The sequence below is a fragment of the Podarcis raffonei genome, chromosome W (genome assembly GCF_027172205.1).
Source record: "Podarcis raffonei isolate rPodRaf1 chromosome W, rPodRaf1.pri, whole genome shotgun sequence".
Classification (NCBI taxonomy): Eukaryota; Metazoa; Chordata; class Lepidosauria; order Squamata; family Lacertidae; genus Podarcis; species Podarcis raffonei.
This window is the reverse complement of record NC_070620.1, coordinates 9,455,285-9,599,463: the sequence shown is the minus strand read 5'-3', so window position 1 is coordinate 9,599,463 and position 144,179 is coordinate 9,455,285. Positions and strand designations below refer to the sequence as shown.

General features: G+C 46.6%; 1 protein-coding gene across 1 annotated transcript; it reads left to right on the top strand.

The window, feature by feature from the left end:
• Window positions 1-63,324: 63,324 nt before the first annotated feature.
• LOC128406119 (inositol polyphosphate 5-phosphatase OCRL-like) lies at window positions 63,325-133,641 on the top strand. Its single transcript, XM_053373142.1, is given in 21 exon segments — window positions 63,325-63,610; window positions 64,433-64,665; window positions 80,834-80,944; window positions 81,939-82,078; window positions 82,165-82,332; window positions 83,625-83,726; window positions 84,043-84,157; window positions 84,887-85,000; window positions 85,135-85,322; window positions 86,959-87,070; window positions 95,666-95,775; window positions 115,352-115,364; window positions 115,750-115,899; window positions 116,403-116,511; window positions 117,080-117,247; window positions 118,111-118,319; window positions 123,589-123,634; window positions 123,637-123,695; window positions 124,219-124,303; window positions 125,005-125,132; window positions 133,597-133,641. Coding segments are annotated over 21 exon segments (2,691 nt in total).
• The last annotated feature ends 10,538 nt before the right edge of the window (window positions 133,642-144,179 follow it).

The following is a 144,179-nucleotide window of genomic DNA, read 5'->3' as shown; positions in this document are numbered from 1 at the left end:
CTTGCCCTTTAACCTTATGAAAATATGGCTCAAGTCTAATGGGAGGCACCTGGCATTATTTTCTGTTAAACAATAAATTTCACTATTTACCAACTCTTAATTAGTGTTTTTGCAGCTTGATTGTATTCTGTAATATGTATGGTCAGTATCACCTTTGCTCCCAGCCTGTAATTCCCTTTTACAACTTTGAGGTACTGCTATAAATTAGGGGGGCCCTGTTCAGGAGGATAAACAACTGCCAAAGTACTTAACCAGCTGCTTTATGCCTGGCATGAAACATACAAGCATTTGCAAATATATCTTTAAGCTCATTTTAAAATACAGGCCTTGATCAGATGCCTCAACAGGACTAACGTTGGTTAAGAAAGTGAAATACTTAGGGGTTAACATGACTGCAAAAAATGTGAATTTATTTAAAGATAATTATGAAAAATGTTGGACTGAAGTGAAAAAGGATCTAGAAATATGGACAAATTTGAAGTTATCATTGTTAGGCCGAATTGCTGTGATAAAAATGAACGTGCTGCCAAGGATGTTGCTTTTGTTTCAAACATTGCAAATCTTAGATAAGATGGATTGTTTCAAGAAGTGGCAGAAAGATATTTCCAGATTTGTTTGGCAGGGCAAGAAGCCTCAAATAAAATTTAAGATATTAACCGATGCTAAAGAAAGAGGTGGATTTGCCCTGCCAGACCTTAAACTTTATTATGAATCAGCTACTTTTTGCTGGCTGAGAGAATGGCTGCTTCTTGAAAACACAGATGTGTTGGATTTAGAAGGTTTTAATAACGCATTTGGCTGGCATGCATATTTGTGGTACGATAAGGTAAAAGTGGGACGCGGGTGGCGCTGTGGGTAAAAGCCTCAGCGCCTAGGGCTTGCCGATCGAAAGGTCGGCGGTTCGAATCCCTGCGGCGGGGTGCGCTCCCACTGCTCGGTCCCAGCGCCTGCCAACCTAGCAGTTCAAAAGCACCCCCGGGTGCAAGTAGATAAATAGGGACCGCTTACCAGCGGGAAGGTAAACGGCGTTCCGTGTGCTGCGCTGGCTCGCCAGATGCAGCTTTGTCACGCTGGCCACGTGACCCGGAAGTGTCTGCGGACAGCGCTGGCCCCCGGCCTCTTGAGTGAGATGGGCGCACAACCCCAGAGTCTGTCAAGACTGGCCCGTACGGGCAGGGGTACCTTTACCTTTACCTTTAAGGTAAAAGTACATAAAGCGTTTAAAAATCATATTGTTAGAAAAGCATTGTTTAACGTTTGGATAAGATATAAGGATTTGTTAGAAAAGAGAACTCCAAGATGGCTGTCACCAATGGAAGCGAAGGCACAGAAAAAACTCAATATGGAGGCCAAATGGCCAAAATATTGGGAAATTTTGGAACAAGATGGTGATAGAATAAAATTGCAGAGCTTTGAAAAATTGAAAAACAAAGTGAGAGATTGGCTCCATTATTACCAAATAATGGAGGCTTACAATTTGGACAAAAAAGTTGGTTTCCAGGTGGAAAAATCAAAATTGGAAACAGAATTGTTGGATCCAAAAATTAAGAATTTGTCAAGAATGTATAACTTGCTGTTGAAATGGAATACTCAGGATGAAACGGTGAAATCAGTTATGATTAAATGGGCACAAGATGTTGGGCATAACATAATGATGGCTGACTGGGAACAGTTATGGACCACAGGTATGAAATTCATGGCATGTAATGCCTTAAGAGAAAACTTAATGAAAATGATTTATAGGTGGTACATGACACCAGTCAAGCTTGCAAAAAATATACCATTTGCCCGACAATAAATGTTGGAAATGTAATGAGACTGAAGGTACATTTTTTCACCTTTGGTGGACATGCCCAAGGATTAAGACATTCTGGGAGATGATTTATAACGAAATGAAAAAGATATTTAAATATACTTTTTTGAAGAAACCAGAGGCCTTTCTCCTGGGCATGGTCGGCCAATTGGTGTCAAAGAAAGATAGAACTTTTTTTATGTATGCAACAACAGCAGCAAGAATACTTATCGCGAAGTCAGCGCTGCCCAAGGTCCCAGCTCACACAAGACCAACGCTGCTTCGTTCTTTAGTATAAAAGTCTTTATTGAAGTTCAGTTTCACTTCCACACGCGCAGCGTGCAACGCTACGTCTGTAACCTTAGACCGCCGAAGCTCCATCTGAATCTCCTCCCCCCTGACACCAGTTTAAGATTCTAGCCTTACTCCACCTCTTCCTCTGTTCCTTCCTTCTCTGGGTCCGCCTGCTAGTCGGGGTCTCACCCTTCCTAGACTCCTCTGACGCTGAGTCCCCTGACTCTTCCCCCTCCCTCTTTCGGGCTTTAGGACCTGGCTCCCAATCCGGGTTTTCTGCTGTCCCACGCTCCTGCACATTTGAACTTGGCGCGCGCGCGCAGCCTCCCACTTTCCTTCTGACCGTTACACTTGTGTCACTGCTCCCTCCTTCGGGGAGGCTAGCTGGACCTGACCTTCCCTCCATTTCCCCACTTTCCGATGGGGGCGTGGTCATCCCTGACTCATCTTCTCTCCCCGCTGGAGGAGAGGCTGGTCCTGACTCATGTGACTCTTCCCCCCCACTGCGCTCTGGTGGGGGAGCTGGTCCTGATCCTCCGCTGCTCCCTTGGGAGTCCCCGCTGGCCCCTTGCTTCTGGTGCGTCCCCCCTGGGACCCCCCTTGCCCTTACCATAGGCGCCCCCTTCTGGGAATCTTCTGATTCGCTGGAGAAGCTCATGGAATCTCTCGGGTCACTGTCATATTCCCCTACGCTCCCCTCGGATTCCTCTCCTCCGCTCTCTATTTGCTCTCTCCCCTGTGCTTCTGCTCCTGAGCCTCTGACATCCATCCCCCCCCTCGAAGCCCCCCCTTCCCCCTCCCCCTCTTCGGGTGTGGGTTCCGCGTGCTCCAGTGCTGGGGGTGTGAGTGCTGGATGCCGTTCTCTCCCCCTGGTGTGCAAGTGGCCAGCGGGATCAGGCCCGCCCACAATGGGTTCGTCGACGTCGACTTCCTCTGCTTCCATTTCTCTGCTGTCGTGCTCAAATCCAGGATCCTCCCCCAACACGTCCATGTCCTCCTCTCCACCCGGTCCCTCGGGTGAGGCTGTGTGTAAGGGCCACCTCAGCAGTTCCCTGCTCCACCCCACTTCTGGTTGAGTGTCCCACCAATAGGAGCGGTCTGTGACAAACCCTGAGAGCGACCCCTCCGGGGAGCTCGTTCCTGGCGTCGGCTCCTCATCTGATGAGAAACCCTGGAACGTGCTGGCTGACAGTGTGGGTGTGAAAAGCCAGTCGTCGAAATACTCCGCCGGCATGGGTCTGTGTGGGAAGATCGAATGGAACTCGTCTTTGAGGTAATGCTCCTCCATGGCATAGCACGGCACCCACTCGTTGGCGCTGGCCGGGGTACCCTCCCTGGCAAGGAGATATTCAACTCCCTCTTCCCCTCATCTCGAGTCCAAAATCTCCGTGACCTCATTGAGTGGCGTCGCCCTCTGTGATCCCTCCCCTGTTGGCGATGTGCTACGTGGGGCTGGTGCGTTCCCTGGCGCCTGAAACCTGTGAGGTGCCTTGTAGGGTGTGAGCACTGACCTGTGAAAGACTGGGTGCATTCTGGAGCCCTCTGGGAGTGTCAACCGGAAGGCCACTGGATTGATTTGTGCCGCGACCTGGTAAGGTCCCAGCTGCTTGTGCCCGAGCTTCTTCTTAGCTAGCGTTCTGGCCGGCACTGCCTGGGCTGCTAACCAGACCCAGTCCCCCACCTGGATGTCTTCCCCGACCCTCCTGTGCCTGTCTGCCTGCATCTTGTAGGCGTGTTTCGCGAGTTCCAAGTGCCTTCGGAGTTGCTCATGGACCTCCTGTAACTCTGCGGCTAAGTGCTCTGCCCCCCGTGGCTCCCCCTCCCCCTCGGTTTCTAACCCCGGGAAGGTTCTGGGATGCCGCCCATTGTTGGCGAAGAACGGTGTCACCCCTGTAGACCCGTGCTTCGTGTTGTTGTAGGCAAACTCGGCCAGCGGTAGGTAGTCCACCCAGGTCGAGGGCTGTTGATTAGCGTAGCATCGCAGGTACTGCTGCATGATGGCGTTGACCCTCTCCGCTTGTCCGTTGGTCTGCGGGTGTCGTGCCGACGCTAAGTTGATCTTGACGTTCAGGATGCCCAGCAGCTTCTGCCAGAAGCTCAAGATGAATTGGTGGCCCCGGTCGGACAGGATGGACCGCGGCAAGCCGTGAGCTTTGAACACGTGGTCTATGAACAGCTTGGCCGTCTGTTCCGCTGTGGCCACCTTCGCGCACGGAATGAAGTGCGCCATCTTGGTGAACAGGTCTACGACCACGAGTACCGCTGTTTTGCCTCGCGAGCTGGGCAGAGCTGTAACAAAGTCCAGGGCCACTTTCTCCCACGGTTCGAGCGGCGTCTGCAGTGGTTCCAGCAAACCCGCCGGCTTCCTGTGTACTGGTTTGGCCCTTTGGCAGGTGTCACACCTGGAAACGTAATCCGCGACTTCTCCCCTCACCTTGGGCCACCAAAAGTCCCTGGTGACTAATTCCGCCGTCTTGTCCTTGCCGAAGTGCCCAGCGCTGGGCGCGTCGTGTAGCTGCTGCAGGACTCTCGCGCGAAGGTCGTCTCCCGGTACGTAGAGAGCCCCTTTGCGGAGGAGTAGTCCGTCGCGTATCTGGAACTCGTCGTCCTTCGCTGTGCCGTTTCGCACCTCCTCTATCTTGGATTGTGCAAACGAATCCGCCTGCAGCGCGCGACGCACTGCGTCCAGGTCCACGGCGGCTGAAGCGCACGCTCACGCTTTTGGTGCGAAAATGTGTTTGGCCGCTGCCGGTGCCGCTTCCTCGAGATACTGCGGCTTCCTGGATAGCGCATCCGCCATGACGTTGTTGTCTCCCGGGATGTATTCTATCCGGAAATCGAAATCCGCAAAGAACTCCGCCCAGCGGATGTGTCTCTGGTTCAGGAACCTCGCCGTGCGCCAGTACTCCAGGTTCTTATGGTCTGTGCGGACCTGCACTGTGTGTCTGGCTCCGACCAGGAAGTGCCGCCACGCCTTGAAGGCTGCATGAATGGCCAGCAACTCCCTGTCCCAGATGGTGTAGTTCTGCTCCGACTTGCTGAGCTTCCTGGAGTAGAATGCGCACGGTCTCCAGTCCCCTTGCGGATCTTGCTGCAACAGGACCGCCCCCACCGCTCTGTCCGAGGCGTCCGTTTCAACCCTTATCGGTTTGCTGGGGTTTACGTGTAGCAGCTGTTCTTCGGACGCGCAGAGACGCTTGAGCCTCCGAAAGGACTGCTCCGCCTGGTCCGTCCAGGTGAACTTCTTCTTCTTGGAGCTGAGGGTGTCCGTGATGGCCGCCGTCTCCTTAACGAACCCCTTGATGAACTTGCGATAAAAGTTGGCGAAACCGACGAACTTCTGGACCTCCTTCCGATTGCGCGGGCTCTTCCAGTCCAACACCGAGCGGACCTTGGCGCTGTCCATGGCGAGTCCCTTGTCGGACAGCTTGTAGCCCAGGAAATCCACCTCCGTCATGTCGAACTGGCACTTCTCCAGCTTGGCGTAAAGTCTGTGCTCCCGTAGTGTCTGCAGGACCTCCTTGACGTCCTCCTCGTGCGCCTCCTGCGATTCCGAGAAGATCAGGATGTCATCTAAGAAGCAGACGCACTTCTTGTAGAGAAGTCCTGCTAACACGTGGTGCATGAAAGCTTGGAAACAATGGGAGCCATTTTGCAGACCAAACGGCATGACTCGGTATTCATAGGTGCCTAAAGGCGTAAACATGGCTGTCTTCCACTCATCGCCCTCCCGCATGCGTATAAGGTTGTACGCCCCTCGTAGATCCAACTTGGTGAAGATCCGGCCCTTCCTCACCGTCACGAGCAGGTCGTCAATCTTGGGCATGGGGAATGCCGTGGGCTTTGTCCTGGAATTGATGATCCTATAATCCACTATGAGCCTCCGTTCGGGCGTGTCCTTCTTCTTCACGAAAAACACGGGACTGCCCCCCACTGCTTTGGATTCCCGGATGAATCCCCGCTGCACGTTGCGATCTATGAACTCCCTGAGTTCTTGCATTTCGTCTTCAGACATGGAGTACAGTCTTCCAGTCGGCAGCGTCGCCCCCGGCAGGAGGTCAATCTTGCAGTCGTAGGGCCTGTGGGGAGGCAGCTTGTCCGCTTCCTTCTCGCAGAAGACCTCCAAAAAGGCCTTGTACTTGTTGGGTACCGCTTGTACCATGCCTAGGTGTAGCTGCGGTTCATCCTCTTGCCCCTCTTCTTCCTGGCAGGTCTGGATCCAGTGTTCTGCGCAGTAGGAAGAGCAGAAGGTCAATTGCCGCTGGTACCATGCTAATGCCGGGCTGTGCCTATCCAGCCAACTCATGCCCAACACTATGGGCGTGTCCGACAGGTGGGTGACGTTGAAGCTGATGACTTCGCGGTGGTTCCCAATTTACATCACCAGAGGCGGTGTTTGCTGTACCACCTCTCCTCCCAGTATCTTCCTGCCATCTACCGTGACGACATTTAGGGGCATCGTGGCTGGCAGGAGTGCTATGCAATGCTGCTTGACGAAGTCCACTCCTACAAAGTCTGCATTGCTACCAGAGTCAATGGTAATAGGGACCTCCAGGGTGAGCCCATCGGGCAGCTGGAGCGATGCGGTGAGTTGCACCACTGGTTTGGGTGGGAGGGGGTCTGTGGGCTGCAAAATCTCTGGGGGCTGCTTCACTGACTCGCCTGGTTGACCCCCAGTGCTGTTGTTTCCAACCAGGCTTCGTCGTTTCCCTGCAGCTGTTCCCCCTGCTGAATTGCTCCTTTTACAGTTGCTGAAGCTGCAGTGTGCTTCTGGATCCTCTGGGAACACTCTTTGGCCATGTGCAGTGCACTGTCGCAGATGTAACACTTCCTGCTCCCTCTAGGAGCCTTCGCCTTGACTGCTCCTGGTGTTTGGGCTCTGCTTGCTGTCTGAGCCCTGGCACCACCTATCTCCATCGGCTCTTCTCCCCTCCCCAGCGGAGGCGTGGATTGAGCGCGCTCTGTCTCTCTGGGTAGGAAGGGAGTTGTTCTGGCTAGCGTGTTTGCCCTACGTCCCTCCTCCCTGCTCCAAGGGCGGTCTTCCAGGCGCACCCCTATTGCGAGCGCCCTTTGGACTACTTCTGTGGTGCTTTTGGGCCTCTCTCCCCTTGCCAGCTCATATTTCACGGCTCCATTCAGCCCCTCCCAGAACAGATCCCTGACGGCAGCGGAGTCCTTCTGCCAGCCCAGCACATTTACTAACCCAAAAAAGCGGGAGTGATATTGTCGCACCGTTGCTTTCCCCTGCCTCAGTCCATGCATTTCCCTTCTGGCCACATCCACATCTACCATTGATTTAAAACAAGCGTCCATAGCTTCAATAAAAGCGCTTGAATCTTTGAGGGCGGGATCATTTTCATGCAATAAGGTCCGCAGCCACGACTTAGCTTCCTTATGCAGATGAGTGATTACGAAGCCCACTTTCTCCTCCTCATCTCTAAAGTCTTTCCGAAGCAAATTGAGCGCGAAAACTATGTCTGCTCTGAAGTTAGGATACTGCTGCAGGTTCCCGTCGAAGTGGGCTACTATGCTGCCCCCCCCCCCGTTTCCCGAGGCCAACTCCCTCCGGCTTGGCTCCTGGCTGCCCCTCCTTGCCCCAACGGTCCCACCTGGCTTGCAGATCCCGGCAGAGCGCAGCTGTTTCTTCTTCCTTTTTCTTTGATGCGGCCAATTCTGCGTAAAGCGCTGAGACTGCATCCTGCAGTTGTGTCACCTTCTCCTCTGTAGTCATCTTTGCCTATCTTCGTGAGCTTGCAAAACACCAAGTTTTTGCCCCTCGCTGCGCCAACTCACGCTGCGAGGGTTGAATACTTTTGGGTGATGGAGCTTACTGTCAGCGCTGCCCAAGGTCCCAGCTCACACAAGACCAACGCTGCTTCGTTCTTTAGTATAAAAGTCCTTATTGAAGTTCAGTTTCACTTCCACACGCGCAGCGTGCAACGCTACGTCTGTAACCTTAGACCGCCGAAGCTCCATCTGAATCTCCTCCCCCCTGACACCAGTTTAAGATTCTAGCCTTACTCCACCTCTTCCTCTGTTCCTTCCTTCTCTGGGTCCGCCTGCTAGTCGGGGTCTCACCCTTCCTAGACTCCTCTGACGCTGAGTCCCCTGACTCTTCCCCCTCCCTCTTTCGGGCTTTAGGACCTGGCTCCCAATCCGGGTTTTCTGCTGTCCCGCGCTCCTGCACATTTGAACTTGGCGCGCGCGCGCAGCCTCCCACTTTCCTTCTGACCGTTACACTTGTGTCACTGCTCCCTCCTTCGGGGAGGCTAGCTGGACCTGACCTTCCCTCCGTTTCCCCACTTTCCGATGGGGGCGTGGTCATCCCTGACTCATCTTCTCTCCCCGCTGGAGGAGAGGCTGGTCCTGACTCATGTGACTCTTCCCCCCCACTGCGCTCTGGTGGGGGAGCTGGTCCTGATCCTCCGCTGCTCCCTTGGGAGTCCCCGCTGGCCCCTTGCTTCTGGTGCGTCCCCCCTGGGACCCCCCTTGCCCTTACCATAGGCGCCCCCTTCTGGGAATCTTCTGATTCGCTGGAGAAGCTCATGGAATCTCTCGGGTCACTGTCATATTCCCCTACGCTCCCCTCGGATTCCTCTCCTCCGCTCTCTATTTGCTCTCTCCCCTGTGCTTCTGCTCCTGAGCCTCTGACAGTATGCAACAACAGCAGCAAGAATACTTATCGCGAAGTATTGGAAGACACAAGATTTACCCACACAGGAAGAATGGCAGATGAAGTTGATGGACTACATGGAATTGGCGGAAATGACTGGCAGAATCCGAGACCAGGGAGAAGAATCGGTGGAAGAAGATTGGAAAAAGTTTAAAGACTACTTACAGAAATATTGTAAAATTAATGAATGTTAGAAAAATGTTGGAATGAAGTTATATGACTTTAGTAGAAATGTTATAAGGAATTAGGTATAGATAGATTAATAGGGTATTAAACGGAAAAATAAGGTTAGAATGTGTTAAGATAATTATAGGATAGAAAACAGAGGAAGATGGAGAGGAATTGCTGAAACAATTAATAGAAGTGGAAGACAAAAAGGGAGGTGTGAGGAGTTCGTGGAAACAAGTGAATGAAAGATAAGATATTGAAATTGGATTGTGTTTGGAATGGTTTTTGTTTTGTTAGTGTTTTGTAGGGTTTTTTGTATTGTATTGTATTGTTTTGTTTTTGTTTTTTGTAGTGGTGTGTTTAAATTGTTGAAAAATTAATAAATATTATTTTTTTAAAAAAGAAACCCCTTACTATGGGGGTGGGGGGTCTGTTGGAGGATCTCTGAGATGGCAGGAGGGGAACACTTCGGAAAAACTTTTAATTTCATTTTTGGGAACTGCGTAGTTTTAAATAAGAAGCCTCTTTTCGTTATTTTTTAAATTTTTATTTAAGTGCCAAGCAGCAGCATTTTGAAAGAACTTCCAAGTCCGAGTTAAAAGAGAGAGATACTGTTTATTGTTACTCTTACTTTATTTTTTACTTGGAGAAAAGCGGAGCAGAGAAAGACGTGCTTCACACACACACACACCTTGCTTCCTGTCTGTGGTTTTTCTTTTACTTTTAGCGGTTTGAGACTGGATTGGTGGACTTAGACTGTCCTAATTGCTTTTTTATTTTTGTTGTGACTGGTTTTTTAATTTTTATATTTATTATATTTTTTTGCCTTCTTTTTCTCTCCTTTTTTATTTTTATTGGGGTGGGTACTGTGAAGTGGACGCTTGAAGGCTAAGGGTGGAACATTATTGTACTTGCTTTTTGTTCTTTTTTTACTGTTTGCTCCTTTTTATGTTTTGCAACATAAAAAAAGCATTGTGGTGGATTGGCTAAACAAGTGGCAGAAGATATATATACTTTTTTATTACTTTTATTATTTGGATTTTTATTGGATCTTTATTGGATTATAATTCCCCTGTCCTGAAATTTGTGGTGGATTGGCCAAACAAGTGGCGGAATAATTAATTTTTTATATTTATATTTTTTATTCTTTCCTTAATAATTGGACATATTTGTGGATTACAACTTCTTTGGTGTGGCTCTGTGGATCTGATATTTTGGATTGGCCAAACAAGAGGCGAAAGTTGAGTATTGTTTGGTGTTTTTGCTTAACATTGGTGGGTGACACCTAGAGGTGAGGAGTAAAATAATATTTAAGAAAGAATAGCAGAAGAATGGAGAAGACACAGAAAAGGACAGGAGATGGCAGAACACCATTGGAACCTGGAACTTCCTAAAACTGTGGAGAATGTTCAAGAATTCAAATATTGGTCTATAGGGAAAGATTTGTGGGCAAACAACTAAACTTCTTAATTTTTAATATTTCTTTCTGTGGCAATATACAATTGTGGTTGGAGAAACCCAGCTGAGTGGGCGGGGTCTAAATATAATCATAATCATAATCATAATCATTACAATGTCACACAAGATCCTCAATTTATTCTCAGCAATAAGAAGTGATGACCCATGTGTATTAGAAAATTTGCAAGCTCTATTTTTCCTGGATACATGCTATGCGTATTACATATTTGTTTATTTGTTTTTTGTTTAAATCGGGTGCTCAGCTTCTTCTACCATTGCAAGGAAATGGCCTCCTATCCTGAGCAGTACTGAGTGTCCAGCCAAGCAGTGGACTGGGATGCGGGCCTCACTGGAGTCCCTTGGGCATGCCCATTGTGCAGAACCTGGCTGGCCGGAGCCCCCTCTGACAGCAGGCACCATGGGGGGGGGAGAGATCTGCTCGGTGGTGAAGTGCCCCCACTTTGCATGCCAAAGGCTGCAGGTTCAATCCCTGGCACCCCCACCCCCCCTTAAATGGACCCTTGGCTGGAGAGTTGCTGCCAGCAAGCAGACAATACAGTGGTGCCCCGCAAGACAAATGCCTCGCAAGACGAAAAACTCACTAGATGAAAGGGTTTTCCGTTTTTTGAGTCGTTCTGCAAGACGAATTTCCCTATGGGCTTGCTTCGCAAGACGAAACGTCTTGCGAGTTCTTGCGAGTTTGTTTCCTTTTTCTTAAAGCCGCTAAGCCGTTAATAGCCGCCAAGCCGCTAAGCTGCTAATAGCTGCTAAGCCGCTAATAGCCGTGCTTCGCAAGACGAAAAAACCGCAAGACAAAGAGACTCGCGGAACGGATTAATTTCGTCTTGCGAGGCACCACTGTACCGGTGAGTTAGATGGACACCAGTGTCTGCCAGATTCTTCTGTTCTGTGCCTTGGCGGAGCAGGTGTGATGAAACCTTGGGCCTCATCCCAGAGGTTTCTGAGCTACAATTCCCCTCAGCCCCAGCTGATGGTGGTTGATGGGAGTTGTAGTCCAAAATATTTATTTGTTTGCATTTATGTCCCACCTCGTTCTCCCAGGAGCTTAAGGTGGCAGAGGTACAGGGTTCTCCCTTCCCTATTGAATCCCATCGCAGCACTCTCTAGCAATACCATTGCAGTGCCTTTGAGTGCATGCAGAGTGCCCATACCCTGTGATGCCTTGCGACTGGCCTTCGCGTGGCTTTATCCACCAGGGGTCGCCGTGAGGGGCGGAGAAGCGCTATAGTTCAGAAGGTCCCAGGCTTAGTCCCCAGGGACATCTCCAGCAAGCAGGGCTGGGAGAAGACTCATGAGGAGATGCTGCCAGTGTGGGAGGGCAGGTAAGCCCCTTCCTTCATAATCGATCTCAAGACATCACTTGAGTAGCAGTGGCCATCAACCGGGGGAGGGGGAAATGTCCACATTGAATATTTTATTAGGGGTGGGCAAAGGGACCTCGACCCCTAGCAGTTGGCTTCTATGGACTTACCTCTAATGCCACACCCAGGGAGCTTCGAGGCCGAGTGGGAGGATTTGAACCCAGGTCTTTCCCAGGTCCTAGTCTGACAAACTAATCACTATGCCACCCCAGATCTCTTAAAAAAAAGCTCCTGCAACAACGGAGGCCAAAAGGCAAAATGAAAGTGTACTGATTTGGGAGGACTAGAGGAAAGGGAGGGGGCGCTGACACCAGCCGCTCTTAAAGGGCTCAAAAACCGCCCCCAGATAGGAAAAGAGGAAGGATGTGCGCGAGAGCAGGAGTGACGCGAGGAATCAGGACATCATTGGCATTGCGCATAATTGTGCAGGGGTGCGCGCAGACATCTTTGCTAGCGGCACCGAGGAAACTCAGCGGTAGGCAGAGGACTTCCCAACGTGGCAGAGATGGGGAACCCACGGCCATGTTGGCTGCAAGTCCGGCGAGCAACGGGCCACGGGGGGTTGACCACACCTGAACTCCCAATTCTCATTTCCCGTTGACCGGCTTACAGGAATTGGTGGGACTTGACAATATTTGCAAATGCACTTTGCTGGGAGGTCCTTTCCCCAGCTTTCTTAATTATTTAATTTGTAACGCACTGCCTTTCTGGCCAAGGAACCCAAGGCGGTTCACCATTTTCGAATGCAGAAACTGTTGGGATACTGCCAGGGAGATAAAGTCCATCTGAGCCCCCAAGCTCGGTGCCGGACGATCCATCGACCTCCCCGTAGTCAGGCAATATCAGCAATTTAGCGACACTAAGCCTCAGGCTTAGTGCACACTCTGACAGCAGAATTCACACAACAGAAGTTGCACAAGCATGAGAGCAGAACATGCATATTTACAGTTTTATTTGCTGTTGGTCAGAACAAAGAAGGCATGACCGTCTGCTCCGACTGCTCAGGCAAAACAGCAAAAACGAAAGGAACTTACAACATAAACATCCTGTGAGACAGGAACTTACGCAGGCTGTTATACAAACATCCTGCTCCCTTTTAAGGTGGAACGGAAATATCCTAACATCCTCCCCCTTTCCGTGTAACCTGTAGTACCTGTGGTTCAACCCAATTGCAACCTTTGTGCGTAAACCTTCAGTTGTTCTCTGTTAACAACCTTAGACAACAGATCAGCAGGAATTTCATTTCCTGGCATGTAGGACACCTGAATGAGTCCTTTCTGAATACACTCTCTTGCACGATGTAGCTTAATCTGCAAGTACTTGGTCCTTTGCTTGCAACTCTCTGAGTTTAGCAAAGCCAAACAAGATCTATTGTCTTGATACACTTGTATAGGACATTTCACAGAAACCCCAATGTCCTTAAACAGTTGCATCAACCATTCACAATCCATGAGTGAAAATGACAGAGCATTGAGTTCTGCTTCACAGGAACTTAGGCTTACTGTTGTCTGCTTTTTGCACAACCAGTCAAACAGGCAGTGGTTGTACATGTAGCATACTCCAGAAGTGCTTGTACCATCCGTGGTGTCACTTCCAAAACTTGCATCTGCAAAGATTTCAAGACCTCCAGTCTTCTGACTGGTGAACCTCAGCCTGTAGTGCATAGTCCCTTTCAAATACCGGGCTATGCGCTTCAGAGCTTTCCAATCCTGAACAGTAGGATTGTTAGCATGTCTGCTAAGCAGGTTAGTGCTTACAGCAATGTCAGGTCTCGAACATCTAGCAATGAAATTCAACTTGCCTAGAATGCATCTGTATAGCGTTGTGTCAGAAAACGCTTCAGCAGTACTGTCTACCTGGTAACTTGTCACCATCGGTGTGTCTGCTGGGTTTGCATCAACCAAATTCAACCTGGTTAACACATCAGTAATTTTCTGTGTTTGGTGTACCAGAAAATTACCTGCTTGGTCCCTCTCCACCTGCAGAGAAAGATAGTTGGATACCTCACCAAGATCCTTCATGTCAAAGTGCTCCTTCAGCTGAGCTAGGGTGCTTTGGTAAAAAGCCTGATTCTTCCAAAACATCAGAAGATCATCAACAAAACATAAACAATACAGTTTGTTTTGCCCCTCCTCCTTGACAAACACACATGGATCAGCTTTGCCCTGGTGAAAACCTAGAGAAAGCAACGTTTCAGTGAGTTTTGTGTTCCAACACCTGGCACTCTGCTTGAGACCATATAAGGATTTCCGCAGTTTACAGACCATTCCCTTCTGTATCTGCATTCCATCAGGTGGAAGCATGTACAGCTCCTCCCCCAAAATCCCGTACAAAAAAGCTGTATTAATGTCATGATGGGAAACATGCAGTTTCTCCTCCGCAGCGATCTTGAGCATCAGCCGAATGCTCTCATATTTGACCGTGGGTGAGTAGGTCTCGTGGTAATCCTGCCCTGGTACCTGTGAAAAACCTCTGGCAACCAATCTGGCTTTGTGTCTGACAACCTTGCCATTCTGGTCTGTCTTGGCCTTGAAGACCCATTTGCTGCCAACCAGTCTCATCCCTGGGACTACCGGTACCAGCTCCCAAGTCTGGTTCCTGTTCAAGGAATCAACTTCAGCCTTCATGGCATTAAGCCAAGGCTCAGCATCTTTAGAGGTTAACTCCTGGACCTCTTTGAAGCTTGAAGGTTCCCACACCTTCTCTGAGCTACTAAGAACAGCAGTTGCCATCTTAGCAAACTCATCAGCAAATCTCTTTGGAGGTTTGCCTTTGGTCGCCCTTTCAGACCTGCGAACCAGACGCAAGTCTTCTGGACTCATCTCCTCCTTCTTAGGAGAAAAGCGACCAATGGTGAACAGTGGTTCTTCCAGTTCATTGTCAGACTCATCAGATGGTCTGACTGAGGCCTTTGCGCTCTTGTAGTCTGCTGTGTCATCACTGTCACTGACAGCAGCAGCAGCGCCGCCCACTGAACTGGAATCCGAACTCTGATCATCATCATCATCATCATCATCATCCTCAGTTTCCTCAGCTTTCTCAGCATGATCTGCTTTCTTCACATCACCTTCATCCTCCTCTGGGTAACTCTGGAAAATTCCCACATTTTCCCCCCACTTAGGATTGTACTCAACACTCCTTGTGAACTTAATGGATTTAGAGTTAGTCATCCATACCCTGTATGCACCTTTTTCGTACCCCATGAACAAACCATGTGCCCCACGCTTCCCAAGCTTGTTGCTTTGTGGGGTGTGCACCCACATGTCAGAACCAAAGATTTTCAAGTGTTTGGTGTTAGGTTTCCTCCCATACATCTTCTCATAGGGAGTGCAGCCAATAGGTGATGACAGTCTCCTGTTAAAAGAATAAACAAAATTCGCCAAAGCCTCCCCCCAAAACTTCTCAGGGAGATTGGCATCATGCAACAAGGTTTTTATTCCTTGCAGCAACGTTTGATTTGCTCTCTCCGCAAGCCCATTCATCCATGGCGATCTAGGCGTTGACAAATCATGCTGGATTCCCTTCTCAGTCAGGAAAGCTTCAAACTGCTGAGAAGTGAATTCCCCGCCTCGATCAGTAAACAGACAACCAATACGTTTACCGTGAGCATTCTCCAACCAAGCACAGAATGCCTTGAACTTAGGAAATGCTTGCGATTTCTGCTCGAGCATAAACACATGAATGTACCTGGAAAAAGAATCAATTAGAACCATGAAGTACCTTGCTCTACCCAAAGAGGGCGCTAGAGGACCTACCAGGTCTGCATGAACTAGCTGGTAGGGTTTGGAAGCCTGCCTGCTAGACTCCTTGCCTTTTGGAGCAACCTTCACCTTGTTCTCTGCACAAGATACACATTTCATGTGATATTTACAAGGTTTGATGTCCAAACCTTCAACCAACTCAGGCATCTTGGCTAGCGCTTGCCAAGAGAGGTGACAAAATCTGTGATGTGCATCATGAATGCATCCTGCATGAAGAACCTTGTTAGTTTGTGCAACACAACAAGTATCAGCATTAGATATAGCAACACCATTGTCATCATAAGTTAGACAGAACAAACCATCCATCAACTTTGCATGCAAAATGTCCTCTTTGCCTTTTCTGATGACACAGACAGTCCTCTTGAAGGAAACCTCAAAACCACGCCCAGTCAGCTGTGGTACACTAAGCAAATTGTCCGCAGCTCCTGGAACAAAAAGTACACCTTTGATGGTAGTATTCAGACTTGCAAGTTTCACAGTCCCAACTCCTGCAGCTTGCAAAGTCCTTCCATCAGCCAGCTGGACCTCTCCATCTTGAGGTGTGAAGGAGATGAACAGATGGCGGTCTTTGCTGAGATGGCGCGTCGCCCCAGAGTCCACAATAAACCTGGCCTTCCCCTTCGAAGCAGATTTGCTGGCAAACAAAACCTTGTTTTCCACCAGCGTGGGCTTTTGCAGCTTGCCTTTAGCCTTTGGTGAAGCTGTGCCAGCAAACATAGCCTTGTTTTCCACTGGCGAGGGCTTTTGCAACTTGCCCCCCTGCTCCTGGCCATCAGACGTGCCTTTAGCCTTTGGTGGAGCTGTGCCAGCAAACATAGCCTTGTTTTCCACTGGCGTGGGCTTTTGCAGCTTGCCCCCCCGCTCCTGGCCACCTGCAAGCATCTTGCTCTGTTTACATCTGGTCTTCCGGCCTCTGCAAAGGCTCTGACCTTGGTTCTCACGAGAAACAGAGCTCTCAGCTGCCGACTCCTTGGCTCCCCCTGGAGGCTGGAATGCTGCCTGGGATGACGTTATAGTCTGCTCCCCCTGCAGCTTGCAACCGGTGCCCTCAGCATCCCTGCATTCACTAGCATTCTGGGAAACAGCCAGGACCTCCGATGCATTCAAACACTGGGCTGGGATTATTGGCTGGTGGGCCCTTTTCAAAGCATCCCACATGTCACGTGCCGTGAGATTTCCAGCAAGCGTCTTTATTTCCTCCAGAGAGACGGATAAGACAATAATATCCACGGCCTTCAAATTCTGGCCCTGCCATTTCTCTGTCCGAGGAACTGGAGTGGCTTGAGATACAGTATGCCAGACTCCAAACTGACGCAGCAAACTCTCACACCATTTTGCCCAGGTCTGATAGTTGTGCCGATTTAACTTTGGGCACTCAGTGGCCTCTGAAGCTTGGAAAAACTCCATTCCAGCTTTTTACGTGAGCCGTTAGCCTTTATTGCCTTCTAAGACTTCTTATCTCGGCAGCTCATAAATCACGATGCCTCTGGCTCGGCTCCCAGGCCAATTAGTTTTGCCGGACATCAAAGGCTCTTGCCGGCTGAAAAGCCTCTGCTTTCACTTTCCCAGCACATACCTTTCAGCAGTCTGACGCTGTCTTACTCCTGCAAGTGCCGTGAATCTGGGCCCGAAACCTGTTGTTGGGATACTGCCAGGGAGATAAAGTCCATCTGAGCCCCCAAGCTCGGTGCCGGACGATCCATCGACCTCCCCGTAGTCAGGCAATATCAGCAATTTAGCGACACTAAGCCTCAGGCTTAGTGCACACTCTGACAGCAGAATTCACACAACAGAAGTTGCACAAGCATGAGAGCAGAACATGCATATTTACAGTTTTATTTGCTGTTGGTCAGAACAAAGAAGGCATGACCGTCTGCTCCGACTGCTCAGGCAAAACAGCAAAAACGAAAGGAACTTACAACATAAACATCCTGTGAGACAGGAACTTACGCAGGCTGTTATACAAACATCCTGCTCCCTTTTAAGGTGGAACGGAAATATCCTAACAGAAACAAATAAATTATACAGCATAAACCAAGAAGTTCTCACTGAAGTAGGAACCAGACCGAGGTGAGGAGTTGAGTTTTGGCGCTCCTCTTCTGCTCCAGATGTGGTCCCCAGGCTCCAGCAGCCTCTGGAGAGCCGCAGGCCCCTCACCCCCAGCGCTCTGAGCTTGGGGAGGGCTGTTGCGCCAGCAGCCTGCTTCCAAGATGCATCTGGAGGATGGTGTTATAAGAATTTTAAGGTCTTAGATATCTAATAAATGTTCATAAATGGACCAAGCAAACACGTGCATAAATATAGAAACCACATGTCTGGAGCAGCACAGGAATACAGTCCTGAAACCATTTTGACTCCCAAACTGACCAAATGTTTCTCTCCAAGGAGAGAGAGGGAACCTTCCCATTGTCTCAGGAATTAAGTGATTACCATCTCAAAAGACTGGCCAGGTTCCCCAGGTAATCCAATCATTATTTTTTTTTATTAAATATTTATTAGCATTTTCAAATAACACACAACAAACAAAAACAAAAAATAAACAAAACAAAAAACACAAAAATACATAACATTCAAAACTAAACAAAAAAAAATAGAAAAAACACATAAAGTTTCTAATACTTATTATTCTTAACCTTATTTCTCAGACTTCCTCACACCTCCCCTTCTTGTATTCCAATTTAAATTGTCAGTTCAGCAAGTCCTTAACTTATTTCTTTACCTTAGCTTAAACATTTGTTCTAACGTACTATTGCTTTACTTTACTTCTTTTTTCCATTTCTTCAATTTATTTTTAACAGCCTTATTTTCAGTTAATTTAAAAAGAAAAGAAACCAATTTTACCTTATTAAAATTACACATCAATACTTATACCTCATTGATTATTCTTAAACCTTTTTCCTAAAGTCGACCAAAATTTCCCTTCCACGATTTACCCAATTTCCTTACCACTAACAAAAAATATAAAAAGCAAATTATCCTTATGTACCCTTTGGATTCCCAACCTCCACCCACCCTTTTCCCGGTTCCAGTCCCCAACCAATATCCATCAGTCTTTATATTATTTATTTAGCCTGGAGATCTCACATCCGAGGCCCTTATATCTCTCTCAGTTCCTTTCTGCCGGTCTCTTTGATAGTCCTTGATGTTAAACCCCAAGTCTCGGAGGGGCTCCGGCCCAACAGAATCCCTGTCGCTTCCAGCCAGTCCTCCATACTTAAAGGCAAAGCCTATGGGGTACTCCAACTCTTGTTTCAAATTTCTTTCAAATCCAGATGTCCCCAAAGCTCCAACTTTCACCAACAAATTTGTAATCCTCAGGTCTTCAGATCTCCTCCAAAAGGGATCTCTCCATTTTCCAAACTCCCATTCAGACCAGGCTTTCCACATCCACTTTTTATTATCCTTTTTTATCATCATGTCAGGCCTCATATTGTAACTCTCCTTTGACTCCTGCAAATCTCCTGCTCCTCCTTCATTTTCTTCAAAAACAACATATTGCTCCATCGTATCTACACTTTCAGTTTCATTTATTTGTTCAGTTGAATGGGCTTCCTGTTTCAAGTCCTTATCAGGCTCAAAACTGTTGTTTACTGTCCAGTGTAGTAGTGATACCTTTGTAGACAAAGCATTGTACTCATCTTGCAAGTTTCCCAAGAGAACGAGTGCTCTGTCCAATTCTGCTTGGATTTTACATACTCCAGCCATTTTTGTGATGTAATGTCCCTATTACCCCTCTAGGGGGATTTTAGTTCCTTGTTGTTCCTTTCAGCTCAAAACCAAAAGTCCAGTTATTTTGTATCAGCCCTCCTTATTTTCAACAAGTTATACCAAGTAAACCAGCAAAAACAGCAGAAACAATGTTCCCTTTTTCCAGCTGACAACTAGCTGACTAGCAGCTCACTTGACAGCTGTCAAAATCTTCAATGCAACAGGCTTTCTCATAGGACGTTCCCGGGTCTCGGGGGGGGGGGTGAAATTTCAGCTCCCAAAATTCTTTTTATCCTCCAGTAAGTCTTCTTATAGTATCAAAACCGTGAAGTCAGGATCTTTCATTAAAAAACAAAAAACAGATTCTCTCGACCTTAGCTGCCCAGTCCTTTGCTTTAGATTGTTTACAAAGAGGGGGGGGTGAACTTCCTTTTTAGCCCCTTCCCGCTCGTTCCAAATCCAAAATTAAAAATTTTTAAAGTTCCAATCTCCGTATTACTCACGGGTTTATATTTTGGAGTCCAATCGGTTTTGGAAGAAGTTGGCGCTCTCTGTCAATGGCTTGCGGCTTCACTCCGTAGGCGAGGGAGTACTCTCAGCACCACGCCTCACCCTGCCTCCGTTCCGAAGCCTTTAAAAAGGCTCCGTCGCGGATTGGGGGGGCGCAAATGGTGCCCGCCGAGTCTCTGTGTTCACAGGCATCCGCGCCTGTGATTTTAAGGGTCCCCGCTTCGCCGCAGCGGCCAGACCCAGACGCTACGGAGCCGATTCCCTCCGGAGCTCGGAGGGAATCCGCCATTAAACAATGGCGCCAACCCGGAAGTCCCCAGGTAATCCAATCAAGTGACCATTAACAGGTAGCCTGCCAGACAGGAGATAAACAACGCACTCAGATTTCTGTTGTAGACCGCCTTTTCTATGATGGAGTGTGATGTATCTGGGGTGTGGTCTTGGGCTACACCCCTTCTGTGATGTTTCTGGGGATGGTCTTGGACTCCAGGGTGGGCAATTTAAAATGTCTCTATAAGGGCAGGCACACCTTTGCTGTGGGCCCTCCTCCCTCCTCCTGCGTGTGAGAGGAGCACCGTGTTGAAACAGCTTTAATAAAGATCAGGCTTACTAGCTGCTTTGCTTCTCAATATTCTCTGGTTGACCTCTGTTATTTTCTCCTTTTTTATATATAAATAATTTTTATTAAGTTTCCATTCACCAAATCAAACATATCATACCAATTAATCCAAATTATAATAATACAAATCATAAAATCCAAATATTTTCCAAATTATAAATTTTTGTGGGGGGTACCCATGCTTCAAGATCGGTAGGAGTCCAAATCATCTATATTTCTGCTGCTTTGGCATTACAATGATGTTCCCAGTCCCATCTTCTCACTCCTTGTCGTTAGTCATTTTCCTTTTTGGTCACCTCCGAGTTTTCTCCGCAAGTGGATTGAAAAAAAAGTCTTGTTTATATTTCTGTGTGGACTTTGTAATGCTCTCTCGTAGATCACTCCATAAATCCAATAGTCCAGGAATTCCGTTCGAGCAGTCATCGCCATCTTGTTTCATTCCGATAAAATACAGCCTAGATGTCCGCTCATTAACTTTCCCAGACCCACTGCACGTTAATTAGTCTCTCCAGGAGGGTTCTTGCCCTTTCAAATTTACGATCCCATCCTGATAACAGATCGGCAATTTGCCCTCCCTAAGACCATATATCATGCAACGAAGGTCTGCCTGTCCATGTCGGATCTCATTTCTTACTGCGTCACAAAGAGAGCCTCTCTTCTTTCCAAATCTTTCACAGAATAAAACCTTTAATTCATATTATTTTCCCCACACAGTTTATTTTTAGTCCCACTTGCAATTGGTCGTTATGGCGGTTCTTCTAAGGGGGAGGGTTGTTAGGTACATCAAATAGTTAATTCAGCAAATCCTTTCCCTCTTTGATTTTATCTTAATCCTTTATCTTAATATATTATAACTTTAGATTATCACCTGTTAACAATCCATTTTTACATATTCCTTTATATTCCTTCCATCCAATCTTCATCATCTCAGTGGTGGAATTATTTAGCAGATAAAACACTCCTGACCTCGCTTGAAGCATGTGCGTTTACTTCTCCAATTTTTTTTACTCTTAAGCAACGCAACCAGTTTCTCTCTTGGAAGCAGCGTCGGAGAGTTCCAGAGCCTGCCTGAGGGCTTTCCGCCCAGTGCCTCTCTGTTATTTTCTCCTACTGAGAGGAAACCCACTTAAGGACTCTATACGGGCTCTTGCATACCCCATAAGGGAAGAAGTGAAGATTTTGTTTACAACAGAGGGCAGCGTGAGAAAAGCATATTGGACCACCAAGGTCTTTGGTTGGACCTCCCAATGTCAGCTGCTGGCTGGGCCGCTGGCTTCTAGCTCATGACAGACCGCTGGGGCGCACAGATGGGGCTGGTTGTTCCCACTCCAAATTGTGTGTTTTTTTAAAAAAATTCTCATTAAAGAATTCTATATATATCTACTTTTCCATCCCCACTTCCCCCCACTGAACCAACCAACCAACCATTTTCAATAGGATTTTTTGTGTTTTCTTTTTCTTTTTTTTCTTTCTTTCTTCTTTTTCTATCTCTTTTCTCTCTTCCTTATCTTTTCTTTTCTTTCTCTTTCCATCTTGTCTTTTGTCTCACACTATAACTTGAATCGCCACAGCGACTTTTGATTTTTAAATAGAATTCCATTAGCCTTTACATTTTTAACTTTTAACTCTTATCTGCAAACTCCCAACCCCACCCCCCCACCTTAACATTGGAAGGGCCATGTCCCCGGAATTTGTGAAGACAGGATTCTCAAGAATACCTCTTGCTTGCGGCTCCTGGAGTATTGCTGGCAACGGCTGGAGTTTTTCTTCAAGCTCCTGGACCTTCATAGGCAATGCTTGATCATCCTTAAGTACTGCTTCCGCCCCCATCTTAGGGCTATTGTGCGCCTTCTTCAGTATTTCAACATCCTGGAGAGGACAGACCCTGCTAGACATTTACTCCAGACATTTACAGAAGGCACAGAGGCACTGGTTGAAGAAGTTGGGAATGAGCAGACAGTGCTATTGCTGAGAAGGAGCTCCACCCCAGGGTGCTAAAGAGCTCTTTCCCTAGCCTGCAGGTGCCAGAAGGCCAAGGGCTGGTGTTGCAGTGGTGGTACTTCAGAGGAGTATGAGAAAAGGCTGCTCTGGATTCTGGGTATATAAATGGCCTTGCCTGAAGCTGTGGATTGTGCTCTGCATTAGCAGAGAGGCTCTACTTAGTTGCAAATGAAGCACATTTCAGTTATTACAGAAACCGGTGTTTCCATGCATGCTTGTTCAGGAACTCTGTGAACTAGACAGCTGCTGTTTTAAACTGGCCCTTTTTCTGGCAGGTTAAACAATTTAAGTTGACTTGATTCACTTCATCCACCAACTACTCTTCTAAGCAACCAGAGCAATTACAAATAAAAGGATCTCCAACCGTGCGCTATCCCTATCTGCAAGCAAGCTCTCCCACAAAGTGGGGGGGGGGGACAGGGGATCCCCACTGCTGTGCTTTGCCTCACAGCCCCAAAGTCAAGCCTTCCGTCCGCTGGTTAGGGGGATTCCCAGGTCGCAATAGGAAACCTGAAGCTTATAAAGAAAAATGGAATCCGTGCTGTTGTGCTTTGCCTCACCACCCCAAAGGCAAGCCATCCAGCTGGAGAAAAGGGGGGGGAGGGGTGTATGCAACAGGAACGGCCAAGAACGCTGTTTTTTGCTTGGCAATGAGGCGTTAAAGCAGACATACCTTCCTCTGGGTCTGCTCTCTCGGGTCGGGCTCTCCCTTTCCTCAGTGGCGGTGGCTGCAGCAAGGTCAGAGCTTCTTTTCCCCCTCCTCTCTCTCATCAGTGATGCGATCAGATCGAGGACATGAGCCAACCCCACCCCCCAGCCAGCGGATTGGCTGGCTGGAACTGGCTGGAATGTCCCCAGGAGTAAATCCGGGGACATTTCAGGGGACAAATTTCTGCCGGGGACAGATTGCTGAATCCGGGAACTGTTCCTGGCAACCGGGGACGCATGGTAAGCGTACTTCTGGCCTTACCTGAGCAGCAAGTGCAGCTTGCCCTGGATCACCGTGAATATCCCTTCAGCTGCCATCAAGCTCCCAGGTGTGGATCTGTTGTCCTGACCTGAATACAAAAGAAGTGATTTCACATCTCCATTCCAACATGAAATGAAAGCCCAGAGCCTGGCTTCATGCTCCCCCTCATCTGGAATATAGTCACTTCCAGCCCCCTCCCAGCCCAAGGATCTCCTTGTAGAAGACTGCTTGTATGACAGAGAGGTTTTCTGTGGAGTGCTGCCTCCCTCTGCTGGTGCAAGCTGTTTTTCCAGCTGAAAAATGCTTCCTGGTAGATTGGAAGTGGCCACCCCTCTTTCCCGAACCCATTCCATATGCATCCCGACCCCAACTATCAGGATTTGCCATCTGGCCTGACTCTACAGTGCTGCTGATACACAAGACAGGCAATAGCCTGCCACTCACTAACCTAACTGCAGCCTTGCAGGAAAAGAATATAAGAGCAGCCAGAGATTTTGTAGTCCAGCCTATTCACATAAGCAGACCAGTCCCCTGCAGCGCACACCCTCCTCCTCAAAACCAAGTCAGCTCACCGCCATAAAGTGGGGATCTTTCTCCTGCTTCACTTCTGAGATATTTCAGGGCAGGCTGGACTAAACACAGCTTACATTCCTAGGAAGGCTGTTTTTGTCCACGGAGTTTGGTCTATGAGACACATGAGCCAAATAGCCGAGGAGACAGTTTGATAGCTGCCTGTCATCGATACACTTTAAAATGAAAGGATTTCAGGGGCAGATGCTCTTTTTCTGCATGGAGGGTGGGGGTTTCCAAAGGACCTGCATTGAGAAATGGGCTCGTAGCTGTGTGACAACTGCACATCATGTTGATGTGAATAAGAATATCATTTATTACGGCCATAGGCCCATACAGGTAAAAACAACACATAAATAACAGCTTGTGCCGTAAGGAGAAAAAAAACAATCGCTAAAACACCACTATAACAATAAAATACTATAAAATGGAAAGGCATGCTACGCCTTAATTAGCTTGTAGAGCTCCTTGGCGTCGCTTTTGGGAAAGGACAGCAACTAGGAACCTAGCCACCTTCAGGGTCGTGTGGGTATCCTTGTCCTGCAAGATTTGGGCAAGGTGGAATTTTGGTGGGGTACCCTCTAGTTTCTGTATGATTGATCCCAACAAATTTGCCCGTGGCACATTAAACAAGGGGCAAGTGAACATAATGTGCTGGAGCGACTCCGGCGTCACCTTATCACATTCGCACACGGCGGGGGCTTGGCCCTTTGAGAACCTATGTCTCAGGACATTAGAGGGAAAAACGTTAAACCTCGCTTTGGTGAAGGCCAGTCTATGTGCAACAGTCGAAAGGGAGGAGAGGTATGATGGAACGCAGTAAGTTAAAGTGATACCAATGTTCTGGGGCGAACAAACACCTCCCCCCAGCGTATAATTTCGCTGTAAATCGATGTCATCCAGTCTTTGGCGGATCAGTCTCTGAGCAGTGATTTGGTCTAGTTTTAGGGAATCTGAGGGAGAGATTCCATAACTCAGGAGTTTGGCATGAATTCTACTAGTCCAAAGGCTAGAGAATTCATCTCGCCATAAGCATTGGGCAAGGTAATGGTTTGGTAATCTATGCCACAATGATAACCAGTAATTGAAGACTTGCTTCCACAGGCAAGTTTCTAAGGATGCGACCTTCAATTCTAGTCGCATGGCTGCGTTGCTTACGCACAGGGGGAGCATTAGGAGCCGACGTAGGAATTGGCTTTGCAGAGTCTCAAGGGGAGCAAGATCTGTCATCACGGCCCAGAGCGGGGCAGCATAAGCAACCACGGCAACCACTTTTGCCTTGAACACCTTTAGGGCCGAGGGAACATGCAAAGCTCCGTCCGAAAAGAAGAATCGGAGGAGCGCATATGACAAGGTTTTGGCCTTATTAAGTAGGTGTTGAATGTGAGCTTTCCACCCCAAATTGTATTGAAAAATAACTCCTAGGTATTGAAATTTTAGGACTTGCTCTATTTTTGCCCCACCAAGCTTCCATTTGTATAATCTCCGGCTTCTGGAGAAGATCAGGATCTTGGACTTGGCATGGTTGATGGTTAATTGATTGAGTTGACAATACGTGGCAAAGATCTTCAGAGCTCTGTTTAGTCCAACACGTGTATAAGATAGAATTACCGCGTCGTCCGCATATAAAAGGAGTGGGCAGCGGTAATCCGCTAGTCTAGGCGCGTGTGTACTTGGAGATGAGTTGACTAGGGGTGCTCGCATGTCACTGATGAATAGGTTGAATAGGCAGGGAGCCAATATACATCCTTGGCGCACTCCCTTGTTTATTAGTATCGAATTTGTAAGGTCGCCCGCTGGAGTGAATCTCACTCTGGCAAGGGTACCTTCGTGGAGCTGGCTTATGAGCCATAAGAGTCTTCTATCAATGCCCTGTTTCGCAAGTTTCTCCCAAAGAATATTTCTAGGAACGCTGTCAAAGGCTGCCTTTAGATCTAAGAAGGCAGCACAGAGGTAGCCCCGGGGGGGGGGGGAGGAGTACTTCCGAGCCAGATGATAAAGAACTATCGCATGATCGGTTGTAGAGCGTTTAGTTCTGAACCCTGCTTGTTCATGGCCAATCTGGTTAGTCTCATCTACCCATCGCAATAATTTAGTCATCAAAAAGCTGGCATAAATTTTCCCTATGATCGAAAGGAGGCTGATGTTACGGTAGTTTTTCGGCTCCGTTGGAGAACCTTTTTTATGAATTGGTACAATAATGGCCTCCTTCCATGTTTTGGGGATGAGACCGGAAGCGTTGATTGCATCGAAGGTTTTGGCCAAGATGCCGGCCCACCATTGTGGGTGTAGTTTGATGGCTTCAGCAGGGATCAGGTCGGGCCCAGGGGCTTTGCCCGGTTTCAGCTGAGCTATTAACTTGGCTATTTCGTCAGGATCGGTGGGAGGCCAAATAGGTAGGTGGGTAAACAGGTGCATCAGATGGTCGGAGGGAGCATCTGCCTGTGAGAAGCATTTCTTCAGGAACCGTTCCCATGTCGGTGCAGAGATGACTGCCCTTGGGGAATTCCTCCCCCTTCTGTTAATCAAAGACCAGAATTCCCTGGATCTGTGTGGTTTTGAAGCAGTAATCAAAGCCTGCCAACGATTATGTTGCCACTCACGCTTGGCAATTATCTGCGTGCGTTTGTAAACTTGCTTGGCTTGTGCATAGCTAGCTGGCAGGGTAGATGCATCAGAGGTCTTGTATGCATTATATATAGCACGGAGGCGCTGTCTTGCTTGTTTGCACTGGGAATTATACCAGGGAGCACCGTGAGTATACTCGTTTCGATTTAAATTTTTGGGTGGTAACCTGAAGAAGGACGTAAGATCAGTCATATGATGGTAGAAGCGCTTCAATACTATGCTATGCTCGTCTGAGGCAGAGCCTATGTTGGGATAGGGCCCGAGGATTTCTTTTTGAAAGAATTCCAGGTACCTTTGAGCCTGTGTCTCCGACCATTTGATTCCTCTTACTTGGAAAGATTCGTTGGTTACCACCTGAGTCGCATGTCTATGAGCCTCCGGCTGCCAGTTCAGGGAAAGCTTAGCAACAAGGGGAAGGTGATCACTAAATTGTACATTCTCAATCTTAAAAGTGGAAATACACTTAAATAGATCCCTAGAGACCAACAGGTAATCGAGGACGCTGTTTGATTTAACGCTCAGGTGAGTGAAATCCCCTGGAATATCGGGGAGGCATGTGCCATTTAAGGGGACCAAATTCAAACGGATGGCCATTTGATAGAGGAGTACTCCAGCTTCATTTGCTCTGTGGTCCTTAGAAGTTCTCTTCACGATGTGTTCCAGGTCATAATTATCAAGGTTTGGGGTAACCCTTTTTCTGCATGGAGGGTGGGGGTTTCCAAAGGACCTGCATTGAGAAATGGGCTCGTAGCTGTGTGACAACTGCACATCATGTTGATGTGTTTAAGGGCTGATGTTGCACTTCCAGGTAGAAGAGCTCATTATTTTAGGCTATGTGTCAGTTGACTTTGTGACATGATGGGGCGGAGTTATTATTTTTAGAGTATTTACCTGTGACCTATTATGTGGGAATCTCAAGGTACTTTACAACTAGGTCCGAAAATAGGCAAACATTGAAATGCAGCAGAATAAACAGGCCTCCAGTAAAAAAAAAAAATCCTTCAAAGCCCGTATTGGCTGGCAGCAGCATCCCCCCAAATCCATGATGGATAAACATTTTCCCCACATGGACCAGAATTGCACCCATGCTGGCAAAGGCCTCCCTTCTAGAAGGGGGAGCAGAGGCTGCCCCCACCCACTGCTCTCTTCTCCCAGGCATCTGAAGAGACAAACGGCTCCCCTTCTCTACCTGTGTGCCACAAGCCTGAATTGCAAGACAGTTGCCACTTTGGGGCAACAGGGAACAAACATGCAGAGGACGAGTTCTGAGGCTCCCCCAACAAAGCCATTTCCCTGGGCCCACCTGCCAGCCTGCTTGCTGACTGCCCACCCACGCACAGGAAAATGACACAATTCTCCCCACCAACAGGACATAACAATAAGATGGCGGTTCAGGTGAGCCATTAAGCTAGAAGCTGCCTTTCGGAAATGTGGCACGCAGAAGAAAAAGGACCGACCCTGGGATGGGCTGTCTGCCTTCCTTTTGTTAGGATATTTCCGTTCCACCTTAAAAGGGAGCAGGATGTTTGTATAACAGCCTGCGTAAGTTCCTGTCTCACAGGATGTTTATGTTGTAAGTTCCTTTCGTTTTTGGCTGTTTTGCCTGAGCAGTCGGAGCAGACGGTCATGCCTTCTTTGTTCTGACCAACGCTGAATAAAACTGTAAATATGCATGTCCTGCTCTCATGCTTGTGCAACTTTTTGCTGTGTGAATTCTGCTGTTATAGTGTGCACTAAGCCTGAGGCTTAGTGTCGCTGAATTGCTGATATTGCCTGACTACGGGAGGTTGATGGATCGTCCGGCACCGAGCTTGGGGGCTCAGATGGACTTTATCTCCCTGGCAGTATCCCAACAACAGGTTTCGGGCCCAGATTCACGGCACTTGCAGGAGTAAGACAGCGACAGACTGCTGAAAGGTATGTGCTGGGAAAGTGAAAGCAGAGGCTTTTCTGCCGCGGAAGAAGTCTTTGATGTCCGGCAAAACTAATTGGCCTGGGAGCTGAGCCAGAGGCATCGTGATTAATGGGCTGCCGAGATAACACGTCTTCCAAGGCATAACGGCTCACGTAAAAAGCTGGAATGGAGTTTTTCCAAGCTTCAGAGGCCACTGAGTGCCCAAAGTTAAATAGGCACAACTATCAGACCTGGGCAAAATGGTGTGAGAGTTTGCTGCGTCAGTTTGGAGTCTGGCATACTGTCTCTCAAGCCACTCCAGTTCCTCGGACAGAGAAATGGCAGGGCCAGAATTTGAAGGCCGTGGATATTATAGTTTTATCCATCTCTCTGGAGGAAATAAAGACGCTTGCTGGAAATCTCACGGCACGTGACATGTGGGATGCTTTGAAAAAGGCCCACCAGCCAATAATCCCAGCCCAGTGTTTGAATGCATCGGAGGTCCTGGCTGTTTCCCAGAATGCTAGTGAATGCAGGGATGCTGAGGGCACCGGTTGCAAGCTGCAGGGGGAGCAGACTATAACGTCATCCCAGGCAGCATTCCAGCCTCCAGGGGGAGCCAAGGAGTCGGCAGCTGAGAGCTCTGTTTCTCGTGAGAACCAAGGTCAGAGCCTTTGCAGAGGCTGGAAGACCAGATGTAAACAGAGCAAGATGCTTGCAGGTGGCCAGGAGCGGGGGGGCAAGTTGCAAAAGCCCACGCCAGTGGAAAACAAGGCTATGTTTGCTGGCACAGCTCTACCAAAGGCTAAAGGCACGTCTGATGGCCAGGAGCAGGGGGGCAAGTTGCAAAAGCCCTCGCCAGTGGAAAACAAGGCTATGTTTGCTGGCACAGCTTCACCAAAGGCTAAAGGCAAGCTGCAAAAGCCCACGCTGGTGGAAAACAAGGTTTTGTTTGCCAGCAAATCTGCTTCGAAGGGGAAGGCCAGGTTTATTGTGGACTCTGGGGCGACGTGCCATCTCAGCAAAGACCGCCATCTGTTCATCTCCTTCACACCTCAAGATGGAGAGGTCCAGCTGGCTGATGGAAGGACTTTGCAAGCTACAGGAGTTGGGACTGTGAAACTTGAAAGTCTGCATACTACCATTAAAGATGTACTTTTTGTTCCAGGAGCTGCGGACAATTTGATTAGTGTACCACAGCTGACTGGGCGTGGTTTTGAGGTTTCCTTCAAGAGGACTGTCTGTGTCATCAGAAAAGGCAAAGAGGACATTTTGCATGCAAAGTTGATGGATGGTTTGTTCAGTCTAGCTTATGATGACAATGCTGTTAAATCTAATGCTGATACTTGTTGTGTTGCACAAACTAACAAGGTTCTTCATGCAGGATGCATTCATGATGCACATCGCAGATTTTGTCACCTCTCTTGGCAAGCGCTAGCCAAGATGCTTGAGTTGGTTGAAGGTTTGGACATCAAACCTTGTAAATATCACATGAAATGTGTATCTTGTGCAGAGAACAAGGTGAAGGTTGCTCCAAAAGGCAAGGAGTCTAGCAGGCAGGCTTCCAAACCCTACCAGCTAGTTCACGCAGACCTGGTAGGTCCTCTAGCGCCATCTTTGGGAAGAGCAAGGTACTTCATGGTTCTAATTGATTCTTTTTCCAGGTACATTCATGTGTTTATGCTCGAGCAGAAATCGCAAGCATTTCCTAAGTTCAAGGCATTCTGTGCTTGGTTGGAGAATGCTCACGGTAAACGTATTGGTTGTCTGTTTACTGATCGGGGCGGGGAGTTCACTTCTCAGCAGTTTGAAGCTTTCCTGACTGAGAAGGGAATCCAGCATGATTTGTCAACGCCTAGATCGCCATGGATGAATGGGCTTGCGGAGAGAGCAAATCAAACGTTGCTGCAAGGCATAAAAACCTTGTTGCATGATGCCAATCTCCCTGAGAAGTTTTGGGGGGAGGCTCTCTCGAATTTTGTTTACACTTTTAACAGGAGACTGTCATCACCTATAGGCTGCACTCCCTATGAGAAGATGTTTGGTAAGAAACCTAACACCAAGCACTTGAGAATCTTTGGTTCTGACATGTGGGTACACGCCCCACAAAGCAACAAGCTTGGGAAGCGTGGGGCACATGGTTTGTTCATGGGGTACGAAACAGGTGCATACAGGGTATGGATGACTAACTCTAAATCCATAAAGTTCACAAGGAGTGTTGAGTACAATCCTAAGTGGGGGGAAAATGTGGGAATTTTCCAGAGTTACCCAGAGGAGGATGAAGGTGATGTGAAGAAAGCAGATCATGCTGAGAAAGCTGAGGAAACTGAGGATGATGATGATGATGATGATGATGATCAGAGTTCGGATTCCAGTTCAGTGGGCGGCGCTGCTGCTGCTGTCAGTGACAGTGATGACACAGCAGACTACAAGAGCGCAAAGGCCTCAGTCAGACCATCTGATGAGTCTGACAATGAACTGGAAGAACCACTGTTCACCATTGGTCGTTTTTCTCCTAAGAAGGAGGAGATGAGTCCAGAAGACTTGCGTCTGGTTCGCAGGTCTGAAAGGGCGACCAAAGGCAAACCTCCAAAGAGATTTGCTGATGAGTTTGCTAAGACGGCAACTGCTGTTCTTAGTAGCTCAGAGAAGGTGTGGGAACCTTCAAGCTTCAAAGAGGTTCAGGAGTTAACCTCTAAAGATGCTGAGCCTTGGCTTAATGCCATGAAGGCTGAAGTTGATTCCTTGAATAGGAACCAGACTTGGGAACTGGTACCGGTAGTCCCAGGAATGAGACTGGTTGGCAGCAAATGGGTCTTCAAGGCCAAGACAGACCAGAATGGCAAGGTTGTCAGACACAAAGCCAGATTGGTTGCCAGAGGTTTTTCACAGGTACCAGGGCAGGATTACCACGAGACCTACTCACCCACGGTCAAATATGAGAGCATTCGGCTGATGCTCAAGATCGCTGCGGAGGAGAAACTGCATGTTTCCCATCATGACATTAATACAGCTTTTTTGTACGGGATTTTGGGGGAGGAGCTGTACATGCTTCCACCTGATGGAATGCAGATACAGAAGGGAATGGTCTGTAAACTGCGGAAATCCTTATATGGTCTCAAGCAGAGTGCCAGGTGTTGGAACACAAAACTCACTGAAACGTTGCTTTCTCTAGGTTTTCACCAGGGCAAAGCTGATCCATGTGTGTTTGTCAAGGAGGAGGGGCAAAACAAACTGTATTGTTTATGTTTTGTTGATGATCTTCTGATGTTTTGGAAGAATCAGGCTTTTTACCAAAGCACCCTAGCTCAGCTGAAGGAGCATTTTGACATGAAGGATCTTGGTGAGGTATCCAACTATCTTTCTCTGCAGGTGGAGAGGGACCAAGCAGGTAATTTTCTGGTACACCAAACACAGAAAATTGCTGATGTATTAACCAGGTTGAATTTGGTTGATGCAAACCCAGCAGACACACCGATGGTGACAGGTTACCAGGTAGACAGTACTGCTGAAGCGTTTTCTGACACAACGCTGTACAGATGCATTCTAGGCAAGTTGAATTTCATTGCTAGATGTTCGAGACCTGACATTGCTGTAAGCACTAACCTGCTTAGCAGACATGCTAACAATCCTACTGTTCAGGATTGGAAAGCTCTGAAGCGCATAGCCCGGTATTTGAAAGGGACTATGCACTACAGGCTGAGGTTCACCAGTCAGAAGACTGGAGGTCTTGAAATCTTTGCAGATGCAAGTTTTGGAAGTGACACCACAGATGGTACGAGCACTTCTGGAGTATGCTACATGTACAACCACTGCCTGTTTGACTGGTTGTGCAAAAAGCAGACGACAGTTAGCCTAAGTTCCTGTGAAGCAGAACTCAATGCTCTGTCATTTTCACTTTTGGATTGTGAATGGTTGATGCAACTGTTTAAGGACATTGGGGTTTCTGTGAAATGTCCTATACAAGTGTATCAAGACAATAGATCCTGTTTGGCTTTGCTGAACTCAGAGAGTTGCAAGCAAAGAACCAAGTACTTGCAGATTAAGCTACATCGTGCAAGAGAGTGTATTCAGAAAGGACTCATTCAGGTGTCCTACATGCCAGGAAATGAAATTCCTGCTGATCTGTTGTCTAAGGTTGTTAACAGAGAACAACTGAAGGTTTACGCACAAAGGTTGCAATTGGGTTGAACCACAGGTACTACAGGTTACACGGAAAGGGGGAGGATGTTAGGATATTTCCGTTCCACCTTAAAAGGGAGCAGGATGTTTGTATAACAGCCTGCGTAAGTTCCTGTCTCACAGGATGTTTATGTTGTAAGTTCCTTTCGTTTTTGGCTGTTTTGCCTGAGCAGTCGGAGCAGACGGTCATGCCTTCTTTGTTCTGACCAACGCTGAATAAAACTGTAAATATGCATGTCCTGCTCTCATGCTTGTGCAACTTTTTGCTGTGTGAATTCTGCTGTTATAGTGTGCACTAAGCCTGAGGCTTAGTGTCGCTGAATTGCTGATATTGCCTGACTACGGGAGGTTGATGGATCGTCCGGCACCGAGCTTGGGGGCTCAGATGGACTTTATCTCCCTGGCAGTATCCCAACACCTTTTGCCTTCCACCTCACGACATCCTTCCCCAGCCTGGTGCACTCCAGGTGTTCTGGGGCTCCATCCCTCACCAGGCCCAGGCGGTATGGCCAGGGGTCAGGGATGGGGGCAGTTGTCCAAACCAGCTGGAGAGACTCAAGGAGGGCATTACAGCCTCAAAGCCCTTTCCCTACCTCTCAATCTGGACTTACCTGGCCTTGCCCCTGGCCGCCTTTAGCCAGGTCAGCTGTGCTCGGAGCTGGGACAGACCCCTCTGGAGACTTAGAGGTAGAGGAAACAGCCTGGGTCCTCTGGACAGCACTCTCAAAGGAGATGCCTGCAAAGCTGATCACACTTTTCCTACTCCCAGACTGCAGGCTAGAGAACGTCGCTGCACGCTGATGACCCGTTCCCTGGGTGGTGCACTGGGAAGAAGAAACCTCATCCAGAGATGGGAGGGAAGCACTTTGGCAAGTGCCATGGGGCCTTTCTTCGGAAAGCTGCTCGGGGACCTGCAATGGAGCACTGCCCAAGGAGGAGGAAATGTGGGAGGCCTGCTGGGAAGGCTGCTGGGACCCCGACTCTTCCTGGCTAAGGGAAGCAGATCTTTCAGTGGTATCTCTGGGAATAGAGGGCATCGAAGTGAGCTGGAAATGAGAAGGCTCAGCCAGCTGGGAGCCGGAGGTCTCTGTGGTCGCACCCAGGGATCCGTTGGGAGAACTTTCCTTCTCCATTCTGTGGACACAAAGACAAGTCTTCTGACCACTGTACCAGCTGGTTTCAAAGCCTATTTTTTATGAAAGCTTGAAAAACAAAGAAAACACAATATACAGAAATCAGTGTCAGATATCAAGCATTTTGAAAACATAAAAATGAAAAGAAACAGAAGACGAAAAGACTTCTGATACTTCGTCTATCAGCTTTAAAAACTTATGCAAAACTCTTACTTCATATTAACATCCAATTCTTCTACTTTCCATAAACCAACCTCTCCCCCGCCCCAGTCTTCAAACCCAGATTATCACGAGTTCATGTTCCTTTTTGTGCAAAAAGGGGTTTCCCATCATTAATAAATGTCAACAGTGATTTTTCTGTAATTAAGCTGTCAACTTTGCTATCTCAGCCAAATCCATTGATTTCAATAACCATTCTTCCATTGCAGGTGATAAGAAATCCTTCCATCTTTGTGCATGCAACAATCTGGCCGCTGTGATCATATACTGCAGGTACCTTCTTTATTCTTTTTCTAGTTAGAATCATAGACTTGTAGAATTGGATGGGACCCTGAGGGTCATCAAGACCAACCCTCTGCAATGCAGGAATCCCAACACACGGTTCACCATCCAATATGAAACCACACCAGACCCTGCTTAGCTTTGCAAGTGTGCTGACAGTTTTATTGCTGCACCACTTGGAGGGACTTACAGAACTTGGTCGAACTGTGTTTAGAGGGCGAGTCAGACCCAATGCGAGAAACAGCTCCAATTTTGTGGTGGGTGGCAGGAGAGAAGATTTCCCTAAGACCATTTGGAGCAAGTAATGAAGAACGTACTCAACCTTTCTTTTTTGGCAGGTGGCTTGCTAGTTCCAATAAGTCCTTCAAGTGTGACTACAGCTTTAGTATTTCTGTTACTAATTCAATTCATCCTGCCCAGCCTGACACACAGCAATATTAAGGCATTAACAGCAGGAACCAAAAACATTCTAAGAAACAGTTTAAAACATTTTGCCAGTGTCTTTCAGCCATTAATGTCCAGGCAAGGAGGATCCTTTTTAAATCTCTCCTGAGCATCCTTAATGGGGGAATGTCTCCACTGCAAAAGCTTTTAAGTGTGGTCTTTAACATGTTTGAATTAAATTCCAATTTGCTTTTACAATCAGATCATTAGGAAGAAAAGGAAAGAAAGGAGGAGGAGGAGGTAGGAGATCAACACCAAAGCAGTGTATTAGGCCAAGTTCATTTTGAGAGGCAAGGACATTATTTAAAATAATGAAATGCTATCTATCTATTTGAACAACTCCTGTAAAACACTTTTTAAAGAACTGAAATCATCACAATGTATACAGATGATTAAACAATCTTAAAATCCACCTAACAGAGCAACTTTATGTAAAAATAGCTCAACCAATATAAAACCTAAATCTATTATTTTGAAAGCCCACCAACCGCAACCAACAGCACAGTTTTATTAACTGACCATTCAGTCAACACTCCTGAGACATTGAAAAAAATCACCCCAAAGGCAGCTGAATTGTCAAAACTGTCTTATTTATACTCCCTGCCATCTATCTCATCCAAATTGCAATGGCAGAAACACACACAGCCTCCTGGTGTTAAATATCAACAATATGTATGGAATAGGAAAAAGCTTCCTTCTATGTTAGGTTTGTTTTTTGATGCAAAGAAATTCCCAAGAATAAGCCCAGAGTAGGTAGGCCTTTTTACTCCTGGAGAAATCACCGGCAATTTCATGCCAAATGCAGCAGAGGGAAGAGGCACAGGAGCTGCTATGAAACAGACGATCCTCAAATCACAGCTGTTTGATACAGGGATGGAATCAATTCTTTTGCTTCAGTAAAAACCTCGAGGGTCGTAGGTTGTGGTTAAATGAACTGAATGGTGTTCATCTCAAAATGAAACACTGTTTTTCAATTTGAAAACTGTTGAATGATCTTTACCTATCCTGGGAACAGTACACTGGGCAGTTCCACAGACCCTCCTACCCTCCTCCTCTGCTCAAAATGCATACAGACCCATCTTTGCACGGGGAAGATCCAGACAAAAGGAGTCTGTTTCCACAGTACCCGCGGAGGGGTTTAGACGGCTCCATCCTCTTGCTTCCCCGCCCCCCCCCCGATCACTGTTTCACTCCGGAAGGTGTCTCAGACCTGGGTGGAGCAACCACAGATGACAGGCAAAGAGACAAGGTCCTGCCCAGATTCAGGCTTCCTCATGATCGTGTGGAATCTGTACACATTTCTGTTGGCGCTTCCACTAGTGATTTATCTGTACAGGATCGGACTTCATTTCAGCCAGCAACATCCTTCCTCTTCCCCCCCCCCCTCTTCCCCTGACAGCATACTAGAGTTCATATGGATTTCAAAGCAAGCTTTTAGAACTTTTATGCTTAGCTTTAAACTCCACAAAATTAGCCTTTGGCTAGGATGCTATTTATCAAAGTCTGTCCATTAAAATATGTTCAGATCAAATATTTGGGAATTTGGCTGACATCTAAAAATATTAATATTTATGAAGAGAACTATGTTAAGTGCTGGGCAGGAATTAAAAGAGATATGGAGAGGTGGAGTAAGTTAAAAATATCATTTTGGGTCCGTATATCAGAGGTTAAATTAAACATTTTGCCAAAGATGCTTTTCTTGTTTCAGACTATTCCGGTTATTGGGAAAACAGGTTGCATTGACTGCTGGCAGAAAGAAATATCTAAATTCATTTGGTCAAGGAGAAGACCAAGAATAAAACATAACATCTTAATAGATACTAATGAAAGGGGAGGTGTCAGGGAACTGCCATCGGAGAAACAGGAGGTGAAAGGGCTCACAGAGGCTGAGAGAGACTTATCCGCTGAAGAGGGAACCAGCAGGGGGAGAGGAAGAGCTCCAAGGGAAAGTGAGTCGGAGGGAGGGCTCAGAGACACTTCCAGCGAAAATAGCGGGGAGGTTTCAGGACCTCCCATAGGGACACCCACTCCTCGCCGGAAACTGTCACGCCGAGAGTCCAGAAGACGCGTTTCCGTTAAGGAACTTTTATGCTGGAAGAAGTTCCGTAAACGCCCACTGTCCGATTCTACGAGCGACTGATGGAGCCATGCTTAAGGAGCTCCGTCACAGACAGAGGTTTGTGGACTTAGCCAAACTCTGAGGGACTAGGACTTTATGCACAAGCAGCTCATCATCCCATCACAGCAATCGGACAGTCCCTGAAAGCAGCTTGTGCAGAGAGGCATCATGAGCAACCCAGCCGGAACCGGGGGAGCAGGAGGAGCTGGAGAGGGTCCAAGCCTGGAAGAAAGGTACCGGGTGTTGGAGGTCCAGCTAGCGCTGCAAACGGCGAGGCTAGAGGAAAGGAGGGCGCAGGATGCAGAAAAGGCAAAAGGCGCCCCACTAGCAAGAAAGATGCCAGGATTGGTGCAGAAGTTTGGGGGGGACCCCAGGAACTATCAAGCCTTTAGGACAGAGATGCAGTATGCTCTCAATCTGCAGTTTGACGACTTTCCCGACGAGGCATCGCGAGTGGCGTTTGTGGTTGGCCATCTCGAAGGGGGGGCGAGAGACTGGGTTAGACCCCTGATGGCAGGGAATAGTGAAATGCTGAAGGACACGAGGAAGTTTTTTCGCGCCATGGATTTGATGTTTTCCAGCGAGATTGAGCAGGGAGTGGTGCGCAGACAGTTGATGGCTTGTAAACAGGGGAGCCGATCGGTTCGTGAGTACTGGACTGAGTTTACCATGCTGATACATAAATTGGGGTGGGACCTATCGGCGGAGCCCATTCAAATGCTTTTTGAAGAGGGGCTTTCTTCGGCGGTGAAAGACGAACTTTCCCGGGCGCCCAGGGTGGAGTCTATGGACCAGCTGACCAAATCAGCGCTGACCATTGGAGCGCGCCAGGAGGCGAGAGCCTTGGAGAAGCGGGAAGGGAAAGGAGAGCGTTGGAGGGATTTCCGCATTCCAGAGATTCCGGAGCCAAATTTCCCGCCAGGAGAGCCGATGGAAATTGGAACAGCGCGCGCGCGCGCAGTTTCAAATCCCAGTGAAGGGCGGAAGAAGGAGGGGAAGAGCACCAAGAAATGTTATCTCTGCCAGCAGCCAGGTCACTTTGCCAGAGTCTGCCCGCAAAGAAATGGATGGCGGGAGCTGTTGGGGGGAAGGAGGAGGGAGTCCAGGAGCAAGTAAAAGCCAACGCCTGGCTGCCACCGTCAGGGCACAGCAGCCAGGCCAAGGAGCAGTAAAAGTGCCCACGCCGGAACCTCCAAGACAAGCCCTAGTGATAGAGGTGTCGCTAGAGCTGGCAAACGGACACCCACTAAAGACAAAGGCGCTATTGGACTCAGGCAGCTCCTGTAATTTTATGAGTAAGGAGTTTGCAGCTGAACACCAGATACAGATACTCCCTTTAAGTAACCCCCTGCAGGTGACCACGATCGATGGGAGGGAGCTGTTGGGAGGAGAAGTTAGCCTACAGACCGTCCCAATGGTTATGAGGGTGGCCAGGCACACCGAAAGGATAGCGTTCAATGTGGCCACCCTGGGAGGGGCTCCCGTTATTTTGGGAATGAGCTGGCTAGCGTTGCATGATCCGCTAGTGGGCTGGCATCAGAGAGTGGTCTCCTTTGGGTCAGCACATTGCCTGGAACACTGCAAAGAGGGAAAGGCGCCGGAAGGGGCAAAAGCCTTTCTAGCAGGGACGGAAGTAATGGACAAAGGGAAGGTGCCCAAACAATACGCTGACCTGAGCAAGGTCTTCAGCGAAAGGGAAGCAGATAAACTACCACCGCATAGAGCCTTTGACTGCCAAATCAACCTGGTCCCTGGAGCCCAGCTCCCAGTGGGCAAGCTGTACGCCATGTCAGACAGGGAAATGCAGGAGTTAAGGGAGTTTATTGATAAAAACCTGAAGAGGGGCTTCATCAGAGAGTCCAGAGCGGTGGGGGGCAGCCCAGTGTTTTTTGTGGACAAAAAACACACGGATAAACCCAGACTTGTAGTGGACTTTAGAGCCTTGAATGCAGTGTCAGAACCAGTGGCTTTCCCCATGCCCAGAATTGATGACATTTTGACCAGGGTGAGGAAGGGAAAGATATTCACTAAACTGGACCTGAGAGGGGCATACAACCTGATACGGATAAGGAAAGGGGATGAATGGAAAACCACCATGTTCACCCCTTTGGGGGCTTTTGAATATTTAGTTATGCCCTTCGGATTACAAGGAGGCTCAGCATGTTTTCAATCGTTCATGAACCACGTCCTGGGACCTCTGCTCTACAAGAATTGCGTGGCCTTCCTAGATGACGTGTTGATATATTCAGAGAATGAGGAGCAGCATGTAAAGGATGTCAGGGAAGTGCTGAGCCAACTGCAAGCAAACCAGCTGTGGGTGAAATTGGAGAAGTGTCAGTTTCACACCAAGGAGGTGGAATTCCTGGGGTACCGCTTGTCAGACAAGGGTTTAGCCATGGATCCAGGCAAGGTCCAGGCGGTGCTGGAATGGAAGACACCGAAAACGAAAAAGGATGTGCAAAGGTTCTTAGGGTTTGGGAACTTTTACCGTAAGTTCATCAAGAACTTTGCCCACTTAACGGCTCCCATCATGGACTGTCTCAGCAGCAAGAAGAAATTTGTTTGGACGGCGGAGGCGGAGCAAGCATTTGAGGAATTGAAAAGGGCATTCGCTTCGGAAGAACAGCTCCTGCATGTGGATTTACAAAAACCAATGAGAGTGGAAACTGATGCATCAGACCGGGCGGTGGGGGCGGTGCTTCTTCAGCCGGGGAAGAATAAGTCGGAGTGGAGACCGTGTGCCTTCTTTTCGCGTAAGCTAAACAAATCCGAGAGGAACTACACCGTATATGACCGAGAACTACTCGCCATTCACGAAGCGTTCCGGAGATGGAGACATTTACTAATTGGTGCACAGCATAAGGTGCAAGTGTGTACGGACCACAAGAATTTGGAATATTGGAGAACGGCACGAGTGCTCAACCAACGACAAGTGAGGTGGGCCCAAGAGTTCTCCAAATTCCATTTTGAAATTTGCTATGTGCCAGGTCCAGAAAACGTCAGAGCGGACGCTCTCTCACGCAAACCTGAATATTTGGAGGGGGAGGGAGCACCTGAAGAGAGACATATCATCCCAGAGGACCGCTGGGTGTGTGGGGCGGCCTGGGTGGGGCAAAGGGAACTGGTAGAGGGAACGGTGAATGATGAATACGCCCAGAATAAGCTCAGAGGTTTAAGGAGAGAGGGAGAAGACCCTGGAGGTTTTGAAGAAAGAAACGGGGTATTGTATTACAAAGGGGCACTTTATATACCCGAAGGGGAATTGAGGGGGAGAGTACTCAAACAGCTGCACGACAACCCCACAGCGGGGCATTTTGGGCAACACAAGACCATGTGGTTGGTGACCAGGGAATTTTGGTGGCCCAAGGTGAGGGAGGATGTATGGGAGTATGTAAGAGGGTGTGACCAATGCCAGAGAGCCAAAGGAGAAAGGCGGGCGCCGGCGGGGTTATTAGAACCGTTACCCACACCAGAACGACCGTGGGAGGCGGTATCGATAGATTTTATGACTGATCTGCCGAAATCCCAGGGGAAAACCGCCATACTGGTCGTAGTAGACCTGTTAACTAAGATGGGCCACTTTGTAGCTTGCTCACATGCAGTCACGGCGGAAGAGACAGCGAAATTGTTTGTAGAACATATTTTTAGGCTGCATGGCGCCCCCTTGAGGGTGGTCTCCGACAGAGGGAAACAGTTCACGTCCAGGTTCTGGAGGAAACTTATGAGCTTACTGCACGTAGAGGTCAATTTTTCGACTGCCAGGCACCCTGAGACCAATGGGCAGGCGGAGAGAGCAAACGGTATCCTCCAACAATACCTGAGGTGTTATGTCAATGACAGAGAGAACGATTGGGTCGAAAAGTTGGCGCTAGCGGAATTTGCCTACAATAATGCGGAGAATGTGTCCACCGGGATGAGCCCCTTTTTGGCTAATTATGGGTGCCACCCCAAGGCGTTTCCAGGGGGAGGAGGGGAGAGATGGAGTGTCCCGGCCGCCGAACATTTTGTAGAAGAAATGGAAGCGATCCATCGTCAACTCCAACTCAACTTAGAAAGGGCCAAAGAAGAATATAAGAGGCAGGCAGACAAGAGCAGAAGGGAAGGTGAAACCATTAGGGTGGGGAGTCAGGTGTGGCTGTCAACCCAAGGGTTGCCGTTCAAGGGGGGTTGCAAGAAATTGAGACCCAAAAGATTGGGACCATTTGAGGTCATTCAACAGGTCAACCCAGTGGCTTTCAGACTCCGGTTACCGAACCACATGAAACTGCACCCAGTATTCCACAGGTCATTACTGTCACCATATAGGGGGGAAGGTGAAGGGGTCTCCACACGGGGGCCAGTCTTAGAAGAAAGGGAAAGCAGCAACCATGTGGCGGAGATCATCGACTCCAGGTGGAAGGGTAATCAGGTGGAGTATTTGGTTGCGTGGGAAGGGGAACCGGAGTCGGAAAACACCTGGGTGACGGCAGAGGAGGTCAGTGACGAGATCTTGATCGAAACGTTCCACCAAAGGTTCCCCAGGAAACCTCAGCCAGTAGCGAGGTTCCGGAGGGAGTACTTTGGCACCACCGACGAGGAGGAGGAACTGGAAGGATTCAGGGAATCGGAGTTGGAAGAAGGTACAGACTCCGATGAGGAGGAGTACTTAGAAACCGGAAACAGCAACCGGTGGAGGGAAGTGTTCGAAACTTCGGAAGATGAGGGAGGTTCTTTCAGGGGTTTTGCTCCCTCGCCTCCCGCAGAGGAGGGAAGGGGAGGTGGTGAAGGGGGCCCTGGAGGGGAGGTGGATGTCAGGGAACTGCCATCGGAGAAACAGGAGGTGAAAGGGCTCACAGAGGCTGAGAGAGACTTATCCGCTGAAGAGGGAACCAGCAGGGGGAGAGGAAGAGCTCCAAGGGAAAGTGAGTCGGAGGGAGGGCTCAGAGACACTTCCAGCGAAAATAGCGGGGAGGTTTCAGGACCTCCCATAGGGACACCCACTCCTCGCCGGAAACTGTCACGCCGAGAGTCCAGAAGACGCGTTTCCGTTAAGGAACTTTTATGCTGGAAGAAGTTCCGTAAACGCCCACTGTCCGATTCTACGAGCGACTGATGGAGCCATGCTTAAGGAGCTCCGTCACAGACAGAGGTTTGTGGACTTAGCCAAACTCTGAGGGACTAGGACTTTATGCACAAGCAGCTCATCATCCCATCACAGGAGGCTTTGGCCTCCCCGATTTAAAATTATACTATGAGGCTGCCGGCTTTTCATGGATGAGGGACTGGTTCCTTCTTAGTAATACAGATGTACTAGATATAGAAGGGCATGACATCCGGCACGGGTGGCATGCGTACTTAAGTTATGATAAGTATAGTGTAGCCTTATTGGACTTTACCAATTGGTAGGGTGAGCGTTGCTCCTGGACGGGAGGAAGGAAGTCAAATGACACCGAGGGTTGGTTCAGAGAAAGAGTTTATTCTGCTCTCCGGATAGCAGAAGGTGTTAGGAGAGGCTCAGAACTTACAGGGTTAAGAGTTCTGAGTGATGACGCCTCACATTCTGAGGGCGGGTTTAGAACACTGAAGGGAGGGTTTTCCTGTGTTCTCTCAGTCAGTGTGCGTGTTTGCTCCGAGGAGAGAGCAAGCAAGATGTGCGCTCTGTCGCCAGGCAGGAGATTTATTGCTGTTGTGTTTTGCTAAGGAATAAAGACTTTAAAGATAAGGAGACTGCTGCGTTTCAGCCTGAGTTATTACCACACGACAGAACGTTTCCTGCTTCTGTTCCGCTGTGTTTTACAAGCTCTGCTGAGTCAAAGGTCCCGGAGGGGGGAAGACCAGAGCCGCGCAGGAGAAGTGTGCCGGACCCCCGGACGTCATTGACCTCCAAAGGTTATGGGAGATCAGCAATAAAGATAAGCAACGTTCGTGTGTGAGGAGACTGCAGGCAAAGAGGCTGAGGAGCAGCCAAAGGCCAGCTAAGGAGTAGCTGGAGCCAGCTAGAGCGAAGGGAGCTCGCTGGGAAGGATCTGCCGGACCGGGAGGTGCTACTGTATCGTAAGTAGGCCGGGCCCCGGGGGAGAGATGGCAGACAGCCAGAAGTCGTCAATCCCTTTTGATAAGGTGGACGGGAGCAAGCCCTGGGCCGGGAGAAGGCAGGCACTGAAGAAAGCAGTGGGAGCCAGGCCAGAGGGGGCTGAGAATTGCTCTGAGGAAGCACCAAGCCCAGGAGGGGCTGAGAGCTACTCAAAGGAAGCACCAAGCCCAGGAGGGGCTGAGGGACACCCAGAAGGCCCAGAGGGGGCTGGGACTGTGTTGGAGGGCTGCCAGAATGCCCCTACATATGAGCTGCGTGTTGGAGAGCAGCTGAGAGAAGAGAAAAGCTTTGCACCTGGGAATGGGGGTGCAGGCCATTCCAAGGGTCTTGAGAGTGCCCAGGCTGTTTGGCAGGAGCTGGAGGGGGTTTGCAGAGAAACCACAGCAGAAGCCAAAGGCCATTTCCCCAACAGCAGAAAAGCTTCAGGGAGTGCTGCTGGAAAGGTTGGGGGGGCAGAGAAGACCAAAGGCAAGTTTGCAAAGTTTTCCACTCGGCGATGTTTTGTTTGTGCTTCGGCTGACCATCTGCGTCGCAGCTGCCCACAGAGAGCAAGGGAGACAGGGCAGGATGTGTCCAAGGTCGCTTCCCACGGGAACCAGCCGGGTCTCCATGGCAACAGAGGAGGCAGGCGTGGGAAAGCTTATCAGCTGACTGCGTCGATGGCTGTTTTGGAGAACACCTGCAGCAAAAGCTCCAAGGTCGGGGGCAGCAGGAAGTCAGTTGCTAAGGCAACAAAGAAGGACAACTCCGGAGGGGGGAGAGTCCTACGTTGGGTTGTGGACTCGGCTGCGAATGCCCATCTGGTCACAGCGCCACCTGATGGACAAATGTGGAACTGCAAGGCTGTTTCAACTGAGAAAACAGTTAAATTTGCTACAGGTTCACAGGGACGTGTAACCCATGTTGCTAACATGTTTGTCTCTTTCTTACAGGCTGAATTGAAGGTTTATTTCGTGCCTGAGATAAAACATTGCCTGCTATCTGTACCTTCTCTTTTACAGGAGGGATATTCAGTGAGTTTTGAAAAAAATGTTTGTACAATTTCCAGAGATGGGAAGAGGCTCATAAGTGTTGAAAAAGATCAGAACAACCTCTTTGTTCTGGAAACACCTCTGGAGGGTGAGGGGAATGCTGGGAAAGCCACTGATCACACTCATGTGTCGTGTGCTTGCGTGTGGCACAAGAGAATGTCACATGGGTCCTGTGAGGACGTTCAGATGTTATCAGAGTGCACCAAAGGTTGCAAGGTAAAAGAATGTGGTCAACCTTTGTCTTGCAAAGCTTGCAGGAAAGCCAGAAACAAGGGATTTAATCATCCCAGGGTGGAGAGAGTAACCACAAAGCCTTTTGAGCTTGTGCATGCAGACCTTTTTGGTATGCCACAGCCAAGTCTGGGCAAGGCCAAGTGGCTGGCGGTGCTGACAGATGATTATACGCGGAACGCATGGGCTTTCACGCTGAAAACTAAGGAGGAGGCAACACAACTGATCAAAGATTGGGTTGCAGAGGTGGAACTAAGGTTCTCCACCAAGGTGCAGGGGTTCAAATGTGACCGAGGTTCAGAGGTCACTGGGTCTGCTCTAAAGGGTTTCTTTCGCCAGAGGGGGATACGTCACAAGGTGACTTCTCCTCAGGACAGTGGCGTGGCAGAGCTTAGGAGTAAAGCTCTGGTTCAAGCATCCCAGTTTGTGCCCAGGCGGTCATCGCGGGCTACAAAGGGAATTCCACCTGAGAGGTTTCAGGTCACAAATGCGTGGGTTGGTTTCGCACAGTGCGAACCTAAGGTTTGTGAGGTTCAACAGGTGCCTAACAACGATGCCAGGAGGGGGCGGAAGGCAATGGGGAAGGTGTTGAACACTCAGAGGTCCTCTCAGAACGTGATTCGAGAGGGGGTGTTAGGAGAGGCTCAGAACTTACAGGGTTAAGAGTTCTGAGTGATGACGCCTCACATTCTGAGGGCGGGTTTAGAACACTGAAGGGAGGGTTTTCCTGTGTTCTCTCAGTCAGTGTGCGTGTTTGCTCCGAGGAGAGAGCAAGCAAGATGTGCGCTCTGTCGCCAGGCAGGAGATTTATTGCTGTTGTGTTTTGCTAAGGAATAAAGACTTTAAAGATAAGGAGACTGCTGCGTTTCAGCCTGAGTTATTACCACACGACAGAACGTTTCCTGCTTCTGTTCCGCTGTGTTTTACAAGCTCTGCTGAGTCAAAGGTCCCGGAGGGGGGAAGACCAGAGCCACGCAGGAGAAGTGTGCCGGACCCCCGGACGTCATTGACCTCCAAAGAAGGCACTTGCGTGGTCAGCTCACAGCAAGTCCAAAGAAATGAGAAATTTCATGCAGTATATATATCCTCCAAGCACCCTCTCCCCCCTTCCCCAGGAATCCAGCCACGTCAGCTTATACACGCAGGTTGACATCACAGATGTTCCTGCTCCGGTACTTTTAACCATGAAAGGGTGTTCCTCTTCCTGTACTCTTGACCATATAAGGGTATTCCTGTTCTGGCACTCTTATCTTGGGGTAAGAAGGTCACCAACTCTCCTGGCACTGTTCCCGGACTAGGCCTGTGCGTCAGAGTGTGGTCAGGACGTAAGATAAGACCCAGACGTGCCATCCCTGCTCCACTGGAACAGTCAAGGTCATACATAAAATCAGGGTAATTTCGAGAATATATCGGCTCCTCCTGGAATGGGAAGTTAAGGAGGAGGAGGTTAAGGCAACAATGATTAGATGGGCACAGGACATTGGATGTCCAATAATGATGGCCGAATGGGAAGAGCTTTGGAAAACAAATATGAAATTTATGGCATGTTATAACATCAAAGAAAATAAGTTAAACATGCAGCACAGATGGTATCTCCCCCCCTCAAGACTATCAAAGATGTATAAAAACTTAGCAAATACTTGTTGGAGGTGTGGTGGGAGTAATGGTGACATGTATCATATGTGGTGGACATGTAGGAAGATCAAACTGTTCTGGGGCTTAATTTACGAGGAGTTGAAAAAAATGTTTGGAATAACTTTTTTAAAAAGACCAGAGGCATTTCTGTTAAGCATTGTTGGCAGGGACATCCCAAAGGTCTTTAGGGAGGTATTCTTATAACGGCCGCAGCTCGGACTTTGGTGGCAAAGGGGTGGAAGGAACAAGAAGCTCCGACAATGACAGACTGGCATTACAAGCTACAAGAATTTGCTGAAATGGCGCAGTTAACAAAAACCCTGAGAGGCAATTCAAAACAAAAATTTATGGGAAAGTGGGATAGATATAAAACATATGTTCAAAAATACAGTAAAGGTTCGCTATCTATGCTAGCATTTGATTGACATTGGAGTGAGACTGAGTTGAGAAATAAGACTAAGAGCACATATTGATATAGGAATGTATTAGATAATATGTAAAGAAATATACAATAATAAGAGTACATTCATTTGTAAAAAAGGAATATACAACGGGAAAGACAGGAAGTCTAGTGTATTGGTAGGTATATGATTTTGGGGGGAAATTGTTTTTTTTCCTTTGTTCTTTCTTTCTTTTTTTGTTTCATTTTATTTCTAGGTATATAAAATTTGTATATAATTTTTGTATAGATGTTGGAAATTATATTATAGTAAGTCCTGTAATGTAATATGACAACGTTTACTGATGTAATATAAGAATATTATCAAATAAAAAAAAAGCAAAATTTTAAAAAAATGTTCGGCTACAAGTATGCTTTCCCCCTTGTTATACAATTATTATTTTTAAAATTGCATTCAACTATTTACTATTTAAACAGCTTATACACCACTTTACTATAATCTCTGAAGTGACATACGAGAAATACATTGCAGAAAAAGTTAACATTGATGACATCAGACTTCCGTTAAAAAGACCTGCTGGAATAAAAAAAAGGATTCGGTAGGTGCTGGGTGCTCAACAGGGAGGGGGGTCCTGCCTGATGCTCTCAACTGACAAGATGTAGGTGTGGTTGAATCAAATGGGAACAGTGACCACAGTGCTATCAAATTCAACATACACAGTATGTAAGCGGACAATTGCTAAGGAAATCCAGAACAGTCACATTTGACTTCAAAAGAGGAGACTTCCTCAAAATGAGGGATTGGGTAAAAAGGAAGTTGAAGGGGAAAAGTCAAGGATGGTGAGCCCTTCTGTGCTCCAGAGGGCCTGGGTGGCCTCATTCCCCTCTTGTTCTGAGCACTGCAGAGGGAGGCAAACATGTCCTTCCTGGGGGCTGGTCCCTCCCCGCCCTGTTCCTGGAGGGCAGCAGGAGGAGGGGGCTGCTGCTGCGGCTGCCTCCTTTGGGGGCATGGCTCACCTTGCCTGCTCCTGCCCTCCTCCAACACAGACAACCTTACCTGCCTCAGCCATCCATGGGGGCTTGAGAGTGTGTGAGCAGACTTTGTCATGGGAGGAGGCAGGCCTTGCAGAGGAGGGCAGGCATTCAAACTCAGCCCTGAAGCTCACTGGGTGACCATGGGCCAGGCACTCACGCTCAGCCTAACCTACCTCAAAGGGTTGTTGTGTGGATAAAATGGGGGGGGGAGAGAATTCTTAATACGCCACGCACATCTAATACAGTGGTTCTCAAGGTGCGCATTTACTCTAACTTTACCACAAATATCCAAGCCATCTAACTCTGAAATCCTAATCCTTTATCCGCCAGCAGCAGCCGCTTCTCCTTCTGCAAGCAGCGCCACCCGAATTCCCACCTGGGATGAGCCGCTTCATGTACTAAACTGAGCCGTTGGAGAAAGACTGGGGCAGGTGGCAAGTGGGAGGGGGAAGTCGTGTGCTTCTGTCCCTTGAGAAAAGTGCTGATCCTCCCAGGAGGCAGCCTGCTTGCAGACAAGGGGACAGAGACAGAAGGCAGAGATACTGCCTGACCTTGGGGTGCCAGCCCTCCGACGCCTCTGCCAGTGCACTTTGCCACGTGGCTTTTGCCTGAAAGGGTCCTGGGTGTTCGTCATTAAGGTGTCTGCTAATTGCGTTGATGGCGCTGGGCTCTGTCTCTCCAGTTGCGTTTCCTCGGTTCAGAGGTGGAATATAGCAGCTGGGCTGGGCTACCTCAAAGCCCATCAAGGCCACAGGCTGCTAGAATGACTCATCCAGGCTTGGGGAGGGAGACCAGGCTGGAAGGAGCGAAGAGGGGGCATGAAGAAGAAGAACGAGGAGAATAGGGAATGGAAAGGGGGGTGGGGAGCGATCCTCCCCCAGCGGCTCCAGGATGGGAAGTGCGTCTCAGGGGAAGCAGTATTCAGGCAGAGGAGGACATCGGGTTGGGTGGGTATTGCCAGGAGCAGCACGATATCCCTCGAACCCCTGGGTTCCACTCTCCGTGAAGGCTCCAGGCAGGCACCCAACATGGCCAGCTGGCAAGGGCTCTTTCTTACTCCAGCCTTGGCGTGCAGATCCTGGGTTCAGGCCCAGATCTCTGGAGCGGAAAGGCTCTTGGGCGTGAATGTGAAAGGCAGCATCTGTCAGAATAGGTCATACTGAGCCAGTACAGATGAACGTGAGTATTGGTTCGCTTCCTCTGCTATCTGCCTTTTAGGGCACCTCAGAGGTGGCAGAGAGAGGCAGGGGAGAGACTCCGGCCTCTACAGAAGGCTGGACCCCTTTCCTCCATGTCCCCACCCCAACTCTTAGGACCAGAAGCAAGAGACAGCTTTGCTGAGCACGTGCCCCTTCCCAGGGAGATGCAACTCTGCACTACTGTTCCCTGAATTGCTCGCGAAGCAGCCATACTCCAGGCTCTTATTGTCACAGCCCTGCAGGATCAGACCAAGGCCCATCTAGTCCAGCTCTCAGCAGCCCAGCAGAATGGAAGCCCCAAGCAGACTCCAAATGCAGCCCCACTCTCCCCACTGGGGACGCCCGTAACTGGTATGCAGAGGTAAACTGCCTCTGCGGCTGGAGGTGCAACATGGTCTAACCCTCCATGAATTTGACAAATCGTCTCTTAAAGCCATCCCCGTCAGTGCCTCTGGAAGGAGGAAATTTCAGTGTCACTAGGCACTCTGTGTCTGGCCTGAATCTGCCAACATTCCGCTTTCTTAAAGAGATCCAGGTTCTGATATTATGAGGGAGAAAACATCGCTCTGCCCCTTTCCCACATCATGCATACTTCTATGATGTCCCCACTTCCCCCCTCTTGCAAAACCCCAAAGCCTCCTACATTGTAAGCCTTCCTTACAGGGAAATCATCAGAACCACCTGTGCTGCAGAGCTTCTGGCTGAAAGGCGACTCATGGAGATTTGCAATGACTGCTGCAATGCACCGCTAATGATTAAGATTGTATCATTATAGCGTTATTGTGTTTATTTGTTATTGATATTTTAAATTTATATAATCTTAGAAGTGGTGTGGCTGTGAGTACCATGAAGGGAGCCTGCACTTTGTGATTTGCCAGGGCACTACTGCAGGTTAGGAAGGATGAAGAGGCAAAGATCCTTTCCCTGTTAGCTAGGGATCCTTGCACCCAGGGTGTTTCCAGACTGTCAGTATTTTGTGGGAGGGATTCAGGTCCAGCCCAGAACTTCAGCTTTTCCAATGAGAATGGATTAAAGCACTCTGACCATTCCCTTAGTAGAGTCTAACCACTGTGTTATGTTTTGGGCAAGCAAGACATGAACGCAAAACAAACAAGTGGTTGTCTCCTCCAGAGGAACCCCTGCACTATAAATATATTGACAGCACACTTACAGGTCTTTTGTATCGGCATCCCAGAACTGTGAAGGTTGCCTCAGCTGTTGAGCAACACAGCTAAGGAAGAAGGAGTGGAGTGTCTCCGGGGGGGAGCATAGCTCCCATTCCCTTCCAAACACACAGACAGGACAGTGTGGTGTCACCCAGGGAATAGTTGCAGCAGCCGGATGGCTGGCTGAAACACACACCATTGCACTATTTTTGAATGGGATTCAATCTGAATCAGCCAGTTAGTGAACTCGGTGCTCCTGTGCAACAAACCCACTACAAAATTGCTCTTTCCCTCACACTTCCAGGTCCCTCCAGATGGGCTTTTTGAGTGTGATGGATTTTTCTCACCCCAGAGCAGTTTGTGTCTAAGCTGAAGGTCACCAGGAAAGCAAGGGAGACTAAAATTTTTGCATTTGTTGATATAATAAGGTTTTAATAACTCTAATAATTACTAACTGTGTGGAAATGACTGGAAAAAAGAAAAAAGGAAAATCAAGACTTTTGACTCTTGGTTTCCTGGAAGAAGATTAAAAGACTCCCCTGGACTAGAAGAGACATCTCATTAACAACTGGAGAAATGCCAAAGAATTTTGGATATCTGCTTGGGAGGTTTCTGATGCAGTATTAATGTAACAAGGAGCCAGGAGTGAAACCGAAAGTAGACTGACCAGCTAGCTGAATCAAATTATATTGCTATGGGGTGGGGGGAAAACCTCTAACATTTTACTTTTCAATACTTGTACTTCCAGGGTGAACTGAATGGGTGGGGGGGGGGTGGAGGAGAGGCGGAAAGAAGAGCTAACTTGTCCGTGGCTAGGGGGCACAATCTGGATGGCTCTGCCGGGCCGCAAGGTCACCTAGCTACGGCTCTGCGCCTCTGGACCAATGCAGGGGTGGATGGTGCTCATTGGGACTGGTAGGGTGGAATGCAAGGAGGCCAACAGTAGGTGTTCTGTATCTGAGATGGAGTGGGAAGGGGCTGGCAGCCACCGCAGCCATCCCCTGTCTGCCCTCATGGACCAGCCAGAATCCACTGGGCAAATGCTCATCTTGCCAGAGTCTGGGTCTTCTGCCCTCGAAGTACAGAACTTCTGCTGTTGCTCTCTCAGAAACCGTGCCCAGGTGGGATGTTTCGTTTTTCGTAGGTGCTTCATCCCTGAGGAAGTTGGAGGTGACACAACTGCTGCATCTCTGACGTGGGAAGGTTTGGGGGTATAACAAATTCCACTCTTCTTCCTTGGCTCCATGGAAAGAAGGCATCTTTACATTTTGTGCGCATTTCACAGGTCAGGAGCCAAGCACCCCTTCCTGAGGGGGAGAAGAGGCCCAGAAAAGATGAGCCCTTCCCAGCCCAAAGGCGTTCCCCTGAGATTCAGCTTCCTTTTTTTTTTTTTAAGAATATTTATTAAAGTTTTCCATAATAATACAATAAAAATCAAAAAGAAAAAAAGAAAAAAATTACAAAAATACAAAAGTAAAAATAGTTAAAAACAAAACACATAAAATATCATTACTTATTTTCCATTAACTTATTTCCCAGACCTCCTCATACCTCCCTTTTTTGTATTCCAATTCAAATTGTTAATTCAGCAAATCCTTATCAATAAATTTAAACCTATTTCTAAACCTTTTTTTCCATATTCTCTTAATGCATTACAGCTGGAAACCACTTAATTTCTATCCGACATCCGACTTTGCAATGAGTATTCTTGCTGCTGTTGTAGCGTACATAAAGAAAGTTCTATCCTTCTTTGGCACCAATTGGCCGACTATGCCCAGGAGAAAGGCCTCTGGTTTCTTCAGGAAGGTATATTTAAATACCTTTTTCATTTCATTATAAATCATTTCCCAGAAAGCCTTAATCCTTGGTCACGTCCACCAAAGGTGAAAGAATGTACCTTCATTTTCTTTACATTTCCAGCATTTATTATCGGGCAAATGATAAATTTTTGCAAGCTTGACTGGTGTCATGTACCACCTGTAAATCATTTTCATAATATTCTCTCTTAAAGCATTACATGCCGTAAACTTAATACCTGTGGTCCATAACTGTTCCCAGTCAGCAAACATAATGTCATGTCCAACGTCTTATGCCCATTTAATCATAGCAGATTTCACCGTTTCATCCTGAGTGTTCCATTTCAACAGCAAGTTATACATCTTTGACAAAATCTTAGTTTTAGGTTCTAACAGCTCTGTTTCTAATTTTGATTTTTCCACCTGGAAGCCAATTGTTTTGTCCAAATTATATGCCTCCATTATCTGGTAATAATGAAGCCAATCTCGCACTTTGTTTTTTAGTTTCTCAAAACTCTGCAATTTCAATCTATCTCCTTCTTGTTCCAAAATTTCCCAATATTTCGGCCATTTGGCCTCCATTTGAACTTTTTCTGAGCTTTTGCTTCCATTGGTGACAACCACCTTGGGGTTTTATTTTCCAATAGATCCTTGTATCTTATCCAAACATTAAACAATGCTTTCCTGACGATATGATTTTTAAATGATTTATGTGCTTTAACCTTGTCGTACCACAAATATGCATGCCATCCAAAAACATTGTTAAACCCTTCTAAATCCAATATGTCTGTGTTCTCAAGTAGCAGCCAATCTTTCAACCAGCAGAATGCTGCTGATTCATAGTAAAGTTTAAAGTCTGGCAGGGCAAATCCACCCCTTTCCTTTACATCAGTTAGTATTTTAAATTTTATTCTGGGCTTCTTGCCCTGCCAGACAAATCTAGAAATATCTTTCTGCCACTTCTTGAAACAATCCATCTTGTCCACAATTTGTAATGTTTGAAACAAAAACAACATTCTAGGCAGTACATTCATTTTTATAGCTGCAATTCGGCCCAACAGGGAAAGCTTTAAATTTGACCAGATTTCTAAATCTTTTTTCACTTCCATCCAGCATTTTTCATAGTTATCTTTAAATAAATTCCCATTTTTAGCTGTCATATTTATCCCCAGGTATTTCACTTTCTTAACCACGGTCAATCCCGTCTCATTCTGAAACCTCTCTTTTTCAATTGATGTTAAATTTTTCTCTAAAACCTTAGTTTTTGACTTATTCAGTTTAAATCCTGCCACTTGACCAAATTCATTAATTAGTTCTAAAACCCTTTTATTACTAGATTCTGGCTCCTGTAACATCAATACTAAGTCATCTGCAAATGCTCTTAATTTATACTGTTTAGCTCCGACCTGTATACCTTTAACCAGCCGGTCCCTTCTAATCATGTTCAGCAGCCCTGAGATTCAGCTTCCGGGCTATGGCTAACCAGGTTAGGAGCAGGAATATTGGGAGTGGGAAGGAACTGATGTCATCTGCCAGAGCAGCTGGCTAATTGAAGGGAATGAGGTGATAACAAGGCTTTCAAATCTGAACTCTTGTTTGCAGCTGATTAGGATAGAGGGAGGTGGAAAACAAGGGCAATTTGAAGCAGACTCTGGGTAGTTTGTTCCTTTTCTTTGTTCAGGTTCCTACGTCACACCAGCAATTTAAATGGCAACACTCCTTTTCAAGATTGTCTGCCTTTTTAATTGTTTGTTGTGGAAAATCAATAAAATGATAAGTTGCCCCTGCCAAAGGGTTGCATGCCATCTGGCTGAAGACTTTTTGTTAAAGTTCAGGTGTGCTAAAAGTTGAACCTATGCTGGTGTGTGTGTGTGTGTGTGTGTGTGTGTCCGTCCGTCCGTCCATGTGGCCGCTGTGTATTCAACATTCCACCCCCTCCAAAGAATCCTAAGAACCTTAGTTTTCCTTTCACAGTGCTACGATTCCCAGCACCCTTAACAAACCATTGTTCCCAGGACTTTTTGGGTGTGGGTGGGAGGAGATGTGCTTTACATGTGCGGTGTGCAGGCATCTCCCAGCACATGTGTGTGGGGATTCAAGACTAACTCTTATGCTTTTCTTCCTTAGACCAGCTTGACATTGAACGAGAGGTTCTCTGGGTTGAGGAACACATGGCATTTCACAGTGAAGCAGAACACGGGCCAAATGGTCACTCTGCCATTGCATTCGGTGAAGTCAGACTGGCTTTGCAAAGGAGCTTGCCCCTGAACCCAGTTGGTTGCCTGCCTCTGGCTGGCTGCTTGGCATCACCAAAACACAAAGAGACAGTCCCATGCAACCTCACACCCAAAAATTTCTGTCCATGCTTCAGACATGCAGCCCTAAGAGCAGCTCTGACTCCCACTCTAGGCCCCTCTGCCCCAGACTTGCTCCTGATGTAGGCTACAGGATCTGGGAAGTCTGATCCAGCTTTGAGATGTGGTTCCATATGGCCATTAGTACTGTTGTGTTTTTGCCAGAGAGCCACGTGGTAAGGATGATCTCCAAGCACGCTTCCTAGGGGGTCCTCTTTAATCCTCAGATGTGGCCACAAAGGCATGATCCAGCACCCTCATGCCACTGCTGCCTCTGGAGTGACCCTGTAGAGTTTGGTGGTTATAGAGTTAACCTCCTTGTGTTCTGCCCTGGGGGAGGGGCGTCCATCCGATGCTGCACTGTACGTCACAGTTCTTTGTTCTTTGAGAGTTGGTTTCACTTTTCTCCGAGAGCGAAAGGAGAAAGACGCGATGGGTTTAAGCTCTGACGGAATGTGTTGCTTTTGCTTGTAAATAAAGCTTTTAGATAGAAGAAGCCATGCCTGGACTATTTTCACTCCCTCTTCCCTCACACGAAGACTGCTGCGTCTCTACTCTGCAATTTGTTTTCCTACCTAGGCTGTTTTTCCTCAGAGTGTGTGCTCAGGAGGAAGCGGCTGGACAGGAGGAAAACATAAATCCTGAAAAGGTTATGGCGAAAGACACTTTAAGTGTGAGAAGGGAGGAAAAGATGGCTGCAAAAGACGGCTGCTGCCAGCTGTGATCTCCTGTCAGGAGTACAGGGGCAGTTCTGAGGTCGCTGGTGAAGAGGGGAGCCAAGCATTCTTCGGAAGCCCGGTTGGCAGAAAGCGTGAGTACTCAAGCCACAGAAGGGAGAGAAGAATGGCTCAGCCCCAAGAAAATGTGTTTCTTCCTTTTGAAAGACTAAATGGACAAAATTGGCCTGAGTGGTCAGTCCGGATGAAATACCTCTTGCTGGGTGAAAAGCTATGGTTGTGTGTGCACCCCCCACCGCCTGCAGCTAGTGGGAAAGCTGAGGCAAAAATGGCTGCTGCCCAGGAGATGGAGCAGTGTGTGCTTGGCATTTTTAAAGCAAGCATTGATGCTTGTCTTTTGCCAATTGTGGAGCGTGTCAAAGAGCCCAGGGCCGCTTGGGAGACACTACAGAAGGCATGTGAGGCCGGGGTAGTAGCCAAGGGCTGAGAGGGGGCTGAAGTGACACCAGAGGGGGCTGGAAAGAGCCCACAGACGGCAGTGAGCCCGGAGAGCCCAGTGGGGCCTGAAGGAAGCTGTTTTCCTGCTTCAACACATCTGTGTGATGAGCTGGGAGAGAGGCTGAGAGCTGGGAGGAAAGCAGTGGCAGGCTGTTCCTCTGGAAACCCCGCACCCAACAGTGGGGGTGCAGGCAAAAGCTCTGCTCCCAAGAGTGGGGGTGCAGGCAGACGTGAAAGCCCTGAGCAAGTCTCTGTCTCCAAAAGCTGTTTTTGACAAGCGTCGAAGTCAGGCTGCGACAGGCATTGTTCTGCTGAGAGCTCCAAGGTCATGCAGCTGCAGATGGAGCTGGTAAGCAATGGTTCTCAGACGGCAGAGCGTGAGAATACTGGGAGAGGCCCTGCTGAGGGCGGAGCTGCAGCTATGGCAACAGTGAAGGACACTTGCAACGGCCCCAGCCGGGTGGAAAGCCGGGGGGGCAGTGCTGCTATGGCAACTCTTGAGGAAGGTCAACAGCCAGCTGTTTTGTCTCTCATCGTTGACACTGGAGCGACACACACGTTAGTGCCTTCGTCTGGCTTTCTTCAGAACTGCAAGGAAGTAAAAACTGGTCGTTTTGTTTTCCTAGCTGATGGGAGTAAACGGCCGCTGACACAGACTGGAATGCTTTACTGTTCCTTTCTCAATCATGAGATTCAGGCCTATGTTGTTCCAGAGATAGCAAATTGTCTGTTAAGTGTATCTGCTCTAGTTGCTGATGGTTTTTGTGTAACTTTTGCAAATAACATGTGTTCTTTTTCCAGGGACGGCAAGGAGCTGTATACTGTGGAATGCCAGAACAGATTGTTTATTGTTGAGATGCCAATTGTTACTGAGGATGCCATTGAGGATGCAAGGGTGCAGTGTGTGAATGTAGCGTCACACAGTGGCTGTACTCATTTATGGCATAGATTTTGTCACACAAATTGGGGTTATGTTAAAAAGGCACCAGAGCTAACAGAAGGCTGCAAATTTAAGAGTTGTGACAAGTTCCTGGATTGCAGAGCCTGCAAATTCAAATTTATTAAAATACGGTCACAGACCAGATTAACTCGTACAGCTAGTCAGCAAAGCATAACACCGGAAAAAACAAAGGACAATTTCAATACAGATTAGGCCATAACAGCAATTTAAAATTAGACAGCATAAATAAAATTAAGTATTTGCCTTCGCCTGCATATTGGCATTGGAAAGCTCTTGTTTCCTGCGCCTAATAGCGGCTACACAGAATTTGGCAACATTGATCGTAATTTCAGGAACCTTATCTTCTACCAAGGCTCTCATACGTTGGAGTTCTGGTTCATTTTTAAGCTTTTGTAGAACTGGGGCAATAAAGGTCAGGCGTAGATCCTCGTAGTAACTACAGTGCAGCAATACATGCAGATTTGTTTCCACTTCCGATGAGCCACATGGGCAAACACGTGACTCATATGGTTTGCCCTCATATCTGCCTAGCAGCAGGGCAGAGGGCAGAACGTTAAATCTGGCCAGGGTAAAGGAGTGTCTGTACTTAGGTATTTGTAAATCAGCCAGATAATTTGCGGGTGAGAACCCTCTCCCAAAGTCTCTAATTGTGGCATATTTATCCATTTTGCCCATATGACATTGCAGTTCTATGTCCCTAATGCGTTGAAGCACTTGACTTCTGGCTCTCTCATATCCTGCCGCTATCAAGATCTGCGGGGAGAATCCCAAGCTTCTTATCTTTTCAAACAGGGAAGCTTTCCAGGTAGAATGAAAGGTGTCTAAGAGTGTTAAAGGAGCCAAACCGGCCGGGAAAAAAATAAGTTTTAACCAGTAGTGTATCTTTAGAATCCACAACCGCGCGTTAACGGGTGGTTGTCCAACTTCTAAGCGGACAGCTATATTAGATACACAGGGGGGGATCCCCAATAAACACCGATAGAATTTTGTTTGAAATGCCTCCATAGGCGCAAAATTTTTAAAACTGCAAACCTGGGATCCATAAGTGAGTTGTGGGAGTATTTTTGCAGCAAAAACCTGGGAGGCCGCCGGAACGTATTTACCCCCTTTCCCGTGAAAAAATCTTGTAAGGGCTTTATTGGCCCTTCCTGCATTGGCAATGGCGTTTTTCATCTGTTGGTGCCACGAGACCCTTTCCTGAAAAGTTATTCCCAGGTATTTGAAAGTTGCTACCTGGTCAATAGGTTGACCATTAATTCTCCATATGTGTTTCCTTCTTTTCTTTGAAAACACCATAATTTTAGATTTGCTGTAATTTATTGATAGTTGTTCCGCTTGACAATAGTCAGCAAGTGATCTCAAAAGCTTCCTCAAGCCAACGCAGGAAAAGGAGAGTAGGACTGCGTCGTCCGCATACAGAAGCACCGGGAGGGGCATACCTGCCAGATTGGGAGGGTGGGCATTTTCTTTCGCCATATTTACTGCTAGAGAGTTGGTATAAAAATTAAATAGCGTTGGCGCGAGGACACATCCTTGTTTAACCCCATAGTGCGTTTGAATTTCTTTAGTTAGATGGCCTGACCGATCGCATCTTACCCTCACCCTGGTGTTTTCATATAGACCACGGATAAGGCGTAATAAGCGTTTATCTATGTTTGTAGCGCCAAGCTTTTCCCAGAGTCTGTCCCTTGGTATTAGATCAAAAGCCGATTTAAAATCCACAAAAGCTGCATATAAAGACCCCCCTTTTCTAGAGTATTTGTCTGCCAGGTGTTGAAGGATAAGGGCCTGGTCTATAGTTGAACGCTTTGCTCTAAAACCTGCTTGTGCTTCTGATAGAATATGCTCTCTTTCCATCCACTCCACTAATTTATCACATAAATGAGCAGCGTATAGTTTACTAATAATACTTAATAGACTGATTGGTCTGTAGTTAGCTGGCTCAGTTCTGCTTCCTTTCTTGAATATTGGAATGATGATGGCTAAACCCCAGTCCTCGGGGATAATAGCCGTTTGATTTATACTAGTGAACAAGGCGGCTAGCACAGGGGCCCACCATTCAACATTTGCCTTAAGAATTTCTGGTGGGATATTGTCAGCACCCGGGGCTTTCCCTGATTTAAGAGATTGAATAAGGCCAGTAATTTCTTCTGTGGTTACAGGGGGCCATTCCTTGCCAAATTCACTTGAAGCAGGAAGCAGAACTGGGACCAGCTGATTTGATGAATATAATGAGAGGAAATAGGCCTCCCATGCTCCAGCGGGTATAGAGTATTCGACTTCGATCGGGGAGTCTCTCCAGCCCTTTGCAATTGTTTTCCAAAACGTGGCAGAATCTTTCCTTCGGGAGGCCTCCACTAGGCACTGCCATTCCTCCCTTTGTGACTGGAGCTTTTTCCTGTTAATCAAAGCTTTATAACTGCGTTTTAACTCAAACCAGTCTAATGGAAGCGAAGGTAAGTTCGCTGATCTATAGTTCCTGTACTTGTCCAGCAGGAGGCGTTTCATAGCCATGCATTCTTGGTCAAACCAAGGTTTGGATTTATTAGAGTGTAGAGATTGCCATGGCGTTTTTTTGTTGGTCAGATAAGGTTGTAGAGACGAAATCAGTTCCCGGAACATGTCTAATCTAGCCTCAGGAGTTGGGGAATTAACGAGGTTCTCCTTTTTAGCAAGAAAAGTATCTGAGTGAAGTCTTTCCGATATTTCATCACTCAATTTGCTGGACCATTTAATACGTGAATATCTTAGCTCCATGTTTTCGAAACATGGGGCTACAAGTTTATCAGAGCAGAATAGATCTTTTCTTACATCCAGTATTAAACAGAGCGGTAGATGGTCGCTGTCAACCCTCTCCACCACTTTACATTCCCGTGCTCTGCTCAGAAGGTTAGATGACACCAGGACGTAATCGATAGTGGAGGCTCCCATGTTGGATATAAATGTAAATTCCCCACTGGGTTCTCTGTCGACACGACCATTTAATACAGTCAGATCCAGATTGTTGGAAAAACGTAGGAGGCATAGGCCTGCGTAGTTGCAGCCCTTGTCTTTTGAGAGCCTTGGGGGAATAGAAAGGGTTTCTTCAGAAATGGGAGGTACATCATGGAAATGAGCATATAACGCTTCGTCTGATTGGCCAATTCTGGCATTTAAATCCCCAGCCAGCAGCACTGCCGCTGCAGGAGTTTGATTCATTAGCTCATCGACATATGATTCTAGTCTATGCCAGATATTTTTGATAAGCTGCTTGCCTCTTTGGGGAGGGGCATATATATTAATCAATAGAAGTGTGCAATATCTGCATTTCATTAATAATGCCATGGCCACACTGCTCAGAGGCTCCAGCTCGACGAAAGATGCTCTCAGCCTTGTGGATATTAGAATGCCTAGCCCACCCTTAACTCGTCCCCCTTTGTTGCTTGGTGAACCTGCGAGCGAAAATGAGGCAAAACCATTTACATCTAAATCCCCTGTTAGCCATGTCTCTTGCAGGAAGACTATATCATGATCTTGAATAAAATTGACAAATGATTGGTCAGTCGCCTTGTTGAGCCAACCAGCAATGTTCCATGATAAAAATTTAAGATTGGCTTTATCACAGTCGAGTCTTTGTCAATTATTAGCTAATGTACTTTTAGGGTTTATCGCTTTATGTATCGGTCGCCTATCGACTTTGTATGGCGGGCTATCCAGCCGCTCTATGATTTCAATAGGTGGATGCAAAGTGCTCACGTTTGTGAACACCGGATCTTTATTATGCATAAATTCCTTCTGTGGATATTCTGTTGCGGCCTGATTTTGGCCCAATTCTGTTTCATCTAGGTATCTCATTTTGTCCCATACGTCTGGTGGGGTCACCTTAGGGATATTTCTCCTTCGAGGGGGTGATGTAGTGCTCTCCTTGAAGGGTGGCACATTCTCTCTTGGTGGAAAGTTAATCTCCGCTTTGATCTGAAGGTTGCGTGTTGTGGTCTTTTTTTGGTCCCCCTTAATAACCTCGTTGCCAGAAGCTCTCTCGGCCAGCTTATCTCTTAGCTTGTCTAGTCTTCCCAAGATGTCAGTTTGTATTAATGGTGGGAACATCCAGAATTGGTCAATTAGGATATTTTCTTCCATAGTAAAGAAATCCTCACCTTTGCTCACAAGGCATTGCGGATTCTGTTTGTCAGGCCAGAATTTTGAGAGTTGTTTCCCCTTTCTAAGATTTGCCTGCTTAGTTCTCAAAAGGGGGCTCAAAGGAGCCTTATTTTCAAAGAGCCTAAGTATTGTTATCCGTGCTTTTAAAAAGGCAGGTCTTGACCTAAAAATAAACTTGGCCAGGTTCTGATCCCTAAAAGTGGTCAGTGCTCTCACTGAGTGACCATCATAATGTAGATATTCCACCGAGATGATATCATTAGAATTAACCATTCCTGGCAGTATGTCATTTAGGCTAGATACAAAGTTCATTATTCGCTGTTTCCCTGTAAGGAAGCCCTTAGGCTTCGGGAAGTTCGTGAGTACCAATTTGTGGGGATTTAGGATCAAATTCCAATCTCTTTCCTGACTGGAGGCTTGCCAGGTCTGAAGGGGGGTATCATCTCTACTGAACACTTCCTCCTCCCCGCTGTTCGATTTGCTAAGTGTTTTATTGCCTTCATAGGTAGAGGCCTCAACTTCCGCAGCATCAGGTTTGTTAAATAGTTGGTTATCCAGGGACTGAATTGTTACTTCTGCCTTCTCACTTGCTACTGGAGTCAGCCTTGGCGAGTCCTCCTTAGCCGGTTGCTGTGTAACTATCTTTGTTTCTTTCTTTTTACCCTTCTTTTTGCTGCCCCGTGTGGTCGATTTATTTGGGGCCGAGGGAAGAAGTTTAAACAATTTCTGCCAATGTATGCTTCGATTACTGCAGGTATACTTGGCTTTCCTTGTTGTTTTGATATTTTTACTTTTCTTCACTTTTGCCCTTGAGTTATGTCTTTGCAAATTCTTATTTATTACTGGTTTGTTCGTCCCCACTAGCTCAACTGTTTTATGTTCTTGGGGCTTATCATTTAATTTCATCTCTTTTAATTGAGGTATGAAGTTTTCTACTAACGTCAGCAGTAGCCCATTCGTTATTGTTAGATAATTTTTTATGTTGGCTAGATCAGTACTTATTGCTAAGGAATAATCCAAAGGGCGGCCGTCACTCAATTCCGTTTGAGAGTATTTTGGAATAGGTATCTGGTTTTGATGGGTTGATGTAATTTCTTCCGTGGGCAGCTGTTCCTTAGTGATAGAGGTATTTCCCTCCTGAAGTTCCTCGGCTAAAGCTAGTTCTTGTGCTAGGCTGCATGGGGAGTTAATATTTCCAGTATCTTGATATATCTCTTTAAAATGAGACGTCCAATCAAGAACAGTAAGAGAGGGGGGTATTACTTCATCAAGAATTAACTCTTTTTGTGGACTCTTACCCTCCTCCATCTTAGGAAAGTAATTTGTGATTTTGCTTTGTCTTTTACCAGGGCCCAGGGGGCTGATTGCCGAGTCAGGCAGTATACCCAACTCCTTATATGTTCTTCTAGTAAAAACCATGGTAAAAGTTGTCTTGATATAGAGAGAGGGCAGTTTACCCCAGGTGCGACTGCCTTAAATTGGGGGGCAAGTGGGGGTATCAATCTATATTCCCACCTGCTCTCTGCAGCAGCTTCCTGATGTACTCATCAACAGCCTCAGTATATTTCTCTATTTTGCGTTCTCTGCTTTTAGATCTTGGCGATTGTCCTAAGCCTGTAGTTTTCACCTCAATCATGCGACCAGTGCTGTTTCACAGATGCTGCAACCTAGTCAGAGTATAATAATAAAACAATGCTGCCAAAGGGACAGCAGTAATAAAAGGGCTAAAAACTACATTAAAATTAAAATTGCCTTATTTAGGCAATTTATGTGCAGCTGGAAAAGGATAATAGTGGAGTTTGGCTATAGCGCATGTACAGCTATGATAACCTTGTATTTTGGGCCCTAGCTTAGTCTTTAGAGGCCATCTCCCACCGCCCTATACTGAACGAAGGATATCCAAGAGCCCCAGAAGGGAAACTTTCTGTGGGCTGGTTCACTGATTCCTTCTAAACAGTCTTTCAGAGGCCTACCACATAAGGCAGGGCACAGAGCGATATCTTGCTGAAGCCGGTATTCCAAACCTCCAGAGGGTCCTATCCGATACACTGTTGTAGAGTTATTGTGTAGATTAAAAACTTCCTGTAAAAAACTCAGGATGCCTTCACCAGGAGTCTCTGAGAGTATAAATGCTGGTCTCCTCAGAACAGTTTGTTAAAATGAAGAGTCTTTCCAGCTACTGCACTTCCTCTTCAGCTGCGAAGCAGGAATGCTGTCCCCAGCTAGTTCACACAGCCCCCCAGCTGGGTGGGGGTCAGTCAGTTCAATTAACCCCCGAATCTCCAAGCTTTATCTTTCTCTGTGTTCAGCAGAGCTGGGTGTCTATGGGCCAGTCTCAAAGCAGGGCTCACAGTCGTGTCTCTCCTTACCCTCCTTCTCCAGGCACCGTTGGTCGGGTAAGCAGTTCACAGTTCTGTCTTTAGACCTCTTCTCTCTCTGCTCTCAGTTCAGGCAGCAGCGTTCTCTCCTCTCTGGTAACCTTGACCGGGCAGCTGATAAGGAGGGAGGGAGCAGGCTGGGACAAGCTGAAGACAAGCTCGCAGAGCCAACAGGAATTATAAAGTGCTCAGAGTCTTTAAAATGTTTTCCGTTTGTTAGAAATTGGCATCCGGAGGGCAATTAAGATAAGGTTTTAAAAGAATAAAAGTGAGCGCCGGAGAGCGTGACTTGCCTCAGCGCCATCTTGGCTCCTCCCCTGCAAGCAATCAAAGGTTGTCACATGCTCTTATCCCAAGTCAGACAGAAAAACCACTAGTCCCTTTGAATTGGTTCATGCAGATTTGTGTGGCCCCATGTCTGTAGAGTCCTGGGGGGGGGGGTCGAAGTACGTTCTTCTCCCAATTGATGATTTTTCCCGATCTGCTTGGGTTTTTTCTTTAAAAACCAAGGGTGAGGCTGCTGAGTTGATCAAGGATTGGATCACAGCAGTTGAGGTGACCTTCTCCACCAAGGTGAGAAGTTTTCAAAGTGACAGGGGGCAGAATTCACTGGGTCTGCGTTGCAGAATTTCTTCTGACAGAAGGGAATCAGCCACAGGCTGACAGCGCCTCATAGTCCATAGCAGAATGGAATTGCGGAGAGAAAGAATCACACTTTGCAGGAATCAGTCTCTGCCATTCTTTTTGATGCAGGGCTACCCCAGCGCTTTTGGGCCGAAGCCTGGAGATTTGCGGGTTTTACACAGAATAGAGTGTTCAATTCAGTGGTAGGGGACACACCCTATTTCCTGCTGCATGGTAAGAAGCCCAAGGTGCATTTCTCACGTGTGTTTGGTTGTGAGGCCTGGGTCCTCATTCCAAAGGTGAGCCAAGATCCAAGAAAATGATCTTTGTGGGGTATGAACCTGGCTCAAAGGCTTGGCGGTTTGCATACCCGAGTGGGAATCAGTCCAGACTGGTGATCAGCAACAGTGCTGAGTTCTGTGAACAGCAGCTCTTTGACTCATATGAGGAGGAGGAAGAGGAAGAGGAACCTGTTGCTGAGGACCAAAGTCCAGAGCAACAGAATCCACCGCAGGGGCAAAGTCCACATCAGGGGCAGCTCAGGATCCCTCAGAGGGGGAGGCCAAGAACACCTCCTCAAACCACTGTCAAGTCTGAGCCAAAGAGTGAGCCTTCCTCACCTGCAGGACCGGCTGTCAGGTTCAAAAGGCGCAGCAGGTCAGAGGGGGAAGTTTCTGACACTGAGGATGGTCTTGCTGGCCCTAGTGGGTCAGAGGGGGCGCCAGGATTAATGCTGAGAAGGTCAGTGAGGTAGACAAAGGGCAAGCCTCCTGACAGGTTCGAGGCCACTAGAGTGTGGGTTGGTGTGGCTAGGTGTGAACCTGAGACCTTTGAGGATGTTCAGAAGTTGCCTCAGGAAGAAGCCAGCAAATGGCATGAGGCGATGCAGAAGGAGATGAGATCCATGGAAGCTTTGGGTGTGTTCTCGCTCACACAATTGCGGGCTGGCAAGCAAGTTGTGAGTTGCAGATGGGTTTATCGTCTTAAACCCACAGAAGCCGGAGAACCACAGTACAAAGCGAGGCTAGTTGCCAGGGGTTTCACACAGAGGAAAGGGATTCATTTCACGGAAGTGTATTCTCCTAGTGAAACTCTGCGCATGCTCTTAGCTGTTGCAGCACAGAGAGTTTGGAAGGTAAACCACTTTGATGTGGATGTTGCCTACTTGAACTCAGATCTCCAGGAGGAGTTGTACATGCTTCCTCCTCCAGGTTTTGAGATTAATGGGCAAGGCATCGTGTGGCAGTTGCATGAATCAATCTATGGTTTACGTCAATCTGCCAGAAACTGGAATATGTGTTTGAATGAACCCTTAGAGAAGCTAGGTTTCAGGAGAAGTGTTGCTGATAGTTGCCTTTACCTGAAGGGGTAAGGTGAGACACAGGAAGAACTTTTAATCTTTGTTGACGATCTTTTATACCTTGCAGAGACAGGTAAACAGGTAGAGAAGTTTGCCAAGGAGCTTGGCAAAAGGTTCAAGCTCAAGCAGCTTGGAGCTGTTCAGACGTATCTGGGCGTGGATGTGTCACGAACACAAGATGGAAATTTTTTGCTCAGCCAGAGAGGTAAAATTGAGCAACTGCTTCAGAAGTTCAGGATGAGTGATTGTGCAGGTGTCAGAAGCCCCATGGAGACTGGCTATGTGAAAGAAAGCCAGCAAGTAGAACGTGCTGTGTTCGAAAATGCTGAACTCTTTCAGCCAGCTCTTGGTAGTTTGCTGTATTTGTCCCAGTGGAGCAGACCAGACATAGTGTTTGCTATCAATCTGCTCAGCAGGGAAGCTTCAAGTCCTAGTGTACAGGCCTGGAATGGCATCAAGAGGGTACTGCGGTATCTTCAGAATACCAAAGATTTTGCCTTAAGTTGTCAACTCAGGGTGAGGTCAAGCTGACTGCGTGGGTGGATTCAGACTGGGCTAATCTTCAGGATCGCATTTGCCTGGAAAAGCACTTTGGCAGATTCTTTTGGAGGATTTGGGTGTGACACGCTGTAGCATCGCACTGAATAAAACAACTTTGAGAAGCTGAAACACCGGGCTGTTTTCTTTTCTAATAAAAATATTCACTGTGCAGTTCACAGGCACAAAACACAATGTTGATATTGTCCAGGAAATGGGTTTTCAGTTGAAGGGCATGGGTTGCGTGAGAGCATGTTGTGTGGGTTAACCAGTCTCAAACAACCAACATGCTTCAATCTAATTAGTGCATGAAGGGGTTAACATCATAGAGAAAGCTGTCCTGCCATGTCTCTTCCCCTTGCCTTGGGAGTCAGTTCTGATCTATTCTGGTATTCACTTCTTCAGCGTTTAATGTACTGTAGGTTTTTCCTGATTTTATCTTTCTGTAAACGGCTTTGATGTTTCTTACCATCTGGTAGTGTATAAATTTTATGAAATAAATAAATAATTTTGAATAAATAAATAAATAGGAAGATGCAAAACCACAACCTCCGAAATGAAAGCTACTGTCATAGAATCATAGAGTTGGAATAGACCACAAGGGCCATCGAGTCCAACCCCCTGCCAAGCAGGAAACACCATCAGAGCACTCCTGACATATGGTTGTCAAGCCTCTGCTTAAAGACCTCCAAAGAAGGAGACTCCACCACACTCCTTGGCAGCAAATTCCACTGTCGAACAGCTCTTACTGTCAGGAAGTTCTTCCTAATGTTTAGGTGGAATCTTCTTTCTTGTAGTTTGGATCCATTGCTCCGTGTCCGCTTCTCTGGAGCAGCAGAAAACAACCTTTCTCCCTCCTCTATATGACATCCTTTTATATATTTGAACATGGCTATCATATCACCCCTTAACCTCCTCTTCTCCAGGCTAAACATGCCCAGCTCCCTTAGCCGTTCCTCATAAGGCATCGTTTCCAGACCTTTGACCATTTTGGTTGCCCTCCTCTGGACACGTTCCAGTTTGTCAGTGTCCTTCTTGAACTGTGGTGCCCAGAACTGGACACAGTACTCCAGGTGAGGTCTGACCAGAGCGAAATACAGTGGCACTATTTCTTCCCTTGATCTAGATGCTATACTCCTATTGATGCAGCCCAGAATTGCATTGGCTTTTTTAGCTGCCGCGTCACACTGTTGGCTCATGTCAAGTTTGTGGTCAACCAAGACTCCTAGATCCTTTTCACATGTAGTGCTCTCAAGCCAGGTGTCCCCCATCTTGTATTTGTGCCTCTCATTTTTTTGCCCAAGTGCAATACTTTACATTTCTCACTGTTAAAGTTCATCTTGTTTGTTTTGGCCCAGTTCTCTAATTTGTCAAGGTCGTTTTGAAGTGTGATCCTGTCCTCTGGGGTGTTAGCCACACACACACACACACCCCAGTTTGGTGTCATCTGCAAATTTGATCAGGATGCCCTTGAGTCCATCATCCAAGTCGTTGATAAAGATGTTGAATAAGACCGGGCCCAAGACAGAACCCTGTGGCACCCCACTAGTCACTCTTCTCCAGGATGAAGAGGAACCATTGATGGGCACCCTTTGGGTTCGGTCAGTCATCCAGTTACAAATCCACTGAGTGGTAGTATAGTCAAGACCACATTTTACCAGCTTCTTTACAAGAATATCATGGGGCACCTTGTCGAATGCCTTGCTGAAATCAAGGTAGGCTACATCCACTGCGTTCCCTTCTTCTAGCAGGCTTGTAATTCTGTCAAAAATTCTGTCCCTCCAGACATTTTTGCGTGGCGGGGGGACATATTCTGCAATGTGCTGTCAATGCAATAATAGTGCAGCTTTCTAATGGACTGTCCACGCAAACATCATTCTGCTTTCTCAGTTGCTCTGCAATGCTTCGCCAGGGTTACCACATCATGGCCACCTGGTGGTGCGCTCCTGTGTTGTAGCTCAGCAAAAGCAGGACAAAATTCCTCTAGTATGGATCATAGTTAGGGCTGCTGAGAGTTGGGAGAGATCTCGGAGGCCATAGAGTTTGCTTTTCTGCTCAGTACAGGGGATCTTGCAAGCTCTTCACCCCTGGCTGGCTGAATATGCCCATCTCTCATCCATGCAGCTCCACAGCATGCCTGGATGATGACTCAGATGGAGCTGGACACACAATTCCTGAAGGATTTCGGCATGATAGACTACAGTAGGCATAGGCAAACTCGGCCCTCCAGATGTTTTTGGCCTACAACTCCCATCATCCCTAGCTAACAAGACCAGTGGTCAGGGATGATGGAAATTGTAGTCCCAAAACAGCTGGGGGCCAAGTTTGCCCCTGCCTGGACTACAGCCTTCTGCTGGGCTTGCAGCCCCTTCATGAGGACGAGAGGCTGCTGAGCCACGCACTTGCCAACATCATTGCCAACAGCATGTGAGGCCCTACGGTGGGGCTGTTGTTATTGTAGGGTGGGGGGTATTTATCGTAGGGGAAGCCAGTCTGGCAGGGCCCTGACTTTCTCCCTGCCCTCTACTAGCCAACTCAACCTTCTGCAAGCCTTGAAAGCTCCCAGGTGCTTGTCACACCACCTTCTGAGATAGATAGATATTTGCATTGTTTTTATTTTGAAGTCAGAATGAAACTTGGTAATTTGGGGGAATTTGCATTTATTGGAAAATAAAGAAATTATTTACAACTGGACGAGTATCACCCTCCTTGCCTTTAGAGCCTGTTCCAATTGCTGTAACGGTGGCTAGTGGAATCACAATGCCTCCTTTGTTACAGTCTCAGCTGCACACCTTTCAACCAATACACAGTCAAAGAGGGCAAGAATATTTGTTAATGCTTGCCTTGCCATGGTGCACACTTACAATGCCCCCTGTTCTGGCTTCCTGCTCCCACTGCAAGGACTTGAGATTTTTATAAAATAAAACTTTTTCTTTTAATTTACAAACTTGTATACCCCCACATACAAGTTTGAATGTCCTCCTGTATGTGGGGAGGAGAACATATGCAGTATACTATAATAAATACGAATTATTTATTCTAGACTATCTTATTTTTGGATGGCTCCAAAAGCTCTTCCCAGTTGCTCCATGTGTGAAAGACATAGCAAGGCACTATTACTGCAGCCAGTGACTTGTTGCAGACTTTTTTGCAGGTCACTGATGCAATAATATTGCAATTGTGGTGGACCAACTACATGTCATTTTGCTTTGCAAGCTGTTCTGTGATGCATTCCCTGTGCTACTATATTATTATCAGCCAGAGGGGATTTAGGGGAGTACAACTGGTTTGGTCACACTGGCATGAAGCCTTGCGAGCCCCATAGGGGACACCGCAACTATGATGTTGAATGGACGTTGAGACGCGTGGGGGCACTGAATTTTGGCATCATACAGGCCTCCCCTGGAATTTGAGATGCCATGCTTCACCACTGAAGAACATTTGTGGTATGAAAAAGGTACCCGGTTTCAGCTGGAAGTTAGGGGGCACTGGTTGGAAGTGTCAGAGTATGTCTGTCCCAAAAGTTGTTTTTTTTTGCAAAAATTTTATTAGTTTTTACAATATCAATGACAAACAAAAACATAAAACAAACAAAACATAACAAACATAAATCATAACCTTATTGAAAATAACAGTTATTTACTTTGTAAAACGACTTCCTCGTTTCCACTTAGTTGAATTTCATTGCATATCCTTATAACGGTTTTCCAAATCCCAATTTTAATACCCTTTAAATTAAACATTAACATCTTTAAATCTTCTCCTTCTTGTATTAAACATATTATTTTATCAGTTAACATAAACACAATCCTAAGCCCATTAAGTATCTGGACGCTATTTCCAGTTATTTTAACTTAACAAATTTAGCTAAATAATCCTTAAATTTCTTCCATTCTTCATGGTGTTCCTCCTCCTTCTGGTCGCGGACTCTTCCGGTTAGATCGGCTAGCTCCATAAAATCCATCATCTTCATCTGCCATTCTTCTACTGTTGGTAATTCTTGAGTTTTCCACTTTTTAGCTAACAAAATACGAGCTGCAGTTGTGGCATACAAAAATAGATTAACATCTTTCTTGAGCAATTCCGAACCTGTTATTCCAAGAAGAAAGGCCTCTGGTTTCTTTATAAATGTATATTTCAACATTTTTTTCAATTCATTATAAATCTTTCCCCAGAAGTCTTTCACCTTGGGGCAGGTCCACCACATATGAAAGAATGTTCCTTCCTTTTCTTTACATTTCCAACATGTAATTTTACAGGAGTCAAATACCATCTATACATCATTTTCATAATATTTTCCTTTAACAAAGTACATGCGGTGAACTTCACCCCTTTCTTCCACAATCTTTCCCAGTCCTCAAACCTGGTGGAACACTCTGTCACAAGAGACTAGGGCCCTGCGGGACTTGACATCTTTCCGCAGGGCCTGCAAGACGGAGCTGTTCCGCCAGGCCTTTGGCCAGGGCACAGCCTGACTCCCTCCCTCGGCAATCTTCGCGGAGCTCTGGCCCAATGGTGGCCAGTGGCTTGAATTTAATTAATTTTATAATGAATGATTTTAGAGTGTTGTTTGTGTTGTACTTTTGTATTGTTTTATTGTTGTTAGCCGCCCTGAGCCCGGCTTCGGCTGGGGAGGGCGCGATATAAATAAAATTTATTATTTATTATTATTATTATTATGTTATGTCCTAAATCTCTTGCCCAATCTATCATCACCGATTTAACTTGTTCATCTTTCGTATGCCACTCCAGCAAAAGCTTGTACATTTTAGATAAGTTTTTACCTTCAGTATCTAACAACTCCATCTCCAATTTAGATTTTTCCAAGGCAAAACCATTTTTCTTATCCAGTTTATACAATTCGTTAATCTGGTGGTAATGTAGCCAATTTAGCTTATCTTTAATTTGCTCAAATGGTCTTAATTTATAACCTTCCTCTTCCTCTATTAATAAGTCATAATATCTCAACCATTTGGTATCCATATTTAATTTTTTCTGGGCCTTTGCCTCCATTGGTGAAAGCCATCTGGGCGTCTTTCTTTCTAAAAGGTCTTTGTATTTTATCCAAACATTATACAACGATTTCCTAATTATATGATTTTTAAATGCTTTATGGGCTTTTACTTTATCATACCACAAATATGCATGCCAACCAAACACATTATCAAATCCCTCCAAATCTAGTAAATCTGTATCTTCTAATTTCATCCATTCTTTAATCCAACAAAGTGCAGCAGCTTCAAAATAGATTTTTAAGTCTGGCAGAGAGAACCCCCCCTCTTTCTTTGGAATCCATAAGTAATTTGTATTTAATTCTGGGTTTCCTCCCCTGCCAGATAAATCTAGAAAGAGCTTTTTGCCATTCTTTAAAACATTTCACATTGTCTATAATTGGGAGGGCTTGAAACAAAAAAAGCATCTTTGGCAGCACATTCATCTTAATCACAGAAATCCGGCCCATTAATGACAATTTTAAGTTAGACCACACCTCTAAATCTCTTTTAATTTCATTCCATATTTTCTCATAGTTATCCTTATACAAATTCAATTTTTTCCCAGACAGGTTCACCCCCAAATATTTAACTTTTTTCACAAAATCTAGGCCCATTTTTTCTTGTAATATTTTCCTTTCTTCATTATCCAGATTTTTCTCTATTACTTTGGTCTTGCTCTTGTTTAATTTAAATCCTGCTACCTGACCAAACTCATGTATTAGCTCCAGTGCTTTAACTGCACTGGAGTCTGGATCTTGTAATGTCAGAACTAAATCATCAGCAAAGGCTTTTAATTTGTATTGTTTTGAACCTACTGTAATACCTTTAACTTGTTCATCTTTTCTAATCATACTTAGCAAGACCTCCAGAACCGAGATAAACAGCAGAGGGGACAGTGGACACCCTTGCCTGGTTCCCTTCTCAATTCTAATTTCCTCTGAAACCACATTATTTACAATAATTTTAGCTTTTTGTTCTTGATAGATCGCTTTAATACCATTTATAAAATCATGACCTATCCCCATACTCTCTAAGTTATGTAACATAAAACTCCAAGAAACATTGTCGAAGGCTTTCTCAGCATCGATAAACATTAACATTGCTTTACAACTCTTTCTTGCTTCTAACTTTTCCAAAATATCCACAACATTTCTAATATTGTCTTTCATATGTCTTCCAGGCAGAAATCCTGCCTGGTCTTTATGAATATACTCAGATAAAACCTTCCTTAGCCTGTTGGCCAGTATATTTGCAAAAATTTTGTAATCCACATTAAGTAGGGAGATTGGTCTGTAGTTTTTAACGTTGGATCTATCCTGACCCTGTTTAGGAATCAGAGTAATGTAAGCTTGTTTCCAGGTTTCAGGTGCTCCCCTCCCCCCCCCCCCGTAAAATTGAATTAGATATTTCTACCAGAGGTTGCATAAGCCAATCTTTCAATGTCTTATAATATTTCACTGATAGACCATCAGGTCCTGGTGTCTTGCCAAGTTGCATTGATTTTATTGCATGTTCCACTTCCTGACTTGTAATTACACCATTTAGTAGATTCTTTTTATCTTTCGGAATCCGTTGCAGTCCGTTGTTCTTTATAAATTGCTCGATTTTCCCTAGATCTTCTTTTTCTTTTTTATACAGTTGCTTATAATATTTATAAAAACATTTTCTAATGCCTGCAGGTTTCTCTACCGATTTTCCTTCTGTAACAATGTTTGTAATAGTACTTTGTTTTTGTCTCTTTTTTAATTGCCAGGCTAATAGTTTCCCACATTTATTTGCAGATTCAAAATTTCTTTGTCTCATCCTTCTTATCTTCCATTCAATTTCTCGGTTTACTAACTGTGAATATTGAACCTGTAAGGCTTTAATTTCTTTTTGGATCTGCAAATTCTTTGGGTTTCCTCTAAGCTTCTTCTCTTTGTCTTTCAGTTGTTCCATAATTTTGTCTTTTGTCTCATTCTGTGACTTTCTCCTAATTGGGTTTTGTTGTATCAGAAACCCTCTCATTACCGCTTGCTGGCCTCCCAAATCACCCTTATCTCCATTCCTTGAGTTATATTAAGTTCAAAATAATCGTTTAGGGTTTTTTGGGCCTTATTTACAATTGATGAATTTCTCAACAAATCGTCATTCATTTGCCATCTGAAGGAACCCTGAACAAACATTTTCAAGTCCATAGAAACAGCATTATGATCCGAGCAGGTTTTAGGGCAAATTTCCGTTTTTACCACTTTAGGAACCAAGTCTCTGGATATCCATATATAGTCTATTCGCGAAAATACTTGGTTTGCATATGAAAAATGTGAAGTCTCTTTCCATTGGACTTCTAATTCTCCATATATCTGACAGATCAAATTTTTCAGTTAGATCAAAGAAAGTCTTCGGTAGTCTGCCAGAGTTCGTAACCTTTGATCTCTGAGTTCTGTCCATCAAGGTAGATGCAACTCCATTCAAATCCCCCATCAAAATAATTTTATAATCCAAGTATTCCAGCAGACTTGCTTCCAGGTTCTTAAAAAATTCCGCTTTGCCATCATTAGGTGCATAGATTCCTAATACCAAAAATTTCTCGCCTTGTGCTGAAATTTCAACTGCGATATATCTTCCTTCCTCATCTTTGAAAGCAAATTTTGGATTCCATTTATCTTTGATGTAGAAAACCACTCCTCTTTTTTTGACTTTGTCAGAAGAAATAAATTCTTGACCCAATCTTTTATTTATTAAAAAAAATTTGTGTAGTCTTGTAATGTGGGTTTCCTGTAAACAAATTATGTCCAAATTTTGTTTCTCCAAAATATAATAAAATTTTCTTTTTTTTTAAAGAATATTTATTAAATTTTCCAATTTTTTTAAACAAACAAACAAACAAAACAAACAGAAACATTAAACACAGGCATAAAATTCATAAACCATACTTTTAAAAAACAAATTTCTCAGACCTCCTCGTACTTCTCCTTCTTGTATCCCAATTAAGATTATTTGTTCAGCAAATCCTTCATTTAAAGCATTACAGCTTGTAACATTACCTTATTTTTCAAACCCTTTCCCCCCCCATCTATGTTCTTATATATCATTGCAGCTAGAAACCTCTCAATTTCAATCCAACACCATCTAACTTTCTTAAATTTTACAATGTTTCTGTAAATAGTCCTTAAATTTTTTCCAATCTTCTTCAGCCGACTCTTCTCCCTGGTCACGGATTCTGCTCGTCAATTCTGCCAGTCCCATACAGTCGATCATTTTCATCTGCCATTCTTCCAGAGTGGGTAGATCTTGCGTCTTCCAATACTTTGCGATGAGTATCCTTGCTGCTGTTGTAGCATACATAAAAAAAGTTCTGTCCTTCTTTGGCACCACTTGGCCGACCATGCCCAGAAGAAAGGCCTCTGGTTTCTTCAAGAAGGTATATTTAAATACCTTTTTCAATTCATTATATATCATTTCCCAGAAAGCCTTAATCTTTGGGCACGTCCACCAAAGGTGAAAGAATGTACCTTCAGTCTCTTTACATTTCCAACATTTATTATCGGGCAAATGATAGATTTTTGCAAGCTTGACTGGGGTCATGTACCACCTGTATATCATTTTCATAATATTCTCTCTTAAGGCATTGCATGCCGTAAATTTAATCCCGGTGGTCCACAACTGTTCCCAGTCAGCAAACATAATATTATGTCCAACGTCTTGTGCCCATTTAATCATTACAGATTTAACCGTCTCATCCTGAGTATTCCATTTCAGCAGCAAGTTATACATTTTTGACAAGGTCTTAGTTTTGGATTCTAGCAATTCTGTTTCCAATTTTGATTTTTCCACCTGGAAACCAACTTTCTTGTCCAAATTATAGACCTCCATTATTTGATAATAATGAAGCCAATCTCGCACTTTATCTTTCAATTTCTCAAAACTCTGCAATTTCAATCTGTCCCCTTCTAGTTCCAAGATTTCCCAATATTTTGGCCATTTAGCCTCCATGTTAAGTTTTCTCTGAGCCTTAGCCTCCATTGGTGACAACCACCTTGGAGTTTTATTTTCCATTAAGTCTTTATATCTAGTCCAAACATTAAACAGTGCTCTCCTGACAATATGATTTTTAAAAGCTTTGTGTGCTTTCACCTTGTCGTACCACAAATATGCATGCCACCCAAAAACATTGTTAAAACCTTCAAGATCCAAAATGTCTGTGTTCTCAAGAAGCAGCCAGTCTTTCAACCAGCAAAATGCTGCTGATTCATAGTAAAGTTTCAGGTCTGGCAGGGCAAATCCACCTCTTTCCTTTGCATCAGTTAATATCTTAAATTTTATTCTAGGCTTCTTGCCCTGCCAGACAAATTTAGAAATGTCTTTCTGCCACTTCTTGAAACAATCCATTTTGTCCAAAATTTGCAAAGTTTGAAACAAAAACAACATCTTAGGCAATACATTCATCTTTATAGCTGCAATTCGACCCAACAAGGAAAGCTTCAAATTTGACCAAATTTCTAAATCTTTTTTCACTTCAGCCCAACATTTTTCATAATTGTCTTTGAACAAATTCCCATTTTTAGCTGTCATATTAATCCCCAAATATTTCACTTTCTTAACCACAGTCAGGCCTGTTTCATTTTGGAACTTTTCTCTCTCTATCGGTGTTAAATTTTTCTCAAGAACTTTGGTTTTTAACTTGTTCAGTTTAAATCCTGCCACCTGACCAAATTCTTGAATTAGTTCTAAAACTCTTTTAGTACTAGATTCTGGCTCCTGTAGTGTCAAGACTAAATCATCTGCAAACGCTCTTAATTTAAACTGTTTGGCTCCGACCTGTATACCTTTAACCATCCGGTCCCTTCTAATCATGTTCAGCAAGACCTCCAGGACCGAAATAAAAAGCAGAGGGGAGATTGGGCATCCCTGTCGTGTCCCTTTTTCTATCTTAAACTGTTCTGTAACCACATTATTTACAATTAGTTTAGCCGTTTGTTCTGAATATATTGCACCAATACCATTCTCAAAACCATGGCCAACCCCCATACCCTGTAGGTTCTTCTTCATAAAGCTCCAAGAAATGTTGTCAAAGGCTTTCTCCGCGTCCACAAATATCAAAACAGCCTTAGTGTTTATATTCACTTCCAACTTCTCCAAAATGTCAATTATATTCCTTAGGTTATCCGAAAGATGTCTACCCGGAAGAAAGCCTGCCTGGTCTTTATGAATCTCCTCAATCAATACTTTTTTCAATCTCTTAGCTAAAATGTCAGCAAAGATTTTATAATCCACATTTAATAGGGATATGGGACGGTAGTTCCTAAGTTGAGTCTTTTCAGTCTCTGTTTTTGGTATTAGTGTAATGTAGGCCTCTTTCCATGATTCTGGTGCCCTTTTCCCCTCCAAAATTTCATTACAAACTTCCTTCAATGGTTGCATTAGCCGCTCTTTCAGCAGTCTGTAGTAGCAGGAAGACAACCCATCCGGTCCTGGAGACTTGCCCACTTTCATATTTAGAATGGCACCTTCTATCTCCTGGTCAGTTATCTCACAGTTCAGCATGAGTTTACTTTCTTGTGAAATTTTTTGTAATCCATTCGTCTTCAAAAATCGGTCTATATCCATTTCGTTCTGTGGCCCTTGTGCAAAAAGTTGTTTAAAATATCTCTGGAAGCAATTTCTGATCTCATTTGGATTATGTATGTCTTTCCCTTCCACTTCCAGATTTGTAATTGTATTTAGTTTTTGTCTTTTTTTCAGTTGCCATGCCAGTAATTTCCCACATTTGTTTGCTGATTCAAATGTCTTCTGTCTCATTTGTTTAATTTTCCATTCTATTTCCTGGTTCATCAATTCCATATATTGTACTTGAAGTAGCTTTATTTCTTTCAAGATCTCCTGTGACTTTGGCTTTACTCTCAGTTTTTTCTCTCCTTCTTTTATTTTCTCCAGAATTTTATCCTTTTTCTCATTTCGACTTCTCTTCTTTATTGCATTCTGTTGAATCAGAAACCCTCTCATCACGGCTTTACTGGCATCCCATATTACTCTTTTTTCAACATTAGTGGCCAAATTCACTTCAAAATAGTCTCTCAAAGTTTTTTGGGCCTTTTTGTATACTTCTTCATCTCTAAATAAGGTGTCATTCATCCTCCATCTAGAGGGGCCGGGTGTCATTTGTTTCATCTCCATCTTTACTGCATTATGGTTGGAGCAAGTTTTGGGGCAGATTTCTACCTTTTTTATCTTCGGTGCCATTCCTCTAGTAATCCAAATTTGGTCAATCCTAGTCCAGGTCATTTTTGCTTCAGAGAAAAAAGTTCCCTCTCTCTCTAGAGGGTTCTTAGTTCTCCAAATGTCAATCAAGTCCATATTGTCAGTCAGTTCAAAAAAGGTCTTTGGTAATCTCCCATCTTTGGTGATTACTTGTATTTGTGCCTTGTCCATATTTGTAGAGACAACTCCATTCATATCTCCCATTAAGATTATATTATAGTCCATATAGTCCAGAAAAACCTCATGCAACTTCTTAAAGAATTCAGATTTCCCCTCATTCGGTGCATACACCCCTACAATCAGGAATTTTTCTCCTTGAAGTTGGATTTCAATAGCCAGATACCTTCCTTGTTCATCTTTAAAAATTTGTTTCGGTGAAAGTTTCTCCTTTGCATATATCACAACTCCTCTTTTTTTAACCTTATCCGATGAAATAAATTCTTGTCCCAATCTCTTATTGATGAGCAACTTCCTGTGTGACCTCATTACATGTGTTTCCTGTAAACAAATCAAATCCAATTGTTCTTTCTTTAATATATGAAAAACACTTTTCCTCTTTCGAGGGGAATTGATCCCATTACAGTTCCAGCTTAGAAGTTGCAGAGCCATGGTAAATTATTTGTTCTTCCCTCCTACTGCCCCGAGTTGCTCTTCTTCCTCAGTCGGTAGTGTATCTTTCCCTGGTTCAGCAAGTCCATATGACAAATTTGCTACATCCAAAGTTCCTTGTGAGTCAGTTGGGTCCTCTCCAATCACTCCCTTCTGCAGGTTCTCGCCTTGTTCATTAAGAAATTTGTCTTTATCCTCCACAGTCCTTATTCTTATTTTCCTTCCTTTAAATTTAAAGGATAAGCCTTGAGGAAATTCCCATCTAAAAGGAATTCTGTTTCCTTTCAGTAGGTCCACCAAATCTCTGTAATGAGCCCTGACATCCAAAATGAGTTTAGGGATATCCCTAAAAATTTCCACGAAAGAGTCTCCAATTTCCAAACGTCTTTGATACTGTAAATTAAGAATTTTATCTCTTTCTTCTTTTGATCTTAACGAGATCAGGCAGTCCCTTGCTTTATTCTTTCTTTGTTTCCTACCAATCCTGAAAGCACTCACTATTTTAATTTCTTCCTTTCCCAAGTCCTTTTGCCAAAATTCAGTAAATTCTTTCATAAGAAAGTCCACCAAATTGTCTTGTTCCTCTTCTGGTACCGCCCGAAGTCTCAAATTCTTCTCTTTCCCTTGAAGTTCCCACATAGACAGGGTCAAGTCATGGTCCTCAAGCTTCTTATATACCGGTGGAAACCTCTCCTGGTTGGCAGTTGCAATTTCTTTTGCTTCTTCGGCTAATTTCCTGGTGGAGGCCGATTCCTCTATAAGTTTCTCAATAGATTGTGTATTTGAATTCACCTTCTTCCCCAATTCATTTATGCTTGTAGTATTCAAATCAATTTTTGCTGAGGCCTCCGCTACTTGCTTATTTGTCTCTGCAACTTGTTTAGCTAGGAATTCCAATGATGTATTAATTTTACTTAATGCCTGGGCGATTGGATCTTGAGATGACATAACTTTTGGTCTTTGTTGTGGAACTGTAACTCCTGCCGAACCCGCTGGACCAGATGTTGAGGCCCTTCTCTGCTGTGTAATGTCAATTTTGTATTGTTTCCCCGATCTAAGCTTTTTTTCTTCCGTTTGTTCTATTTTTCCCTTCTCATCTGCCATATCACTCCCATACAACAGTCCAAGGTCAGTCTCACGCTTGGTTACTTTGTTTTGAAAGGGGATTTCCAGGCTCTGTTATTCTGTAGCACTAAGCTTATTGCAACAAATCTCCTCTAGGGGGACACAGTTTCAATTTCAATTTCAGTGGTAACAAATATAGTCCTAGTAACTCCTCTTCGTTCTTTAGTCAAGCACACTTTCCACCAAAAATAGCTTTTTCTGTCCAAAATCTCTTTATGAGCAATTATTCCCTTCACAGAGTATCAACGTTCTTAACACTTAGCACTTTTGACAGCTGTCAAAAGCAGTCCGTTCCAGGTTTTAGAGGCAGCCGATGGAAATGCCTCTCATTGTCTTTGCAGGAGAGATAATGATCAAATTTCTCCCCTCTGCCCCTGCTAAGCAGAGGGGAATCCTTTTTCTTTAGTGCTGAATTAGAGTCTTTCAGTACGTCTTTCAAAGTTTCTACTTTATATTCTCTTTGCTTTGTCCTGTCTACAAATCGGGAGAAGCAGACTTCCTGTTGGTACTTCCCCTTTTCAGTGCCGAATTGTTTAAAAAATTTGTATAAATTTATCTTCTTACCCCTACTCACGGGTAGTTGTTTTCAGTCCAAATTTCCAGAAAGGAATCGACGCTCTCCGACAATGGCTTGCGGCTTCGCCCCGTGAAGACGGTACGATGGTGCGCGACTCTCAGCTCCGCGCCACTCACCCCCGCTCCGTTCAGAAGCCTTTAAAAAGGCTCCCTTGCAGTTGGGGGGGGTGCAAATGGAGCCCACCGAGCCTCCGCGTTCGCAGGCTTCACCGCCTGCGATTTCTTCGGGTCTCCGCTTCGCCGCAGCGGCCAGACCCACGCTCCACGGGGCCGGTTCCCTCCGGAGCTCAGAGGGAACCCGCCATTAATCGCTGGCGCCGACCGGAAGTGTAATATAATAAAATTTTCTCCTTTTTTGTGGCAAGTTCATGCCATGAACATTCCATGAATAAATTCTCAACGCCATATTATCTATTTACGAGGAGGCTGCCTCTGCCCCCCCCCCACAGCTGTGGAGTTTGCAATCCGAGTTCTGCTGAGTGCTTCTGCATAAATATATCCTTCTCCTGAAGATTCTTAATCTTTTGCTTTCTTCCTTCAAATCTGAAGGATAGGCCCTCTGGAAATTCCCACCTGAAAAAATGTTCTTTCTCCTCAGAATATCTGTCAAATCCTTGTACTGGGATCTCAAATTCAAAAAAACCCTAGGAATTTCCTTGAAGAGAACCACCACTTTATCAGACACTTTGAGGCCTTTTTTATAGTGATGTCCCCAAATGATATCTCTTTGTTCCTTAGTCTTAAAGACCACGATACAGTCGTAAGTTATTTTAGTCTCTTTTTTAGGTCCAAATCTATAGGCTTTCTCCACCCAGTCTTCCACCTCCTCTTTTTTCAGATCCCAGAATTCAACAAAATGTTTTATCACACATTCTCTGAGTTTATCTTGATCCTGTTCCAGATTAGGAAATCCTCTCAATCTCAGATGAGATTGTTTCTGGGCCAGCTGTAAATAAACTATAGCTGTTGCATTTTCCTGTTGCAAGCATTCCAGGTCCTGGACCCGAACATTCTCCAATTGTGTCAATCTTTCATCATGTGTATTAATTTGCTCTTTAACAACTCGCAGGTCGGTGCTCAACTGGTCAAACCTTTCTTCCAATTTATTTACCGCGCCTGTATTGCGGTCCAGTCCTTCTTTAATATCATTTAACGCTGACAATACCGACTCCTCGAATTGCGTCGGTGCTTTAGAGCCACGTCTAGGCTTTTCTTTTTCTGAAGTCATAACTGAGGAATGTCAAGGTCAATCACACAGTCTGCCAGAACAATGGAGGAAAACAGTTTCTTCTTTCCACCAGCCAAATCGAAAGCAGCTTCCTCAGTCTTTAAAACTACTTCAATCACAACAAAAAATATGGCCAAGAGAAGTTTATCCAAAGCTCTCTTTCTTGAGAGGGAGTAAGACAGTTTTTATCACTTTAGAACGTTACTAGTCAGTGCAGGACAATTTATAGGCTATTCAGTCGAGGTGGAGATTAAGTTTATTCACTTTCCATATAAAATCACCATGGGAAATCGCCTTTCCTCTCAGCTGGTCCGCTGCTGAGAGAGGATATCTCAGTCTAATTAGGCAAGTTTCCAATTGTAATAAATCAAAGAAGGGAAAGGGGGGGAAATCGCTTCCAGTTTTAAAAGTTTTCTTTACTTTTAGGCTTCAGTCTTTGCAAGCCAATTCATATTTTTGTTCAACCGAAGGGGAGCCACCTCCTTTTCCAATGTCTCCCTAATCTTCCCAGATAGCTCTAAGAATGATTTAGGAGTACTTACAGTTCCGAATTGCTTATTCTTTTTTTATGGAGGAATTGATCACTGCTGGTTGCCAGTTCTCAGAGCTTCGCAGCATTGAAGATAGCAGTCGTTTCCGCTGAGCCGCGTCTCACCCCACTCACTCTTGGTGCCCTTACGAGCTTACCGGGGACTGGGGGAGTCGCAGATAAGGCTTGCCGGATAAACCAAGTCCTCAGAACGCCCGATCTGAGGTTTTAATGGGGAACTGTGTCGCTCTCACAGTCTCTCCCTTCTTCAAAGTGCTGGAATTCTTTCAGCCGAAAGACTCCATGACTGCCATACCACGTGACCAACCAGGAAGAACATTTGTGGTATGAAAAAGGTACCCGGTTTCAGTTGGAAGTTAGGGGGCACTGGTTGGAAGTGTCGGAGTATGTCTGTCCCAAAAGCTTTGCAGGCACGAACAGTACTGAATACAGTCCTGCATATAACTGCCCTCCTACTATCATGAATAGAAACAATCATGAATTGACAAAAACGGGCATCTGGAAGGAACCACTATGCCAACAGGATGTCGGACTGAATGGGCCTTGGCCTGACCCAGCAAGTCTCTTCAAATGCGCTTATGTTCCCCTGACTTTGGGGACACCTTGCAGGAGTCTCACCCATCTCATGGCTTTTCTTCTAGTGTGGACCAGTTCTACAAGCTCTCCCCTGAAAGCAGGTGCACCATCCAGAACAAGCTGGCGCTGTACCTGAAGAAGAAAGTGAACACAGATCAGGAGACAGGGACTTCTAAGGGAAGCGAGGCCTTCATGCCCACTCCCCAGCGCCACAGACAGTCTTCCCTCTCCCAAAATTGCAAACCCAAGACTTCATGCGAGGGCAGGGCAACTCGGACCTGTAAATCTAGGGGGCCTCGCCAGCCTGCCCGCTCCACAGCACTGCAGTCTTCCCTCTCCCAAAATTGAAAACCCAAGACTTCATGCAGGGCATTTCTCCCCCATTTCAATGACATTTTGCTTCAAAAGGAAAGGTAGACTTGGAGAAGGCAAGCAAAATGAGAGGGAGATAGTGAAAGATACAAGAAATTGAATGCAGATTTCCAAAAAATAGCAAGGAGAGACAAGAGGGCCTTTTTAAACGAGCAATGCAAAGAAATAGAGGGAAACAACAGAAAGGGAAAAACCAGAGATCTGTTCAAGAAAACTGGAGCTATGAAAGGAACATTTCATACAAGGATTACCATAATAAAGGACAAAGGTGGAAAGAACCTAACAGAAGCAGAAGACGTCAAGAAGAGGTGGCAAGAATACACAGAGGAATTATACCAGAAAGATATGGATGTCTCATACACCCCAGGTAGTGTGGTTGCTGACCTTGAGCCTGACATCCTGGAGAGTGAAGTCAAATGGGCCTTAGAAAGTAGTGCTAATAACAAGGCCAATTTAAGTGGTGATATTCCAGCTGAACTATTAAATTTTTGCTCTTAAGGTGCTACACTCAATATGCCAGCAAGTTTGGAAAACTCAGCAGTGGCCAGAGGATTGGAGAAGATCAGTCTACCTCCTTTAGAGGAAAAGGCCTTGAGGGGAGGACCTATTGCCTCCACAATCCTTCGTAAACATGCATAAGCTGAGAGGCAATTGTCTGACAAATGTGGTGCTGTGGGGAGGCAGTAACATTTTCCTGCAGTTAAGTATTTTCTAAGTTCCTTTCCTGAAACTTCCCCAAACGGTTCTGAAGCCTCTCCAACCTCAGAAGTCTTTTCTTCTCTCAGGAATTCTGGGATTTGAGGATAACTTCAGTGTTATGAGTATGGAGAAGAAAAGAAACCTGCAGAATCAGCAAATGAATGCCCGCCAGGAGCCTCCACCACCACCGCTGCCACCAAGCAGGCTGTAAGTTGCCTTAGAGGTGTACTGTGCCCTCCCGCCTCCTTGGTTTTAAGGACTACTTGAGTTCTGTACTACTTGAGTTCCCTTAGGCGTATCCGTGACAAGGACAGCATGAGCAAGAAGCAACCCAAAGTGACCAACACTATGCGCAAGCTCTTTGTGCCTTCCACACATACGCAGTCCGGACAGAGAGAGGGACTCATCAAGCACATCCTCGCCAAGAGAAAGAAGGAATATGTCAACATCCAGAATTTCAGGTCAGATCATGCAAAAGTGCAAAGACCATGCAAAGACCAGTGGAAACTGTATCATAGTTGGGGTTGGAGAAAGTGACATCTACATGACAGCTTTATTGTTGGGTGCCAGGCAAAGTCTGTCCTGTTCACTCAGGCCACATGGGTGGGTAATTTAAAGTATTAGTTGTGGTGGGCAATTTTCCTTGGTGCCAAATGTTTGCGTTCACACATACTGAACCGTGGTTTCATATTATGAGCATGACAGCAGCCTCTCCTCCAGGTTTGCACACTTCTCCCCCACCCGAAGCCTATTTGTATTTTAAATTAACCACAGTTTGGTGTGTCCAGATCCTATGGTGGTTAATTTTACCAGCTTTTTAGACCCATGATTTGAAGTTGGCTTGTTTCGATGAGCCATGGTTAAAATGAAGCGGTTTGTGCAGCTTCAGACATTGTGACAAGATGCAGTTAATCCAAAACTGAAGCAAAACCTTTGGAACTCCTCCTAAAAGCTATGCTGGAGGACAGGGAGGTGTGTGACCCCCCCCAAAAAAACACTTGGTGTGGGTCATACTTATAATGCTAAGCTTACTACTTCAAACAAAGTTTTTGCTTTGGTTATTTCCTCGTACTGTTAGTAGTACCCAGTGGCAATTTGTTTTCAATGTCTGCTTTTATGATATGTTTATCAGTATATGGTTAGCAGCTTTAGATGCTACTGTTTTACAGAGGCTGTTTAGCTTGCTCTTTTTACCCCTTTACTAGACAGGCTGTATTTCTGTGCTGTTTTCAGAGTGGGGAATGCCCATTCCTTCATGGCCAGCATGGAAACACAGAATGCTAGCCATTTAGGAGGTTTGCAAAGAGGACAAGGGTGTTACGGGGTAATCTTCTAGCAAACAAGCTTGGCACAGCAGATCTGAGAGGTGGTTTTCTGCTCCCTGAAAGCCAGCCTGGAAACCAGGTTGCCAGGTGAAGGAAGAATGGAGAGATCAACCAACTCACTTGCCTTCAAAGAATTTCTGGTTGCCTATGGCTACTGGGATAGTGCTTAAATATCAGGCTGGCTGACACATCTTAAAAAATACAAGGAAAAAGCTTTTTTTCTTTCATTAGCAAAGCTCCTTTGGGGCCCAGAATAGCTAAGCTGAGGAAGAAGTGGCTGGTATTACTTGTTTGTTCTTGGTCCTGATCTTGCCTGCCCTTATAATCCTACCTGCCACACACTCCTGTTGTCTTTGCATATTTAACCAGCACGTCTGTTCAGATTGGAGTCCTATTCCTGCAGTTCCACATCCTTCTCTTCCTTGCAGGATTTTCGTGGGGACATGGAATGTGAATGGGCAGTCTCCAGACAGTGGATTGGAACCTTGGCTGAACTGTGACCCTGAACCCCCAGATATCTACTGCATTGGGTGAGCAGACATAATAGCTTTTCAGAGAGCCCTCTCTCAGAGTCTTTGTTTCCACACAGCTACTTTCTAAACTGAGGTCCTGTTGTGTGAAGACTTTTGCTTTCAACTTGGAACAAAATAGGAGAATCCTGAGGATTTGTATCTTTTAGCCAGGAAGCAACGTTCTGCCATAATGAATGTGGCAGTGCCATCCTTTCACCCTGTGGGCAGTGAATTACAGCAGCATCAAAGATAGCCAGAGGCCTAGGAGGCTCTGGGGGAAGGATGGCCTCAGTGCTAGGGATGTGTATTGTGTCTGATGGCACTTTGGCATTAGGTTCCAGGAGCTGGACCTGAGTACAGAGGCTTTCTTCTACTTGGACTCGACAAAGGAGCAAGAGTGGCTGACAGCTGTGGAAAAGGCTTTGCGTTCCAAATCCAAGTACAAGAAAGTAAGTCCAACCCCACCCATTTCTGCAGCAGCCAGACAGCTGTCAGGAGCTGGAGTGAGGAGGAGGAGGAGGAGGAGGTCAGCAATAAAAAACACCTGGTGTTAGTGGTGTTTTATTCAAAAGAAGCCAACATTCTTTATTCAAAGAAGCCCAAACCGTGCAGGCCTAGTGATCACAGAAACCTTTCCCAACAGGTCTTGCCCCAGTGAGGTAGTTGTGAAGGCTGAAGGTTGCTACCCTCCCACCACTCTCTGAAGTCTCCTCCTCCCCCTGGTCCTTCCCAAGCAACCTGAGACTCTGACACCTTGCCTGTCTTTGCTCCCTCCTCTTAATTTCTCTGTCTTCTGGGAGACCAGCAGGGAGGGGAGCTGATCGCAGCAGGATGGGGAGACCCCCTGGCTTCTGCAGCAGCCTGCCTGATCTCTGCCTCTTGACCCCCGCCTCCAGCCTCCACTTCTGCCTCGGATTCTGGGCTGCTGTTTGCCACAGAATCTCCCTGCCCTCCTGCCTCTTCAGTTTCCAACACCTCCTCTTGCTCACAGTCTGCTCCTTCTTCTCCCTTGGACGACTCAGCGTCGTCGTCCCCCCACCAGTTCCCTGGCTCTGAGCCTTCTTCCCTTGGGGGATCCCCAGTTGGTGCCCCCTGCCACTCCTATCTGCATCCAGCCGGCCCAGGACAGCAAGCAATGAACAGAGCTGGTAGACATCCCAGTACCTTGCATCTTCTAGGTGCAGCTGGTGCGTCTAGTCGGAATGATGTTGCTCATCTTTGTCAGGAAGGACCAGCTCAGCCGCATCAAGGAAGTGAGGGAGACAGTGGGCACAGGCATCATGGGGAAGATGGTGAGTAGACCCTGACAGCGGAATTCCCTACGTCTATCTTTCTATCTGTCTATCTGTTTTTATAATCTCTGCCAACCAGTTTCCCCCTCTTTCCTGCTTGCTCACTAACAGCCATCTTTGCTCCGCCCCTGCAGGATAATAAGGGGTGTGTGACCGTGAGGTTTGTCTTCAACAATACTAGCTTCTGCATTGTCAATTCCCACCTTGCTGCCCACGTGGAAGACTTCAAGCGCCGAAACCAGGATTACAAGGATATCTGTGCTCAGATGAGCTTCCTGCCCCCTGACCAGGGTCTGCCGCAGCTGACAATTATGAAACACGAGTGCGTTTTGAGGGCTTGGAGGGAGAGAGCCTTGACTGATGTAACTTGTTGGTCTCCGCTATCTGGAGAAGCAAATTGAGTCACGTTTCTGTAACTTTCCTGCCTGTGTGTAGCTCAAGGGTAGGCAGCATAGTGCTCTCCAAATGTTGATAGACCAAAATTCCCATAATTGCTAAGAATTGGCCTTGCTGACTGGGGCTCATGAGAGTTCCACTTCAGCAACACCAGGAGGGTGCAGTGTCGGCGATCCCTGCTGCTGCAGCTGCACCACTAAGGTTTCTACTAGAACAGCCAGAAGTGCCCAGCATTGTAGGCTCCTGCTTCATTCAGGGCAGACAGATACTAAACATCTGTGGAAGCGAGTGCTGGGCTTCATTCATTAATTTCTGTTTATTGTGGGGATTTCTTCCCCAGAGTGGCTTATTTAAAATAATAATCAGAAATGCACCTCAAGATAATTTGAAGCATATCAACAGTACCTTAATAGCAGCAGATCTAAAGAGAGCAACATAAACCTAGTGGCAGAGATGTAATAGATTAGATTATAGCGAATGTGGGCAACTTCTCCAGTGATCGGGGTGGGGCAGGGGGGTGGGAGTTGCAGTTTGTTAAGGGCAGTAATGCAAAAGCAGAGCGGCCATTTTGCATGGAGAAGGTTCCAGGATCAGTAACCAGTGTGTGCAGATAGGGCTGGGAATGATCTCTGCCTGAAAGTTGCTGCCAGTCCATTGTGAGATTTTGATCAGCTCCGGCCCATCTGGAGCTGATACAGCAGAGTGTAGTTCCTTTGTCCACAACGAAAGGATGAGGAGATATTGTGCTACATGCTAAAGTTTATTTACAAGCTATGCTGAGAGCATACAAACATCCATCCTGCCTCTGTGAGAGCAGAGAAGCAAGTTCTCTCGACACAAAGAAACCAAGAGAACACTGAAAAACAGGAAACCAGTGTACGTCACATCCAGTCTCCCATTCCCGTGGGAACCCAACAGTAACTCTGACTGTGGAATGTAAACAATGTCTTGTGACAAGCAGTTTTGCTGCTCAGTGAGGGAAATAGAAACCAACGTCCATGTAGTCAGTCCTGAGCTTGATGGGTCAATGGTCTGCCTCAATATAAGGTAGCTTCCTATGTTCCTGTGTACTACAGCAGGGTTTGGAGGGCCACAAGCGCCCTACCCATGAATTAAAGAACCAGGGGAAATTTTAAAAGTCTTTGCTGAAAGGACATCAAAGCAGGGGCCAGGTGAACCTCTTTGGGAAGATTATTCTGAAAGGTAGGTTGCCATTACTGAAAAGGCCCTGTCATACTTGAAAGAGCAGGAGTTCCCTGGGAAAGGGCTGCCCCTGCTAAAGATTCTAGTCAGTGGAGAGGCAGTGCAAAAATAAGTGGGCCTTCTTCTGGTACCCTTTTCCCAAACCTTGAAACACTTTAAAGGCCAAATGGGATACTCTGAATTGGGCCTGGAACCAGTTCAAGAGCCAGTGTAGTTCACAGAGCACTAGCCTAATATGATCATACTGCCCAATCCTAGTTATCAGTCTTACTACATATTGCAGGAAGTGGAAGCAGGCTGCCCCCTGCCCCCCGAACCCGTGAGCTAGCCTGTAGCTGTGGTTTCTTTGCTTTTTCCAGCATTGTCATCTGGTTGGGTGATCTGAACTACAGGCTTTGCCTTCCTGATGCCAATGATGTGAAAACTCTGATCACTAAAAATGAGCTTCAGAGACTTCTGACCTACGACCAGGTGAGAGACATCTTTGTGTTATATGTGGTGGTTCCTGTAATGACATGGCTCTGGAGACTATGGAACATGTAATGCTCTTCTGTCCCAACTGGACAGATGAAAGATCTCAGTTTTTAACTCCTCTCATGAACAAGCTTCATCTCCCAATCCAGCCCTGGATAGTGTCCCTTTTTTTGCAGGATTCTGATTGTTGGATTACCGAGATGACAGCTAACTTCCTGCTCAGTGTGATGAAGAGGAAAGCGGCACTAACTTCTTTTTTATTTTATTGCAGATTTTTATAACAACACAAACATATAACAAATACATAACCAAACAAGAAAACAAAAACAAAGACAGAACAAAAAAAAACATGTACCATTTCGTATCTTAGTTTCTTATACCTTACTTCCCCGACTTCCTCATGCCTCCCTTTTCTGTATTCCAAGTTCTTATCAATTACTCAGCAAATCTTCCCTTATTTTGATTAAAATTTAAACTAATTTTCCTTATTCTCCTTGTCTTAACCATTGCTAATAGTAACCATTTACTTTCCAATCCAACATCATTCTAACTTTCATTAATTTTATAATATTTCTTTAAATAGTCCTTGAACTTTTTCCAATCTTCTTGCGCTGCTTCTCTTCCCTGGTTTCGGATTCTGCTCGTCATTTCTGCCAAGCCCATGTAGTCTATCACCTTCATCTGCCATTCTTCCAGTGTGGGTAAATCTTGCGTCTTCCAGTACTTCGCAATGAGTATTCTAGCTGCTGTTGTGGCGTACATAAAGAAAGTTGTATCTGTCTTTGACACCCCCTGGCCGACAATACCCAAGAGAAAGGCCTCTGGTTTCTTGGGGAAAGTATATTTAAATACCTTTTTCAGTTCATTATAGATCATTTCCCAGAATGCCTTAATCTTCGGGCACGTCCACCAGAGGTGAAAGAATGTACCTTCATTTTCCTTACATTTCCAACATTTATTGTCAGGCAAATGGTAAATCTTTGCAAGCTTGACTGGGGTTATGTACCACCTATAGATCATTTTCATAATATTCTCTCTTAAGGCATTACATGCCGTAAACTTCATCCCAGTGGTCCACAACTTCTCCCAATCAGCAAACAAAATATTATGACCAATGTCCTGAGCCCATTTAATCATAGCTGATTTAACCGTTTCATCTTGTGTATTCCATTTCAGCAGAAGATTATACATTTTTGACAAATTCTTAGTACTGGGTTCTAACAATTCAGTCTCCAATTTTGATTTTTCCACCTGGAAGCCAATTTTACTGTCCAATTTAAACACTTCATTTATTTGATGATAGTGCAACCAATCTCTCACCTTGTCTTTTAATTTCTCAAAACTCTGCAGTCTCAGTTTATCCCCTTCCTTTTCCAAAATTTCCCAATATCTTGGCCACTTCGACTCCATATTTAACTTTTTAACTGCCTTAGCTTCCATTGGCGACAACCACCTTGGGGTTTTGTTTTCCAGCAAGTCTTTATATCTGACCCAGACATTTAATAGTGCTTTTCTGACAATATGGTTTTTAAAACTTTTGTGTGCTTTAACCTTGTCATACCACAAATATGCATGCCACCCAAAAATATTGTTAAAACCTTCCAAATCCAAAATGTCTGTGTTTTCAAGAAGCAGCCAATCTTTTAGCCAGCAGAAAGCTGCCGCTTCATAGTACAGTTTAAAGTCTGGCAGGGCAAACCCCCCTCTTTCCTTTGAATCCGTTAAGATCTTAAATTTAATTCTGGGCTTTTTGCCCTGCCAGACAAATTTAGATATGTCTTTCTGCCACTTCTTGAAACAGTCCATTTTATCCATTATTTGTAATGTTTGAAACAAAAACAACATTCTTGGCAATACATTCATTTTTATAACTGCAATTCGGCCTAACAAGGAAAGCTTCAAGTTTGACCAAATCTCCAAATCTTTTTTCACTTCTGTCCAGGTTTTTTCATAATTATCTTTAAATAGATTCACATTCTTAGCTGTCATATTTATACCCAAATATTTCACTTTTTTAACCACAGTCAACCCTGTCTCATTCTGAAACCTTTCTTTTTCAACCTGTGTTAAGTTTTTCTCCAATACCTTTGTCTTTAACTTATTCAATTTAAATCCTGCCAATTGACCAAACTCTTGGATTATTTCCAAAACTCTTTTCGTACTAGCTTCTGGCTCTTGCAATGTAAGTACTAGGTCATCTGCAAATGCTCTCAATTTGTATTGTTTAGCTCCGACCTGAATCCCTTTAACCAACTGGTCCCTCCTAATCATATTAAGCAAAACCTCCAGGACCGATATAAAAAGTAATGGGGAGATAGGGCACCCCTGTCGTGTCCCTTTTTCAATCTTGAACTCTTCTGTAACTACATTATTTACAATTAATTTTGCTTTCTGTTCAGAATATATTGCACCTATACCATTCTCAAACCCTTGACCTACCCCCATCCCCCGGAGGTTCTTCAACATAAAACTCCAAGAAATGTTGTCAAAGGCTTTCTCAGCGTCCACAAATATCAAAACAGCCTTAGTGTTTATATTCACTTCCAACTTTTCCAGAATGTCAATTATATTCCTTACATTGTCCGACAAATGCCTTTTCGGGAGAAAGCCTGCTTGGTCCCCATGAATCTCCTCCATCAGAACTCTTTTCAGTCTCTTTGCTAAAATGTCAGCAAAGATTTTGTAATCCACATTCAATAACGAGATGGGTCGGTAGTTTTTAAGTTGGGTCTTTTCAGTCTCTGTCTTTGGTATAAGTGTAATATAAGCCTCTCTCCACGTGTCGGGTGCCCTTTTCCCCTCCATAATCTCGTTACAGACTTCCTTCAAAGGTTGTATCAACCCTTCCTTCAGAACTTTGTAGTATTTGGAAGTCAATCCATCCGGTCCTGGGGATTTGCCCAACTCCATACCCTGAATGGCATCTTCTATTTCTTGTGCTGATATCTCCTGGTTCAAAATCATCTTACTTTCCTGCGAGACCTTTTTCAGTCCATTTTCCTCGAGGAATTGTTGTATATCCATTTCCTTCTGCGGCCCTTGTGTGTAGAGTTGTCTAAAGTAGTTCTGAAAGCAGTTCCTAATTTCCGCTGGGTTACTTATATTCTTTCCTTCCACTTCTATATTTGTTACCGTGTTGAGTTTTTGTCTCTTCTTTATTTGCCAAGCCAATAACTTGCCACATTTGTCAGCAGATTCAAAAGTCTTTTGTCTCATTTGCTTAATTTTCCACTCTAGTTCTTGATTCGTCAGTTCCATATATTGTGTTTGATAAAGTTTAATTTCTCTTAAGATCTCTTGTGATTTTGGCTTCAATCTTAGTTTCTTTTCCCCTTCTTTTATCTTTTCCAGAATTTTTTCCTTCCTCTCATTTTGTTTTCTTTTCTTTAATGTATTTTGTTGTATCAGAAACCCTCTCATCACGGCTTTACTTGCGTCCCATACTATTCTTTTTTCTACTTTAGTCCTTAGGTTAATTTCAAAATAGTCTTTCAAAGTTTTTTGGGCCTTCTTGCAAATCTCCTCATCTCTAAGTAAGGTGTCATTCATTCTCCATCTGAAGGAGCCAGTTGTTGTTTGCTTCATCACCATCTTTACTGCATTATGGTCGGAGAAAGTTTTTGGGCAGATTTCCACTCTCTTTATATTCTGAGCCATACTGCTAGTCACCCAAATTTGGTCAATCCGTGTCCATGTCATTTTGGCCTCAGAAAAGAAGGTTCCCTCTCTTTCTAATGGGTGTTTTGTTCTCCAAATGTCAATCAAGTCCATATTGTCAGTCATTTCAAAAAAAGTCTTTGGTAGTCTTCCATCTTTTGTTACTACCTGTCTTTGTGCTTTATCCATATTTGTTGAAACTACTCCGTTCATGTCTCCCATCATGATTAGATTATAATCCATATAGTCCATCAAAGTCTCATGCAACTTCTTAAAAAATTCAGCTTTCCCTTCATTTGGTGCATAGATTCCCACTATCAGGTACTTTTCTCCTTGAAGTTGAATTTCAATTGCCAAATATCTTCCTTGGTCGTCTTTAAAAATTTGTTTCGGTTGCAGCTTTTCCTTTGCATAAATCACTACTCCTCTCTTTTTTACTCTGTCTGAAGATATAAATTCTTGTCCCAGTCTTTTATTTATTAATAGCTTTCTATGTGCTCTTGTCACATGGGTCTCTTGTAAACAAATCAAGTCCAATTGGTCTTTCTTTAAAGCATGAAATATATTTTTCCTTTTTCTGGGAATGTTCAAACCGTTACAATTCCAAGTTAGAAGTTGCAGAGCCATGATGGGGTTATTTACTCTTTCCTCCTACAGCTCCCAATTTTTGTTCCTCGTTTGTCGGTGGTTCCGTATTCGTGTCTAATGAAGGATGCCCTTGCCCTGGAAACGTCTCTTTCTGTAGATCTTCTTCGTGTTCTCCTAGGAACTTGTCTTTATCACTCACTGTCTTTATTCTTCTTTTCTTCCCCTTATATTTGAAGGACAAGCCTTGAGGAAACTCCCACCTAAATTGTATGTAGTTCCTTTTCAGCAATATCACCAGGTCCTTGTAGTGTCCTCTTGCGTCCAAGATACTTTTAGGGATGTCCTTAAAAATCTCAATGTGAAAATCTTCAATTCGAAGGGTTGTTTGGTAGTGCAGGTTCAATATTTTGTCCCGTTCCTCTCTTGATCTTAGGGTTATTAAACAGTCTCTGGGTCTGTTCTTCCTCTGCCTTGCTCCCAGTCTAAATGCACTTTCTATCTTAAATTCTTCTTTATCCAGCTCCTGCTTCCAAAAGTCAGAAAATTCTTTTGTCAGATAATCCACCAGGTTGTCTTCTTCCTTTTCCGGCACAAGTCTGATCCTCAGGTTCCTCTCCTTGCGTTGCATATCCTGCATAGAAAGTGCCAGTTCATACTCATCTAGTTTCTTGAACACTGGTGGAAACTTTCCCTCAGCAGCAGTTGCAATTTCCTTAGCTTCCTCAGCTATCTTTCTTGTTGTAGATGATTCTTCCAATAATTTCCCAATTGCTTCTGCGTTTGAGTTCACTTTGTTCCCAAGGTCAGTTATACTTTTGGTGTTTGAATCGATTTTCCCAGAGATTTCTTCAATTTTCTTATTTGTTTCAGCAACTTGTACTTTAGTTTCTGCACCTTGCTTTTTTAGTTCCTCTAAAGAGTCATTTATCTTCTCCAATACCTTAGCAAAGGTTTCTTCTGAAGACATTGTTTTCACTTTTGCCTTTGGAACAACTGTAATTCCAGGGGCTCCTGATACAGAAGCCCTTCTTTGCATAGAAAAATCAACTTTGTATTGTCTGCCAGATCTCAAGGTTGTTTCTTGTGAATCCTCTTTCTTGTGACTTTTCTCTTTACCATCTGCCATAACAAAGTCTTTTGCTCAAGGTCATTCCCACACTCTTGAGCTGTCAGACATAAATTCTCAAGTTTTAAACTCCACTTGTTGCTGAAACAATTTATAATTCCTCTAGAGGGCGTAAAGTCAATTCTTTACCTCCAAGTTAGTCCCACACTCTCCAAACAATAAACAAAAGTCCTCCTAGTCCTTTTCAATTGTTTTTTTTTCCTCTTTCTAAAAGATCCAAGTCAATAATGTCCTGCAGATAACTTTACTATGCAACAAAGTAAATGTTTCAAGTTGAGAGTAGCCAAAGTCAGTTAGAAATACTTTTTTACCTTCTTGTGACAGCAGTCCTTAGCCGGTTCCTTTTCTCCGGCAGTCCGATCCCCAGGTATGGGAGCAGCGGTAAATAGCTCAATTTCTTTTTAAAGTGGCAGGAAAACACTTTAAAATCCTCTTCCCCCCCCCTCCTGCCTTCGGGGAGGGAGTTCTTTGCTTGGTGGTGGATTTATTAGTTCCCAAAACTCTCCTTTCAAACAGTTACAGCTTGAGTGTCTTTCGCTTTGATCTTGCTACAGAACGGAAAGCAGACTTCCTTTTTGGTGCTTGTCCGTTTCGGTGCCCAATTTCTTTAATTTTAGTGTCCAATTGTACTTAAGAGTCAATCTTACTCACGGATAGTTGTTCTTTTTAGTCCGAATTCACCGGAAGAAATCAGCGCTCTCCGCTAATGGCGACGCGGCTTCGCTTCGCAGGCTGGGTGAAGACGACTCTCAGCACCGCTCCACACACCCTCCGCTGTTCCGTAGCCTTTAAAAAGGCTATTTCACAGCGTCGGGGGGGCGCAAAGGTGCCCGCCGAGTCTCCAGTTCACAGGCTACGCGCCTGTGATTTTTGAGGGTCCCCGCTCCGCCGTAGCTGACAGGACCCGAACCCACGAAGCAGATCTCTCCCGGAGCTCCGGGAGAAATCCGCCATTAAGCGCTGGCGCTAACCGGAAGTGTCCCTTTTTTTGGATAGTGTCCCTTTTTTTGCAGGATTCTGATTGTTGGATTACCGAGATGACAGCTAACTTCCTGCTCAGTGTGATGAAGAGGAAAGCGGCACTAACTTCTTTTTTAACACCACAGCTGCAGTCGATACGCTGCACAATCGAACGAAGTTCCAAGTAGCTCCAAGTTCCAAGGTCAATGGAGCTAGGACAAATCCGAGGAGCTGAAGGACCCCTTCAACGATCCTCCTCCACCCTCAGCAGTTTTTTTTTTTGTCTTTTTGTTTTTGTATTATCGGTCACTCGATGTTTTAAATCCCTTGTCGCTTCTGTTATCTCTCTTTTTTTTTCCCCCCCTGTAAGTATTTGCCCAGGACGATATCTACCTTTACCTCCCCACCCCCATTTTATGTTGTTATTTCTATGTATATCATGCTATGGCCACACGGCTAATGCAATAAAATCTATTGATATGTGGTGGTTTAGGATATTGCCCTGTTTATTTCCTTTGTCTGGGATACCCCAGCCTAGGCTAGAGAAACCACTTTCAGACAGTTAAGAGCAAAGTGTAGCTATAACATAGGATGACTGCGACTTCTACAAATGCTTTTTAAGGTTGCAGTTTTGTGCAACCTTAATTAGAAGCAAGTCCCAATTAAGTTGAAGGGTTGCCTTGGAATAAGTAGGACTGCTCTGCAATTTCCCAGTTAGAGGGCTTTCCTAGCTCAGCACACGCTCCAGATGTTGTTGGACTCCCATCAGCCCCAGCATGTCCCTGGCCAATGGTCCAGCAATATCTAAAGGTCTAAGGTTTCCTGCTCTAGGTTTTGCATCTGTCTGGAAAATCTGCATTGCTCACATGTTCTTATCAGCAGAGACTTCCATTAAGTCCAATTAAATTGCTGATGCTTTTTGTTTTACATTTTTCTCTCCAAGGTTTGTGTGTTCATCATGTTGACGACCTTTCTCCCACTTGGCGTAAGTATCACTGGTATTTTGTGTTGAAACAGAGGCCTGATTGCTGCACCTTACGGTGGATTTCAACTCTGTGAGCGTAGTCATGCCTTAGCCCTTTGAGAAGGATGCTGCAAGGAAGGCAAGGGGGGGCAGCCTCAGACTTCCAACATATGCAAAACCATCATAAAACATTAAAAACTTCCCTAAAGGCTGTATAGTTACTTATCTCCTTGACATCTGCCTGGTTCCCTGTAACTTCGCTTCTCACAGTGAGGAAACCGCCAGAAGGCCCTCGGTGCTGGACCCTGATGCCTGGGCTGAACAATGGGGATGGAGACACTCTTTCAGGGCTGAGGCCATTTAGGGCTTTAAAGGTTGGCGCCAACACTGAGAATTGTGCTCAGAAACGTCCTGGGAGCCAACGTAGGATGCAAAAGGATGGTTTTGCGGTTGCTCATAGTGTTGGGGGTGTATTCTGGTGGTTGTTAACAGTTTGTATGGATTATTGGTACATATAACATTGTTTATTGGAGGTATAGCTAACCTGTGGTCTGCCAGATGTTACTGAGCTGCAGTTCCTGTTGGCTCCAGCCATCATGGCCAGTAATCAGAGATGATGGGAATTGTAGTTCTGCAGCATTGTGAGGGCCACGTGTCTGCTACTCCTGAGTTAGAGGATTTTCCTGTCGTGTGATGCAGCAAAGTAATTTAAGATGACATGGGGCAAAAATGCACAAGCATCCTGTACCTTTAATAATTGGGTATAAGATAGGATTTCAGCAGGTATACCCCTTTTTTTACACCTGGCTAACCTACTAGTAGGGACGCGGGTGGCGCTGTGGGTTAAACCACAGAGCCTAGGGCTTGCCAATCAGAAGGTCGGCGGTTTGAATCCCCACGATGGGGTGAGCTTCCCTTGCTCTGTCCCTGCTCCTGCCAACCTAGCAGTTCGAAAGCACGTCAAAGTGCAAGTAGATAAATAGGTACCGCTCCGGCGGGAAGGTAAACGCTGTTTCTGTGTGCTGTTCTGGTTCACCAGAAGCGGCTTAGTCATGCTGGCCACATGACCCGGAAGCTGTACGCCGGTTCCCTCGGCCAATAAAGCGAGATGAGCGCCGCAACCCCAGAGTCGGTCACGACTGGACCTAATGGTCAGGGGTCCCTTTACCTTTAACTTTAACCTACTAGTACTTCACCTTGGTCTTCGAGCACAACAGTGGCTGTTAATAGACTCCATTGTCAGGCAACAGGGGGTCTTCTGCTTCTCTGCTGATAAGCGATTTCTTTTTGGCTTTAGCTAAACATTCAGCGTACCCAAAAGACAGCTTTTGCTGATTTCACAGAGGGAGAGATCAAGTTCATCCCGACGTACAAATTCGACTCTAAAACAGATCGCTGGGATTCCAGGTAAGCGCCTGCTTGATAGTTAAGCCTTTGTAAGTAAGTCCTCTAAATTATTCTTCTGCAAGACTTCTTTGTTTTTCCTAGTCTGCTGAGATGCTAGTAGTGTCCTGCAGTTCCATCCTCTTGAGCAGGCTAGTAAAAAATATATTTTAAAAATTGCTTTCTGCTAAGCAAGCTGTTGGAGGAGGGCTAGAGTTGAGGGCTGGGCGGACTTCCTTTCCTCTGCAGCCAGAATGGACACCAAGCCACGGAGGAAGAGAGAGATCCAGCTCTCCTTCACCTGCTCACTTTGCTTGCATGGAACTCCTGGTTGCCAAAGGCTGCTAGGCGAGTTGTGAAATGCAAGGCTGTGATATGTTGTCTTCCTCAACCCATCCCTGCTCAAAGTCTCTGGAAATGTTTTGGCTCCTTTCCCACAAGCAGCCTTTTCCCCACATTCGTCCTGATAACCAGCATCCTCTGTTTCATGGTGCGTATAACCGGTGTTGCAGTTCATTGAAAGGTACAGCAGGAAGTGTGAACTGGGGCTGACTTAGAATCCTGTTTGTGTCAAGGAAGTCTGGGAATTAGACTTGGTGCTCTCTCAAGATGAGTGTCTGGGCATAAGAACATGTGAGCAGCCCTGCTGGATCAGGCCATTGGTCCATCTGGCCCAGCATCCTGTTCTTACATTGGCCAATGAGATGCCTCTTGGGGAGCCCACAAACAGGACCTGAGTGCAACATCACACTCCCCTCCTCCAAGCCATACTGCTTCTGTTGGTGGAGTATGTTCTGTGGCCATTATGGCTAGTAGCCATTGAGCCTCACCATCCATGATTTTGCATATTATTGTGGTTATTGACAACTGTAAGAAGCCACCTAGGCCTGCTAGTTTCATTGCTCTTGCTGTGGTAATGGGGAAATCAAAAAGACAGACGGAACATGTAGTGACGAAGCCGGAAAACGGCAGGCTCCTTTGGGCAGCATTTCAGGTGCCAGAAATCCACTCCCGACATAAGGAGGGGGGGTTGCGGGCTCACGCCCCCATCTACATCCTCGCGGGGCTGGCTGCAGCCCCGCGGGACTAGGGGATTCCCAAGTCATTAGTATTCATTATTCATTGCGCCAGCCAATGGGCTGGCGGCAGGGGCGGGCTTACAAGGGGGCATTTAAGGTCGCGGCAGCCCGTGCTCGCCCCTTTTCTTCCTTTTCAGCTGCTGCGGTTGGGGCTTCCTTATTACCGGCTGTTGTTCCTGCTGCCTTTTTCGGCCGCGTGTTCCTCATTTCTTTCTTATTAGCAGCGTCTTCGCTTCGTTACAGTCTCTATCTTCTCGGCCATAAGCAGGAAAAGAACCCAGCTTCAGTCGGAAAGCCTTCCGATCTTGGCGACCGGACCGATCCAGCGGCGTGGTTCCTGTGGAACCCAGCGGTGCTTTCAGCTGTCTCTCTATATGCGCTCCAGGGTCCCAAGGGAGAGATCCTTGTCCGCGAGCCGCTGCAGCGCTCGCAAAAGGCTCACAAGCGAACCAGGGACTCACTTCAGCCCGAAAGCCTGCTGATCGAAGCCGTTCGAGCCGATCCTGCACCGCGGCCCCTGGGATTCCACATTGGAGCCTCAGCTGCAGAGCAGCCACCGCGTCCGCCGTCGTCTCTTGCTTCAGCCACTGACCAGACCCGGAGAACTACGGTTGTGAGCTGACTCAGCGCTCACAAGAGGTTTGCTGCATCAGGGAGGTCTGCTCACACTAGGTTAATTTGCGGGGGATCGCGGGCGCCGGGAGACGGGGTTTTGGTGCTTAATACAACTCCGGTGCGCGTTTTAGAGCTGGCGGCAGAGCGCGACTTATTGTTGTTTACAGCGCCGCAGTTTCCCGCTTTAAAGAAGTGCTAAGGGACCACCGCCATCTACTAACTGTCTGCACTCTTGCAGGGTTCCCGTTTTGTTCCTGTAATGGTTCTAGGGGTTGCTCGTGTGTAAGCCGGTGCAAACACCTGGCTGGGTTGCCTGAGTGAACCTTATCTGTCCTGACAGCCACTCTCCCGTGGCTGTCTCAATCGCTGGCAGAATCCGTCAGTGGGCGTTTCTTAAACTTCTTCCAGCAAAGAAGCTCTTTGACGCCTAGTCTCCTCCTACTCTCTCTGCGCGAAAGCCTTCTGCGCAAGGAGGGCGTAGGCGGCGGAGGACCTCTACTTTCCCCGCTGGTCCCCGGCAAGGAGTCATGGGACCGCCTTGCCGCTTCCCCCATCTGCCCCCCTTCTCCACTGGTGCTACACTGATTCTCTTCCCCAGAAGATGGGCTGCCTCTCCCACTCCCGGGACGCTCTCTGGAATCCCTCTGGATTTTGCTCTCTCACTCCAGCACTGATGGCAGTTCCCTAACATCCACCTCCTCCTCAGGACCCCCCACCCACCCCTGGCGCGATTTTCCGATACAACCTCCTCTCTCTCCTCGGTTGACGATGCGGGGCATCCCCTGAAGGAACTATCATCTTCTGAGGATTCAAACCCAGCCTCCCATCCGCTCGGACTTCTTCCTACTGGTTGAACCTCCCAGTCTGATCCTTCTCCCTCGGACACCTCCCCTCCCTCCTCTTCGGAGGCAGGAAAACCCACAAAGTCCCCTTCGTCGTCTGTGGGTCCAAATTCTTCCTCCCAGAATCTAGCTAATGGTTTGGGTTTATCCGGAAACAAACCGTGGAATTCTTCCACCAGATACCCGTCAGTGATTGATTCAGCAGGGACCCAAGTGTTTTCAGACTTAGGTTCCCCCTCCCAGGCTACCAAGTACTCTACCTGGCGACCTCGCCACCTTGAATCGAGTATTTCCATGGCTTCGTTACAGTGTTCCCTGTCCTCTTCCCGCGGGTGGGTGGTAACCCCTCCCTCCCGTCCCAGGAATTCCTGTCCCTCCCTGTAAGGTGAAAGTAGGGACCTATGGAACACCGGATGTATCTTCATGCTGTCAGGCAACGTGAGTTTAAATGCCACTGGGTTAACCTGCTATATTACCTCAAAAGGCCCCAGCCGCCTAGGCTGCAACTTCTTGCACCCTCCCTTTAGGGGCAACCCTTGGGATGACAACCACACCCTGTCTCCCACCCATATGGCCTCCCCCTCCCGACGGTGCTTGTCCGCCTGCCTCTTGTAAACTTCCTTGGCCCGCTCCAAGTTCAGCCTGAGTTGCTGGTGTAAGGCCTCCATTTCCTCCACAAATTGCTCAGCTGCAGGTACACTCCATCCTTCCTCCCCCCGCCCCGGGAAGGCCCTGGGGTGACACCCGTAATTGGCCATGAACGGGCTCATTCCCGTGGATACGTGTTCAGCGTTATTGTACGCAAATTCAGCCAAAGCCAATTTCTCTACCCAATCGTTCTGTCTCTCGCTGACATAGCAGCGTAGGTATTGCTGGAGTATACCGTTAGCTCTTTCGGCTTGTCCGTTGGTTTCTGGGTGCCTCGCCGTCGAGAAGCTCACCTCGACCTGTAGCAAGCTCATGAGTCTCCGCCAGAACCGGGAAGTAAATTGTTTCCCGCGATCCGAGATTACCCTCAAGGGATCCCCATGCAGTCTAAAAATGTGATCCACAAACAGCCTGGCTGTCTCTGCCGTGGCTGCATGTGAGCAAGCTACGAAATGGCACATTTTAGTCAGTAGATCGATCACTACCATGACCGCTGTCTTTCCCCTTGACTTGGGCAGATCTGTCATAAAATCAATGGACACCACCTCCCAGGGCTTTTCCGGTGTAGGTAAGGGTTCCAGTAGCCCTGCAGGAGCAGCCCTTTCCCCCTTTGCCCTCTGGCATCGGTCGCACCCTCGTACATATTCTCGTACGTCTTCCCTCACCTTTGGCCACCAGAACTGCCTGGTGATAAGTAGCATGGTCTTGTGCTGCCCAAAGTGCCCAGCTGTTGGGTTGTCGTGGAGTTGTCTAAGTACCTTCCCCCTCAAAGTCTCCCCTGGTACATACAGCGCCCCCTTATAGTACAGTAGCCCTTCCTTTTCCTCAAACCCTCCATTGACTTCCTTTCCATCCCTGAGTTCCCTGATCTTTGTCTGAGCAAAGTCGTCTCTGGTGAGCCCTGCCAGTTCTGTTTCCCAATCAACGCTCCCCCCCCACACCGGTCCTCGGGGAACACGTGCCTGGTCTCTGGTGGCCCCTCTCCTTCCATGTACTCCGGTTTCCGGGAGAGAGCATCTGCCCTTACGTTTTCCTCTCCCGGCACGTATCGGATCTCGAAGAAAAACTTGGCGAACTCCTGGGACCATCTGATGTGTCTCTGGTTGAGCGCTCGCGCGGTCCGCCAGTATTCCAAGTTCTTGTGGTCAGTTCGGACCTGGATCTTGTGCTGCGCCCCTATCAATAGATGTCTCCATTGCCGAAATGCCGCATAGATCGCAAGCAGTTCTTGGTCATACACCGTGTAGTTTTGCTCTGACTTGCTCAGCTTCCTAGAGAAAAAGGCACACGGCCTCCAGTTCTGCTTGGCCCCGGGCTGCAAAAGGTCCGCTCCAATCGTGCGGTCGGACGCGTCTGTCTCCAGTCTCATGGGCTTCTCCGGATCCACGTGCAGTAGCTGCTCTTCCGAGGCGAACGCCTTCTTCAGTTTTTCAAAGGATTGCTGCACATCCTCTGTCCACACGAACTTCTTTTTGCTACTAAGACAATCCGTGATGGGCGCTGTCAAGTGAACGAAGTTCTTTATGAACTTCCTGTAGAAGTTGCTGAAGCCTAGGAACCTCTACACATCCTTTCTGTTTTTGGGGGCTTTCCATTCCAGCACTGCCTTCACCTTGCCCGGATCCATGGCTAGTCCTTTGTCTGACAACCTGTACCCCAGGAACTCGACCTCCCTGGCGTGGAATTGGCATTTTTCCAGCTTGACCCACAACTAGTGCTTCTTCAATCTCTGCAGCAACTCCCTGACATCTCTGACGTGTTGCTCTTCATTGTCCAAATAGATTAAGACGTCATCCAAAAAGGCTACGCAGTTCTTGTACAGCAGGGGCCCCAACACATGGTGCATGAAGGCTTGAAAGCAGGCGGACCCCGATTGTAATCCAAATGGCATGACTAAGTACTCAAAAGCCCCCGGGGGGTGAACATGGTCGTTTTCCATTCGTCCCCCTCCCTTATCCTAATCAGATTGTATGCTCCCCTGAGGTCCAGCTTGGTAAAAATCTTCCCCTGCCTCACACGTGTCAAAATATCGTCAATCCTGGGCATTGGGAAAGTCACGGGTTCTGACACCAGGTTTAGGGCCCGGTAATCCACGACTAATCTGGGCTGATTAGTCTCTTTTTTGTCCACAAAGAACACTGGACTGCCCCCCACCGCCTTTGATTCCCTTATGAAACCTCTCTTCAGGTTCTTGTCAATAAACTGCCGCAACTCCTGCATCTCCCGGTCGGACATGGCATACAGCTTACCCACCGGTAACTGAGCCCCTGGAAGCAGGTTGGTTTGGCAGTCAAATGGCCTGTGGGGGGCAGTCTGTCTGCCTCCCTCTTGCTGAAGACCTCCTTCAAATCAGCATATTGTGGTGGTACCTCCGTCTTTTGCTCCAGGGCCACCCCAGTCACCCTGGCCACAGTCATTCTGGGTTCCTTCCCTCCCAGACAGTATTCTAAGCAGTAAGCTGACCCAAAGGTGACCGACCGCTGATGCCATGACACCACTGGGTCATGCATTGCCAGCCAGCTCATTCCCAGTATTATTGGGGGTCCTGCCAGCGTGGCAACGTGAAAGGCAATGGTTTCCGTGTGCCTGGAGACACTCATTCGCATTGGCGGTGTCTGGTGTGTCACTTCCCCTCCCAGGAGTTCCCTGCCATCGATGGTGGTCACCTGCAAGGGAAAATCTAGTGGCAACAGGTGGAGCTGGTGCTCCAGAGCGAAGTCTCTGCTGAAAAAATTACACGAGCTGCCAGAGTCTAGCAGCCCCTCCACTTTGACGGGGTGCCCATTTGGGAGTTCTAGCACCACCTCTATGGCTATAGCTGCCTTGGGAGGGTCAGGCACTTCTATTTGTTGCTGGCCTCGCTGCGGCCCCTGCTGGTTGGCAGCCAGGCATTGTTGTTTCCCTGCACCCGCTCTTCCTCCCCCTTCTCGTCGTGGCCTGCAGCCCCCATCATGCCTTGCCAGGCTTTTCGTTGAGGGCAGACCTTTGCAAAATGCCCCGGTCGCTGACAGAGGAAACACTTATTGGTAGTTTTCCGCTCCTTTCCCTCCCTTTTCCGACCTTCACCAGCGTTTGAAACTTCGCGCGCACGCGCTCCATCAATTTCCATCAGCTCCGCCACCTGGGAAGGCTCCCTCGGCATTTCCGGAATGCGGTTGTCATGGAAACGTTCCACCCTTATCTCCCGCTTCTCCTGAGCCCGCACTTCCTGGCGTACACTGATCGCAAGCACAGTCTTTGTGAGCTCATCCATCGACCGCGGGCGGGGCGCTCGGGACAGCTCGTCTTTCACTTCGGGGGCCAAACCCGCTTCAAACAACATTCGTACTGGTTCAGAGTCCAGATCCCATCCGAGCTTGTGGACTAACATCGCGAAACACGACCAGTAGTTTCTGACAGACAGGCTCCCCTGCTTGCACCCCATCAGCTCCCTCCGTGTCACGCTTTGCTCCACCTCGCTGGAGAACATCGCGTCCATTCCCTGGTAGAATTTCTTAAGATCTTTCAATGCATCATTCTGCGTCGCCATTAGGGGCCTGACCCATTCGCGCGCCCCATCCTGCAGATGTCCAACAATGTAAGCCACCCTCTCCCCGTCATCCGCAAAGTCATTTTTCTGCAATTCCAAAGCGTACTGAATTTCTGTTCGGAAGGCATTGTAGTCTTGGGGCTTTCCACCAAACTTGTGTACCAGCCCCTGAACCTTCCTCCCTATCGGGGTGGCTCTGACCTGTGCATCCTGAGCCCATCTCTTCTCCAGCTGCGCAGACAGGGTAGCGACATGCGCCTCCAGGTCTCGGTTCCTCTCGACCAGACCTCCCACCATGGCTTCTTGCTCTGTCCCTCCGGCCGGCTCTGTTAAGCTCATCGTGCTGCCTCTCCAGTGCTGCGCACAAGCAACGTCAGGGACTGACGGATTGCTGTAATGGTTCTAGGGGTTGCTCGTGCGTAAGCCGGTGCAAACACCTGGCTGGGTTGCCTGAGTGAACCTTTTCTGTCCGGACAGCCACTCTCCCGTGGCTGTCTCAATCGCTGGCAGAATCCGTCAGTGGGCGTTTCTTAAACTTCTTCCAGCAAAGAAGCTCTTTGACGCCTAGTCTCCTCCTACTCTCTCTGCGCGAAAGCTTTCTGCGCAAGGAGGGCGTAGGCAGCGGAGGACCTCTACTCTCCCCGCTGGTCCCCGGAAAGGAGTCATGGGACCACCTCGCCGCTTCCCCCATCTGCCCCCCTTCTCCACTGGTGCTACGCTGATTCTCTTCCCCAGAAGATGGGCTGCCTCTCCCATTCCCGGGACGCTCTCTGGAATCCCTCTGGATTTTGCTCTCTCCCTCCGGCACTGATGGCAGTTCCCTGACAGTTCCTTTCAAGGCTAGATTCGACATAATTTCAGATGGCAGGCGGCTAATCTATTTGTAGCGTGTGCGGTTGCCCTGGAAACAAAGGTGGGCAGGCGCCATTTTGTGTGGACCACGAGGTACCGGCAGCGGCCTTTTTGGGTGAGGCATCCCCTTATCCACAGGCTACCTGCAGCTATTTCGCATATATAAAGGAGCTACTGTATCATCGCTGGTAAAGGCTGTATCCTTGCTTGGAAAGGTTACTTTTCGGAACACTTGCTTGTAGTTTCCTGCAGTTCTGGCCAGTTTAGGTGGATTATTTGTTACAAGGGAGCTCTGCTTGCCTGACCATACTGTTTATCTTTAATTCATTGTGCTGCCGGAGGCATTTAATCCTTGCGCTCCCTGTTGCATTAATATTTCATCGCGCTGCCGGGTACAATTAACTCATCTTGCTGCCTGATATCAATAATTCATTCAGGGTTATTGCTGAAAGAGCTGTGTTTTAAATAATTCATAGGTTGCTTAAAAGTTGTTGTACAATTCATTGGGAGCTCCTGGCTTAATTCATAGAGAGAAAGTTATTGCTTGGTTTTAAGAGGCTTGCTTTTCAACTGCATTGCTTTACTTTAAGCCGCTGGTTAATTACATTCTAGTGTTAACTATTGCTTACTAATTACAGCGGTAATATTAACAAGAAGGAACATTGGTAGTTAATTAATAAATAGATGATCAATAATTGAATAAATATTAAGCAAATAAATAAATATATATTAACAACAACAACAACAATAAAAAATATTATTATTAATGATAATTATAAATAAATAAATGAAATGAAATAAAGTAATATAAAATAATAATAATAGTAATAGTAATAATAAATAAATAAATAAATAAATACGCAAATACAAAGAACCAAATAGGCTATCACTTATATACATACACTCATTTATACATAGTTCGGTGTTGTTAACAATGGCAAACAGGGGCAATGCTCAAACACCCCAGACGGGTGGTGCTCTAGTGCCCGTTGCGCCCTGTAACCCTCAAGCGTTAGCTCAATTTTCGGCGATCCAAACCTTTTAGGCGCAATGCAGGCCTCTGGTGGCCTCGACTTCTACCATAGTAGAGGTTTCTCAAGATTGCATACCTGACACCCCCCTCAGCCAACAGGGCCAGGCAGGACCATCTTCAGCTTCGTCTAGCACGACGCAGCAAGTCATGGGGCCGCCCAATCGGCCCCAAACACGTTTACAAACTGCACGTGCACAGAAGCCCAAGTCTAGTGAGCAGAAGTCCAAGGCCGGCACGCAGAAATCCAAACCACCACGGGCCGCCCCCCCAATGCAGCCAGCAGGCAATTGGTGTTCCTAGTGTTTTTCAGGATCCTCCTGCTCAGCATAGTCCGTCCGAGGGGTCCGCCTCAGATGAGGAGATACCTCCCCAGCAGGCAACTTCAACTTCCAATGACCCAGCCCCGCAAGACAGCAGCACCCGCGGAGGGAAGCGCAAAGCAAAGAGGAAGCACGTGTCCAAGAAGAGCAGAAGTGACCCATCCGATTCCGAGGATGAGACAGGTACCTCTTCTTCAGAGGGTGATAGTGATGCTCCCATGGAGACTTACTGGGGGGAAGGTGAACAGACTGGTGCTCCCTTGTAGATGCACAAGAGGAGGGCCAATTCTCACCGAAAAACCTTTAACGGTACTCTTGAATGGAAAGATGGTGCGTTAGTGGAAGATGTTAAAATTTCAACTAACTTGTCTACTGATTTTATCTTGGGTAATCACCTTTCAAAGAGAAAAAGGGATAAGATACTGAATGGGGATATGTTCACGTTGCTGCCACCAGCACAAATGAAAGGAAAGGGGGGAAAAAAGAGGTATTATGAAAAGAAAAGATATAGGTCACCTCGGGCGGAGCGTACCCTCGAGAATTGGCTCAATGGCTACCAGGTATTCATGGGGGTAGCCTTAGGTTGTTATCCTAAATGCGGGTTGCACCTTGCATCTTATCTGGCGCATGTTAGAAGGGCCCACGAATTAGCGGGGGAGGCGGCTGCCCTGTTGTGCGATGAGGACTTTTGTAGAAATGCCTCGCTGTTGCCGTCCACGCGCTGGGATCTGAGGGACAATAACTACTGGATGGAGCATGTGGGTCCTTACATCGAAAAGAAAACGCACGACCAGGCAAAATCCGGTAAGACAGACACAAAATGTCGCAAGCAATGCTGGGATTTCAACAAAGGGGCCTGCCAGCGCACTTCCTGTAAGTACCTACACAAATGTGAAAAGTGTTCAGGCAGCCACCTGGCAACGACCTGCTACAAGAGCAAGCAGCAGCCCTTTCGGGGTGGTAGGGGTCACTTCCACCAGGGTAACCGGGGTGCCCCCTCAGGTGCGTCAGGGCCCTCCCACGGTGCAGCAGGGAATCGCTACTAATTTGTCTCTCAACCTAGCTCACTCTCCCATTAAGCTCCATCCCTTAAGAAGGCTGTTAAATTAATATCCTAATAGGCAAGCCACTGTTAGGATATTTCCGTTCCACCTTAAAAGGGAGCAGGATGTTTGTATAACAGCCTGCGCGTTTCCTGTCTCACAGGATGTTTATGTTGTCTGTTCCTTTCGTTTTCTGCTGTTTTGCCTGAGCAGTCGGAGCAGACGGTCATGTCTTCTTTGTTCTGACCAACGCCAAATAAACTGTAAATATGCTCTCATGCTGTGCAACTTTTGCTGTGTGAATTCTGCTGAAAGAGTGTGCACAAGTCCAAGAATGTGGCTATCTTTTCTTGAGGCTTCGTGTCGCTAAATTGCTGGTACTGCGTGACTACGGGAGGTCGATGGATCGTCCGGCACCGAGCTTGGGGGCTCAGATGGACTTTATCTCCCTGGCAGTATCCCAACAACAGGTTTCGGGCCCAGATTCACGGCACTTGCAGGAGAGTAAGACAGCGACAGACTGCTGAGAGGTATGTGCTGGGAAAGTGAAAGCAGAGGCTTTTCTGGATGCCGCGGAAAAGGCCTTTGATGTCCGGCAAAACTAATTGGCCTGGGAGCCGAGCCAGAGGCATCGTGATTTATGGGCTGCCGAGATAAGACGTCTTTAAAGGCAAAAAAAAAAAAGACGCAAGGCTCACGTAAAAAGCTGGAATGGAGATTTCCCAAGCTTCGGAGGCCACTGAGTGCCCAAAGTTAAATCGGCACAATTATCAGAGCTGGGCAGAATGGTGTGAGAGTTTGCTGCGTCAGTTTGGAGTCTGGCATACTGTGTTTGAAGCCACTCCAGTTCCTCGGACAGAGAAATGGGACGCCCAGCATTCGAGGGCCGTTGATATAATAGTCTTAGCCGTCTCCCTGGAGGAAATAAAGACGCTTGCTGGAAATCTCACGGCACGTGACATGTGGGATGCTTTGAAAAAGGCCCACCTGCCAATCACCCCAGCCCAGGGTTTGAATGCATCGGAGGTCCTGGCTGTTTCCCAGAATGCTAGTGAATGCAGGGATGCTGAGGGCACCGGTTGCAAGCTGCAGGGGGAGCAGACTGCCACGTCATCCCAGACAGCATTCCAGCCTCCAGGGGGAGCCAAAGCGTTGGCAGCTGTGAAGTGCTGGAACTGTGGGAACCAAGGTCATACTCAGAAGTTTTGTCGAAAGACTGGAAATAAACAAAGGAAAAAGCCTGCAGATGGCCCGAAGCAGAAGGGGAGTGGAAGGCCAGGGAAAAACAAGGCTTTGTTCGCTGGCACAGCTTCACCAAAGGCTAAAGGCACGTCTGATGGCCAGGAGCAGGGGGGCAAGTTGCAAAAGCCCACGCCAGTGGAAAACAAGGTTATGTTTGCTGGCACAGCTCCACCAAAGGCTAAAGGCACGTCTGGTGGCCAGGAGCAGGGGGGCAAGCTGCAAAAGCCCACACTGGTGGAAAACAAGGTTCCTGCTTCGAAGGAAAAGGCCAGGTTTGTAGTGAATTCAGGGTGCACGCGCCATCTCACCAAAGACCGCCATCTGTTCATCTCCTTCACACCTCAAGATGGAGAGATCCACCTGGCTGATGGAAGGACTTTGCAAGCTGCAGGAGTTGGGACTGTGAAACTTGCAAGTCTGCATACTACCATCAGAGATGTACTTTTTGTTCCAGGAGCTGCGGACAATTTGCTTAGTGTCCCACAGCTGAATGGGCGTGGTTTTGAGGTTTCCTTCAAGAGGACTGTCTGTGTCATCAGAAAAGGCAAAGAGGACATTTTGCATGCAAAGTTGATGGATGGTTTGTTCTGTCTAACTTATGATGACAATGCTGTTATATCTAATGCTGATACTTGTTGTGTTGCACAAACTAACAAGGTTCTTCATGCAGGATGTATTCATGATGCACATAGAAGATTTTGTCACTTATCTTGGCAAGCGCTAGCCAAGATGCCTGGGTTGGTTGAAGGTTTGGACATCAAACCCTGTAAATTTCACATGAAATGTGTATCTTGTGCAGAGAACAAGGTGAAGGTTGCTCCAAAAGGCAAGGAGTCTAGCAGGCAGGCTTCCAAACCCTACCAGCTAGTGCACGCAGACCTGGTAGGTCCTCTAGCGCCCTCTTTGGGAGGAGCAAGGTACTTCATGGTTCTAATTGATTCTTTTTCCAGGTACATTCATGTGTTTATGCTCGAGCAGAAATTGCAAGCATTTCCTAGGTTCAAGGCATTCTGTGCTTGGTTGGAGAATGCTCATGGTAAACGTATCGGCTGTCTGTTTACTGATCGAGGCGGGGAGTTCACTTCTCAGCAGTTTGAAGCTTTCCTGACTGAGAAGGGAATCCAGCATGACTTGTCAACGCCTAGATCGCCATGGATGAATGGGCTTGCGGAGAGAGCAAATCAAACGTTGCTGCAAGGGATAAAAACCTTGTTGCATGATGCCAACCTCCCTGAGAAGTTCTGGGGGGAGGCTTTGGCGAATTTTGTTTATTCTTTTAACAGGAGACTGTCATCACCTATTGGCTGCACTCCCTATGAGAAAATGTTTGGGAGGAAACCTAATGTCAAGCACATGAGAATCTTTGGTTCTGACATGTGGGTACACACCCCACAAAGCAACAAGCTTGGGAAGCGTGGGGCACATGGTTTGTTCATGGGGTACGAAAAAGGTGCATACAGGGTATGGATGACTAACTCTAAATCCATAAAGTTCACAAGGAGTGTTGAGTACAATCCTAAGTGGGGGGGAAATGTGGGAATTTTCCAGAGTTACCCAGAGGAGGATGAAGGTGATGTGAAGAAAGCAGATCATGCTGAGAAAGCTGAGGAAACTGAGGATGATGATGATGATGATGATGATGATGATCAGAGTTTGAATTCCAGTTCAGTGGGCGGCGCTGCTGCTGCTGTCAGTGACAGTGATGACACAGCAGACTACAAGAGCGCAAAGGCCTCAGTCAGACCGTCTGATGAGTCTGACAATGAACTGGAAGAACCACTGTTCACCATTGGTCACTTTTCTCCAAAGAAGGAGGAGATGAGTCCAGAAGACTTGCGTCTGGTTCGCAGGTCTGAAAGGGCGACCAAAGGCAAACCTCCGAAGAGATTTGCTGATGAGTTTGCTAAGACGGCAACTGCTGTTCTTAGTAGCTCAGAGAAGGTGTGGGAACCTTCAAGCTTCAAAGAGGTTCAGGAGTTAACCTCTAAAGATGCTGAGCCTTGGCTTAATGCCATGAAGGCTGAAGTTGATTCCTTGAACAGGAACCAGACTTGGGAGCTGGTACCGGTAGTCCCAGGGATGAGACTGGTTGGCAGCAAATGGGTCTTCAAGGCCAAGACAGACCAGAATGGCAAGGTTGTCAGACACAAAGCCAGATTGGTTGCCAGAGGTTTTTCACAGGTACCAGGGCAGGATTACCACGAGACCTACTCACCCACGGTCAAATATGAGAGCATTTGGCTGATGCTCAAGATCGCTGCGGAGGAGAAACTGCATGTTTCCCATCATGACATAAATACAGCTTTTTTGTACGGGATTTTGGGGTCAGGAGCTGTACATGCTTCCACCTGACGGGATGCAGATACAGAAGGGAATGGTCTGTAAACTGCGGAAATCCTTGTATGGTCTCAAGCAGAGTGCCAGGTGTTGGAACACAAAACTCACTGAAACGTTGCTTTCTCTAGGTTTTCACCAGGGCAAAGCTGATCCGTGTATGTTTGTCAAGGAGGAGGGGCAAAACAAACTGTATTGTTTATGTTTTGTTGATGATCTTCTGATGTTTTGGAAGAATCAGGCTTTCTACCAAAGCACCCTAGCTCAGCTGAAGGAGCACTTTGACATGAAGGATCTTGGTGAGGTATCCAACTATCTTTCTCTGCAGGTGGAGAGGGACCAAGCAGGTAATTTTCTGGTACACCAAACACAGAAAATTACTGATGTATTAACCAGGTTGAATTTGGTTGATGCAAACCCAGCAGACACACCGATGGTGACAGGTTACCAGGTAGATAGTACTGCTGAAGCGTTTTCTGACACAACGCTGTACAGATGCATTCTAGGCAAGTTGAATTTCATTGCTAGATGTTCGAGACCTGACATTGCTGTAAGCACTAACCTGCTGAGCAGACATGCTAACAATCCTACTGTTCAGGATTGGAAAGCTCTGAAGCGCATAGCCCGGTATTTGAAAGGGACTATGCACTACAGGCTGAGGTTCACCAGTCAGAAGACTGGAGGTCTTGAAATCTTTGCAGATGCAAGTTTTGGAAGTGACACCACGGATGGTACAAGCACTTCTGGAGTATGCTACATGTACAACCACTGCCTGTTTGACTGGTTGTGCAAAAAGCAGACAACAGTTAGCCTAAGTTCCTGTGAAGCAGAACTCAATGCTCTGTCATTTGCACTCATGGATTGTGAATGGTTGATGCAACTGTTTAAGGACATTGGGGTTTCTGTGAAATGTCCTATACAAGTGTATCAAGACAATAGATCTTGTTTGGCTTTGCTGAACTCGGAGAGTTGCAAGCAAAGGACCAAGTACTTGCAGATTAAGCTACATCGTGCAAGAGAGTGTATTCAGAAAGGACTCATTCAGGTGTCCTACATGCCAGGAAATGAAATTCCTGCTGATCTGTTGTCTAAGGTTGTTAACAGAGAACAACTTAAGGTTTACGTACAAAGGTTGCAGTTGGGTTGAACCACAGGTACTACAGGTTACACGGAAAGGGGGAGGATGTTAGGATATTTCCGTTCCACCTTAAAAGGGAGCAGGATGTTTGTATAACAGCTTGCGCGTTTCCTGTCTCACAGGATGTTTATGTTGTAAGTTCCTTTCGTTTTCTGCTGTTTTGCCTGAGCAGTCGGAGCAGACGGTCATGTCTTCTTTGTTCTGACCAACGCCAAATAAACTGTAAATATGCTCTCATGCTGTGCAACTTTTGCTGTGTGAATTCTGCTGAAAGAGTGTGCACAAGTCCAAGAATGTGGCTATCTTTTCTTGAGGCTTCGTGTCGCTAAATTGCTGGTACTGCGTGACTACGGGAGGTCGATGGATCGTCCGGCACCGAGCTTGGGGGCTCAGATGGACTTTATCTCCCTGGCAGTATCCCAACAGCCACCCTTCTTCTGTGGGAGGGGTTCTCCCAAGGGTTCAGAATTCCAGTTGCTTTCACCCCCCAATTCCAGTAGCCCACCCAATCAGAAGTCAGTTTGGGGGAGACCGGACATTGCTATGAGAATGATTCAGAAAGAAATTTCAGCAGGTAGGGTGGCTGGTCCATTTGTGGAACCTCCCATTGATCAGCTGCATATTTCACTGCTCAGCATTGTCCCCAAAAAGGCCCCTGGGGAATTCCGGATGATACATAACCTTTCTTACCCCAAGGGGGCTTCAGTTAACGACGCTATCCCCCAGGAGCTGTGCACGGTGAAATACGCATCTTTTGATCAAGCAGAGAAGCTGGTTTGGGGTTTCGGCAGGGGCGCTTTCCTGGCCAAATGTGACATCGAATCCGCATTTCACCTTCTCCCTGTTCACCCTGAAGACTATCGTTGGTTAGGCTTTAAATTCCAGGGGGCTTATTTCATCAACAAAGCAATGCCAATGGGGTGTTCAATTGCTTGCGCTGCCTTCGAGACTTTCAGCACCTTCCTTGAATGGGCGCTGAAATTCAAAAATGATTCTGAAGGGGTTGGGCATTACTTGGATGACTTTATTCTGGTCGCAAAAAATGCAAATGACTGTAGGGCCTTGCTGCAGGCCTTCAAGTCGATGGCAGAGGAGCTGGATGTCCCTTTAGCAAACAAAAAGACTGAGGGCCCAGTTACTACGATGACTTACCTGGGCATTGAGCTTGACACAATTGCCCAAACATCTCGCCTTCCTGCTGAGAAGTTGGTTGCCCTCAAGGAGCTTATTTCACAGCTGTTGCCCTTAAGGAAGGTTACCCTTAAGCAAATTCAATCACTCTTGGGTCACCTTAACTTCGCGTGCCGAGTGGTTTCACCCGGTTGCCCCTTTTGTGGACGGCTAGCTAAATTGTCAGCAGGTTTACGGTCACCACATCATAGGGTGCGTCTCTCGAAGGCTGTAAAATCAGATCTCGGGGTGTGGCTGCAATTCTTAGACGAATATAATGGAATCTCACTTTGGCAAGATAGCATGGTCCTGCAAGCCGATTTCCAGGTGCATTCAGACGCAGCAGGTTCTCTGGGATTCGGCGTCTACTTCAGAGGTCAGTGGTGCGCACAGCGGTGGCCCTCTTCATGGCAAGGAAAACCCATACTACGTGACTTAACATTCTTAGAGTTTTCCCCCATTGTAGTCACAATTCATCTATGGGCCGAGCAATTTAAAGACCACAGGGTCTGCTTTTGGACGGACAACCAAGCAGTGGTGTCTGTTTTAAATAAGCAATCTTCTCGTTTGCCTAGAGTAGCGTCGCTTTTACGGTATTTAAAATATCTAGTGCACCTCCGCGACTTAGGGCGGGCCCCCAAAACCCTCAATATTCATTCCGTAGTGTCAGGGGCTCAGGAGCAGAAGCACAGGGGAGAGAGGAAATGGAGAGCGAAGGGGAGGAATCCGAGGGCAGCGTAGGGGAGTATGACAGTGACCCGAGAGATTCCATGAGCTTCTCCAGCGAATCAGAAGATTCCCAGAAGGGGGCGCCGATGGTGAGGGCAAGGAGGGTCCCAGGGGGGACGCACCAGAAGCAAGGGGCCAGCGGGGACTCCCAAAGCAGCAGCGGGGGATCAGGACCAGCTTCCCCACCAGAGCGTAGTGGGGGGGAAGAGTCACATGTGTCAGGACCAGCGTCTCCTCCAGCGGGGAGAGAAGATGAGTCAGGGCTGACTACGCCTCCATCGGAAAGTGGGGAAACAGAGGGGAGGTCAGTTCCAGCTAGCCTCCCCGAAGGGGGGAGCAGTGACAGCAGTGTAACGGTCAGAAGGAAGGTGGCAGGCTGGGCGCGCGCGCCAAGTTCAAATGTACAGGCGCGCGGGACAGCAGGAAACCCGGATTGGGAACCAGGTCCTAAAGCCCGCCGGAGGGAGGGGGAAGATTCAGGGGACTCAGCGTCAGAAGAGTCTAGGAAGGGCGAGACCCCGACGGACAGGCGGACCCAGAGGAGGAAAGAACAAAGGAAGAGGTGGAGCAAGGCTAGAATCTTAAACTGGTGTCAGGGGGGAGGAGATTCAGATGGAGCTTCGGCGGTCTAGAGTTTGAGACGTAGGGCTGCGCGCTGCGGAAGTGAAACTGAACTTCAATAAAGACTTTTATAATTAACAAAGAAGCGGCGTTGGTCCTTTGTGAGCTGGGACCTAGGGCAGCTCTGACACGTAGCAATATCCTTTTTCTGCAAGGCTCTGTTCTCAGTCGACCCCTGCGCACACTTTGTGGTGAGGAAGCTTTTGGAGGGCTGGCATAGAGCACAACCTCCTAGCTCTGATAGCAGAAGACCCATAACTTATGACATACTCATACAAATACGGAAGAAGCTCAGGGTCATCTGCTGGTCTAGGTATGAGGCCAGGTTATTTTCCACAGCTTTTTCATTCGCCTTCTTTGGCGCCCTGCGCATAGGCGAAGTAGTCTGTGAGGACCAACCAGGTAGAAATAACAGGGGGCTCCTCTTAGAGGACGTGACCTTGTCAAGCTCAGAGGTAATCCTGAAAATTCGCAGCTCAAAGACCGATTAGCTTGGTAGAGGGGCCCTAATTCGCCTGCAGGCTAATTCGCATTGCCCAGTAAAGGACGCAAGAAAGTTTCTGTGCTTAAGACCAAAAGCCAGTGGCCCTTTCTTCATACACGCAGATGGTTCTCGCCTGTCAAAGCACCAGTTCACAAGGCTTATGCGCAAGGCAATCGCTGCCATTGGGCTCCCATCTGAGGAGTACGCCGCACATTCTTTCCGCATCGGGGCTGTGACCACTGCCGTGCACATGGGTTTACCAGCAGAGAGGATAATGGACATGGGACGGTGGAAGTCGAACGCTTACAAGGGATCTATCCGGAAACCATGCTAACGCCCCTTTCCCCATCAGCCCCCCTGACCCGGCTCTTTTGCTCTTTTATTTTCAGGTGTCGGGGCGGTGCGTCTGTGGATCACTGGCCACAGCATTGTTCACTGGGCAAGATTGAGGGCGGTTACCAGGGGCTGGTGCGGCGATCTGCAGCTCCCAAACAATGTGCAAGTTTCCTGGATCGCACGTCGTGGAATGCGTTGGGAGGAATTCTTCCCAGCAGTAACAAAAAGAATTGCAGTCGAAGGCCCACCGGGCACGCTGGTCATCCAACTGGGCGAGAACAACCTAGCTTACAGAAAGGGGGTGGACTTAATGTGGCATATTTTCAATGACCTGGAGGAGTTGTGGGCCTCCTGTCCGAATCTAACATTTATCTGGTCATCTTTGCTTGAGAGGCGCTTGTGGAGGGACGCCACAAATCCCGTGGCTGTGAATAGAGCCAGGAGGATCCTGGAGCGCTCGGTGGCACGTAGAGTGGCTGTGATGGGTGGACGGGTCATTGAGCACCCAGAAATCCAGTTTAGCAAAGAGGCCCTCTACCGCGGGGATGGCGTGCATCTCTCCAATGCTGGTAACGATATTTGGCTTGCTGACATTTTTCAGGGGATCAGGGATTGGTTACAGGTCTGAGGGTATTGGCGGCGAGCCTGGCTCGTGTGGCGGTTAGGCATTGCCAGGGGTATTATTATGCAAATGAGTTGGGGGGAGGAACGCCATCACCTCCCCCAAATGTTGAAGGGTAGTTCGTTAAAGGATTCCGGGGGGCGTCGCCTCGTCCGAAACCTATGGAGGCTAGGGCCTAAAGCGCGCTCCCAAGCGGTAACCCCTCGGGGAGCACCTAGGGATGTGCATCTCGGGGGCTCCCCCTGTTGGTGCTTAACTCTTCCCGGTCTTATACCGGTTAGTCTGATAGGGGCCAATGCCTAAAGCCAATACCGCTCTTACCTGTAATCAATAAAGTTGTGGCCATTTTTCGCCCATTAACCTAAATTCTGGTGTCCGGTGTTTTTATTTATTCCATCTGTGGGAGGGGGCGGGAATCACCACACAAAGGGTATTTTTACATTTCTTGAAGCTTGGATCACTGAAAAAATAGTGTCTGAACAAAAATAATGGGGCCCATTGCTTTTGGGAAGGATCATCATTTGGTGGTGTGCCATATGCTTTGTATGCAGAGTCTCAAGTTGAAACTCTATGGCACCTCCACATGAAAAAGGATTGGGCCACAGAGAGCTGCTGCCAGCCAGAGTAGACTTAATTAATTAATTGTGGGATTGGAAGGGATCATGAGGGTCATCTAGTCCAACCCCCTGCAATGTAGGAATCAAAACTGGGGTAGGTCAGAAATTCATTCTGACCTGGTAGAAGGCAGCTTTTGATTTCATACAACTCTCTCCATGAGGCAAAATACCTGCACACCTGCAAGGTCCACCCCTTCAGAAGTTGGACTCCCAAGCCCCATCATCTCCAGCTGTTGACCATGGTCAAGATCACAGACTGTGTATGGAGCCAAAGTTTGACTGTGTGAGCCTTGTGTGTTGCCTCAGCCAGTCCAACAGTCCTGAGGTCTCTCCTGTCTCCTTGCAGTGGGAAGTGCCGTGTGCCAGCTGTTAGGATTTTTATCTCACCAGCTGCTCAACAAGCAGCACAATGGTTGTTTATGTCATGTGAGTGTCTGAGAGCGTGAGACAGGAAGTCTCAGCACAGTCTCAGTACCGTGGAAAGTTACTTTTACTTCTGTGTGAAGTGTGCTCTTCTGTACTGCTGCTCAGAGAGAGCAGACACACTGATGGAGTCTCTCTGTATAGACTGTTGAATAAAGTAGTTTATAGCTGCTGATTGTCTCTTTCTTCTGCAATGGGATGCCAGAAGACGAGTGTGCTTCTCTCAGGAGGGAGGGATCGTTTATTACTGGTCTCTCTGGACTGAGGAAGATTTACAGCCAGAGGGTAACCACCGGAGAGACGCCTCGGTGTCTTGGGAAGGTGGCGGCCTTCCCGGGCGTTTTTCCAACACCAGCATGGTGTGACCGAATCCTCTGGAGAGGAGGCAGCATGAATCAGTTCAGCTACCAAAGCCACATGGACTTGAAAACGAACAACCACAAGCCCGTCAGCTTCCTCTTCCTTATAGAGGTAACATCTGCCCTGGCCAGGGCTATTGTCTATTAAGGGTTTTTAGTTGCCTGCTATGTGGCACCTCCTCGAATCTGGGAAGGCCCTGACCAACAACCAGGCCCCTTTCCACAGAGCTCCTCCTTGGCAAATGACTTCCGGTGCAAGGAGTGGGCAGGTTTTGGCTCTGTTAAATGCCTATGCTTCCATTCTCCACTGTTCTGAGTACACGCTGCTCCTGCAGGCATGGCAGACCACATGGGCTGAACTGTATACCTTAACCGTTGGCTCCATTCATGCAATGGAGCTTCTGTGGTACTTGGCTTGGAGCATTTGGCTTCAGCCCATTGGGTCTGGAAGTCACAGCCGCTGCCATCCCTGGGGAAGCTCTCAGAGTTACAGTACTTGCCTCTTTCAGGGCTGGGAACAGGGTGGTGCATCAGGCATTTCTGCTCTTAACACATGCCCCCCCCTTTTAGTCCATAATCCCAACAAATGTGCTCTGTCTCTCCCCCCCCCCATAGGTGAAGGTTGTGGATGACCGACGGTACCGGAAAGTGTTTGAGGATATTGTTCAGTTGATGGACAGGATGGAGAACGAATTCCTTCCCTCACTGGAGGGAGGTAAAGACGAATAGAATCCTCTCCAACCCCTTAAAGAGGATTTGCTGCAAAAAGACCGGGGGGGGGGGGAGAAGCCTGTTTTATATCATGTCAGGCCCTTGGCCCATCTAGCTCAGTCTTGTTTATACTGTCTCCGAGCGGTTCCCCAGGATTTCCAGGGGATCTCTCCCAGCCCTACCTGGAGATGCTGGGGATAGAACCTGGGACCTTTACATGCAAAGCAGATGCCCTTCCACTGAGCTGCAGCCTCTTCGTGTTCCTCGCAGGCAAATACTCCAGGGGTAGCCAGTGTGGTGCCCTCCAGATGTTGGACTACAACTCCCATCATCCCCAGCCAACATGGCCAGTGGCAAGTGCAGCAATATGTGGAGAGCCCCACATGGACACTCAAGAGCAAACGTAGCCACTGTGAGGTGGCGTTTGGACCTGTTGCATGTGCAGTCCCCTAAATGAGAGCCCGGGGCCAAGGACAAATTTCCCCCTGGAGCACGTTTCCTTGCCATCTGCTGAAGGCAAGCACTCTCTTTCCTCCCCCATTTTGCCCCCCACTCTCTTTCCTTCCCCCATTTTGCTCTGCAGTTTCCGCTTGAGAATGTGAAGTTCCGGCAGCTGCAGAAGGAGAAGTTCCAGATCACAAACAACAGGCAGGTCACCCTCCATTTCTCCTTTATCCCCAAACTCAATGACAGCCAGTATTGTAAGCAATGGCTTCGCGCTGAGCCCTGCGAGGGATACTTGGAGCCCAGTGAGTCTCTCTCTGGAATCATAGAATTGTACAGTTGGAAAGGGACCCCAAGGGTCATCTAGGGAAGGCCTTTGTTTCCTTTTCACCCCCCCTTCTCTCCTCCTCTTCCCAACCCTCCTCCATCAAACCTTGGGAGTTTTGTAGAGCAGGGGAGGCTTAACATTTGTGGGCTACATTGCCCCATGCTCAAGCCTCCAAGGGCCACACGTCAAAGCAGGTGAGCCCAAAGTGTAAAAGTGTGTGTGACCAGCTTTAAACAAACACACACAGAGAGATGAATTGAAGCAAAAAAATGCTGAAGGGTCCCAAAAAAAAAAAACCTTTTGGCATCACAGGGAACCAGTGAGAGCAGTCTTTCAAAAAATTGCTTTTTTAAAAAAAATGTGTATTTTTACGTTGTGGAGGCACAAAATATCTTGGGGAACATATAGAACTAGCCAAACTTTAAAAAAACTCAATGAAATGTAAAATAAAAAAGAAAGTTACATTGGGGGCACAAAAATCCTTTAGGAGACAAATAAATGCTTTCCCTTTTTATATTCTTTTGTTAGGATCACTTTCTCTTACCCCCCCCCCCCCAGTATCCTGTCACCATCTTCTGTGCAACTGCTGCTTTGGAGGAATAGAGAGGAAAGTGGGGTGGGGGTGGGAACTGAGTTGCTTCTTTTCCTAATTCTTGAAGTTAAGGTTTCCCACATACACCTCTGTGAACAGGACGCTGTACTAGATGGGCCATTGGCCTGATCCAGCAGGCTCGTATTGTGTCCTTCTGTTCAATTCTTCACTGTCTTAACTTTTAATTTACAGACAAGCCAACTTGGCTGTGCCAAAGAGTGTATCTACCTGACCTCCTCCCGTTTTAGGTGAGACGGTGGACATTTCCCTGGATGTGTACGTCAGCAAGGAAGAGAAGATTGAGGCTATCTTTGTCCTTCACCTTGACCGTGGCAAGGACTATTTCCTCACCATCAGTGGGAGCTACCTACCAAGCTGCTTCAGGACCTCCTTGGAAGCCTTGTGCTGGATGAGGCAGCCAATTGGCGAAGTTCCCGTCACCAGACTTATTGACCTGGTAGGGAAAGGGGTTCATTTACCTGGCAGGTTCATTTGCTGAATGTCTAACCTTCCTCCCACTCTGCTTGCCTGCTTGAAAAACAGCTGCTCTTCCACTCAGAAATGTGGGGGCTGGGGGTCCTTTGCTGCATTCAGCTTCAGCTTCTGTAGCTGTGCATTCGCTTCCTGTGTGCTGTTCATCTCCTTTGTTTGCGTTGACTGAGTCATCCCAAGTTCTTGTCCTCCCACCTGCCCTTTCGCAGGGCCACTAAACCGTGTGCATTTCCCTGCCATCTGCCCAGATACTGTTCAGCGAATGGGCTGTTTCTTTCTCTTCTCAGGGCCTGTGCCATTAACATACTTTGTTGTCTTTTTTCCACTTTTCTTTTGCTCTTGCCTTCCTCCTCTGATCTCAGGGAGAAGACAGCTTCCTAGAAAAGGTAACAGTTGGTTTGATATCTCTCTAGATGTTCTTGTAGCGGGCTCAAATCAGGTACAGGCAACTCCCCATTTACACGGGGGTTGCGTTCCAAGGTACCGTGCATTTAAATGAAATTGCGTATATTGGGGACAGCATTGGAAAAGCCTGAAAACACCATCTAAACTTCCGGAAACCATTTTTAAAAGCCTTTTGAAAACCAGCAGCACTTGCCAGACTCCCTGCAAAACTCCTTGCTCCAACTCTCCACAGGCCTCAAAGGTCGGTGCAAAAGCTCTTGGGAGGGAGTCTAGATGCTGTTTCCATGCCACTTTGTCGCTTTTGTGCTCTTTGGGGGGACATTTTTGCCCCTTCAAGTGCCACTTCCAGGTTTGCGGCAGTGTGCATGTGCCTCGAACGCACGTAAATGGAGTTGCACTTGTCAACGATCAGCAGGTGCTCCAGGTAACTGATTTTGCTCTGCTTGACTCTGGGTCCGCTTGCGATCGGCAGCATGGGAGGCAGAAAGCCCAGTCTCATGACTTCCGGGTTAGCGCCTCCAGCAATGGCGGATTTCCTCTGATTGGGAGGAATCCGCTCCGTGGAAATCAGGGTCTGGACCACCACGGCGAGGCAGAGACCCACTAAAAACCACAGGCGGGAGAAACCTGTGGACGTGGGATTCGGCTGGCACCTTTTGCGCCTCCCCTACTCACGGGGAAACCCGGTTTCGGGGATCTGGAGCGACGTGGGGTGAGCGGCGCGGTGCTTCGAATCAACTGCTTCTTTCACGGAGTGAAGCCGCATTGCTGTTGCCGGAGAGCGCTGACTTTTTCCTGTGGACAATTGGACTTTAAACAACTACCCGTGAGTAGAACGGAAAATTGGATCTTTAAACATTTTAATTTGGCACCGAAACGGGAAGGTTTCAAACAGGAAGTCCGCCTTCCTCTTTTGTAAATAGATTGAAGCAAAGGCGCTGCAAGCTAAAGTCTTGGAAAGCCTCTTCTAAAGGATTAAATTTCCATCGGTTAAAACTACTAACCCCCCCTTGGAAGCAGGAGAAGAGGGGGGAAAATTTTAGATTGCCTAAGCCTGCAGGAGGGAGAGTGAAGAAAGATAAATTACCACCGTTTTGAACCTGGGAACGGGCTGCCAGTAAGATCGACGTTTTGGGAAAGTTCATTGACTGTGAATAAAACATATGTTGACAGACAGTTAAATAAGAGAAATATATTGTTTCCATTGTTTCCTTTTGCACTTAAAAAGGAGCAAAAGGAGCTGAAAATTGAAACTAATTTTGTTGCTGGATCTGCGTTTAAAAGGACGGATACAAATAGAAATTGTTTTCTCTAGAGGGAGCTTTTGAAACTGTTGCAGGAGTGGAGCTGGGGAATTTTCCAGCTGCAGAGATTAAAGACCGTGAGAATCAGAGATTGACCTTGGACAAGAATGTCGACAGAAGAAGCCTTAGTGATTGCATTTTGCAAGATAAGTGCTTTATTGGAACAGCTTCATGAGAAGACGGATGTGATGACTACTAAAATTGATAATTTGGGGCAAAAAATGACTGATTTGGGACAAAAAGTGAATACCTATACAGAAACTTCTCAGGAATCGATTCAGGAATCCACTTTGACATGGCAAGTTGTGGAGAACACGGGGGAGAAAGCTGTTGTTGAACCTCAAGTAATACAAGTGGAGAGAGCCCCAGCCGTTCAGAGGCAATTTGATGGATATAAGCTGTTGCCTTCTACGATTGAATTTAGAGAAAGCCAGATTTGGAGGGATGGAGTCCCGCTTGGATTGGAGAAGGAAAGCTGGATAGATCCCCTTATGCAGGGATGCTCTGGCCTTTAGGATCTGGATTTGGGTCAGGGGGAGATTGGAGTTGTGGGGGCCTTTAGCTTCGGAGGGATTTTGAAACATGCTCTGAAATATCTTATGGACTTTAGTTTTGACTATGGAGAATGGGCTGACCTGTCGAGAAGGAATAAAGACATTGTTAGGTTGGAGTTTCCCCGAGATCTACTCCTCAGCGCCAAAGGAAGGAAATTAAGAACAAGATCAGCAGAAGATAAAGTTAAGTGCATGTATAAATATGAAGAAGATCTGCAGAAGGGACATGGAAAAGAGTTAAGAGCCTCGGACAGAAGATCACCAGGTTGATGGACCATATGGAATTGATAGAAAGGACTTACAGAATCCGAGACTGTTGGGATACTGCCAGGGAGACAAAGTCCATCATGGCCCCCAAGCCGGCTGCCGGACGATCCATCGATCTCCTGTAGACACGCAGTATCAGCAATTAGTGACACGAGCTCCAGAAATAGTTCCACATTCTGGAACTGATGCACACTCTTATCAGCAGATAATGCACAGCAAAAGATGCACGCAGGAGAGCATATTTACAAGTTTATTCAGCGTTGGTCAGAACAAAGAAAAACATGACCACCTGCTTCAGCGTTCAGGCACGAAGAGAAAAACGAAAGCAAAGACACAACAGAAACATCCTGTGAAACAGGAAATACGCAGGCTGTGACACAAACATCCTGCTCCCTTTTAAGGTGGAACGGAAATATCCTAACACAGGGAGAAGAGATGGTGAAAGAAGATTGGAAAAAAGTTTAAAATTTATTTAGAGAAGTATTGTAAAATTAATGAGTGTTAGAAAAATGTTGGAATGAAATTACATGGCTTTAGTAGAAACGTTATAAGGAGTTAAGTTCAAATATGTTTTAGGGTTTTAATGGTAAGATAAGGTTAAAATAAATCAAGACAATTAAATGACAGAAAACAGTGAAAGATGGAAAGGATTTGCTGAAATAATTAATAACTAGAATACAAAAAAGGGAGGTGTGAGGAGGTCGATGAAACAAGTTAATGAAAGACAAAGATATGGAAATATTGGATGTGTTTTTAATTGTTTTTGCTTTTGTTTTTGTTTTGATGTATTGTGTCTTTTGTTTTTGTTTTTTATGTATTGTAATGTATTGTAATGTACTGATTTGTATTGTTTACTTTTTCTCTTTTTTTACTTCTATCTGTAATCTTTAAACTTTTAATAAATATTATTATTTTTTTTAAAAAAAGAAAGAAAGCCCAGTCTCATGATGCAGGCGCTAGCCCCCTCTGGCCCCAAGAGCCAGTTTTCTCCTTGTCTCTGTGCTCAGCAACTGCTGCATAGGCTGTGCCACTCTTGCTTACTCTTACCACCTGAGCACTGGCATTTGGGAAGCAGTAGTGGCTGCTTTGGGGTGGCTCAGGGAAATGTCACTCCTCTCAAAATCAGATATACTTGGGTGTATTATCATAGTCACAAGGAGACAGTGGTGACTGTAGACATTTAGAACCATGGAGTATATGTTTATCAGTGGCTATTTCTTTCCACTATTATCACAAGCCACATGCTTTTGATTACCAGTTTCTGGGGAACATGATGGACAGAGTGCTCTTGTCCCCGTGTCCCTATGGACTCCCAAGGGCATGTGGTTGGCCATTGTGGGAACAAAATGCTGATCTAACCCAGCAAGGCTCCTGTGTTCTTTAGCATGCATCAGGTACTCTTGCACTAAGACTCTGATACAGTATGTGTCATTCCCCACACCAATACTCTCTCTCTCTCTCTCTCTCTCTCTCTCTCTCTCTCTCAAGACAGGGGCGGGGAGTATTGGCGGGGGGGGGGAGAGAGATGAACTGGGTCCTAATCAACAGCTGCCCTGGGGATGAGGGGATCAAATTCTCCATCCTTGCCAACTCCTTTTAGTGATGGGCTGCTTGCCATTGCTGTGCTCCTAAAGCTCTCTTGCTCCCCCCTCCTCTCTTTCTCTTTCTCTTGAATGTGGTAGCTTGAGATAGAACTAACCACCCTGAACATTTCTGGAGAGGAAGATAGGAAGGAGGGAGGAGGCATTGTTCACCAGCTGCTGTGTGCTGCATTGCCCATACAAAGTAGTGGGCTGGGGCTCCAGCTGTTGCTCAGTTTCTACCACTGCCTCTGCAACGTGCTCTAGACATGGGGTGGTGAACATGTGACCCCATCATCTCATCATGCTGGCTGGGGCTGCAGCCCATCAACCTATGAAGGCCCATCCATGTTCTGTTGCTGTTTTTGTTACTTATTTCCTGCCCTTCACCCTAAGGTCCCAGGGCAGGTTCCAACAATTAAAATAAAATGTTAGCCAAACCTCATGTCCACAGCTGCATATTCAGTAAGCTTTTGGGTGAACTGCACATCCGGAGTGGGAGGATTACTAGCTGCATATTAATAGGGGGAGAGGGAGCTTGGATTTGGCATGCAAGCAATTTGTTTTTTGTTTTCCCACTTGAGATGCTTGCTGTGGCTAGGGCCGGGTGATATGTCAATAAATATATATTTTCAAATCAGCTTGAAGTCTATATAGTGATACTGGTTTCATAATTTCTGACCTGGCAATATATTGCGAATCATGATGTGTGTGTGTGCTATGCAAAAAACACAATGTGGGGGGAAACTGTGAAGCCAGACAATGCTTCTCTAGATTCCTGCAGCCCCTGTTAACTCTGCCAGTTCAGCTTTCCCCTGCCCTCCTGCAGGGGGCAGCAAATCACAAGAGAGCAGGCGCCAGCAAAAATCACAATGCAGGGAAAACTGTGAAGCCAGCCAATGCCTCTACATAGCTCCATTCTTATTTCAGACATCGTGATATATTGGTGTATTGCAATGTTTAGCTAGTGATATATCACAGTGTTGAAAGCCAGCTATCGCCCAGCCCTAGTTGTGGCCTCAGAGGGCAAGACTTGACCACCCAGCTGGATCAAGGAAAGAATGCATACAGGCACACATTCTGTCAGGCTCTCATGCCAGTCCCGCTTGTCATTGGACCTCCAGGAGAAGCAGTTTCTGGATATAGTACCCCAGGATGGTGATGACTCCACTGAGTGGCCAAGGAGATCTGGCTTTTGGTGGACCACCTCTTCAAGAATGCCTGCCACCAGGTGAGCTGAGGGGGACTGTAACATTTAAAGGATGGGTGTTGGCCGGAATCCAGTACCAGTTTTGGGGTGTGCAGGTTCCAAACGTCACAATTTATTTATATCTTAGCTACCAACTCGCTCTTACAAACTCCTGCTGTGAGTATAGTGGCACCTTGGTGGAGCGGCAGCGGGTGGGACATCCAGCATACGGTATTCCTTAGAGCAGCTCAGAAAAACCCAAGTGTTCACAACCATTGTCTGTCTATCCCTAGCAAAGCAGCTCTCTGAGACTCGCCACTAGAAGAAGCGGGGAATGATTTCACTCTCCCATTGCCCAAAATCATGAGAAGGGTTGTAGGAATGCTACTGTGGAAAGCAGGCGGGATAAAATTCTCAGCCCTTGTGCAAGCTCTCTTGGTGATGGGCTTCTCTCCATTGTTGCATTCCTCGACCTCACGTTATGCACCCCAGGGCTGGATTGTTCTTCATGCTATCCAGGATGTACCTCATTCCTTCCTAACGCATGGGTGATACTCTGCTTCAGGAGGACCTCTTCCAGACCCCGGGCATGCAGGATGAGCTGCAGGAGATAATTGAGTGCCTGGACACCAGCATTCCTGAGACGATCCGTATCCTCTTTGGGGGACATTGTTGGGGAGCAGGGCTGCTTGGTGGTTTTCTTTAGCTCTTGGCTGGAGTGGACCTCACTTTTATATGCATGGTGGCTTAGGTTCCTAGGCCACCCCATCCTTAAGGCTCTGGGACACATCAAAATGAAATGCCCACAGTAAAGTCTAGTCATGCATCCAAACAGCTTAACAGATTTAACCCCCATTTGAAAACATCAGCCTGGCTAGATAGAGCAGAGGTGGGGAATCTTGACAGGCCTGCAGGCCCCACATCTAGCATCATACGTGGTGTCAGGTGTGGAGACAGGTAAAGACATGGCTGCAAAAGAGCTTCAAGGGTGCGTTCAATTGTTCTTTGGCAAGCAGGGTTTGTTGACTGCACTTTTGGAGTTGACCACTAGTATTTGTTGTTTGGATTGAAACCATGCCTGCAGAAGGACATTTCCTCTGCAGATCAGCTTTGCAGGCAGCTTCGTCAAGAGGGGAGGTGTGGGATAATTACAGTGGGATGGCTCAGTTGGTAGAGCGTGACACTCTTAATCTCAGGGCTGTGGGTTCAAGGTCCACCTTGCGCAAAAAGGGGGAACTTGCAAGGTGGGCCCAGATGTATAAGGACAAAGCTTCTTGCTTTGGACCAGCCTGGGAAGGAGGCAGGGTGCAGGTAACAGGATAGAACACTTTCCTTGACAGGCTGTCAATAGCTGGCAGTAACCACTCGGTGGCCGAAGCTCTACTCATCTTCCTGGAGGCACTGCCAGAACCAGTCATTTGCTATGGACTGTATCAACGCTGCCTTGAGCGCTCACAAGACAGCCACCTCTGTCGCCAGGTAGGCCCCAGAGCCCCATCTCTTCCTGGCTGGTCTGTGGTGTGTACAGAAGCATAGAATCAGAAGGGATTTCCAAAGTCATTTAGTCCAAATGTTGCGTGGTGAGTACCTGCCTCTCCCCTTGGAAAATAAAGACACAAGACACAGCATTTAAGGTTAATGGGTGAAAAAAGGCCACAACTTTATTGATTGCAGGAATTGAGCGGTATTGGCTTAGGCGTTGGTCCTATCAACAAACCGGCTTCAGCCTGATTGCTTGAAGACCGGCAAGGGTTGAGTCCAGGCAAGACTTCCGGGTTAGCGCCATCGGCAATGGCGGAGTTCCTCTGACCAAGAGGAACCCGCTCCGTGAAAATCGGGTCTTGCCGCCACGGCGAAGGCGGAGACCCTTTAAAAATCCCAGGCGGAGGAAGCCTGGGAACGTGGGATTCGGCTGACACCAAGAGCGCCTCCCCTACTCGCAGGGAAACCCTTTTTTCGGGGTTCCGAAGCGACGTGGGGTTAGCGGCGTGGTGTTTTGAATCGACCGCTACTTTTACGGAGTGAAGACGCACAGCCGTTCCCGGAGAGCGCTGACTTTTTCCTGTGGACAATTGGACTTTAAACAAGTATCCGTGAGTAGAACGGAAAATTGGGCTACGAAACATTTTAATTTGGCACTGAAGTGGGAAGGTTCTAAACAGGAAGTCCGCCTTCCGCTTTTGTAAATAGACTGAAGCAAAAATTTTGCAAGCTAAAGTCTGGAAAGTCGCATATAAAGGACTAAATTTCCTTCAGTTATAACCATCAAAACCCCTCTTGGAAGCAGGAGAAAAGGGGGGGAATTTTGATTGCTCAAGCCTGCAGGGGAGAGAGTAAAGAAAGATAAATTTCCACCGTCTCAAACCTGGGAACGGGGTGTCAGAGACAGAAATTTTTGGGGAAGTTCATTGACTGTGAATGGAACGTCTTTTGACAGATAGCTAAAAAAAAAAGAGAAACAAATTGATTCCAATGCTGCCTTTCGCACTCAAAAGATACAAAATATTTGAAAAATGAAAGTAACTTTCTTTTGTTGGACCTGTTTTCAAAAGATGGATACAAATAGAAATTGTCTCCTCTAGAGGGAGCTTCTTAAATTGTTGCTGGAGTCGAACTGGGGATCTCACAGCTGCGAGATTAGGATCGTGAGACCAGACTCTGACCTTGTATAAAAATGTGTTTAGAAGAAGTTTTGGTGCTTGCTTTTTGAAAGACAAGTGCTTTGTTGGAGCAGATGCATGAGAAGATGGATTTGATGACTGTTGCAGTCAAAAACTTTGGATAAACGGCGAATACTCATATAGAAACCATTCAGGAACCAACCCAGGAACCTGTTTTGACAGGGCAAGTGCAAGTGCAGAAGATAATGGAGAAGGTTGCTGTTGAACCTCAAGTAACACAAATGGAGAGACCTGAGGCCCTGCAGGAGCATAAGCCGCTGTTCTCCTGTGTGAGTGTCTGAGGGCCCTGCTCCTTCCTGCCACTTACCACCTGGCCCAGGGAGGGGCCTGAAGCCTCACAGGGACTGCTGTGCTCTGCTGCCCAGGAGGACTCTCCTGTGTGAGTGTCTGAGGGCCCTGCTCTTGCCGCTTACCATCTACCTGGCCCGGGGCGGGGCCTGAAGCCTCATAAGGACTGCTGCGCTCTGCTGCCCAGGAGGACTCTCCTGTGTGAGTGTCTGAGGGCCCTGCTCTTGCCGCTTACCATCTACCTGGCCCGGGGCGGGGCCTGAAGCCTCATAAGGACTGCTGCGCTCTGCTGCTCAGGAAATTTGTTATTGATAGTAAGGAATGTAAATTTTATGTGTTTTTAATTTTTTCCCCCTCTATTTTTTAAAAATTTCAATAAATATCTATAAAAAAAAAACTCTGCTAGGACTATGCTAAGAGAGCTAAAGTGAGCTCGGCACAGAAGCGCAGTGGCGCAGCAGAAACGTGCCGGACGCCATCTTATCTACACAACTATCAGCGTAAGAGTTCCCCTTGCTTTGGAATCCTTAGGTTTCCATTCAGCTGTCACCGGAGCTGGGGGGGGCGTCTGTTATGACATTGAACAGACCCTCTTTTCGTAGCAATGCCTCTGCATACAACACCCGTTCCGCGTAATTCTTTTTATTGAGCTTAGGAATCCCAAAAGCGTCTGCTAGCCTTGCATTAGCCATCATTGCTGCTTTAAAGCAAGCTGCGTCTGGTTACAGCAGCTGCATTCCAAAAGCACTTTCAAAAGCACTTTCGATTTCAAGCCTCTGCCGAGCCTCTGCCGCAGCAAAAGGCTGCTTTGGCTTAAAAGTTCAAAGTCCAGCCTTAAAGCCATTAATTAGGAACTGGCAGGCTTCCCGGGGCAAGAGCACATACCTCTCATCAATCTTCTTGACACGCAGAGCAGATAACTCCGTTCCGTACCTCTGTTCCTCTGCCAGCAGCCATTCACCATTCCGATTCCGACCTCTGGGCCCATAACCAAAAATGTGAGAGATTTGATCAGCTCCGGCCCATCTGGAGCTGATAAAGCAGAGTGTAGTTCCGCAGACGAAAGGATAAGCAGGTATTGTGCTACATGCTAAAGTTTATTTCTCATCTATACCGAGAACACACAAAAATACATCTTGCCTCTCTGAGAGCAGAGAAGCAACTCCCTCTCTCCAACAAAGAAACGACAGAACACTGAAAAACAGGAAACCAGTGTACGTCACATCCAGTCTCCCATTCCCATGGGAATCCAACAGTAACTTGGACTGTGGAATGTAAACAATGTCTTGTGACATGCATTTGCTGCTCAATGAGGGAAATAGAAACCAACAATCCTCAGGGGTAACGGATTGAAATTGATTCCATGCAACTTGACCAGACAGGGCTCTAGCACTCTCCTGCCCCAGCCCTGCTCCCACGGTGGTGTCTAGCTCCTTCCGAATATGAGTGATTTTATCTGCAAAAGACTATGCAAAATCGTTGCAGGAGATCTTGGGGTCTTTACAAGGCCCCGGTGGTAAAGGTGGTTCCGTTAAATTGCGGACCACCTGAAAGAGTCTCCTGCTGCTATTTTCTGCAGATGCAATGGTAAGAAGGTAGCCTTTGTACTTGTGGATGCGGAAAAGGCATTTGACAAATTTTCATGGAAATTTCTAAAAATATTATTAGACCAGATGGACATGAGAGACCAAATTACAAGAGGGCTAAAAGGGCAAGAAGCAAATATAATAATAAATAATGCCACGACTGATTATTTTAAAATACAGAAGGGCACCAGACAAGGGTGCCCACTTTCACCATTATTATTCATTTTGGTTTTGGAAATACTAAATCAAGAAATCAGACTGCATCAAGAAATAAATGGAATATCCATAGGGGAGAAAATACACAAAATAAGGGCATTTGCAGATGATTTAGTCTTAATTGTGGAAAATCCAAAGGAAAGCATAGCAAAGGCTCTAGAAAAAATGGAAAACTTTGAAAGGGTTTCAGGTTTTGCTTTGAATAAAGAAAAAACGAAACTAATGGTAAAAAACATGGGAGATCAAGAGAAAAAGGAACTGGTAGAAAAATTTGGATTACAAATTGTAAAAAAAGTGAAATATTTAGGAATCCAAATAACAATGAAAAATATAAATTTGTTTGAAGATAATTATAAAAAAAAATTGGGAAGAAACAAAAAGAGAAATGGAAATTTGGACAAGATTGAATTTAACACTCCGGGGTAGAATTTCGGCTATTAAAATGAATATCTTACCAAAACTCCTGTTCCTTTTTCAAATGATTCCCATAATAGGTAAAGATGATTGTTTTAAAAAATGGAAAACGGACCTAACAAAGTTTATATGGCAAGGCAAAAAGCCACGGATCAAACAAAAATTATTAACCGACATAAAAGAGCGGGGAGGTTTTGGACTCCCAGACCTGAGACTATATTACGATGCGGCATGCTTTACTTGGATCAGAGATTGGATTAAGTTAGATAATAGTGACATTCTAGACTTGGAGGGATGAAACAACAGATACGGTTGGCATGCCTATCTAATTTATAACAAAGTGGCAGTACATAAAGAATTTCTAAGCCATGTAATTAGAAATGCATTATACAAGGTCTGGGTGAGACATAGAAGGTTGTTAGAACCGAAAACCCCATGGTGGGTCTCACCGTTAGAAGTAATATCGGTTAAGAAGAAAAATACTATAGGAAGAATGGCGACATACCAGCAGCTCCTAAAGGAGGAACAGGGCCAATTAAAACTAAGACCATACGAAGAGGTGACCCAATACTGTACCACATGGTTACAATATCACCAAATTGCACAAATATTCAATCAGGATAAAGTAATAGGATTTGAAAAAGAAGAATCAAAATTACAAAAAGTATTATTACAAAACTCAAAAAAGAATATATCCAAAACGTATAATTTATTATTATAATGGGAATTAAAGGATGAAGAAGTAAAAGAAGTTATGACTAAATGGGCATGTGATATAGGATATGTAATTCGGCTGGACCAATGGGAGAAATTATGGAAATATGATATTAAATTCACGGCATGTTATTGTCGGTTTCAAGCCAAAAGTCAGAGGAATTGGCCACCCTCCAGGTGCCCGGCTTGAATCCTTGTTGACCTCCCTGTCTGCGACTCCCGGCAAGATCAGGCGAGATCTCAATCGGCGATCCTTCTCAACGTGAGAAGAACACACCACTCCTCCCCTCTCATCCCCAGGGAGGGGAAGGAGACAGACAGAAACGTATTTACATGCCTTTATTCCTGTCTTTCCAGCAGTACAGAGAATCGTGTCTGCACTCTCTCATCACCAACAGCAGAGCAGAGAATACTCCTCCCATGTACTTCCAGTACAAATCATGTGACACTCTGAGCTAACATCCTGTGCTCAGTACACTGAATAGACTCTCCTTTGTTCCCACGGTACAGTCCCAAAACATCAACATCCTGTTTGGCTATCCAGCCACCTGGAGCACGCTGCTGCATTGCTCCTTTTTCGTAACATCCTCCCCCAAAAGAATCAATGCGTGTTGCGGCAAGCAAAGCGTGATCCAGAGAAGAAAACAAACAGTTGTTATACACATAACACTCCCCTGTTGTTACAGTTCCACCCTTGGAACGCCTCGCCACTGGTTTCCCCAGTGTACCTCTCTGGTTGTCTGGCTTCCAAGGAATGAGTGCATCTGCATTACCTTGGCTAGCACCTCTCTGTTGTGTCTTTGTCTCTGACTTAGACACAGCTCCAACCTGTCCTCGGTTGTGTACAACAGCAACACATGCAACAGCTAAGTTAGCAAACTCTGTTGAGTACCTCTTGGGTGGTTCACCCTTTGTAACTCTCTCGGACCTTCGTATGAGGTGCTGATCCTCTCTGCTCACTGGTTCAGTCTCAGGACTCTTTGGAGAACCAGTTCCAATGGTAAACAGTGGTTCATCCTTCACCTGTGAAGGTCTATCCATTGTGTGAGATTTCCTCTCAATGACTGTGACAACTGAGCTCTCCGAGCTATCACTGTCACTCTCAGTACCACTGAAATCTGTAAAATCATCATCATCTGAATTGTCCTCTGTGGGAAATGTGTGTACTATCACTCTCTCCTGTTCAGGAGCACTCTCTAGAAATTTTGTGAGAATCACCTGACCAGATTCAGACAAAATTACTCTGTAGAGACCCTTTTCATATCCCACAAAAATGCCTCTGGCATTCTTTACTCCACCTGGAGCTTCTGTCCTCACATGAGACCCAAAAACCTTGAAATGGGCAACAGAAGGTTTTCTATGGAACAGTTTCTCAAAAGGAGAACTTCCCAACTCTTGTGAAACCTTTCTCAACCACGTATAACAAGTGATCTGGCCATGGCACTTCTTTTGTTTCACTTTTACTTAGTGTGAGATCACCCACGTCACTAGAGGTGAACACCAGGTCTAAGGCGTGTCCATGACTATGAGTTGGGCAAACTTATTCAGGGACAGCCCCATGGAGGCCATGCTTTCCACGAAGTTCCGAGCGGCCCCTTGTAAGGTTGTGTCGGCATGGATGTTAAAATCCCCTAGGACAACCAAACTAGGTGTCTCCAGGAGAACATCGGCCACGACCTGAAGCAGCTCAGACAGGGAATCCTTGGTGCAGCGGGGAGGTCGGTACACCAAAAGGAATCCTGTACTGTCCCTATTGCCCAGCTTCCAGAACATGCCATCAGAGAACTGGGTCTTCCCAGTAGGACTCCTGATGCAAGCTAATGACTTCCTAAAAATCACTGCAACCCCCCCTCCCCGCTCACATGACCTGGGTTGCTGTGCATAAGAGAAACCTGGTGGGCAAGCAGCGGCAAGAACAGGCCCATCTGCTTCATCCAACCAGGTCTCTGTCACACATGCCAGGTCTAATCCTCCATCCACAATCAGGTCGTGGATGGCAGTGGTTTTACTCATCATTGACCTGGCATTACACAGCAACACCTTCAGGTCATGTGGGTTTCCCCTGTTGATTCCAGTATCCATCCGGTCAAGGCCAGACCCAGAGGCAGAGATAGTCTTCAAACAACGACTAAACCTGCCTTCTCGGCAATGACATGGTCTGGTCTTAGCATAACTCCTCCTCCTGCCCATGATCACCAAGATCGGATGTCCCAGTGCTTCTCCCCCTGTGGAACTTGTCCAAACCAAACAAATAAACCATTTTTTTAGTGACGCTGTAACCACTTTTCCAGCTTTCACTATTTTACAGCCTGAACCAGAGGAGGTTAGTTTAAACCCCTGTTTCACAAGACTTGCAACTGAAAGCAAATTCTTTTCTAAACTTGGTACACATAAAATATTGGTAAATTTGGTGCTTAAACAGTTAATATTCACACTATGTCAGCTTCATTCCAGAGCTGACAGAGGCTTGGAATGAGAACAGGCAAAGAGAGATAAGGACACTGGAATGTGAGCTGGAATGTGAGAGGGAGGAGGGGCAGCCTAGCGGCATGGCTTCAGAGAACAGAGAGCAGGCAGCAGGTAGCAATGGTAATCTGATCCCTGAGCATAGTGACCAAAGAAGGGGGAGCCAGAGCAGGGATACACAAAATACCAATCTTAGCTCAGAAACAGATGGAGAGAGGCCAGGAATAGCCAGCCCAAAATCTCGAAGGTGTGAAAAGGTCAGTGAGAGGAGGGGGAAAGCGCGGAAGCAAAAGGGATTTCCCCCCTGTTGGAAGAAGAGGAAGGGGCGGAGTTTAGACTCGGCAACTGCGAACTTGGAGTCCGACACGGAGTGAAGGAGCTCCAGAGTGATTTATGTGTTTGAGCAATAAACCTGAGATAATTACTGCCGGTGTCTCGCTTCTGTGGGAGAGCCAAGCCATTACACACTACCCTTTCCAGCTGACTCATGCACTGTTCCGTCAACTAGTACTAAATTTACAGATTTACAAGGTTGCTTTTCTACAAGGGCTTGTGCAGACTTGACAAAAATGTTTGTCGCTCCTGAGTCTAAAATCCAGTCTTGTCCAGCGTCGTGACTGGTGCCTCAAACTGCTGCAGAAACATATTGGATTCAACTCTTCCTGTCTCCTCGCTTCCCAGCAAACGCAGGCAGCCCTTTTCTTGTGTTTCCCCCCACAGAAACAGTGCACTGACGTACTAAATGCTTGGTTGACCCACAACGATAGCATTTTCTGACTGTGAAAACTGCTGCCTCTGTGTGGTCAGCAACCTCTTTATGTTGCCGCTCCTCATCAGTTGCATATTTTTTACTGGACCACCTCCCATTTCCGGAGTTATGGTGAGGTGTTGTCGCCTTCCTCTCATGGTCTCTTTCCTCCTCATCAAGAAAATGCCCAGTTAAGAAATGCATCGTTAATTGGCTTACTGGAATTGCCTCCAGCACCATCACTAAATTATCCCATGACTCAGGAAGTGAAGACAGCACAATATCAACCTTTCTCTGCTCAGAAAAATGTTCCCCAAGTTCATTTAACTGTGAAAATAAATCACGCATTCTTTGAAGGTGTTTTGAAACACATTCACCCTCACTTAGTCTGGCTCGGTACAGAGCTCTCATTAGAGTAATTTTGCTACCAGCAGTGTCTCTAATGTGTATCGCTCTCAGTGCTTTCCAAATCTCACTTGCTGTTTCAAGGTCTCGCACATGAGATAATTGAGACTTCTCTAAATTCAAAATTAGATTGGCATCGGCTTTGTCCTCCAGCCTTTGGTCTGCTTCATCTACTTCTTCATCCTCATCTTTTACAGGAGGGTTAACAATAACAGTCCAACATTGTTCTTTCTTTAAAAATGTCCGCATCTGTGAACTGCATAACATATAATTGGATTCTCCCAGTTTCTCTACTGGAAAATATGAAGCTCCCCCTTGAGCTCCAGCTCCAAGTCCAGCCATGGCTCCACCCAGCTTTCAGCTTTCCACTCAGTCTTTACTCACACGGGGCTTGAAGAAATTGTTTGGCTCCTGGTCTCAAACAGACACTCTCTATCGACGCCTTCACCTTACCACAGCCAGCTGCTTGAGAAACGCTGAGTTGCTTCCAGTCTCTGGGTTCTTTTCCACAATCTGTCTCTGCCCACTCAGGACTGGGCCCATAACCTGTTAGAGGGGTTTTTTCTCCTCTGGTGACAGATGACAGAAACTACGACACCACAAGACCAGTGTAAAACAAATCAAATAAAGGTTTTATTACAAAACAACAAAGCTTGTGGGTGTTTTCTCCCTGCAGTCAAAGTTCAAACTGCAACTTTTCCTCCTTTTGTAGTCATGACCAGCTGTACACAATCTGCCCAGAGCTCACAGAAACAGTTCTTAAACATCTTTACTGTTTCTTTGCAGAATGACTCCCAACAACCCGCTTCTGGCGACTAAGTAGCTGGCATCCCTCTCCAGACTTGTGCTCAGAGCAGGACTGTTGGAGCAACGGTGTGACCATGCCTCCACTCAAACTTAAGTACTCTCCCCTGATGGGATGCATACAAGCAACCTGTGAGTTCTCCTACATGGACGTTGCTGCTGTGCCTGCCTCTTCAAGCCCCTCTGATGCTGGAGGACAGCAGAGAAGAGGACAGAGGAGATTCTACCGCTCTCCTCCCCCAACATGGTCTCCTCCTCTGCTCCTGGCACATCCTGCTCAGAGGAGAGGAGGGGAAAAGAGCGGAAGCAAAAGGGATTTTTCCCCTGTTGGAAGAAGAGGAAGGGGCGGAGTTTAGACTCGGCAACTGCGAACTTGGAGTCAGACACGGAGTGAAGGAGCTCCGGAGTGATTTATGTGTTTGAGCAATAAATCTGAGATAATTACTGCCGGTGTCTCGCTTCTGTGGGAGAGCCAAGCCATTACAGATTGCCGAGTCTCATCTTAATCTATCACACCAGAGGACATCAAAGACCATGATGGATGGGCAAGTACCGGACATGGGAAGTGCGGCTGAGGGAGCAACGGGAGGGGCAGCAGAGGCCACAGACCCCATAACAGAATTAAGAAGCTACACGTGGCAGCTCAAAAGCCAACTAGACATTTTGGCAGGAGCACTGCAGGAACAGAGGTTAACTTCAGAACAGGAAAGGAACCTCAGAGCCAGCAGAGGGCCTGGACTGAACCTGGCTCAATACAATGGAGATACAAAACATTATGCAGCCTTTAGAACTGAGGCCAGATACATTTTGGACTTGAGATCAGCTGAATTCAGCTCAGATAAGCAGCGTGTTGCGTGTCTGATCAGTTGGCAGGGGGGAACAGCTAAGGACTGGGCTATCACCCTTATGGAGACCCAACACAGTGCTCTAGGGAACCTGCAGGAGTTCTGGAGACTGATGGATGCCGTGTTCAAGAGCCCACTAGAGCATGCCACTGCAGAGCAGCAGCTACTGAACTTGCGACAAGGGGGTGACTCTGCGGCCTCTTACTGGACTACCTTCAATTCACTAGTGCACAAGGTTGGCTGGGGGCAGAACACAGGGCCTCTTGCCGCCATGTATCGTGCAGGGCTGAGTCCTTCGATCCTGGACTAGATGGCGAAGATGCAACCCATGCAGTCATTGGAAGAGATAGTTCAAGCGTCCTTACAGCTAGGGCTATGCCAACAGCAGAGGAAGCTAGAGAAGAGGGGGGCAGGAGGGCCCTTGGGGGTAAGGGGCTACACTCCCAAGCTTCCAGAACAGGGGGTGGGCAGCACACCTAGTCAAGGAGAAGCTGTTGAACCGATGCAGATTGGATCGGTGGAAGGGCAGAGAACCAGGAGGGCATGGAAGGAACGGAGTCAGTGGCGTCGGGAGACACGCACTTGCTTTGCGTGCACCAGGCAGGGGCATTTGGCTAAACAGTGTCCTGATAGGAAGACAGGGGGATCCCTCTCAGGGGCCAGGGTGGAGGAAAAACCCAAACCCCAAGCAGAACAGTTGGGAAACGGCCAATCCCAGCCCTTAAGAGATGCCAGGGGCTGGGAGGCAAGTCAGTAGAGGGGCCTCAAATGGAACCAGCCATTCCTGGGATAGCTCTGCCCATGACGCTACAACTCCCAGATGGTCGCAGGGTGAAAGGGCAAGCATTGGTGGATTTGGGGGCTTCGCTAGACTTTGTAGATGCAGATTTTGCAAAGCAACACAACCTTGGGACTCAGCAACTAGACTCCCCAATAGAGGTACAGACGATAGATGGTAGACCCTTAATGGGGGGGAGGTGGTTTAAGCCACACAACCGTTAGGGGTGGAGGTGGTGGAGCACAAGGAGACAATGAGGTTCCACATCACTAAGTTAGTGACACACCCCATAGTCCTAGGAATGACATGGCTCACAAAACAGGATCCTGTTGTGGCCTGGGGTCAACGTTCCTTAACGTTCACATCAGCCTTTTGCCAAGCGAACTGTTTGAGGCTTGAAGTACCTAGAGAGGTGGGAGTGAAGGGAGCGGAGGTAGGAGGGAAACTCACAGGAGAAGAGAGTTCCATACCCCCGCAGTATAAGGCCTTCAGAGACATGTTCTGCGAGGAGGAGGCGGACCAGTTACCCCCACACAAAATAGACTTGGTGCCAGGGGCCCAAATACCCACCAGTCGCCTCTATTCCATGTCAGAGACGGAACTAGCCGAGCTGAGGGAGTTCTTGCAGAAGAATTTGGCAAGGGGTTTTATCCGACCAACAAAGGCACCAGGGGGAGCCCCAGTTTCCTTTGTAAGCAAGAGGGACACCCCGGAAAAAGGCTTGTTGTGGACTATAGGAAGACCAACAAGCTCATGATTCCCAGCCTATACCCCTTGCCACGTATTGGGGATCTGCTGGAGAGGTTGAGATCAGCGAAAATTTTCACCAGGTTGGACCTGAGGGGGGGCCTACAACCTGATACGTGTGAGGGAAGGCGACGAGTGGAAGACGGCCTTTAATACAAGATATGGGGCCTTTGAGTACTTAGTGATGCCGTTTGGGTTGCAATCGGGCACAGACACCTTCCAGGCCTTCATCAATCATGTTTTGGCAGACTTGCTAGACAGGAACGTGGTATCTTACCTTGATGATCTTTTGATATACTCAGAAAGTCCTGAAGAGCATGCGCGACACATAAGGGAGGTGTTGCAACGGCTGAGGGCGCATAGATTCTGCACCAAGTTGGAGAAGTGCCAGTTCCACGTGACAGAGGTGGAATTTTTGGGGTATCACGTGTCTCCTGGGGGAGTGCATATGGATTCGGCAAAGGTGAAAGCAGTGTTGGAGTGGCAGAAGCCTAAGGCCAAGAAGGACTTGCAGAGGTTCTTGGGCTTCGCTAACTACTACAGGAAGTTTGTGCCTAACTACTCGCAACTCACCACACCCCTCACTGACTACTTGAGGGGCAAGAAGCCGTTCGTCTGGACAGAGGAGGCGCAGTGCGCCTTTGAGAGGCTCAAGGAGATGTTCGCCGTGGAGAAGTACCTGCACCATGCAGATCCGTACAGACCAATGGTAGTGGAGACGGATGATTTTGAAAGGGCAGTAGGAGCGGTGCTGCTGCAGGAAGACAGCGACGGGGACTTAAAACCGTGTGCCTTCCACTCGCAGAAGCTGAACGCCTTGGAACAGAACTACACCATTTGGGAAAGAGAACTGCTGGCTATAAAAGAGGCCTTGGAAACATGGAGGCATTTCCTAGAAGGTGCATGACACCAAGTGGAAGTGCGCACGGATCACAAGAACTTGGAATATTGGCAGACCTCGAGACAACTGAACCAGAGACAGATCAGGTGGTCAGAGTTCTTTGCCCGCTTCAACTTCCACATACAATATGTACCGGGGCACCTGAACCAGAGGGCGGACGCCTTGTCCCGGAAACCAGAATACATGAAGGTTGGCTTCCGGGTTGGCGCCATTGTTTAATGGCGGATTCCCTCCGAGCTCCGGAGGGAATCGGCTCCGTAGCGTCTGGGTCCGGCCGCTGCGGCGAAGCGGAGACCCTTAAAATCACAGGCGCGGATGCCTGTGAACACAGAGACTCGGCGGGCACCATTTGCGCCCCCCCAATCCACGACGGAGCCTTTTTAAAGGCTTCGGAACGGAGGCAGGGTGAGGCGTGGTGCTGAGAGTACTCCCTCGCCTACGGAGTGAAGCCGCAAGCCATTGACAGAGAGCGCCAACTTCTTCCAAGACCGATTGGACTCTAAAACATAAACCCGTGAGTAATACGGAGATTGGAACCTTAAAAATTTTTTAATTTTGGATTTGGAACGAGCGGGAAGGGGCTAAAAAGGAAGTCCACCCCCCCTCTTTGTAAACAATTTAAAGCAAAGGACTGGGCAGCTAAGGTCGAGAGAATCTGTTTTCTGTTTTTTAATGAAAGATCCTGACTTCACGGTTTTGACACTATAAGAAGACTTACTGGAGGATAAAAAGAATTTTGGGAGCTGAAATTTCACCCCCCCCCGAGACCCGGGAACGTCCTATGAGAAAGCCTGTTGCATCGAAGATTTTGACAGCTGTCAAGTGAGCTGCTAGTCAGCTAGTTGTCAGCTGGAAAAAGAGAACATTGTTTCTGCTGTTTTTGCTGGTTTATTTGGTATAACTTGTTGAAAATAAGGAGGGCTGATACAAAATAACTGGACTTTTGGTTTTAAGCTGAAAGGAACATTAAGGAACTAAAATCCCCCTAGAGGGGTAATAGGGACACTACATCACAAAAATGGCTGGAGTATGTAAAATCCAAGCAGAATTGGACAGAGCACTCGTTCTCTTGGGAAACTTGCAAGATGAATACAATGCTTTGTCTACAGAGGTAGCACTACTACACTGGACAGTAAACAACAGTTTTGAGCCTGATAAGGACTTGAAACAGGAAGCCTATTCAACTGAACAAATAAATGAAACTGAAAGTGTAGATACGATGGAGCAATATGTTGTTTTTGAAGAAAATGAAGGAGGAGCAGGAGATTTGCAGGAGTCAAAGGAGAGTTACAATATGAGGCCTGACATGATGATAAAAAAGGACAATGAAAATTGGATGTGGAAAGCCTGGTCTGAATGGGAGTCTGGAAAATGGAGAGATCCCTTTTGGAGGAGATCTGAAGACCTGAGGATTACAAATTGGTTGGTGAAAGCTGGAGCTTTGGGGACATCTGGATCTGAAAGAAATTTGAAACAAGAGTTGGAGCACCCCATAGGCTTTGCTTTTAAGTATGGAGGACTGGCTGGAAGCAACATGGATTCTGTTGGGCCGGAGCCCCTCCGAGACTTGGGGTTTAACATCAAGGACTATCAAAGAGACCGGCAGAAAGGAACTGAGAGAGATATAAGGGCCTCGGATGTGAGATCTCCAGGCTAAATAAATAACATAAAGACTGATGGATATTGGTTGGGGACTGGAACCGGGAAAAGGGCGGGTGGAGGTTGGGAATCCAAAGGGTACATAAGGATAATTTGCTTTTTATATTTTGTTAGGGGTAAGGAAATTGGGTAAATCGTGGAAGGGAAATTTTGGTCGACTTTAGGAAAAAGGTTTAAGAATAATTAATGAGGTATAAGTATTGATGTGTAATTTTAATAAGGTAAAATTGGTTTTTTCTTTTTAAATTAATTGAAAATAAGGCTGTTAAAAATAAATTGAGGAAATGGAAAAAAGAAGTAAAGTAAAACAATAGTATGTTGGAACAAATGTTTAAGCTAAGGTAAAGAAATAAGGACTTGCTGAACTGACAATTTAAATTGGAATACAAGAAGGGGAGGTGTGAGGAGGTCTGAGAAATAAGGTTAAGAATAATAAGTATCAAAAACTCTATGTGTTTTTTCTATTTTTTTTTTGTTTGTTTAGTTTTGAATGTTATGTATTTTTGTGTTTTTCTTTTTTGTTTTGTTTATTTCTTGTTTTTGTTTGTTGTGTGCTATTTGAAAATGCCAATAAATATTTAATAAAAAAAAAAAAGAAGGGAGAACAGAAGCAAGAATTGAAACACATTCTGAAGCCAGAACAGTTGCAACTAGCAGCAACATTGATTGTCGGAGTAGAGGAGTTCAAGTGCCAAACAGAAAGAGATGAATTTGCACAGCAGAAACTGGCAGTGATATGTAGCAAGGAGAACAGCGCTGAAGGATTCACTGAAAGGGAAGGCCTCTTGTTTAAGGGTGAGGTGCTCTATGTGCCAGAAGGGGATTTGCGGGCATGAGTCATGTGGCAGTGCCAGGACAACCCGTTGGCGGGTCACTTTGGGCAGTACAAGACCGTAGATTGACTAAGGAGACTGTTTTGGGGTTTTTTATAATATAAGTTTTATTAACAAACCAATCAAATCACATTAATTCCAAATTACAGAGCCAAATTTTTAAATTTTTGTTGTGGGTACCCATGCTTCGAGCTCAGAAAGGGATCCAATCATCTCTGTTGCTGCTGCTTTAATAGTCACAGTTCTTTTCAAATAATATTCACAGTTCTATCCAATCTTCTCTTTATTGTTTTCCTCATCTTTTTGTTGTTATCATATATTCCTTTCTTTGTGACCTCTGATAGTCTCCACAAGCGGGTTGAAAACAAACGTTGTTATAGTCCTGTGTGGATTTTTCACTCCTCCAAGAGCCATATTCAAACAGACAGACGCCATTTCAACACTTCCTTACAAAACATTCTTAAAGTCTGCCCGTTAATCCTCGCAGGCCTGTCAATCTCTCCTCGATCTTCTTAGGGGGTCCTGCCAGGTCAAACTCACAGTCCAATATAATAACAAAGCCATGGTCTCCTCCCCCTCGATCGTAAATCCTGCAACAAGGCCTGCTTCCTGGCGAGTCTCTTTTTGTAACTGCATCATTCCAAAGGCCTTTCATTCCTTTCCAGATATTCCCCAAACCATGTCTTTGATTAGTAATTCATTTCCACACAGTTCTTAATCATCCCGCTTATAATCAGTTGTTGCAACGATTCTTCTTGGGGGGGATTGTTAGGTAGTCACATAAGGGGGAAAAAGAAAAGTCCCCCCCCATTCTGTCCCGTTCCGACATACCAACTCTTTGATGTGTCTTCTTCTTGATATATTTTCCTGTTGAATCCAGCCCGTCGCTCGACTTCACAGAGGTCACTTCACATAGCAGTCTCAACTCCCATTCTTCACTCGAAACATGTTCATTTGCTGCTCTCTAATTGTTTATTTTGAGCTGCTGCAACCAGGAGCGCAATCAGAAACAGCATCCGGGAGAGCCGAAAACTCACACAAGGGCTGTGCGCCTAGTGCCCTCACCCCCTGCATCTTTCTAACTTGGGGGTGATTTATTGGCAACCGCAGGCAAAGGCAGTGTTTCCCCATTCCCTGGAGTAACAAGGGAGGCTGCATACTCCCATATCAGCTTCTTAATTACCTCGTGTGAGCTGGAGAGATGGTATTGTCGACCATCTTCCAATGCGCCCCTAGCGGCCCACCCGACTAAGGGGACTGTTTTGGTGGCTCAGGATGAGAGAAGAGGCCCAGGAGTATGTCAGGGCATGTGACACTTGCCAACGAGCAAAAATGCCTAGAGCAGCACCAACAGGAGTTCTGCAACCGTTTCTGACTCTGTAAGGACCTTGGGAGGCGATCGTGATGGATTTTATCACAGACTTGCTGCCTTCTCGAAAGCAGACAGTGATCTGGGTCGTGGTGGACTTGTTCACGAAAATGGCACACGTCGTGCCATGCCCAAAGCTGCCGTCAGCACAGGAAACGGCCCAGATGTTTGTAGACCACGTGTTCAAACTGCACGGGCTGCCGTCGCAAGAGATTTCGGACAAAGGAACACAATTTACCTCACAGTTTTGGAGGAAGCTGATGCAGCTTTTGGAAGTCAAAGTGTGTCTGACATCAGCGAGACACCCTCAAACCAACGGAGAGTCAGAGAGGACCAATGCTACATTGCAGCAATACCTTCGTTGCTACGTGAACTACCAGCAAGAGGACTGGGTGGACAAATTGGGACTAGCAGAATTCACATATAACAATGTGTTACACGCGTCTACCCAACAAACACCATTTCTGGCCAACTATGGACGACATCCGAGGGCATTTCCAGAACCAGAGGACACCTTGTTGGTGCCAGCGGCAGAACAGTTCGTGGGGAGATGCAGGCGTTACATGATCTACTAAGAGAAAAGCTGGACGCAGCTAAAAACGTGTGTAAGAGGAATGCTGATGAACATAGACAGCAGGGAGAAGAGATCAAGGTGTTGTTGTCGGCCAAGGCATCCCCCCTTCTGTGAACTCCACTGGGCAGCGTGTCAGTACAATCTCAGTACAAACCCAATTTCTGTACATAGTTACAGTGTTGATCCTTCGGGGCAACCTTGGACAATAAATCAGCAGGAATTTCATTTCCTGGCATGTAGGACACCGTTACGAGTCCTTTCTGAACACATTCTTTAGCATGTTGCAGCTTCAATTGCAAGTGCATCGAGCTTTGCTTACAACCTTCAGAAGTTAGCAAAGCCAAACATGCTTTGTTGTCCTGATAAACCTGGATTGGACATTTGACAGGAATTCTCATGTCTTTACACAATTGTAACAACCATTCACAATCCACAAGTGAATAAGACAGTGCATTCAGTTCAGCTTCACAAGAACTCAAGCTTACTGTTGTTTGCTTCTTGCACGACCAATCAATTAGACCCTGGTTGTACATGTAACAAACTCCAGACATGCTTTTCCTGTCTGTAGTGTCACTTCCAAAACTCGCATCAGCAAATATCTCAAGACCGCCAGACTTCTGATTGTTAAATCTCAGTCTGTAGTGCATAGTGCCTTTCAAATAGTGTACTACGCGTTTCAGAGCTTTCCAATCCTTAACAGTAGGATTGTTGACTTTTCTGCTTAGCAAATTACAGCTAACAGCAATGTTGGGTCTTGAACATCTGGCAATGAAGTTTAGTTTGCCTAGCACACTTCTGTACAGTGTAGTGTCAGAACATGCTTCTTCAGTATCATCTACCTGATAACCTGTTGTCATCGATGTGTCTACAGGGTTAGCATCCATCAGGTTTAGTTTGGTTAACACATCAGCAATTTTCTGTGACTGGTGTACTAGAATATTACCATCCTGATCTCTCTCTATTTCCAGAGATAGGTAGTTGGTTACCTCACCAAGATCTTTCATGTCAAAGTGCTCCTTCAGTTGAGCTAGGGCGCTATTGTACATTTTAACATCCTTCCAAAAAAAAAGTATATCATCAACATAAAACAAGCAATACAGCTTCTTTTGCCCTTCCTCTTTGACAAATACACATGGATCAGCTTTACCTTGCTGAAAACCTAGAGGAAACAACACTTCAGTGAGTTTAGAGTGCCAGCATCGTGCACTTTGTTTGAGACCATATAGGACTTCTTTAGAGAACAAACAAATCCCTGTTTTACCTGTACGCCATCAGGTGGAAGCATATAAAGTGATTAATCTAAGGTTCCGTACAAAAATGCTGTATTCACATCATGATGAGAAATGTGTAGATTCTCTTCTGCAGCAAGTTTGAGCATAAGCTTAATGCTCTCATATCTCACGGTGGGTGAATAGGTCTTGTGATAGTCGTCTCCTGGTACCTGTGAAAAACCTCTGGCTACCAATCTGGCTTTGTCTCTGACTATCTTGCCATTCTGATCTGTCTTTGCTTTGAAGACCCATTTGCTGCTAACCAGCCTCATCCCTGGAACTGTTGGAACTAGCTCCCATGTTTTGTTCCTCTCTAAGGAATCAAGCTCAGCCTTCATGGCAGTTAACCATGGCTCAGCACTCTTTGAGTCCAAAGCCTGGATCTCTTGGAAGTTTGAAGGTTCAAATACCTTCTTGGAGTTATTAACAGCAGTTACAGCTTTGGCTGCTTTAGCAAATTCATCAGCAAATCTCTTTGGAGGTTTACCTTTTGTGACCCTTTCAGACCTGCGAATTAGACGTAGGTCTTCAACGCTCTCCTCTTCTTTCTTAGGGGAAAAGTGGCCTATAGTGAACAGTGGTTCCTCCAATTCTCGATCAGAGCCTTCAGAGGGTCGCAGAGAGGCCTTAGCACTCTTGAAATCCTCTGAATCATCTGAGTCAGTTTCAGATTCAGAATCAGAACCTGCATCAGTGGGTGTGGGGTTTTGCTTCTGCTTATCCTCAGACTCTTCAGTGTCATCAGGATAACATTGGAAAATTCCCACATTCTCCCCCCACTTGGCATTGTACTCAACACTCCTATTGAGCCTAACTGTGTTAGTGTCAGTCATCATTACTCTGTAAGAACCTTTTTGATATCCTAGAAAGATACCATGCAAACCACATTTGCCTAACTTGGAGTTTTGTGGTGTGTGAACCCACATGTCAGAACCAAAAATTCTCATGTGCTTGATGAATGGTTTCTCACCAAACATCTTTTCACAGGAGGTACAACCAATCGGTGATGACAATCTGCAATTAAAAGAATAAACAAAACAGCTGAGCGCTTCTGCCCAATAACTCTCTGGAAGATTGGCATCATGCAGCAATGTTTTCAAGCCTTGAAGCAATGTTTGGCTTGCCCTTTCTCAAAGTCCATTCATCCAAGGAGACTGTGCACTTGAAAGGTCACGTTGAATTCCTTTCTTAGTCAGAAAAGCTTCAAACTGCTGAGAAGTGAATTAT